Below are 144179 nucleotides of genomic sequence, written 5' to 3' on the forward strand. Positions count from 1 at the left end.
TACTGCATTGTTTGATGCTACGGACTGTATGGATGGAATCAACGTGTTAGACTGGAGACGCCGTCTGGTTTCCATAGGACAAGATGGGGAGCAGTGAAGATCGTTTGTTTCGCATTGTAAAAATGCATTTCTGTCAGTGGAACAGTGATCATAAATGCAGTATGGATTATACTGGACATGTACATGGGATACAAGGATGGCAGCACCATCCTTGTATCCCATTAATGCCTTGCGAGCTACCTCAGGCCACACCTGTGGTTATTGTCCACCAGAGTCCGCCAGCAGTCCATTGTAGGTCACTATAACCGTTTATTACTGATCCTACCTCAATAATGGGATTTTGTATTAACCACTGTAACTGCTCCTCTATTTGAACCCGCATTCAATAGCAATAATTTGTTCTGTGCAATATATCTTCAACTATGCTACATTGCTCCCATTACCATGCATTTTCCCTCAGATTAACTAGTTCAAGTTAACAAAATTGTTGATTTTACCCAAATATAAATCCCAAATATATTGGCTTCATCTTTGAACATAACTACATCTGGTTTATTAAAGTGATGAATGAGATTGACAGCAGAGTATTTGATATCCAATTTATTGTTTCCAGTCAGACAAACAGCTGAAGGTTTCTACATGATAAGCTAAAACCACCACCATGACTGCAGTACTATTACACTATAACGCAGTACACACAGTACTAAATTTATTACAACAAAATTGGATGCTCTTTAGGTGGAATTTTATCATTGTGAGTAAAGTAACTGCTGTTTTTCCCCACCAATGCAACTACTAGGGTATTATGAGAAATAAAAAAGTAAAAACACAAAACAAGAAAAAATCTCATAAGTGTTAAGACGGCTCTTAACTGGGCTCGGAAGCCTTATTCACCTCCATCTCCCACTTCTCTAGGAAATCTTGCAGGTTGAGGTTGAACACGTCGATGCCTTTGGGTGACAGGTGGACCCCGTCGGCCCGGTAAAGGCCGGTGTTGGAGCCACAACGGATGTTGTCGTGGGTCAGAGCGGTGCCGCCCAGCTCGCCAATGATGTTCTGGATCCTGCGGTTCACTGTGGTGCGGACCAGGTCAACCTCGTGGCTGTCGGTGGAGTGCCTCCACACACGGCGAGGCAGGATGTTGGACCACACCAGGAGGCACTGTGGAAAGATGCTCCGCATGGAGGTCAGGTCCTTCCTGACGGAGGCCAGCAGGTCCGTGGGACTGTCGGTGCTCAGGTCGTTTCCACCCAGGTGCATGATGAGCACGTCGGGGTTGGGCCATTTGACCTTCAGCTGGTGCAGCTGGGGCAGGAGCTGGGGCCAGGTCATGCCCTGCACCCCCTTCCAGGAGACCACCACACGGCTGGGGTCCATGCCCAGCTGCATACCTACCTCTGGAGACTTGGCCCTGGACTCCGCCCAGTACACCAGGGAGTGACCGCAGATCCAAACGTTCTTGGGCTCGCTGCTGATCGGCTTGCCTAGAAAGTCAACAGAACACATTTTTAAGTCAGAAAGCCTCGAGGGGATTCATCTGCTTTAGTTGATCCCTAAATATCTCGTACCGCGGTCCAGGAAACCATTTCATTGGATGTAGGGAAACGCATCAGGTTCCTGAAACATTGACTAAGTTTCTGTTCAGGCTAGCAGCACCAAATAAAGACAGAGTCCTGTGTGAAATTTACCACTCAACATGGTTGTAGCTCTTCCTTAATGCCGCCATCATACCATAAACTCTGGAGCATTCTCTGAGCAATTTACCTCAAACATATGTTGAAGACGGGTTTATATTTTGAAATTTGATGCATGTATCTAGCTATCTAGTTACTGTAATGAATCTTCTAAGATGTAATTGACTAAAATGATCACAGTAGGTAAGTTAACGAGTATTAAACCAGTCAAACATCCAGGTTGATGCTGCTTTAGAGTTTGTATGTTGACAGATAAAACTTACAGAGCAGGCATGGTGATGACAAGAAATAATATTCCAGAATTAAAAAGAGCATAATGAATATTTCAAGTACTGCATAGAAAAAAGTTCATGGTTAACACGTCTATGCGAGTATTTTCAAAAAATTATATTCAACAGTTTTTGGACTTTAGAGATGAACTTGTAACCCAATAGAGTTACCTGAAAACTCAGTCCGATTCAATAACGCAGTGAAGGGATCAAGATGATCACCTACCTTGATCGCCAAGACATTATTCCACCTTAAAACATTATTCCACCTTAAAACGCAACACAACTATGTTTTTTAATCCAGGACCAGAGAGAGTCCCACTGTGCAATATGCCGAGATCAAAACTTATACATATTTCTTCTGTCTTTCATCTATATTATTCTATATCTCTTTCTTCTATATATTTACGTTAAAACATTTTCAAATCAAAAGGAGATTTGAGCCCTGAAATAAAAATATTTACAATTAATTATCTTTAATTATCTACAAACCTCATCAATACTAGCTGTACATAGACACAGTTCCAACATGATTGCAATACAAATGCCAACAATAATAACTATAATAATAGTAATAATACATTAAAACATAATAATAATCTAGTCTTCTACTGTACCTTATTCTAACAAGTTCATTTTTGTCTAAACTGTAATACATTCAGGCCATAGTATGTAGTTTAGAGAAGGAACATGGAATTACATTTTAAATATCTAAATAATTTTGTTCAACAGGGCGTGAAAAGTTTTGACCAAACACTGTGCCTTAAACTTCTGTAGCTTTGAGAGCTGACCAACCAGCGTTACATTTATTTTCCCATTCAAAATATGAAATCAGCTGGTCAAAGTGTCTAAAATGCAGTTTTCAGCCCTGCAGTAAAAACTACAGCTTATCTTGGCAATCAGTGAGGTGATTCAGGATCCTACTATGACTATGTTTACATGGACTGCAATAATCCGACGATTGACCTTGTTCTAAAAAAACAAAAATCTATTGTGATTTCCATTAACAGAGCACAGTCCTATTAATGACTTGTTTCCCTCTGGAGTTTAACTTGAAAGCCTTTCTGTGATGTTTCTACCGTGTTAGGGACATGTTGGGACTTCTTTTTATTGCTGGTAGTCATCTTTTCTTCCGTCATGTTTCTACCATTTTCTACTGTTACGAAAAAAGAAAACGGGCCAGCACTCTCATTATCCTTTCAGTTTTTTAAAGTAAATGTGGGTCAGACCACAATGTACACGTTTCAGCCAAAAGCTTCCTCAGCTGATATTGAGTGCTACTTTTTTGTGTGCCTTGCACCTACGTTTTTTCTTGTGGATTGAGTATGCGGTATACTCTACCGTGTTAGGGACAACATGTTGAGACTTCTTTTTACTGGTCACCAACCTCTTTTCTTCTGTAAACATGTTCGCAACACTCGCTGGAAGCTAGAGCATGCTTCGTCAAGCAGTTGGGCTGCTGTACGTGTCGCAAAATGCTGCAAAACTCCGATAGGATGTCATAGGTGTACACGTTTACAATAATGCGACTAAGATCGGAAATACTCCACGTCTTAATTCAACTATTGCTTACTCTGACCATGACCTTATTCAGGTTAAGGTAATCAGAACATGCTGTTTACATGGCAGTGTCGTAATCAGAGTATTGTCTGAATGAGGTTAATATCTATATATCTATATACAGTATAGAGCAGGGGTGGGCAACTATTTTTCATGGGGGCCACATGAGAAATCCAGATTGTTGCCGGGGGCCGAACAAATATTGTCATGCCGTAACCCATGGATGGGCAACTTTGATGATAGAGAGGGCCACAAAAAAATGTCCTCGCTACCAGATTTTGCCGAGGGCTGAACGGTACCAGCGCGAAGAATTTGGGGCATTTGAAGCCAGTTTTAGAGGAATAACTAATTTTAAATTAACAGTTGTGATGTCATTATTCATTCTTAACCACCAATATTTGATCCTTTTCTCACTCACTCCTATGTTAACTTTTTTCACCACCTGCCATATGGCTGCTAGATTTTAAAGTTACCAGCCACTTTGAATTTCCACTATCCAAAATGTTTTTCTTGAAATAAACCAGAATATGAGTGTGTTAATTTAAGCATTAAGTATCAGTAAGTGGCCGGGATTCTCAAAGCCTGTATTGAGGGTCACACGAACAAAAATGCACTCTTGAAGCTAAATAAATCCAAAACCAACAAGTTAATTATTTAAATTTCTACTTCAATGTAGAACAGTAATTTCTTACACATGAGATTACTTTTAGCCTTTTAGTCATAAAGATTATTGAAAGATATTCCATATTCCAGACTGAAATGCTATAACAGAAGAGTATTGGCCAGAATGACATGAACATTTGGACACTTATTCAACGGGTATCTTGCATGTTGTGTTCAGGTGCACTGCAATTCCATCGTGGGCCACATACGGCCTGCGGGCCGTATGTTGCCCATGTGTGGTATAGAGTATTGCAGTCCATGTAAACTTAGTCAGTGTAGCATCACCAGTGAACGGTGACATTTGGACATTTCCATTTCTGTTCCCAGACTCCATACTGGACCTCAGCATTACCCAAGTAGCACGGTTATACATCTACTACTGATCCTGGCTATTACCTGGGCCGGCATATTTTACTACGCAAATGGGGCTTGCTGTGTGAGAATGAGCAATCTAATGAACTAAAGCAGTGAGAAGAGTGAAGGATGACCTACTTCCATTTGGGTGATTGAACTGCAGCGGGAAGCATTATTATGTTCACATCCTGACTAACTGCGTAAAAAACGGCAGTTAAAATGTTTGTGCAGATTCAGAAAGCAAGCAATCTAAAAAATGGACCAGAGTCACCCTGGAATCTGACAATTACACGTTACAGATAGATGTGGGACGATCATGGCAAAAAGATCACATGGATCTTTACCCTAGCTAAAAAAAACGATCTATGAGTCCTAGACTGAGACTTGAGTTGAACTCGAGTCCCAATTTTGAACTCCTGACTCAACGCAGACTTAGACTTGAACTTCGAGACTTGATTAAAAAAAGCCTCCGATCCCGAACGGATGCGTACACTGACAGATGGGGACACCACAGACACGTAGTAGTTCTGTTTATACTACTTTCTGGAGTCCTCTTGGAGGACACGTTCCACACATGCGCAGTAGATCAGAGTCTGATGTATTCTACAGCGTCCGGCGTATTCTGTGGCATCTTGACGTATTCTGCACATGCGCACTATGATAACAATGCACTATGTTGCCTTTATAGTGTTTTTAAGACAAATTGTAGAGATGCAGGTATCGACGGACCTCTTCGCACAGCCTCTTCAAATTTTCCAACGCATGCGCAGTCGCACCCTTGTAGCTTAGTGGCCGCACAGTCACAATGGTTGGTACAGTGGGAGGTACACTAATGTCCGGACAGAGCCTACCCATACACCCTCTGAAGACAAAATTTACATCGCGTGGACCTTCACGGAATTGGAAAGTATAATACCAGCTTTAGACATAGGTCCACATCTTTTCAGTTACCCTAAATTTGTGATGGTTCACAGTATTGGCCTGCATGTAGTAGACCGCTGAGCACACTGACTGGAATGGAGAACATCGCTAGTCCGTCTGTCGAGGATGCACCGTAAAGTGTATGAACTAGCTAGCTAACATCATGTTAGCTAACAGTAGAGCTAACATTTAATATCCAGCAGATTAGGTCACAGATATCAGCTGGTGACTCAGACTCGAGTATTATGGGTTTGAAACCTGACATGTACATAACCTTGGTGACTTGGACGTTGGATTCAAATTCCCTGGGGAACTTCATTAGGACTTAAAGAGTAGAGCCCGACCGATCCTGGATTTTTGAGGCCGATGCCGATGCTGATATTAGGGAGTAAAACAATTCCGATATCGATATATCGGCCGATATTCTTATATTATATATACACATTATATATATATTTTTTGTAATGATGCCTCAAATATCAAATACTTGACAAAGATATGACTTGAGATATGTAATGTATGCAGGATATTTTACAGCTTATCAATAAACTATTGTCCAAAATTACATCAATGCAATGAAACAGTCAACTGAACTGGGAATTTAATAATTATAAATAACTAGAAGTAGAAAAACACATTAGAACAAATATAAAATATAACTTGAGTTAAGAAAAAAGATCAAATATACACAACATGCTGTCTATAAACTAACTAAAGAAATTTCGGCAATATCGGCCGATACCGATATATCGATAATATCGGTGGACTGATATATCGGTCGGGCTCTATTAAAGAGAGACTCAAATAGTCTGGAGCATTGGGATTCATTTTAGATATGTTATTAAAAAAGGTGAAATACTTGATGCTACAGCAGGCATCAGCAACCTAGGGGTGCCGTACAATACAAACATGACAAAACAAAATGACTTACACTGAATAAAGTTATTAAAATCTAGCTCAAAGAGTCATCCAAGTCTATCTAAAGCAAAATAACCAATGCCTTGGATGTGTAACGGACAATTCCTGTAAACATTCTAAAAAATGTAAATGTGTATATGAAATTAACTCAGTAAATGAATCCTGGCTAAACAAGAGAGCAAGCTGCACTAAACAGGTTATGCAGGAGAAGACGATAATCTGCAACAGCCAACATTAAACGTTTACATGGCTTTCATGAACATGGCTCATATTTCAGCTCAATACAGATGGAGTCCATGAATAAGATCAATAATAAAACAATCACATACACCTAGTTTCTTCTTTATAAAAGGTAAGCATTTTTGTTGTTTCTTTGGAATGAGCTGAGTTGTCTAAGAAATAATTAGAAAACTGAAATGACACCTTAACAGCATACATGTGTACCACTTACATAAATCCAAATCATTTGGAGAAAACACTCCTATTCACGTAGACAAGCTTCTAGGACTAATCTGTATTTACACTTGTTGCCCTCTTCTTAGTGGTTATGTAGTCCTGGACGCGTGTATACATTTCACAGCCCAGTTTAGGTGAAACCACGCCCACTTGTGTTACGTCACTTCCGCCTGTTGCCACGCAAGCCACCAAGCTTGGAAAATAATTGGGAAAGATGAATGAAGATCACCCGTTATGCAGCAGAGCGGATATAAACACTTTATGCATAATATGACATAAATTACGCGGATATATATATCACTTTATGCATATAATATGACATTATTTAAGTAGTAAAACAGATATTAACATTAACATTATTTTTTCTTCTTTTAAAAGTAAATCTCTGATTCTATAGTAGTAGTATATTGGGGGCGATTTAACATTACTATGAAAGCAATGCAATTACAATTTTTAAACGGTGATGTAATCTGAGAAAAATAACAAGTCAATGACCATAACATGATGCTGCATTTGGATTTTGCGACAATCAACTGTATAAACACACCGCAAAATAACACAATGCCTAGTTTGCTGGTTTGACTGCAGTCGGATTGCAGTAGAAGGGTATAAAAAACTATGTGTAAGTGAATGATCACAAAAAGGCGAACAAATCATATGTTTGAAGTTACAATTGCCGTGAAGTTTTCTGAAGGTTAAATCTTGCGGTTAGGGCAAAGATTCGGTTAATAAATAACTTTTTAGGTGAGCGTTTTGCTAGCTTGCTAAGCTAGCATAGTGCCATTGCGCTTCTTCCGGTCGTGTCATGCGGGTGGGCGTGGTTACTGTAAACCTAAACTGGGTTGTAAAAACTATACACGCGTCCTGGACTAGCCCTTAACATTCTCTACAGGGTTTCCGCCAGTGTATTGCAAGCCCGGCGGCCCGCGGAGGATTTTTTTAATGCATTTTGAAGATGTTTTCTAAACTACAGTCACAGTGGGGCGGCTCGGTGCAGCAGAGCACCCTGTCCTCGGTAATGCCGTTAGAACAGGGGTTCCCAAACTTTTCCGTCCAAGTACAACTACGTACCAAATAGGGATGGGTACCGAGACCCGGGACCAAACGGGCCCCGGGGCCGGATTTCGAGATACCGGAGGATCAATAAGCTTTCACGTTAACGGTTCTCTTATCGGTACTGGAGAAATTAAGAAAATTGATTTCCTATTTATTTGCTACATAAACGTTGTTTTGCACATTTTATCGCACCAACTCCGTAAGACATGCCTATGATGTGTTTTTTGCGCTTTCCAAACGAGAAAAGAGATCCTCTTTTCTTTTCCGTGTTGCTTTCTCTCTCTCTCAGAGGAGAGACAGGCAGCAGCTGCCAGCGAGGAGCCGAGCCTGACTGAGAGGAGAGAGGGGCGGGGCGGGCAGCACACACACATGCACACACTACACACATGCACACACTACACACAATGAAGCCGGCAGGCAGCTGAGCCGAGGAGACACCGCAACACGTTAAGAAAGAACGGAGCGATCAAAAGTCTGCTTGTACTTGACTCGAGTTGACGCTGACAATTCACATTGTCATAAGTGCGATAAATCGTTCACTAGCAACGGTGGAAACACGAGCAATTTGTCTAAACACTTAGCCAAAGACAAAGTGCATCAAATAGGTACAAACGGACCTTTGACAAGCTAGCTCACACGACTTCATCATCTGTCAATAATGACCCGGTTGTCGGCAGATGCACTCCACGGCGTAGCCTGTTTTGATATTAAACTGAGTCCGCCCACCCAGGCCAGTTACTGCCTGCCCCGGTAGCAATTAACAAGTGCACCTATCCTCCCTGCTCAGCGGACTAGCGGGGGGAGGGAGGGGGTGGGGGGTCTACCCTGTGTGTGTGGTGGGGAGTAGTCGTGGGGAGCGCAGGCAGTGAAATTGGGGCACGATGATAAAATGAACGGCTCTCAAGTAGGACTCTGTTCCCTTCGTTCGTAGCAAAGAGCCATTCAATAGGCTCGGATCGTTCGTGAACCTCACATCATTCATTTGCTGTGTGTCCCGCAACGTTGGCTCTAGTCTGCTTTGTCGGGGCTTAAGCAGGGCAGGAGCAGTGCATTTTCCTACTTTATATCTCATCCAATAATTCCAATCCATGGATATTTTCACAACGGGCGAGAAAGTCCCCTGAGCCTCTTGCTGCATATTATCACCCACTTAGTGTGGTTTGTCCTTATTTTTCCACCTCCGCCTCTTCCTTTCTTCCACAAGCAAAAGAAAAGACAAGGGCTAATATACGCCAGTGCCATTTGCAACTTTTTATCAGACATATTCTCCATTAGGAGTAGCTATATTAGGAAACCGTTCAAGTGAGCGACATGGCAAGTACAGTAAACACTGCTTTGTTTCATGAATCAGGTCTCACACAGGCGCAGAATGTTTTCTGTCGGCTGTCCTGTTTGCAGTGTTCAGGTGCAGCTTTTTGGCCCCGACACAGCAGACGCATCAGTCGGCCTCTAGTTGCCGCTAGTCTTTTCAACCTCTAAGATGTTTTGGCTTTTATCTTTCATCCTTGACATTATCCATAAATGTCACACAGCTCGCTTGTGAACGTCACTCTACGCACAATGAGGTTAAAGAACACTGAGCTCAGACTTGCTTGTTTTCCGAGAGCGTTCACGTTTCAACAAACAGATGTCACTGGTGAACTTTCCAACCCAGTTGCTGCACTGTAACTGTAGTTTAAAAAAAATCTTAAAAAAACACCCAATACATTAATACAAATAAAACCTTGAAAGAAGCCCTGAGTGCAAAAATTAAAATGGTTTAATTTATTTTGTTATTGTTCAAAACACTGCATTCCAAGACTTCACATTGTTATCCAATTCTTTGTATGTAGCTATGCTGCAAAATTTAAATAGTTGTTGATTTTTTTTTTATGTATTTTGAATAAATGTCCAACAAGTGTTCTGGGGGAAACCCTGCTCTATCAACACTACAACCCTAAAGTATTTAGATCAAGGCCATCCTGACTAGACTAAGGCTACGATTATTTTAAGCTATGTCGGTGAATGCCATTTTGACCTAGTCTTGTTTAAAAGGCTTATTTAGTCCCGGACTAGACTAGTCCATGTGTGAAATCAGCCTCAAGCTGTACAAGCACGATCTAAATATCTTTAGTATAGAGACTGACTGCTATCTAACTAGCCAACATGAGAGAGCTGCTAGCCAACCGTAAGTAGAAATGAGTAGTACAGACTTAGTACTACATACTTAGTGCTACGACTTAGTACTACAGACCGTAGTACAGACTGAGCCGCGAGATGAGTTTGTCCTTTCTTGATCTTCATCCCACAGTCTTGTTCCTGGACAGTTGAAATGGCTCTCTAGCTTTATTTCAAAGGCAGCAGGTCTGAGATGACATCTCTATCCTGGACAGTCATTCTGAAGGAACACTAGCTTAAAGCCAAAATTAACAATGGCATCAATGGCAGTTACAGCTAGCTGTAGCCTATATACACTCAGTGACCTTTCATTTTAAGTTACACCTAGCTAGTACCGGGTAGGAGGCCCTTTTCTTGAAGGTTTTTTGGCGGCACATTTGTGCTGCAAACATCCCGTTCCACCTGATCCTAAAGGTCTCTGTTGGTTTGAGATGTGGGGATGGTACCCGCCATTTGAGGAAACCCATGTCAACTATCTTTATTCTGCACTAAGTTTCCATTTGAAAATGTGTGTGGCTGGTCAGCAACAATATTTAGGTTTATATACATAGTTGTGGTGTTCAAATTATGCTTCATTTACCGTATACTAAATCTCCTGATGTAATTTCAAGAAAACATTCGCCACTCAGATGTGGTGAGGAGAGGCTGACTGGGATGGTACGGACCTGTTGTACTGAAGGAAGCAAGTGACTGGGGGAATAAAGTAATGTCGGTGAACAAGAGTCATTTGCCGGCCAAAGAAGACGTGGCAGATGACCATGATGGCTGACATGAGAGTGCCCAGCATCGAGCACCAAGAGGTGGCCATGGACTGTCGCCGGTGGAGGAAAGCCAAAGTGAGGATTCAGTCCAACCCAGTGGTGCCTGGAAAGAGGACTCTAGACAGATGCTGATGATTACACTGTCACACCAGCATCAGCAGCCTGTAGGCAGGATGGATCCATGAACACACTGGGAAAGAACACGGGATTTGTTTGATCTTCAGCTGTCCAGTTTCTGCTGATCATATGCCCACTGTACCTCCATCTTCCATGTTCTGAACTGACTGAAGTGGTCTTCTGCTGCACCCCATCAATTTCCGGGTTCAATGAGTCGTGGTTCTGAGATTCTCTTCTGCACATCCCTGTTGCACTGAGCTGCTATTTGCATCTCTATTTGCCTACCCCTTCCCTTAAGTCCCTAACATTAGCTTCTAAGCCTGCTTCTAACAAACGGTAACTGAACCTTGACTTTAGCAGGTGTACCTATTATAGTGGCCACTGAGTGTAACTGTAAATAAGCTGAAAATACTTTTAAAATATCAGGCTGCCTAGATTGACTATTTCGAAACACTGACTCTTAACCTTACGTACTCAGTATATTGTTATAAAGTGAGCCCCCTTTTAAGTAGATTATTAAACCAAAAAAACTGCTTGTGAATGATCACTACATGAAGAGGAGTAAAGATTTACTTAGTGGCGTCGGGTTTGCAGAAGTCTTCTTTTCTTGATAGTTGGATGGACCACTGTGCTTGGTTAAGGCACAGTTGTTGGCTTTGTGGAGAAAATTGTCCACTAACATTGCAGGCCTAGCCTTGACCCTAGGCCTAGCCCTGACCCTAGGCCTAGGCCTGGCCACCACTGCATGGCCTAACTGAGCTCAATTAGGCCTTACTAACGCAGGAGGTCCTGCTGTGGAAATGGCTAATGAACAATCTCTGAGCTGCTCTTTTCAGAGCCTGGATAACTGTCCTGGACTGTCCTCTAATTTACCTGGCTAAAAGCACCTGTCTCTAGACACAGATAATTAAAACAAACCGATTATCTTTAGTCTTCAGCCTGTCAATATAAAAACACATGCAACTTTTAAAGTGTTAATGTTACAATGAAATTCTGTCTTTCAAGTACTAGCAGAAATATTTAGTTGACAAGAACGTAACCCTACTCAGTACTGGTCTCGGACATCCCTATAATTCAAACTGGGTGCTTGATGCTAGGGCGTAGTGTCTGGCTAAATTAATCCAAAGTATACCTGGTGGGATCGGAGCTGTGGCCTTCTTTCTCTCTTTCCTGCGGGCTTGCATCTGCTCATACTGCTGCTGCCTCTTCTCCAAAATCCGCCGGTCATACTGTTCCAACTGCAACATACACAGAGACACACACACACACACACACAGTAATGGCTTCAATCCATGGAGCTGGAACATGTTGGTCTACAGTGATTTTTAAGGTTTCCACGACAAGGTTCTAATTAGATGACACTTTTCTTAACTTGTGCTTCATGCGGGTCAGAATACAAACATATTTGGATGTCTGAAAAAGTTAGAAATGCCAAGCAGAATTCTTCAAATACAAAATCAACGAATATGGTATGATCTACAGAGTATTATAACCAGTATAAAACACTCAGGTATCCTACACAGTAGTAGGGATGGGCATTTTAAGCAATTTAAATACTCGAGTACTCCCCTTCTATTATGAACGAGTGCTCGAATACTCGCGCGCGGGGGGGGGGGGGGGGGTCTGTGTGATTACTATGGTAATGATGACTGAGCAGGGGTAATCTGCTGTGTATGGGGCTGTTCACACTTAACGTTTGCATTTTTGCATGGAAAAAGCGCTACCTTGAGCATGTGGACTGACTGTGATATTAGGTGACGCTAAGCTAACATCTCAAGTCTACCTCAGACAGTATCTCCGATCGTTGGATGGATGGCATTAGCGCTTTGGAGCAGACAAGTTGTGAAACAAGCGAAGGCCTTTCCAATACATGTCCATTGTCCAGCAATGTCAGGTTATTGTCCAGTATCATCCATTTTACTTTATGATCACTGTTACACTAACGTAAATCCACGGATTACAAGGTCCGGTATTCTGCCAAAACGTGAAAACTGACCAGTGTGATTAACGTTACAGCTGCAGCTGAATAGTGATCACCATGAAGCAATTGTCTCCCAAAAAGTTATTCTTTCTCCACATTTCTTGTGACTAACGTTATGGGAAACGACAGTGTAGTCAGTAAACCAGTGCAAAGTTTTGAATGAGTTTTATCGGGCGTGCGCTATGAAGAAGCGTGCGTCTCATTCGGGAGAATATCTCCAGCCACCATTTTCGGGATGAGCTGGAAAACTTCCGGTTAAAACTTTCAAAATAATGTTACTTAAACAAAAGTAAATAGCTTATTGATGCACGTTGGAGGAGAAAAGGTATTTCAACGAATGAAGCAGCAAACTTACGTTACAATAAGCGTTTTATTTTGAAAGTTTTGGATGACGTACTTGTACATTCTGGCTGATTTGACGCCCGTGCAGTTCATGCTGCCAGATCCACATGACGATGCGTGCGTAGATCTTAGAATCTAGACCATTTTTAAAGGGTGGGGGAGTGGGGCGAGTACCCGAACAGCAGAAACGTTCATCGAGTACTGACGTTATGAACGAGTGTTCGAGTACCCGAGTACTCGCGCCCATCCCTACTACACAGTGAAGAAAAGTAACTTTCTTTCTGTTCATTGGCCACAGGATCTGGTCAGTGATAGTCACCAAATTCACCGGCTCCTTTTACTACTTTGGCAGGCAACTACTTTTTTACAACAGAAATGCAAATGGTTAATAAGTTAAGTCTACTCTACAAGTTCCCAGACATGTTTATCAGTTGGTGGTACTACATTTCCACACTGAACCTACACTAAGGTTTAAAATAGGTTGAGTCTTTACCTTCTCCTTCTGCTTGGCTTTGATATCATCATCCGTTTCTGCTGAGGCCTGTTGACTGGACACTGATGGAGACTCGGTGGGTAAACTAAACTGGACCGATTTGACCGGTTTGGCTGGCGTCTGTCCAGCCAGAGATTTCACGGTCTCTATCACCTTCAGGCATCTAGCCACTGTGGTAGAAATGGCTGTGTCACTTGTAGAACTTGTTGTTACCGGCGGTGGTGATGGAACAACCTCTGGTGTCTGTGGTGTTGGCACTACCGGGGCGCCTGGTACAGGCTGTGGAGGACTAGAAGAGCTTGGGGTTGGATCCACTGAAGGCTGGTCTAAGAAGGGAAGGGCTGTGCTTGTGGGCTCACTGGTGGGTGGAGCAAAAGGAGGGTATGCGTGTGTCCGCCGTGGAGGGGGTCCAGGGGGGGGTCCTGGCGGACGACTAAACCTCTGGATCGGTCCTCCTGGAGGCGGTCCAGGCGGAGGTCCGGGAGGAGGACCAAACCTCTGGATTGGTTGACCAGCCGCAAGAGGCGATGTGGTGCTCATGTTGAGGGTTGTGGAGTTCTGCGCTGAGGGAAACAGCATAGTGCCTGCAGGCGGCCAGGCATATGGTGGGGCTGGAGTGGAGGGAGGACTAGGAGGAGGCTTGAGAGTGGTCGAGGGTGCGTCATCAGGAGAGCTCCCCATTGTCTTTGTAAGATTCTGCATCTGTTTTGCCTTATTTAGTGCCTCCATCTCAAGTTGATCCAGGAAGCCTTCATACTCTGACTCGATTTTCTGTCTGCTGCTTGGCTCTAAGCTGGAAGACCTGGCAGGAGAGGGGGAATGGACATGTTCTGATTCAGTGGAACCAGTTCGACTCGCTCGCCGCTCTTCACCTTGAGATGAATTATAAATCTCTCTTTCTGTTGATGAAGACTTTTCCTGCATGGTGTAAATTTTCTCCTGGGCTCTGCTGGCCTTTTGGAGTTTGGAGACATCTCCTGTGGCTAGCTTCAGGCCAATAGTCTGGAGAAGACTCTGGATCTTGTCGTAGGGTTCCGACTTGCTCTTAACTTCCTCACTTGTCCTCTCCATTGATGACCTCTCCATTGAGGACCTCTCCATTGAGGACCTCTCCATCGAGGACCTCTCCATCGAGGACCTCTCCATCGAGGACCTCTCCATTGAGGACCTCTCCATCGACGACCTCTCCATCAAGGACCTCTCCATCGAGGACCTCTCCATTAAGGACCTCTCCATCGAGGACCTCTCCATCGAGGACCTCTCCATCGAGGACCTCTCCAATGAGGACCTCTTGGGGCTTGATTTATTTTCCTGTACGAGCTGCATGCTACTGCTGCTAGGCTGCTCTTGAGCCAATCCCACAATCCGTGAGAAGCCTCTGCCATCTTGGATGGCTCGTTCATGAGGCAAAAGGTCATCATTGATGGTCGGGACGTCTTCTGGTGGTGATGGCGCTTTCGGATCCATCCTTTTCTTCAGTATGTCAAGGAAACGGTTGAGAGGTGCCGACTGGCTTACTGGTTTGGGGGAGGGGCTTCTAGGTGGAGGTTCTGTGGGAGAAGGAGGTCTGAAATGTGGATGCTTAAACATAGGTTGTTGGGTAGATGACACGCCAGCGAGGGAGGCAGTGGAAGCAGGTTGGGTTGTGGGATGTTGTTGCGTGGTGGAGGCAGGGATAGGAGCTTGGCTGGATTGAGGGGTAGGTGAGGAACCATGGGGTTCTGGAAACTGCTTCTGCTTGGAAGGATCATATGGGTCATAGCGTTGGTCGGCGTATCGCTGTTCATAATACTTGTCATCATAGGGCTCATCATAGACATCGTAGCGATCAGTGTAAGGGCGGCTGGGATAGGCTTGGGTGGCTTGGGTGGCATAGGGGCGTTCAGCATAGGGGCGTTCACCGTAGAGCCGATCATCATAGGGACGGTCATTGTACGGACGATCAGGATAGGGATGATCACCATAGGGACGTTCGCCATAACGGTCAGCGTATGGCCTATCATGGTAAGAACTATCATATGGCCTTTCATAACTGGCTCTTTCAGGATCATCATACGGTTTAATGTGGTCGAGAGAAGGTGGATGGTAACGGTATTCAGAACTGTCTGGCCGTTTCTTAAGAATAGAGCGAACCGGTTTGTATTCAGTAAGTGGGACCGCGACCCTGCCGTGGTCATAGTCAATGCATGTCCTCCCTCCAGGGTCCAGGCCTCTGTCCACCAGAGACTTTTTGTAGGCGATCATCTCGTTCAGCTGGTCTAGCTCCCTCTTCTTCCTTATCAGCTCATCTTCCACGGCTACTCCGCGCCTGGGAGGAGGGCTGACCTCCCTGGTCCTCTTGTAACTGTCGCTCCTCTCCCTGCTGTTTTTGCTCCTTTTCCTGCTGGCTCTGTCCTTGTTCCTCTCCTGGCTCCGGCTGCGGCTACGGCTGTAGCTGCGGCTCCGGCTCCGCTTGTGCGGCCTCTCGGGGGTTCGGCTCCGCCTGCTGGCCTTGCGCTCGCGGCTCGTACTGCGCCTCCTGCTGGCGTAACGGCCAAAAGGGTCCCTGGGCGGAGTCCTACTCCTGCTCCTGTTTCTGCTCCTACTCCCACTCCTGCTCCTGCTCCGGCCATATTTACGCCGGCCAGCGCTGTAATCCCGTCGGCCAACGCTGGCCTTGCTGTCCTCTTGTGCCCTCAGGTTTTTCACCACCGCCTTCATCTTCTCCGTCTCTGGTTTGTCCTTGCTGAAATGTGTGAAAATTAACAGACGTCACAGACAGGTTTTACTTTCTTAACCCATTAAGAGCGGATGTAGCATTTGCGCCTTTATCCCTTTAACACGTTGAGTGCCATAGCCGAGATATCTCGTCTTACATAATCCAACGGTTAAGTGCCATAGACGAGCTATCTCGTCTTACATAAAAAAAAAAATTTTGACGGTGGGACATCAATCAACCCCTTTTACGTCTTCTATATCACTATCGGAGGAAGAGAATGTGTATAATCTATTTTACCGACCACTAAGTGGCGACAGTTCTCTCCAGACAGAGACAGAGAGAAAGCCACAGCCACGGGACCCGTGGACCAAAAGCAGCCGCCTCCCGCGGAAATGGCTTGGCGATTTTACAGTCAGAAACGAACGAGCCTCATTCTCATACTGTAGGCGGGGACGCTTCGCGCTGCTGCGGTGGGGGGTTCCAGAAATGGACTGGGTGAGCAGCATAAAGCCTAGAGTCGCACGGGGCTTCATCGGGGCTATCAAACCCAAGAGACAGTGAGACCTATCCACACTCGCTGCCAGGGAGAGAGGCTGCTCTAACTCGCTGCTCAAACTCCCAGCAGCAGAGCACTCCGCAGCACAGACGGAGGGAGGAGTTTGGAGACACACACACACTCTCTCTCTGAGAGAGAGAGAGAGAGAGAGAGAGAGAGAGAGAGGAGAGAGAGAGAGAGAGAGAGAGGAGAGAGAGAGAGAGAGAGAGAGAGAGCGCACAGAGTGGGAGACAAGGGCACCCATAATCACAGGCACGTGAGGTGGTTCTAAAAATCCATTTATCTCCAAACTCTCTGAAAATCTCTGAAACCATGCTGTACTCAACGGCTAATATCTACATAACTACTAACTCTGCAAACTAACTCTTTTAGACAGAGAAAGCACACATTCTATTAGTTATTTTTAGATGATTGGTGTTCACGAATTCTTAACAGAAAATAATCATCTGCTCTTGTAAAATGAGCCAGAATCCTCAAAAAAAAACCTGGCACAACTTACCTACAGGATTGAAAAAATGGCTGGCACTCAATGTGTTAAAAGGAACACGCCGACTTTTTGGGAGATTCGCCTATTTGCCATCTTCCCGATAGATGAGAAAATACCTTATGTCTTCTCTGTGCGTGTTGTAGAAAAATAGCTAACCGACCCTCCTGCTAGTCAGCTTACCACAATGAATGGTAGTAACTGATACTGCCTAGCCTACCCCCATTAACACATTGAGTGCCAAGGACGTCTGTGCACGTCCTAAAAAAAAGTAACGAGGAGTGCCAAGGACGTCTGTGGACGTCCTAAAATCATAATTCATATTATTCCATAATTCTGCTGTTTAAGGTCGTACCCAGCCAGTGAGCATGAATCCCTTCAAGGGATCACACGGCGCCACCCTTAAACATCGTCACGGAAGCTGCGCCACCCACCTCAGATCCTTTACTTTGTGCGGTAGAAAGCGGAGAAAGCCGTGATCAAAGAGGAAACCGATGCATGCTTCAGCCAGAGCCGTATATATTGCTCTGTCTGCAGCGGAGAGTGGGCTCGGCTGCATCCGCGCTCACAACTGAGCTCTTATGCTTCTATCTATCTCCACACGATTTCCTGCCAGAAAGCCAGCATCCGAAGCCGAACGGCCAAGCCTTTTCGTTCAGTCGCGTTTGCCAGCGCGCATCATTTCCTTGATGCACACTGGGATCCGTCCGGGGCAAAAACAGAGTCGAGAAAACAAACTCTGTGCGTGTGGGAGGAGCCCGCAGCTCAGAGGGGGGGGGAGGGGGGGGGGGGGGGGCACGCAGGCTGCACAGACACCACACCACGCCACCACATCAGAAAACACCAGCCAGAGTCAGTGAATGTGCTCGAAATTAGAGTGCAAAAGGTATTCATAAAAGTGACTATATCTTGGAAAGTAAAAAAAAAACGACAGAAAACCCTTGAAAGTGCACTTGTTTCAGAGGCTGTCATTTCATAATGGAACTGTCTAGAAACAAAATTTCTTCTTTGGAAGAAGCAGGAGTGTTCAATGTTTCATTAAAGTCCAGCACCGTCAATATAGCCATAATAGAAAAAATTCTATAGCTGTTTTCAACTGAATGGAAGTGAATCTGGCACAGGCTGCAGACAATTTTACTGAAGCGCTGTGGCACTCAATGTGTTAACATGGGCAAGAATGTAAAAGTAGAATGACCACACCGCGGATATATGCCTCTGCCAACAAGTGAGCACCAATGTGACAGACAGCAAACAGAGCAGGCTGAGCCAGCTGCAGCAAGGTGAATAGATCATTCATTTTCTCATTGTCTCTATGATATAATAACGATATGAGCCGCTGTCTGTCACAAAATAAGCTATTTACAGGACGTAAATAGACACATTTCACATGCTCCGTATTCATTACATTACGTAATTTAGCAGACGCTTTTGTCCAAAGCGACTTAAAATATCACATTTTGTCAACAGTACAAAAAACAACTATGCAACACAATCAATGACAGCTAAGATATTTTGATAGACTAGAGTAGCACCATGTAGGAAGTAGTTTGAGAAGGAATAAGTAACATGAAGCATTAGTAGGTTTGAGAAGGATTATATATTTTTTTTAAAGTCCCTGGAAACCAGAAATATTTTATTATTATTTAGCATTTTGAGTTCATCACATCACAGGAATCTATGTTAATAAGCCACCAGCCAAATTTGAACGATGATGAACGTCGCAAAGTATATAAATTTAGGTTTGACAGTCATGGCAAAACTCATGAGAATCAATTATATTTTAGAGTGTATTTTCTCCCACGGACTGTGTGGGCGTAAATGGTAAATGGCCTGCATTTATATAGCGCTTTTATCCAAAGCGCTTTACAATCAGTAGTAGAGGTCGACCGATATTGCTTTTTCAATGGCCGATGCCGATGCCGATCTTTAGAGAGCAGGGCGGCCGATGGCCGATATATAATGCTGATTATTTTATTTTTTTTCATTCGATAAAATACGATTAAAATAAACTCCTCAAAAAACGTTTGGAAACGTTATTTTGCTCGATTATTTCTCCCCTTTAATAATACCAATTGGTATTGTATTTTATATAGTTGGAAAGCCTGATTAGTCACCTTTACAACGGGGTACAACTTGTAAGGATTGTGCATTCGTGGAATGAGAAACACACAGCTAAACGTGTGGGTAGCGCCCCAAAAAAATGTGCAATATTCTTCTGTTGGTATTTTTTTTTAAAGAAATCTAGTAGCCTAGATTTCCATTATCCATTCATGCACATTGAAAATCGAATATAACATTATACTGTAGGCCTACATCTAATATAAGATGTTATCTTAGCCAGTACAGTAACATGTTTTTGATTATTCTTTTTATTAAATAGAAAAATACATTGGGTTATGCGGTATAGATTTCAGTAGTGACTGGTAGGCTATAGCGAGAGAGCAGTATGTCAGAGAACTCATTCATGCACTGTTCTATACATTAACAATAATAATAATAATAATAATAATGTAACTGTTTAGATTTGCTGTCATTTGATGGGAGAAGTGTGTTTGCAGAAGATGGTGGTGACTGAGGAAACGTAACGTTACAGTAGGCTCATGGGTGCATGAGAAGACTCACATTCAGTGGCGGACTGCATAATCGGGCACGTCGGGCAAATGCCCGGTGGCCTGGCCTGGCCTGGCCTGCCAAAAAAATAATAATAATAATAATAATTTGCAGGCCGATGCCGATTAATTAAAAATGCCAATAATCGGCCCCAATTAATCGGCCGGCCGATTAATCGGTCGACCTCTAATCAGTAGATAGTCTACATTCACCCATTCATACACCAATGGCGGCAGGCTACCACGCAGGGTGCCTACACACCATCGGGAGCAAGGAGGGTTAAGTGTCTTGCCCAAGGACACAGCGACAGCAGCTGGGAGGGAGCGGGGATCGAACCGCCAACCCTTGCGTCATTGGCCGACCCGCTCTACCTCCTGAGCTAAAGCCGGGGACACGGGCGTGTCCCGTCTGCAGCAGGGAAATGTCCCTCTCTCAGACCTCTCTCCTCTGCTCCGAGAGGGAGAGAGGAGAAAGAGTGAAGGAAATAGAGATTGTGTGTGTGTGTGTGTGTGTGTGTGTGTGTGTGTGTGTGTGTGTGTGTGTGTGTGTTGTGTGTTCGCGCGTTGCTCCCATAGACTGTAAAAATGGTTGCTCCACGCAGCGCATAGCGTACTGACTGACGGTCATCTGTCTATCTGTCTGCACGCGCGCGCGCACACACACACACACACACACACACACACACACACACACACACAGCAGCGCCGCAGCAGGCAGAGGAGAGAGCTCTCCCTCTCAAGGTTCCTACACACCGCCGACGAGTCTAAGCGATAAACTCGCAGATAGATAGATAGATAGACAGATAGATAGATAGATAGATAGATAGATAGATATATGTTGGTTCTTAAAAGAGCCTTTGTGTTGACGCAATGTGTAGTTAGCTAGCTGCAAAAAGGTGTGGGACCACTAGAACTCTGAAGAGAGATGGAGGCAGAATGTGCGGGACTGCGGGTTGCGCGCGTGTACAAAGGTTATATAGAGCTTATGACGTCATAAGCTCCTGCATTTTAGCACCTCGCGCACTGCTCTCTTCAATGAGTACCGTAAGTACCTTGTAGAATCTTGTAGAAAAGTGTTGATTTTAAGGCTTTGGGTTGAAAGTAATGCATAATAATTTCGGAGGCACATAATTACTAACATAAGACCCTAAATAACATAGTTAGAACGTTTTTGTGGATTTTGGTTTCCAGGGACTTTAATTAAAAGATAGTTGAAGTTAGTTAGTTCAAAAAGGGCCCAGGTGTAGCCTGAAAAGGGGAGTTTTTAGTCTCCGCCGAAAGATTGGCAGCGATTCGGCAGTTCTGACCGAATGGGGGAGCTCATTCCACCATTGTGGCGCCAGGAATGAGAAGAGTCGCGATCGGGACGAGCGACTTTTGAGCCCACGTAGTATTCGTCGTTTTCAGGTCGCAGTCCAAAACATATTATCGTTTCAGCGCATGTACGGTATATCAAACTGAACTTATCAGGGTGACTTAACCATCATATTTAAAGCTGGAAATAAGGTCCAGGTTGTAAAAAAAAAAAGAATTCTCCTTTAATACTTTTCCAGACTTTCCTAACCTGCGTAGGAACCCTGCCTCCTTTTGGAGCAGAACATGCATACTGTAAATTAATTAATAACTCACCACGTTTCCTCCGAAGCCTTTACCTCCATCTGTAGCTTGATGGTCATCTACCGCAGGGGACACAGAGATTAAGGCAAAGTTCAATATTAAAAGTTCAATATATTAGCTCAATATTGTGTTCAAATGTCTGGGGTCATGTATAAAAATTCTAAACATTCTTTCTAGACAACAAAGTAGAGTCCACACACTGGTAAATGCTGCTCCCACAATTTTTTGTTACCATAAAGCGTGAACATTCTTTCTTAATATTTTCTAAAAATAAAGTTCTAAATTATAAATTTATTTTTTCTATGTGCCTCCATGTATTTCCTACATGGACTATTTCTAGTAGATCTATATTGGAAATATCTGTTTTTTCTATGTTGCATGTTGTGGTCAGTCTTGTTGAAGCCTTATGCACTCTGTACTACATTATAGACATATAATTGTACCAATATACATATTGTATTGGTCTGTGTTATCTTGATTGGGCTGCATGTTTCCACCTGCCTTGTTCTGCCTCTATATGAGTGCTCCTCCACCTACTTCCTGCTTCATTCTGATGATCATGAAGATCGAAACGTCAATAAACTGGCAGGGGGTTGATTTTTCAGTGTACTGACTTTTTTTTTTTGCCTTTCTTTCAGCGGTTCCCAGAAGTTTTTCATCTTGGGACGCAAAAGATACATTTGTTGTCTCCCTGGGACCCAAACTCACAAAAAACATATGGTAATGAGTTGCCATCACGACCAGTTGGCGACCCACCCCCCACTGGTCTGCGACCCGATTTGGGTCCCGACCCATAGTTTGGGAAACACTGCTTTATTTAATAGTACACCACGCGCTGTGCATAGGGCACCAAGTGCCGTGAGGGGCATCATCAAGAGCAGGAATACCATGGTCAAACAGACAATGCGGTGGATGCCCCGCAGTTTGGCTGTAATACCCCTTCTAAAATTAACTATCCACAAGGGCAGTTTTGAATTCCCTGTTTTGAACTGGCCACGGGGCCCTCTTAAAAGATAGTTGTGGATCTCCTCATTTAAAACTACAACCAACACAGTAAACAAACTCACGTTTCCCTCATTCATCATGCTGGACATCAGTAGTGCGAGATTCCTCCTTTGCAAGTTATTTTGCAGCCATCTTACATATGTGCTGTATCACACTGCTGCACTTCATTTCTCTATTAGAATATTAATTTTCTTGATTTATGTTTAATACTTACTTTAGTTTTTTACTGTTTTATACTTAGTTCTGTAGTGTGATATACTGTTATTTCATATATATAAGAGATTGCATTTGTGAGTCTTTCTTGGGACGAGGGGGGCACCACGAAACAATTACACTTAGGGCACCCAAATGGCCGGCAGCGGCGCTGGGGTAGAGAAAGAGGGGATGACATGCGGCAAACTGATGATGTCACTGATGATATTATCGATGGTGTACTGGAATTTGAATGTCTCGGGGTCCCTAGATTTTTGTGACGTCAAAATAGGGTCACAAGCCAAAGAAGGTTGGGAATCCCTGGACTAAGCCTTTGTGGTACGCGCTCTACCAGCTCATCTGCCCCCCCATTTCTCAAGTTTATAATTTCTCAAGTTTATCGTTTATTTGTCCTGTATCTGACCTACTGACCTGATGTGCGCACTCCAGAGAGTTCCCCAAACTTCTAACCAGCCAGATATCTTACCAGAGCAGCCAGTAGTTGTGGCAGGACAATGCCGGCGCCCAATGGGCGCCGCGCAAAAAATTTGGCCCCTTTAAACCAGATTAGAGGACCATTTACATTAAGATTAGACTGTTTTTGCACTGAAAGGATTTGTTTAACTAATATTTGTGAACTTTCATTTTCATATAGGCCTATTTTTTAACAGTTATTGTTCATATTGTGCTTAATGTATTAATTAAAAGCGTTATTGATAATGAAGTAGCCTAAGCCTATGATACTATGATGACAGTGGTTTGGGGCCCCCACTCTGATGTTGCATAGGGCCCCAAAAGGCCCAGAAGCGGCCCTGCAATCCCTCTCTCTCTAACCCCGTATGACAGGCTGACAGGCAGATGATCATGAGGCAGGGATGCAAATCATTCCTCAGCACATATACGCGGTGTAAAACATTTTTGAAGGATGTCCTGGTCGAGGTGTATGTTGTAGGCTTGTTGTAGGCTACATGCTTTGCAGTATAACGTTATGCTGGAATTATGCTTGAAGTTTGGACTGTCGCACGGAAATGAGAGACACTGAATCTTGACGAGGAAACGTGTGGAGCTTTTATACACTGTGGGTTTCTGCTCGCGGAAGTGAGCTGGAGTCTTGAAAACTCCACTTTGTCCACCCAGCCGCGTCCACGTAGTTACACAATTCGGGGTGTGCACGGCCTGGCAAAAACCATCTACCTTGTGGAGGGGCGCGTCTGCTGATTTGACTCACTTTTCCGTGCGGACACTCGCCGATGCGGGAAGCAAATGAGACCTAAGCGCTTGTTGTAGGCTACATGCTTTTGCAGTATAGCATTCGTTTTCCGTCCCGTTCAAAGACGCACGGGTATTTCACCTCGATGACAATTTCCTCGTCCTTTGTTTCTGTGCGGGGCTGCGGGCGGACGCGGACCAGATTATTTTGCGAAAAACTGTAATGGAAACACAGCTACTTATACTTATGGTTGGTCATTTCGTATAATCCGAGATTAGTCTAAATGAATAAACGTGACAACATTATTAACAGTATAATCACTATCAAGATATTTCGTCTTAAAAGACTTAGAGCATGTTAATTAGTCACCTCGCGGTTCATGTCATGTCATGTCATGGGCGAAATGAACGCGTCGCTCTTAACTCTGTCTGTCACCTGTGACACGCCCCCCCCACACAGCACTGTTGCGCTGTTTCTTGTGCGGCTGGGTGGATGGAAGCTCAGATCAGTATTATGTCCGAGGGGCAAACTTATTCGTCTGATCGACTTTATGGTGACAAGAAGCAGCACATTCACAGCTGCTTTACATTAGGACGTCAAAGGGAGAGAAAAAAAAGACGATACATGTCAACTCCTCAAAAATCGAATCAATAGATTCCTAGTCGGATCGAGAGAGGCGCCAGACGGTGAAATGTCCGACGACCGGCTCTTGTGGAACTCTCTGGCACTCTACTTCCTTCTTCATCAACCCTAAAAACATGATCAGAGAAATAGAAATGTGGTGGTCCTCACCTTTCCTTTGGTTGCCCCGACTCCGCCCAGTTTTCGGGCGGGGAGGAAAACGCTCTCGGTGAAACGCTTGATCCGGATAGCCTGGTTCCCCCCCTCGGCTGTTTCATGCTGGGTGAATGAAAAACAAGCCCTTGTTGTTACCCAGAAAATACATGAAAGTGTTCTCTCTGCCATGTAGCACAATTTCCATGACGTTGAACAGCTGATTTATAGCGGTCAGCCAATAACCAATATATTGGGATCGGCCGATATGTTGGCCAATGTATGTACAGTACCGTAAATTCCGGACTATAAGCCGCACCTTTTTTCCCGTTTTTTGGCCTTTTTTGGCCCCTGCGGCTTATATAACGGTGCGGCTTATCTATGGATTTTTTCCAAAAAAACAAACAAAAAAAAACTCTCTTTTTTAGCACTCTTTCTAACTATAAATCCTATATAACTATAATAAGTTTTAATTTCCTCTCTTGCCCTCTTTTCACCACACTGTATGACACTGTGTGCACTGTAAAAAACAACACAGGTGGTGTTGTGTTATGTTGTTTTGTTGAAATGTTAATAAATGGGAGCTTCCTCAAACAGCCATCTCTTTCCCGACAATCCCCTCTGTGCATGAACCCTTACATATGGTAATTAAACATTAAAACACAATAAAAAAAAAAAAAAAAAAAAAAACATTAAAACACCCGCGGCTTATAGTCCGGTGCGGCTTATATAAGAAAAAAATTGTCAACTTTGCAGGTGCGGCTTATACACCGGTGCGGCTTATAGTCCGGAATTTACGGTATATGTATATATGTGTGGTGGGAATTTGACATTTTCATTTTTTTACATTTCCATAAATTTGAAACTCTCCCTTATTATAACTTTTTGAATGACTGAGATAGCTCACTCAGATCAAGTTATTAGTATGTTAATTTGTCTAAAACATTGATAGTAAATAATATGGATGAAATGAGTGTGACATCACCCATTGGTTTTTGAGACCTCAAGTGAAGCCTCAAATCAGTTGTTTCCGGGTATGATTTCCCAGAGCATTCTGGGTCATCCGTTCGAAACTGGAGCCAAAATGCACAGGGCTGTGACATGCGAGTCGGGTCTCAGCCTCAGTCCAGCTGACCCACGCATCTTGTTTTTCTCCCACACGCTGGCTGCCTGTGCTCATGCCCGTTTGTAAGCCAACGCTAGCTCAAGGTTAGCATCATGTGCTAACGTAAACATGGACCAATTTGGACATGTGGTGACTAAAGTTATACAGTGATTAATAACACGGTGTCCTCAAGGGAGGACCACCGGACTGCCATGGAGCAGCTAATGTGATCGGGACACACAGGCACGACATTGCCTGGATCAAAGGATTTGTCAAAATTAAAGCCAGGTTTTAAATGTTGTAACGGTAATTCTCATGTGCATTGTTTACTATTCTGCTCTCCTGAGACTATAATGCTAACGTTAACATGTTACACGGTGGGGCACGGTGGCTCAGTGGTAGAGCTGTCGCCTCGCAGTCAGAAGGTCCTGAGTTCGATTCTCGCCTGGGACACTGTGGGCGCTGTGGTTGTGTCCCCCCCCATATCTTCAGTGCCTACTGCCCAGGTGGGGTATCTCGTCGTAAGGGCCTTTCTGTCTGTGTGGAGTTTGCATGTTCTCCCCGTGCTCCCCCAGGGGGGTTCCTCCGTATATAACCCCCCCCCCAATAAAAACATGCAGAAGATCAGATCGTCATCGTCATCCGACCAGTGACGACAACATCCAAAGTCGGTCCCCGGGCGCTGTACGAGAAAAGCGACCACTGCTCCTGGCCTGCCCCCCGGAGGAAAGGACAAAGCCAGGATGGGTTAAATGCAGAGGACAAATTTCACCGGCCACCGTCAGCATGTGTGTGTTGTGGCCCTCCGTGCATGTGTTGATTGTAATCGTGTGTCGTGTGACAATAAAGACGGGCTTGTCCGTCTGAAATCGTGTTTCGTGTACTGTGCAGGTGAAGATTATTGCTGATGATCAGTTTTGTCTTTGTCTGTGATGTCTCAATAGGATGTCGTTGCAATAACACAAGCCAAATGTTGACACATCACCAACTTTGAGAGATTTGCTTTGATCCACTTCTGCCAGTAGATGTTCACGCTTGACCGGATATTATTGTTATTTGCTTGCTTTACTGCTTTTGTCAACAGATTCCCATCAAAGATACCCGTTAGGGATGTTCATCAATTATCGAAAATCGATAATTGATCGTTAAGGATTGGAATCGATCCTGTGGCATTTGGATCGATTTTTTAATTATTAAAAAAAAAAAAAAAAAAAAAAATTGACTAGGTTTGGGTGGAATTCGTTCCTCCTCGCCCCACTCCATTGCATAGCCGACTAACGTGAAGTGGAGCTTCATATAGTCTCTAGTTTTCTGGCTGGGCACGGGCCTTTGTGCCAACAAAACTGTTTTAAACATGGGAAATTCACACCGGCATGCGCCGGGGACAGCAGAGTGTTGGAGAGGAGACACATTGAAATAAAGAGTTCATTGAGGAGAACACATTGTCTTTCGTATTTTCTGCCATAGGCATTCATTTTGTAAAAAAAAAATTGAAAATTGAAAATTGAAAATTTTCTAAGTATTAATATGATCGATAATCGATAATTGATCGTTAATTTTCACCGATTATCGATTTTGGAAAATTTTCAAAATGAACATCCCTAATACCCGTTGTTATTATCTGTATGTATCGGTAAATCATGTGACGTTACATCTGAATGTTTTGCAAATATGATCATTAGCTCATTAGTCGTCTGGTCAGAGGCAGGTTGGATAAAATAAGATGTTGATATATAGATTGGTTAATGTCGAGTGAAGACCAAGTTTGGCTGGACCTCAGCTGGACCAGGAGCAGATCAGCATGAATGAAGATGGAAAAACAGCAGCCTTCAAATCTCTGAAGGCTTTATATTAAATGTGATATATCTGTAACAATTCGGCATACATTACATACACCATGCAACATGTATTTTGATATAATTCACCTTTGCCGTGGTTGGTTGGACTGTACTGTATGCTGTAACAAAGTTGCATTTTGTGTGCTGCTTGGTGGATTATCTACTGTATATATTAAGACCCAAATAATTTGTGCAAGATCTTAGGCTATGTTGAGTTCTATCGATAGTGTGTTTTCCAATAATCAATGACACAATTGCCATATTTTAACTGAGCTTGGCAGAATTACCTCAAGACCAGTGTGTATCAGCTTTAAATGTCCAATAAGATATACAGAAGAGGAAATTAAACATACACCCAGCAGCATTCAAATCTGCAAAAACTTCATATTTATTGAAATGTGGTGATCTAATGTCACGTTACTTAACATTATGCCCAAATGGTCTGCCCATATTATTATTTAAGAGTCACTTTACATGTATGGCAGGGAATTGTTATTTTCATCTGTTAAAGCAACATTTATGTTCCATAATGAATTAAAACAATCACAATGCTACGAAGACATTAGCTAATCACCACAGAGATGCACAGAACAGTTTATCAGGTCATTTGGCCCGGCATGTGCCCAGGTGAGGAGCTCTCAAGCCGGCTTCCATCAGCTGAGAATGCTCGCTGTACTTGCTGGACCCCGGTCGTCAAAAATCCGATTTTGAAATACCGTAGGTGTTATTTTGATAAACTGACCACCACCATTCATGTTTTTTTCGTGGCTGGTTCGCATAGGTCCCGAAAGGAAGGGGAGGGACTTTGGCTCTTGATGTAATGTAAATAGTCTGGATGGTAAAACCTCGCTCAGTGACTTCCAGCTGTGGCCAGAACGTAGGAACCAAAGTGCTGTACTGTAATGTTATGGATGCGGCAAATTTCTTCCAAGTACTTCTTTGAATACCTAGTTTGGTATGGGGCCATGCTTCTTATTTTTTCTCTAACTCGTAGCGACTGGCGAGGTTAGGCTGCCTACTGCTGCATGTCTATGTGGGAATGAAAACACTGCGGACCAGAACACAGAACCGGAACATGGGGCGGGACATCCTGCCTGTAGTAATATGTACCAGGCTCTTCTCCTCAGAAAGAGCCTGGTGACGCGAGCTTAAATGTATAATGAAATGTAATGTAATGGATAATGTAACTGGGTGGAGGATGGGGAAGACTCACCGGGACCACGCTGAACTCCACCTTCTCATTAAGCTCCAACTTCTTCTTCTCGATCACCTCTGACAGCCTGAAGTAGAGCTGAGGATTCTGGGTGCATTTAATTAAGCCCGAGTCTTCCGAGAACTCGATCACTATCCCCTACAGGAGAGACAAACTCAATCACTATCCCATATAGGCAGTGTTGTGCATGAACGCGCTAAAAGAACGCCGTTCATTGAAGAAGCTCATATTTTAGTGAATACGTGAGTTGAGCCGATCCTTTTGCAAATACAGTGAGCGTCGTTAACTCCTGCGGGAGTGAATGGTGCTCTTACCGTTCTTTTCTCGCTCTCTTACTGTACCTCGATAATTGCCCATCGTGTTTATATGCGTGTGGTAATTCACATAAGAATAAAAACGTTTTTGCTGTCACTTCAATACGCTGCTTCCGTCTTTGCCTCTCTATTATCTGCTCTGCTCTGCCTAGCCGTCCGCGGCTCACACAGATACACACAGCCGTGAGTCTGTTTTTGGGCTGTATCAAGCAGGCAACAGTTATTCAGAGTAGCAACGGAAATTTACTTTCAGACTAATTGTATTCAAATTCTCACCTTTGGTGAAAAAAACGTATTTCAATGGACGAAACAGCAAACCAAATACCGATGTGACGATTACATATGGAGTGAAACTGACTGTAAAGCATTACCCAAAATTAATATTAAGGTTAATATTACAATAACAGCTTCATTTTGAAAGCCCTAAAGCGGAAGACCTACTTTTACATTGTGGCTGACTTGACGGTCGTGCAGTAAATGAAAAAGAAAAAGAAAAAAGAAGAAGAAATGAACTGAAGTGCTAATTTTTGGGGATTGTGAACTTAGTTAAAAATTCAAAATTGTGAACTATGAACATGAACAAGTTAATTTTAATCTGTGTGAGCTGAACTTTGAGCTAGCTCTTGTGAAGTGTGCACAACACTGCCTACATGAGAGACACCACAAAGACACTACCTCACTCCACACCTACCTTTCCCCTTCACTTTGGGGAAAGAATATTTTTGGTTGAACTGAACTGGATTGAATTATACATTTATTGAAGTATATCTAGTCCAGCAGGTCACAAACTTTTTTGGCTTCAGTACCCCCTTTCTGATTTCTGAAAACAAGTCCCCTTTAACCGATTACAACATTTTGCATAGAAAACTGCAAGAGAAAACTTTAGCATGTGATGCAATGAATGAATGATAAGCCACCTTTTGAAGAATATAACATTCGAAAATAAGAAATGGAGTGAAAGAGTTGCAATTAGTGCCTCCTGGGCTGATTCCTTTTAACGTTTAATTTATTTTCATGATTTATTCTTCGATTTTTCCTTTTCCCCCATTCTCTTAACACATTCAGTGCCAAGGACGTCTGTGCACGTCCTAAAAAAAAGTAACGTTCAGTGCCAAGGACGTCTGTGGACGTCCTAAAATCATAATTCATATTATTCCATAATTCTGCTGTTTAAGGTCGTACCCAGCCAGTGAGCATGAATCCCTTCAAGGGATCACACGGCGCCACCTTAAACATCGTCACAGGAGCTGCTCCACCCACCTCAGATCCTTTACTTTGTACAGGAGACAGCGGAGAAAGCCGTGGAAACCGATGCATGCTTTCTGCCAGAGCCGTATATATTGCTCCGTCTACAGCGAGAGTGGGCTCGGCTGCATCCGCGCTCACAACTGAGCTCTTATGCTTCTATCTATCTCCACACGATTTCCGATGCCGAACGGGCCAAGCCTTTTCGTTCAGTCGCGTTTGCCAGCGCGCATCATTTCCTTGATGCCCATCAAGGAAATGATGCGCGCAGCAAAGCTGGGATCTGTCCGGGGCAAAAACGGAGTCGAGAAAGCAAACTCTGTGCGTGTGGGAGGAGCCCGCAGCTCAGAGGTGGAGAGGGGGGGGGGGGGGGGGGGGGGGGAGAGGGGTGTGTGGCTGCACAGAAACCACACCACACGCCACCACATCAGAAAACACCAGCCAGAGTCAGTGAATGTGCTCGAAATTAGAGTGCAAAAGGTATTCATAAAAGGGGCTATATCTTGGAAAGAAAAAAAAAACGACAGAAAACCCTTGAAAGTGCACTTTTTTGAGAGGCTGTAATTTCATAATGGAACTGTCTAGAAACAAAATGTCTTCTTTGGAAGAAGCAGGAGTGTTCAATCTTTCATTAAAGTCCAGCCCCGTTAATATAGCCATAATAGAAAAAATTCTATAGCTGTTTTCAACTGAATGGAAGTGAATCTGGCACAGGCTCCAGACAATTTTACTGAAGCGCTGTGGCACTGAATGTGTTAAGTACCCCCTATAGCACACATGGGCAAAATACGGCCTGCGGGCGCCACCTGTGTGGCCCGCGATGGAATTGCAAAAAAAAAAAAAAAAAAAAAAAAAAATTTACACACACAGTGCACCTGAACGCAACATGCAAATGTTCATGTCATATTCTGGCCAATATACTATGGAATCTTTCAATAATCTTTATGACTAAAAGGCTACATTGAAGTAGAAATTTAAATACCGTAACTCAAATAACTCATTGGTTTTGGATTTATTTAGCTTCAAGACTGCATTTTTGTTCGTGTGACCCTCAACACAGGCTTTGATCATCCCGGGACACTTACTGATACTTATGCTTAAATGAACCCACTCATATTCTGATTAATTTCAAGAAAAACATTTCAGCTAGTGGAAATTCTAATTGGCTGGTCACTTTAAAATCTAGCAGCCATATTGGCAGGTGGTCAAAAAAGTTAATTTCAAGCCCTGAGAGCAGGTGGTGACATAGGAGTGAGTGAGAAAAGGATCAAATATTGGTGGTTAAGACTGAATAATGACATCACAACTGTTAATTTAAAATGAGTTATTCCTCTAAACCTGGCTTCAAATGCACCAAATTGTTCGCGCTGGCGCCGTTCGGCCCTCAGCAAAACCTGGTAGCGAGGACATTTTTTGTGGCCCTCTCTATCATCAAAGTTACCAGGGTTACGGCATGACAATATTTGTTCGGCCCCCGGCAACAATCTGGGTTTCTCATGTGGCCCCCCATGAAAAATAATTGCCCACCCCTGCCCTATAGCATCTCCACATACCCCAGTTTGGGAACCACTGATCTAGATGAACAAGGGAGCCACCCTTTACAAATCAATGTAAACATGTTCCATTAGTCTCAGCATCTGAATTGTGACATCTCTTATGAGGTGGTTGACTCAGACTAAATAATGGGATAGAGTTCTAATGAAGGACGAGTGCTTTACAGGTGGTGTTCTTACGTGTCTGCGCTGCTCGGTCGACTCTTCAAACGAGTCGGGGTGAATTTCCACGTAAGCCGCCCGCTCCTCTTTGGTCTCCCTGTGGGTGGCGATGTTGAACCGCACCTTCAGTTCAGACAGACAGAGCAGATTAGGATGCAAATTCATAATTATCTTGAATGCATATTAATTTAATAGGTGGAATTCATCGTGTTTACCCAGGTTATTTACGTTTTCTGAAGATACAAGCATTTGGTGAATCAGTAGTGCAGGGTTAAAAATAAAACTCGATATGCAGTATCGATATCGAATCGATATTCATTTGAAGGAATGGATACCGAGTGTGTGATTCTTACATCATATCCTTGCGTGATTTTGCTGATATGTTTGGCATCAACATCAACATGATAGGACCTGTATTTTCCTACAGCATTATTGATGTGACATGTAGCCTATTTTTGCATTAGTATTTTTGTAATATATCATCATGTATGAATCTCTGCTAGTTCTGTCTACCCTAGTAGAGCAGACCATTTCCTCTGACGTCAGGGCTCTGCCCCCTTCACGTCACTCCACACTACCTGTGCCACGTAGGCTATGTTCTCTATTTAACCTGGTGCGGTGGCCGACGCCCTCCCATACAGCCTGATGAAAACCAACGGTTGAAACGCGTTGCGTTTGTGTCTTGCCCGTATCACCTATTTGAAGATGTACACTGTTTGTTAACTGTGAAGTACGCAGGTACAAATTACTTCTTATTAAATTGATTTACCTTTAAAACTCTAAGCAGCTCATTTTTTGCTTTGATGGATACCGAGTGATAAATCCCATTATCGATCTTTTAATATAATGCTTTTTCCTGTGGATGCTTGAAGCTTTCACCCCCATTAAACCATCGTAAACATCTGTAAACATTATTTTTGGCCCCGGTGCTGGTAATGCACCAGGGGCCTTACGTTCCCGCATGTCGCCAAGACATATTATGCACGGCTTTAGGCGAGTAAATGGCGGCCGGCCACTAGAGGGCGCCGCTGCCCCAGTGCTGCAGCCAGAGGATCTGTGCACATGCGCTGTTCACTCTCAAAACAAAGGGATTTGCACCTCAACCTGTCCCTGTCTGTTTACAACCGTGTGTGTGATAAAGCAGGAGAACGCAAGGACCCTCCTGAACTTTCCCCCATCTAAAAACATTGGCTGTATGGGAATATTTCGGCTATTGTAAAAATACAGATGGCCATAGCCTCAACGCGAGATTCATCCGAATGACTGATGAGTCTCGCGTTGAGCCTAGGATGGCCAGGGCTTAGATCTGCGTGAGCACGACCCGTCGTAATTTGTCAAATTCAAGGTACATTAAAACGTTGTCTTGCTTCAACATACATCGCATCGCATAAACCATTTCCACCCGCAGTTTTGAGGAGTAGCTAACACAAACGTCAGATAAATACTCTCTATAGGCTAACGTTACCTACTGAGGCAGCTAACATGGCTAATTAGCTAGCTAACACCAGCTATCTTTCTCCCCTAACTAACGTTAACGACACGTTAGTTGACTGAGCGAACGTCGCTGTACAGCAGGTCGTTATCTAAACGTATTGCACTGAAGAGAAGTAACATTAGAAAATGACGAAAGACTCCTCCAATCTGGCAGTGGAAATTTATGCACAAACTTTGTGTGTGAGAGACAGAAACAGAAACAGGGCTGTGTGTGTGTGTGTGTGTGTGTGTGTGTGTGTGTGTGTGAGAGAGAGAGAGAGAGAGAGAGAGAGAGACGGGGACAGGGACAGGGCTGTGTGTGTATGTGTCCTGTGTGAGACAGAGTGGGGGTGTATGTGTGAGGAAACAATAATTATTTGTGTCCAGTGTTCACCCATTACAAAAGAAGTGTGTATTTGATTGTTAGTTTTAGTTTTACATCAAATTAATTAGATTAACTAAATCGTTTACATACTATATTACCAAAGCACACACATACTTGCCAGTTAGCCTAACTGTCATTACAGTTGGAGGTTACATTAACATGACTTTATTTTTTCTCAGTCCACAATTCAGCAAACTGTTAATAAAATACATTTTGTTCATTGGCATTTTTTATGCCACATAAAGGTCCGCAATACCGCGATACCGTGGTATTTTTGTCCAAGGTTATCATACCGTCAAAAAATCATACCGTTGCAACCCTAGTCCCCGCTAGGGATGTTCATCAATTATCGAAAATCGATAATCGATCGTTAAGGATTGGAATCGATCCTGTGGCATTTGGATCGATTTTTTTAATTATTAAAAAAAAAAAAAAAAAAAAAAGGTTTTTTTTTTTTTTTTTTTTTTTGGACTAGGTTTGGGTGGAATTCGTTCCTCCTCGCCCCACTCCATTGCACAGCCGACTAACGTGAGGTGGAGCTTCATATAGTCTCTAGTTTTCTGGCTGGGCACGGGCCTTTGTGCCAACAAAACTGTTTTAAACATGAGAAATTCACACCGGCATGCGCCGGGGACAGCAGTGTTGGAGAGGAGACACATTGAAATAAAGAGTTCATTGAGGAGAACACGTTGTCTTTCGTATTTTCTGCCATAGGCATTCATTTTGTTAAAAAAAAAAAAAAAAAAAAAAAAAAAAAAAAAATTGAAAATATTGAAAATTTTCTAAGTATTAATAAAATCGATAATCGATAATTGATCGTTAATTCTCACCGATTATCGATTTTGGAAAATTTTCAAAATGAACATCCCTAGTCCCCGCCCCTCTGAACTTTCTTATGTAGAGCTGTTGTTTCTAGATTTGCGCACAGTGCATTGTGTATTTATATACAGTCTAGCTCTGTAAATATGGCATTTTAAGTTGTAATATTTTTTGTCTCGCCAAAAGTAACCATGTAGATTCCCACTTTGAGATTAGTTTATCAAAATGACGCCTGTACGGATATCTGAATTTCGTTGTCGGAGATTGCTCCTAGCAGCCAGACTCCGAGGTGCTCTCGGTAACAAACTTCAGTCCCCAACCAACTTTGCGCACCTTTCTCAGAACAATGTCCTTTTTATTGCGGTCCATCGATATATAGTCTGGTAGACAGATCAAGCAGTGTCTTCCTTTTGTTTTACCCATGGTTTTACCAAGCAGTGTCTTCTCTGTGTAAAATAGATCTATAAGGTGAAGAGCCTGTCCAGCCAATGACGGCTTGAGACTGGCTGCCACAGCTGTCAATCATCCCTTTTTATATGTCAAATAACTACTTAAAAACAAACTGATCAGAAAAATGACCACTTGCACAGGCATTAGCATGATAATAACTATGGGTGACGATACCATGCACCGAGGCTATGCCAGGTTTCGACCTGGCCTTGTTTAATAATGCACCAGGTTAGAGGGTTCCTGGTATAATTTACAGCATTAGTTCTTTGAGAATCTCTTTCATATCCAAGCAAAATTGGTATTGTCACTGAAATATTGATATTGTATGGGCAATCGACCTTGTGTATCTGAATTGTATCAAATCAGGAAATCAGTGACGATATCCAGCCCTACAAAAGAGTAGGAGAAATCTGAGGCTGTTCCCCCTCCTCTCTCCCCCGCTGGTCAGCTTTCACATTACAAATGCCATTTCGTTCCCGCGCACACTTACGTCTCTACACACTCCCATACAATAGGTGGCGATATGCACCTAGTTGGCTAGCGATCTGCCAATAAACACAACAAAGAAGAAGAGTAGGCTAATGTTACATGTCAACGTTTGCCAAGTGGATTATGTGGATAGTACAGTATAGGGAGTGGACGACGAGTTTATCCTACGCTTTGGACTTTCGTGTATGTTATCTACTACAAGAGGTAAATAATGTATGGTGGAAAAGCAAGTTATGTTGCTAATAGCCATTAGCATTAGCTTTCAATGTTAACGTTAGCTTTCAACTAACGTTAAAGGGATACGGCAACATTTTTGGAGATTTCTCCTATTTGCCATATTCCCGATAACTAGCATGTAGATGCCTTTCTCTCCTCAGTGCATGCATTACAAAGTCCCTTTCACCCCTCACTGCTAATTAGCTTAGCATTAAAATGGCAGTCTATGGGACAGCTGCCTACCCCCGTTCAGTCGCCCAAAATACACATTCCAACACCGACAGAAACACTCACATGTACATGTGACTTGTGTACTCAATGTGATGAAATAATAATCCAAAGTTACGGGAAACAGTCATTTTCGAAAAGTAAATTCAGAGCGAGAACAAACAAAGAGGGTTCCCTCTCTAACCAAAGTTACTTCCTCATTTGCTTGAGGCATGTGTGCACATGTCTGTTGTTAGTTATACTGTTGGGAATATGGCAAATAGGTAAATCTCCAAAAATGTTGGCGTATCCCTTTAACCAACAAGTCTGTATACTTGCTGCTTCTGAGTTGACAATGCAGTCTGATATAGGCTACCATGTTAAGTCCATAACATTACACTATTTCATGGCAATCTAGCAATAGCTTGTCTTAAATTAAAATGCAAAGCTAACGGTATTAATAAACTAACAAACTAAGCTAACACGAGCAACACAACTCGCTTTTACACTAACATTTTGTCACAGTATATAGATACACAAACTCGTATTTACCACTGTAGGTCACAAAAGTCCAAGTCCGAAATAACTGGCCATCAGACTGTAAAGAAATAGCAGTCCACTTCAGTGTTTTGGTATGTTTGTGTTCACTTCACACTGATCACACTTTTCAAGTGGACCTGGCCTGGGCACGGTTTGCTGTTCCATGACCGGGCAAGGAACGCACTGTTCCCACTAGGGATGGACCTGCACCGATATGAAAGTGTTGGCCGATACCAACAACCTACGGTATATTGATATTGCTGTTATGGTCGATAACCAATATTTACCGACGTGGATATGAGCTGTATAAAAACACATTTCTATGATAATTTTGTAGATACTGAACACATGCAAACACTGTGGATTTGGAAAAGTCTTTCTTTATTTCCAAAACATTTGGAAAAGCCTATAGACTGTTTTCACCAGCTGCAACCCCACAGCACTTCCTTTTTCTCAGCTTCTTCTTCTGTGTTTTATGGCGGTTGGCATCCTTAAATGTTGCATTACTGCCAACTATTTACTTTACTTTATTGCATTTAGCAGACACTTTTATCCAAAGCGACTTACATCAGATTTCAAAGACGTAAAGACCGAAAATAGGCTACATTGTTTGCGTCTGTCAGAGACACGGCCTAACGTTAACATTTAATATGAGCCCAATATCAGCCTGTGCTATGTATACAGGAAGTAGACCGGATATTCAGGTGGGTTGTGATGGTTGTTATTGTTGTCAAGCTAAAACCATCTATAAATAATAGATTTACCGCATTGTTTCCTCTCAATGTGAAAATGTTGGCTGATACTGATAACCGATATTAACATTGCAACATTGTGTTAAAAAATGACATTCATCGGCCGATACCGATATGATTGCCAATATATCGCGCCCTAGTGATCCCTAGTTCACGTTCATCAAACGAACCGGACGTGGGGTCAGTTTGGGGTCAAGTGAGCTCAGAAACGGTCCAGGGTCCCCAGTGTGAAACCACCCTAAGAGAAGAACCGATAAGTTCTTGCATGAGGCCCGCTGTGTGTGAAAGGACGGGCGTCACCTTGTCTCCGTCCATCATTGTGGCGGTGGTCATCAGGTCGTCGGGGCCGAAGCGAAGCTCTTTCTGTTTCCCAGCAATGGTCATAACCAGCCGGCCTGAGGCCCCGCCCACCTCCTGCTTCAACTCCACCTTCCTCTCTCCCCCCTCTCCATCCTTCTCTCCCTCTCCTCCTTTTGGTCCATCCTCCTCTTGCTTAATCTGGACCTGCAGGAACACAAAACCAGAGACCTTTAATATAAATAAGAGACGCCCCAACTTTCAGCCACACCCCACTGCAACGCCCTCTTAGGAAACTGGTCAGCCAATGAAGTTCCATACCATTGACAGACAGCCAATCACAAGCTGATAACCACGCGCATTTAGGAGACCGGAACAGTACCATTTCTTACAATTGGCAGAGCCTGGAGTGGGGTTTCTCTACAGTATGTATATTAAATGTCTCCGACAACTCATGAGGCCCAGTCTCCTCAGGTCAGAGGTCAGAGTGCCAAAGTTGCGCTCTCTTCTGGGTTAGGCATACCAACCAAGGGATTTTCCACCAAGGTGTAGGAATTTAAAAAATATATTTTGAGGGCAACTTTTGCACCCACTGTCTAAAGAAATGGGGGCATTTACACAATTTTGGGGGCACTTCAAAAGAAATTGTAATTAGTACATAAATTTGCTAATGCATAGTTCAAGATTCAAGATTCCAGATTTTTATTGTCACTCCGTAGTACAAGTATCACGTGTGAAATTCTTGTGCTGTGAACTCCGTTTACAACATAGTACAAATATAACAGGGCATATGAGTGCAAAAACAACAAGAGACACAACAAGCAATAAGGCAGTAGAGTGATAAGTCAGAGACAGTGGCATATTCACTGCATATAGGTGCACATGTCATGTGCATACTTGGACGTACTTAAACATTTTGAATTTGACGTATTTGACGTACAGGTGCAAATAGCATATACCTAATTAAACATACAATTAAACATTAGACATACATAGTGGTAGCATCTACAGTACGGTACAGTACAGCTACTACACTATTTGTGTATGTTAAGGAGTCTCGTGGCCTCAAGCAAGCGCTTGAATGCAGTGAGGAACACTCTGCTCAAAAAACCTACACTCAACCCTTCCCGGGTTGAAAACTACAGACCAGTTTCTCCAACCCTTCCTATCAAAAATACTTGAGCGCACTGTCTTTACCCAAGTCTCTGAATTCCTTTCTGAGAACAATCTGCATGACTGAAATCAGTCTGGCTTTAAGCAGGGTCACTCTACGGAGACTGCACTCCTGTCAGTAATGGAGTCACTGCGTTTGGCTAGAGCTGCTGGTCAGTCCTCGGCTCTATTGCTGCTAGATCTGTCAGCTGTCCGGAAAATAAACGTTCACAAAGTGTTTTCTATGACCAATGAGTGAATGCGCCGTTCCGTAAGTTAAAAAGAGAGCCCAGGCGCATCTCTCTGCGTTCACCCATTGCAAAGATATTGCAGGATTTTCATGTGGGTCGCAGGTTATACTTTCCCGGCAAATTTGGCGGATGTGAAGTTTTGCACGTTCACGAGCCTGCCTCTTGTTCTCATGGCTCCGGCCGGAAATATACCAACAAAGAAGATGGCTAACAGGAAGTGGCTAACGTTACGTTCGTCGCTCGCTGCCAGCAAAAAGAAACACAGACTCCAGCAAAAAGTCCACACAAAAATAAATAAATATTTATCTAGTAAAGCCCGTCTGGCCAGACAGCAGCAATGTGACCGACATCGAGGGGAAACTAGAGTCGAGGCTGTGTTTTCGGTTCATGGAGAGACCTTGTTGCTTGTAGCTGCTGTAATGTTGTTTTGGCCGATAACGTTAGCTGCTTGCTAATGGATTTACCACCTGGTCAGAAACTCCGCTAATAACATTGCCGTCTTGTGTGAAGTAATGCAACAGTCGCAAATATGCCTAACGTTACAACCGTTATGATTTTGGTCATGGAACATTGTTTGACTGACTGCAGTTAGCTGCGGTGGTGAGACTGCTTAATATTATAGCGTTAGCTTGATGCTACCTAATAGATTTACATTTATAGAAATTACCACACAGCCCCACTAATAATGTTACCGTCATGTGTTGATAATGAATGCAACAGTTGTAAATATGCCTACCGTTACTACTGTTATGCTTATGGACTATCTCGTTTGGTCGTGTCTAGCTCACATCAACGCCAGTATTAGACAGTACCGGGGGAGCAGGCTGACTGCAGTGCGACTGCCCATTATTATAACGTTAGCTTGATGCTAATCGCGGCTAACTAATATTGATTTACATTTTAATTTTTGTATTCTTTTGTTAGAAATTAGTCTTAAACAATTATCGATTATAAAAATAGTTGACGATTAATTTTGTCGATGGAATAATCTAATCATGGATTCATCATTGCTAGACAAGTTGTTCAGCTGAAGCAGCTGGTCTGAACTCAGCTGTATTGTAATGTAATAACGTAATGTAATAATGTACTGTGTGCCACTGCATCTACCTCCTCCTTCTCCTCCTTGACCTCCTTGACCTCCTTCTTGACCTCCTTGACGACCGCCTTGACGACCGCCTTGACCTCGCGTGGCACGGCCTTGAGCACGGTTCCTTCGAAGCGCTCCTTGCTGATGTCGTCCGATGTCTCGGGGTCGGTCTTCTTGAAGCCCAGTGGTGTCCACTGGGCAGGAAGAGACCACACCCAGTCAGCGTACGGGGAAAACTTTACTTAATACTTACTCAATTTAGAACATACTTATATATAGTTAAGAAAAAATACAGTTTACAAAAACACTTGAGAGGGGGGGGAGAGAGAGAGGGGAGACAGAGAGGGGGAGACAGAGAGAGATGGGGAAGAAGGGAGAGAGAGGGGAGAGAAAGGCAGAGAGATAGGCGTGGGGGGGGGGGAGACTGTCTCTCTCTACTGTCTCACAGATAGTACGGTAGTTGGGTTTCCATCCAAATGTATCTCAAATAGTAACCGAATTTTGAGGATAGGCTAAATTAAAATTATGCATGTTTTCATTTACTACTCGGTCCACTCAGTTTTTTGTGAATGTTGCTTGGGATGCCATTTTTGCAGAGAAATCATGGGAATTATGAAGAATTGCAAGCCCCCGCAAATATTGCGATCGCAAAATCACAATTTCCTGGAGGGACTGACTACTGTTCTAATTCAAATTATGCGTAGAGGGAAATCTTTCATTTTGTGACCGGAGAGATTTAAATCGGTCGGACTTTCTGATTTTAACAATAAAAGACACAGATTGAAATTGGAAATGTTAATGTTCATTCTCACCTTGTGCTTGGCTGCTGCGAGCGCTGCGGCCGCCTCCTCTTTTTTCTTCTTCTCTTCTTTCAGTCTCTCCTCCTCCTCTCGTCTCTTCCTCTCCTCCTCCTCTCGTCTCTTCCTCTCCTCCTCCTCTCGACTCTTCATCTCCTCCTCTTCCAGTCTCTTCTTCTCCTCCAGTTGTCTCTTCTCCTCCTCTCGTCTTTTCGCCTCCTCCGCCGCTCTCACCCTCTCCAGTCTGATCGCTCGCTTGTTGTCCTTGAACTGCAAAACAAACGCAAACTCAATAAAACTTAAAGACCCTAAAGTCAAGAATCTGTTCTTCTTGTTCCTTCAGTTGGATGTTTGAGCTTCACTGTGGTGAATGATGTCTGCACAGAGTTTGACAGTAGAAGGCTGTTACCATAATCGTCTGCTGAAAGTGTCAAGTTTCTCTGGGCTCACTGAAATGGTCATTTTCAACCAGCATGATTCATGACATCATGGATACTGGAGCCAATCCCTGTCCAGTATTCAGCAGTTAAAGCCCCAACACATTCTCACTCCCAACTCATCATACAGTATATTGCAGATTGGTCAGGAACCCTTGTCGTCACTTTGTCACGAGTTGGAATATTTATTTTTATTTTATTTTATTTTGTGTGTGTGTGTGTTATATTCGCTAGCGGGACATGGTTGACTGGCTCCCAGCAGTAGCTTTGCACTGGTTGCTGTAAACATTTTGGCGCATTGTTCAGCATGTTAAAACACTGTTTCTCTGCTCTCTGGCCCGCTGTTTTCACTACACTCCTGTACACGGACACCGCCGTTTACATGTCTCGGTGGTTGTCATGCGCACACACACTGACATGGTATTTACTCTGTGCTGTTTACTACAGTAACGTTAACTTCGCTGTCCAGTAGGGCTGGGTCGGTTTGAAAATTTTAAAACCGGTTCGATATTGCCGTCTAAACCGGATCGAACCGGTATACAGATTTTTTTTGTAATTAAAAAAAAAAAAAAAAAAAATGTTTTTTTTTTTTTAAGCAGGGCTCCCGAGTGTAGCCCATAATGTCTGTAGTGCAACTTCAGTCCACCTGATAGCGATAATACACCTCTAAGCTGGTATTGTCAACCAGCAATGATACTGAATAAAAAGAAGCAGGACACCTGTGTAACCTGTATTTATTTCTCATAACTATTCAGCTCAACTTTTCTTCTAAACATCAAAATAATAAATGAAATTATAGCTGCTGCGCAGCAATGGGTCGTGGCCGGGCAAGTCTCAAGGCCTTCTCTCTCTAGTGAGAGAGAAGGCAGCATAGCGCTCGACACAACCTGGTGACGCGAGGTTACTCACACACACAGTAGCGCTGTGCAGTCTCTCTCTCTCCCTCTCCGAGCAACGAACACACACACACGACACACGCACTCGATCTCTCTCGTTTCCCTGCCCCTCTCTCTCTCTCTCTCTCTCTCTCTGAGACCTGCTGCAGACGGGACACGCCCACACAGTCCGCGGGAGAAAATACACTCTAAAATATAATTGATTCTCATGAGTTTTGTCACACCCCTTGTCATCTCACAAATGACGCTCTAGAGCAGGCCAGCAAGCACCAAATGAGACATGGAGCACACAGAAGTTTTGACGAGAGAAACATGGCTACAAGACTGTAACAAGCATTTTTTACTCAAACAAAAATAATTCCAAACCCAAGCAACAATATGAGCATGTAGCAAAAACACAAAACGGTGCATGCCTGCGTTTATGTGGTGATTTGTTATTGCGACTGAATCCTTCTCATACAAACAAGACGTCATTCGAAAGGGAAGAGCCTGCTGCAACATCACTCCCACTTCTCTCTCTTTCACCCTCCCTCTCTCTCTTTTGCTCGTGGCTCACGGAAAGAATAGAACAGACGCTAAACAGAAGCGCAGCAGAGCGCGAGTGTGCCGCATGCTCCGCGGCGCGGGCAGTGTGGACAGTCAGGTCAGTTAGCATGGGCACCAGCTGCGCTGCACAGCTTGTTTAATTAATCCTGTGACAAAGTTGGGCATTTTAACATGGGGTGAATGCCTACTGCACCCAGCTCCAAGTGGTCAGTCAAAGAACTACAGCTTTCAGGATTACTTACGCATCTTAATGGGAAAACCCCAGAGCTTGCCCACTGGTAGGGCCATATGAAAAAAAAAATCAAATTAATTTTCTCATCCCGAATTCTGTTTTTTGCATTTTAATTTTAATTGAAGTTTTTCTTATAACTTTGCTCTCTCAGGGCCTCAACAAGTTGTGAGGTGACGTAAGTGTCCCACGCGAGACAGACCCCCTTCTCAGAACACCCCAATCCAAAATGGAATAATCTCTCTTGGCCTATTTTGCAATGATGAAATAATTTACATTACTACAATAATTAGGTCTACTTTTGATTTTGATAATTTGGCCTACTTTGATTTTGAGACAAATTATGGAAAATTCTGCAATATTCGAAGTTTTGATTCCGTCCTTTTTTTCTGTTTTGCAGAAATCATATGGCCCTAGTGCAGAGCCAGTGAACTCACCATGGCCACGGTGAACGCCATCTCCTTGTTGATGTCGTCTGCATTGAACGGAATGTCACTGAAGTTCTCTCCGACGTCAAAGGGAATGTCGCCGTGATCTGCTGAGCGGACCATGCCCTCGGTGGGGCCCAGGGAGATGATGATGCACTGAAACACAACCGTTCATCACATCACAGCCGGGAAATAGGTTTGTAACATCGACACTCAATATTACAATTTTGTAACATGGTGCTACCAGCTGCATAGGGTGCTTGTGTGCTTCAAAGAGATCTTGTGTGTGGGGTCCCATGCAAGAGGTCAATAAGGAACCAGCCGGGCAAGGCTAGGCTAGAAACGGGTCCCAAATAGTTAGAAGGTTTTTAATTGAGTTGGTCCTTAGGGACCTGAGTCTCTCCATCCTTATAACAGAGATCATGTCTGTCAACCACAATTGGAAAGAGGGTGTAGAGGGGGATTTCCATTCTGTCAGAATGATTTTTTTTGGCAACAGTTGTCCCCCGTGTCAGAGACTGCTGTACAGCTGTAGGAAAGTTCAGAGAGGACTCCGAGCAGCCGAAGATGGTGAGTTCTGCCTCCAGCTGAAGGGTTATTTTGTAGGCCAGTCAAATATTTTTGCCCAGAATCCCGTCAGTGAAGGGCAGACATGTAGCGTGACATGCCGGCAGGCAGACGATTCGTCTCCCAAACTCTCTCAGTTAAAATCGAAAGCATGTTACTGGCTAAGATAACCATCTTATATTAGATGTATTTGTTATAGTAGATTCTCAATGTGCATGAATGGAAAATGGAATTATAGGCTACTTCATTTTTTACCAAAATACTCTCAATCATTTACCACGAGACTCCCCTTTACAGATAAGAGATACATGCATGCTTATTTGAAACATGTGAATGGGAGGGCAGAGTAGAAATGCACTACAAACATGAATATTAGTTGTTCTACAATTATTGAATGATGATTTTTGCGACCCAATTGCACTGAATTATTGGTATTGCCTTCCCCAACCCCAATGAATGGAAGCATTATTAAATGCAGTTGAATATGAAAAATATAAATGTTGGCATAATAAACTGATTACCAGTATACATTTTGTCCTTTTCATCAAATTGGTAGCTATAATTGGGAGTGATGGAGTTACAGTAGGCTACTGGTGGAAGTGCACGGTCACAATCTGTCCCTCTGTTAGCGAGGACATTTTTTGTGGCCCTCTCTATCATCAAAGTTGCCCATCCCTGAGTTAACATTTTCATTTGTGAAATTGGGTAGTCAACGAACATTTTTCGTCATAGTTTTCGTATAGGAAATTAATACTAATTTGTTTGTGAGTGTAAAGCTCTGGTCTGACCTTCTCTCTCTTCTCCTTGGTGTGGCTGAAGGTGAAGGGGGTCTTGACCCTGATGTTGGCGGATCTCCTCTTCTTGGTGGTCATGTCCACCAGAAGGTTGATGAGCACCTGGTCGTTCTTCAGCAGCGTCACACTGCAGTCCCGGTGGTCGAACGTCACGTTGGTGCGGACCGGCCCAATGTTGGCGTGGATCTGACCCGGGTAGCCCACCATGTTGGGCTGGGGGCAGAGTCAAAGAGATTTTTTAAACATTTTTCTTCCTAATAGAATGCCAAACGCTTAATAGAATCCCTCCCCTTCCTTGCGAACCAGCGTCTGAAAAAATATGAAAGGTGGTGAACGGCGAGAGACCATTTTTGGATCCCGTTGTAATTGTGCCATGATCAGGTGCACATATAATGTTTGTCAATTTACAAGATACGTTTGCAAGTCAAGAAAGTCGCAGTATGTCGTAAAACTGTTGCACTACAAGTTGTAAATCAGAAAGACTACACACAACCAAGTAACGCAATAACTTTCTTCCTGATTTCCCAAACTATGGGGTGGACCAAGGTTCAAACATCATAGAAAGTGCATGTGTTAATCGTGCGTTAAAAGGAATTTGTGTTAACTCGTTATTATCCCGTTAACTCATTCATGGCCAGTTTAGGACTGCCAATATTTAGCACAGGCCAAAGATTTTCATAATTGTTGGTCATCTTTCAAGACCCACATTAAATTATCTATTAGCACCAAAGTGATTTGCAATAGCTCAAATTGAAGATGTACGTCTCTGGGTTCACCAGGAAAAAAAAAGTGAGCTTTTAGCATGTTCTGTACTCTACTTATACCCCAACCTTTATATGCTCCCTCTAGGCCTAATTATGCAAAAAAACAAAGTAGCCTATCATAACTATGCAGACGACACTCAGTTGTATATAACTCTTTCCTCAGCTGACTATGCCCCCATAGAATCATTGTGCCAGTGCATTGATCAAATAAATAACTGGATGTGCCAGAATTTCCTACAGCTAAACAAAGACAAAACTGAGGTCATCGTGTTTGGCCCCAAAGAACAAAGGCTTAAAATCACTGCATGCCTTGAGCCTCGATCCCTGAAGCCTAAGGATCAAGTCAAAAATCTTGGAGTTATTATTGATTCCGATCTCAACTTTAACTCCCACATTAAGTCAATTAGAAAATCTGCTTTTTATCATCTTAAAAATATAGCAAGAATTAGGGGATACATGTCCAGACAGGATCTAGAAAAACTAATTCACGCCTTCATTTATAGTAGGTTAGACTACTGCAATAGCCTTTTTTCTGGTCTCTCCAAAAAAGAACTTAGGCAACTTCAACTCATTCAGAATGCTGCTGCTAGAGTACTAACGAAGACTAAGAAAGCTGATCATATCACTCCAGTTCTTAAGTCCTTACATTGGTTGCCAGTGTGTCAGAGAATAGATTTTAAAATACTGTTATTAGTCTATAAATCACTCAATGGCATAGGCCCAAAATACATAGCTGAATTGCTCCCACGCTACGAACCATCTAGAACTCTTAGGTCAACAGGGTCCAGCTTATTAACTGTCCCTAGGATCAAATCAAATCACGGGAAGGCTGCATTTACCCACTATGCTTCTGCTAGCTGGAACAAATTGCCTGAAGACCTCAGATCTGCCCCAACCTTACTTACTTTTAAAAATAGACTAAAGACTTTTATGTTTACCGTCGCCTTTAACTGCTGACAGCTACTATGCAAACCCAATGAGTTTTAGCTCTTTCTGCAACTGCTGCGCCTGCTGCCTATTGCACTTTTTTATACTATTTTTTTTTTTAAGTTTTGTTGTGATGCTTTTAAAATGTCCATTTTATTTCTTCTTTTGGTTTATTTTCCTGTAATACACTTTTTATACTCTTTTTTTTAAGTTTTGTTGTGATGCTTTTAAATGTCCGTTTTACTCTCTTTTATTTTATTTTCCTGTCAACCATTTTATGTGAAGCACTTTGAATTGCCTCTGTGTATGAAATGTGCTATACAAATAAACTTGACTTGACTTTATATACACCCTGTTTTCACCAAAAAGGTCTCTCTGACAAGATAAATTGCAGATATTGGCATTTTTCTAAATCACACAATCTCATGCAGAACTCGCTCTCAATTCTTTTATTTTGAACTGTATTGACATCAGACATGTAAATATTATTCGTTATGACACAAATTAAAAAAAAATATATATATATATATATATATATATATATATATATACATGAAGTGCTTTTTTTTTACATTCAACAATATAGTTTACTCAGTGTGAGTGAGTGTACAGACAGACAGACAGACAGACAGACAGACAGACACACACACACACACACACACACACACACACACACACGATGCGTGATTTCTAACCCCACATAGGATAAGCAATAACCACGCCCTGTGGCGCCGGGATTGGCCAGGAGCAACACTGGAGGGCACGCAGCCCAGCGATTTCATGAACCAACTGAATAGCTCTTGAGAACAGACAGCGGGCTGCTCTGACTGCCGCTTGTTTTGTTCTGGTCCACCCGTCCTCGTCCATGTCTCCCTGTCGTATCCTCCCTGCTATTTGATCGTTCCCGTTTTCCCCTCGGCTATTCAACACGTCCTCACCGCCCTCGCAAACTGATTGATCATTTCCTCATTCCTCCGATGATCAAACACATCTCTTGATTACTTTCTCCCGTTTTCTCCCGGCTGGCACAGAGGAAGGCGACTCCAGCTCGTGCAGCGCGCCGAGGGCGTTTCAATGGCGTTTTTCCTGTCTGCACAAAGAAGCGTTTATCCGTTTTCTGATTTTCCTCCTGCTCAATTTCAAAACAACAGCTGCGGTATGTGTTTGTTCACGTGTTGTCTTAGATGCTAGGGACCTGATACTATGTCACAGGCTGGGCAAGTGTTTGAACTAGGCGCTGCAGTAATAAAAACAAAAACACGTCAAACACGTCTTTGGCGTGGATGGCTATTTCTGATAACACGTCAAAGACGTCTTTGGCGGTGAATGAGTTAACTTTGACAGCCCCAGTAATAAGACATCTAAAAGTGTGGCTCCCACTCTCCTGCCCTTTCTGGCAGGACCCTGGTGTTGGGGTCATTGGGTTGGCTGATTGGGTGCAACTGGGCTCGGTGCAATCATTGGGCTTAAGAAGACCTAAGTTCAGACCATTCAGTCTCACCCCCCTCACTGATGCACCTTTTGTTCTGTTCATTTGGTTAACATAGTTTGTGTTGTTGTCTAGTTATTTTACCTTAGTTTCAGTAAAATTATTGTTTCGTTAACTTTTTACTTTGGTGTATGACTCCCCTCATTATGTTACAACCAGGAAGTAACATATGAGGGGAGTCATATACCAAAGTACAAGTTAGAACAATTTATATATATATATATATATATATATATATATATATATATATATATATATATATAACAAAAAAAGTGGGAAATAAGATGTACACTGCGGCATAGTCTTGCAACCTTTTATTTCTTCCCGTCTTACCTCCGGCTTGGTCGGGCATCTATACAGGCACGATTGGCTGTCTGCGGGTGGGAAGCCAGAGGCACTAGCGCCTCCTCTGGTCGGTCGGGGCGTCTGTTCGGGGCGGAAGGGAACTGGTGGGAATAGCATGATCCTCCCACATGCTACGTCCTGCCGGCGAATCTCCCCGCTGTCAGGTGATAAGATGCGGCTGGCAACTGTGCATATGTTGGAGGAAGCATGGTGCTACTCTACGGCTCTCCCCAGATCGGCAGAGGGGGTAGCGACCGGGGCAGCAGGGGAAAATTGGCCAAGTACAAATTGTGGGGACAATCTGAAAAAATACTAATAAACTAGAATGACCGCAACGCGGACTTATGCCTCCGGCATTAGTTCATTCTTGAGTCCAAATCGCCATTTGAGGCAAATTGGAAGAGATTCCGTCAAGGCGCTCCTGTGATGTTGCGTTACAGAGCTTGGAAATTGGGTGTGTGAGAGGTCACAGTGACCTTGAACTTTGACCACCAAAATGTAATCAGTTCATCCTTGAGTCCAAGTCGATGTTTGAGACAAGTTTGATTAAATTCCGTCAAGGCATTCCTGAGATATCGCGTTAACAAGCTTGAAAATGGCGTTCGAGAGCTCACCTTGACCTTTGACCACCAAAATCTAATCAGATCATCCTTGAGTCTAAGGCGATGTTTCAGAGGCAAATTTGATGAAATTCCGTCAAGGCATTCGTGAGATATCGCGTTAACAAGCTGGAAAATGGCGTTTGAGAGGTCACAGTGACCTTTGACCAGCAAAATCTAATCAGTTCATCCTTGAGTCTAAGTAGATGTTTGAGGCAAATTTGATGAAATTCCGTCAAGGTATTCATGAGATATCGCGTTAACAAGCTGGAAAATGGCGTTTGAGAGGTCACAGTGACCTTGACCTTTGACCTTTGACCACCAAAATCTAATCACTTCATCGTTGAGTCCAAGTCGATGTTTGAGACAAGTTTGATTAAATTCCGTCAAGGCATTCCTGAGATATCGTGTTAACAAGCTGGAAAATGGTGTTCGAGAGGTCACAGTGACCTTGACCTTTGACCACCAAAATCGAATCAGTTCATCCTTGAGTCCAAGTTGATGTTTGAGACAAGTTTGATTAAATTCCGTCAAGGCATTCCTGAGATATCGCGTTAACAAGCTTGAAAATGGCGTTCGAGAGGTCACAGTGACCTTGACCTTTGACCACCAAAATCTAATCAGATCATCCTTGAGTCTAAGTCGATGTTTGAGGCAAATTTGATGAAATTCCGTCCAGGCGTTCCTCAGATATGGCGTTAACAAACATCGGACGGACAGACGTACGTACAGACATACGGACGGACAACCCGGATCCATAATGCCTCCGGCCTGGCTATCGCCGGCGGAGGCATAAAAAGAAAATGGACATTGCCTTGTACATGCAAACTACTCTGAACTGGTGTTTTTGTTTGATTATTGTTTCCCCTTGCTGTTTTCTTGTTGCCGTTTGTTTGCTTGTTTCATTTATTTATCAATTTTCTCCATTCATTATGTCTGTCTGTTGTGTTTACAAGCTGTCCATGTATGAAACTTTCAAAGTCAAAGTCCGACGGACAAACCCGTCTATATTGTCACACAACAACCCAACACACACATGCTACCAGCCACACACGCACATGCTGCCAGCCACACATGCTGATGGAAGCCGGTGAAATATTGTCTCTGCTTTTAACCCATTCAGGCTTGTCCTTCCTCCAGGAGCAGTGGGCAGCTTTCTTCTGTACAGCGCCCAGGGACCAACTTCAGATGTTATCGTCACTGGTCAGGTGATGATCTTCTGCATGTTTTTAGTAGGGGGTCCATACCATCAACATATATAAATGGACTGAGGATTGGTCCCGTTTAGTGAAGCCGCTGCATGTTAGATCGCCGCTCTGGCGGCAGGTGCCAGTATAGGTCACAAGGTCCGCCTCCCCATGTTAGTGGATGGGGAAATCACAAGCGAAATAATGACAGTAGACGTCAGATACTTTTTTCCCAAAGGTGGTTTGTATCATTTTAGATAGTTATTATCATGCTAATGCCTGTGCAAGTGGTCATTTTTCTGATCAGTTTGTTTTTAAGTAGTTATTTGACATGTAAAAATGGATGATTGACAGCTGTGGCAGCAAGTCTCAAGCCGTCATTGGCTGGACAGGCTCTTCATATTATAGATCCAGCATTAGCTTTACATAGACAAGACACAGTGCTGCTTTGATCTGTTTTCTACCAGACATATTGATGGACCGCAATAAAAAGGACATTGTTTTGAGAAAGGTGCACGAGGAAGTAACGTTGGTTGGGGACTGAAGTAGTAAGTTCAGAAAATATGTGTTTTATTAGTTACTCCAGCTACGTTATCGGTTATTTTAATACACAATGGTTTTAATGGACGCAGGCTAGCATTAGCTGCTTGTGTTAACCGGCTGTTTTGCATTATTTGTCGGCTTAATATTACTATAACCTAAGTAATACAACATTTATTTTATTTTGAAGGTAAAAACGTCTAGCTTCCTGTATTCTGTATAATTCTAGTAGGTTTGATGCATTTTAGGACAACATAGCAAAGACCTGCTTTCTTTGTAGTGCTTGCGACTCGAGGAAATCGATGCAGCTGGGCATGAGTTGTAGGGTTGTTTAATTAATTACTAACGTTATGCCCAAACGATTATATGCCGTGAACGTTAGGCAGTTATCGCCCATTATGTATTTTTAGTTTTCACAACTCCCCATTGTGTGGTCATGCCCAAATTCCCCCACCCCCGCCCCTCTCTACTTTACAAACTCTGCGGAGGTGCTACTCATGTGAGAATGCAACATGCCTCATGTGTGAAAGGGTACACTTCACGTATCATCCGGGGCAGGCTCAGTGGGGAGCAACCCTCACTTGATTCAGTTCATGTGTAGCTATATTTTCAGAACTTACCAGGTTTTCCAACTGCCTGCATTTGCCAGGAAATGTGTTTTATAATGTTAACTCCCGGGTATAACACGGGGCCTACACAAGTGTACACAACCACCAGCCATTAGCTAATCGCTAACGGGTTAGCATTAGTGTATACAAACACTGGAGGTTTTATTTTTGGTAGTAAAGTAACGTTTTTATATAGAGATCTCAGGGAACTGCTTTGACTGTGGGGATGTCCGTTCTTCACAAGCTCCTCTCTTAGCTGTTGTAAGGATATACAGAGAAGAGACCAGGCAGCCTGGCTAATGCACTGGGCTAACGTTACCACTGAGCTATATTAAAAAGAACATTACTTGGCTGCCCTACTCACACTATACCAGTAAACAACGTAGTGTAAAGCGCCAAGGTTAGATTTGTTAAACCAACATTTGCTCCAAAAGGAATTAAATCATAAAGTTAATCAAAATGCCACGGAAACATTAGGCTAATCAACACAGAGCTGCAAACATCAGTTCATCGGATAATTTCCCTTATAGCGCTGAGAGCAGCCCGGAGATCTGACTGGTACGAGCAATCTCCAACAACGAAAATCAGATTTCCGTACAGGCGTCATTTTGATAAACTGATCTCATAGTGGGAATCTTCCCGGTTACTTTTGGCGAGACAAAAAATATTACAACTTAAAGTGCCATATTTACAGAGCTAGACTGTATATAAATACACAACGCACTGTGCGCAAATCTAGAAACAGCTGCTCTACATAAGAAAGTTCAGAGGGGCGGAGACCTCACAGAGGTTCTAACTCAACGGAGCTACTGCGCAGAATCTGGTTCACTGATCTGGCAGGATTTCGGCTTCACTCGACCCTGCTGGGCGGAGATAGCCATCATCTCTCCATATTTAATATAACTCAATGGTCCATACCGATGTTGTATGGAGGAACGCCAATTCAATAACTAGAATGACTACACCGTGGATATATACCTCCGCCAACATGTGAGCGGTCAACATCCATGTCTATCCAGACTTTGACGTTTGAGCCAAATGTGAAGAAATTCCATCAAATGGCGTTCGTGAGGTCACAGTGACCTTGAACTTTGACCTTTGACCACCAAAATCTAATCAGTTCATCCTTGAGTCCAAGTCAACATCTGAGCCAAATTGGAAGAAATTCCATCAAGGCGTTTCTCAGATATCATGTTAACAAGCTTGGAAATAGCGTTCGTGAGGCCACAGTGACCTTTGACCACCAAAATGTAATCAGTTCATCCTTGAGTCCAGGTGGAGGTTTGAGGCAAATTTGATGAAATTCCGTCAAGGCGATCCTCAGGTATCGCGTTAACGAACATCAGACGGACGGACGTATGTACGTACGTACGGACAACCCGAAACCATAATGCCTAAAACACATTGATCAAAAAACTAGAAGAACAAAACTAAGGGAAAATAAAGGACATGAAGCAAATTAACAGAACAAAAGGTGTATCAGTGACTACGTTTACATGCACACAATATTCCACTATTATTCGGAAAATGACAATATTCTGAATTTGATAAGGGTCATGTAAACAGCATATTCCAGTAGCATTTTCCCCAATTTGGCCTTTTTCCGAATTTAGCATTTTCCGATTAACACGTTCACAATCCAGCCGTTCACTGCCAATGACGAGTTGACTCGTCAAAAAATAAAAATAAAATTTTTTGACGGTGCTACGTGGATCAATGACCCCCACACGTCTCCTATAAAAATATTGGAAGTATTGAATTAGTATAATCTATTTTACCGACCAACTAAGTGGCGACAGTGCTCTCCCGACAGAGAGAATGCCAACCAAAAACAGCCGCGGGAGAAAGCCATTCTCAAGGAAATGGCTTGGCGATCTTACAGTCATCAGTCACCAGACTCGCCGAGAGCGGACTCGCCGAGAGCGGCCGCGCCAGCAGAGCAGCACACCAAGAGCGGAGAGCGGTGCTGGCGTGGGGGATTGCAAATTTGCATAATAGATTATGGGTGAAACACACTTTGAAACACCCGCAGAAAGGCCAGAATCGCACGCATTCCGAAAACCCAGAAACGAACGAGCCTCATTCTGTAGGCGAAAACGCTTTCACGCTGCTGCACACGGGCGCACAAGGGTGGGGGGTTCCAAAAATAGATTGGGTGGGCAGCATAAAGCCTAGAATCGCACAAAGCTTCATCAAAGCTCTCAACCGAAAATCCAAGAAACGATTGAGTCCCATCCACAGTCCACACTCGCCACACTCGCCGACGAGGGGCCGCCAGAGAGGGAGGCTGCTCACTGCTCAGACAGGCAGGAGAAACTGGCTTGTGACAAACGCCACCAGACACGCCCACGGAGGGAGGAGTTTAAGGGAGAGGGTGTTCAGAACTATATTGTTCAGATGTCTGATCTCTCACTGATGCCAAAAATAAATGGTTAAAGTGACTGTTCTGCCTGTTTGATTGAATTTCACAAAACTGCGATTATCTCAGCTTCCTGTCTCAGACACTGAAACCAACTCAACGGCTAATATCTACATAACTACTAACTCTACAAACTAACTCTTTTAGACAGAGAAAGCACACATTCTATTAGTACTTTTGTGAACTTCGTGTTCACAAAGTCCAAGCAGAAAATTATCCTCGGCTCTTGTAAAATGAGCCAGAATCCTCAAAAAACGGCTCGGCAGAAGCTACCTACAGTAAAAAAAAAATGGCTGGCAGTGAATGTATTAAGACATCTGGGTTATTCCACTATTATTCGGGTTTTAGGAGGATTCTTTGATCATGTATACAGCGCATTCGGAATATGCGTCTCAATCAGGGTTTTTACCGCAGTTTGCGACGCATGTTGCCTGTTTGTGGTCAACTGATGTGTGCTAGAAAGCGCTAGAAGAGGCGATATAATCATATAATCCGTCATCTCTGGCATGCGAAAATAAAAGCCCACATTTCTGATCGGGAGGAGATGAGAAACATTGATTGGTGACCACGGAAGTCCAAAGTGCTTGCGAGCCTGCGAGGTAATAACGTAGGCTACTAGCCTACTTTTTATGAAAGACTTTGATGTGCAAATAATCGCAACGCCAAACTTTCCAGCAGCAAGCTCCTGAAATGGACCAAGTGATCCTATGTTTATTCTCAACAGAAGGCGAGCTATGGCTGCATGTAAACAGTGGATTATTCATTTAGTCGGAATATTGTAATTTTCCGAATATGGGCAAAAACCGGAATATTGTGTGCATGTAAACGTAGTCAGTGAGGAGGGAACGACAAGAGAGACTGAATGTTCTGAAGGTCTTCTTAAGCCCAATGAGTGCACCAATGAGTGCAACAATTGTTGGATAATGTTGGATTGGTGTGCCATCGGCTAAACACAGACAAACAAGGATTGGACATGTGGAACCTGACCAAACATCTCCAAACAAGGACAGCCATGGCACACCAAACGTTTGTCTGCGTTTGTTGTAGAATGTGTGCCATGGGCTAAACAGACCAATGGCGGCATTCCCCACTCACCGTGGGCTCGATGATGGTCTGGCTGACCACTCCCTCGTACAGCTCGCGGTCCAGCCACATGTTGGGCGCCAGCACCTCTGGTTGGATGTAGTGGGTGGCAGAGGACGGGCAGACAGTGGGAGTGGGGTAGAAGCCGGGGCTTTTGGTGGGGGCGGGGGCAGGTTTTGGGTTAGTGCAGAGCGTGAAGAGGAGGGGCTCGTTCACACGGCGGATCCTCACCGCATGCTTCTTTCCTTGCACCTGAAACACAGGGTATATATGCAGGAATCCTGAAGTTAAATTCAATAGCTTTTAAATGACATCTCAAGGTCTGTGATGACGTATCCCGAGTGAAAACCAACATTGCTTTAACTGGAACAGGGCAGAGAGGTGGGACACACACAGCGTGTGGATGATTTCATTTGACGGTTCTGGGGACCAGTCTCTCTTCTCTCTCTCCCTCTTCCCGAGAGGGAGAGAGAGAACAGCCATGATCCATGATGTAACCTTGCTGCGCATAACATTACTTATTTGCGGGAGTGCATGGGAGAAGTCTCCCGCTAGTGTTGATGCCCAGTGTGATGGCAGAGAAACGTGTGTTTGCTGCGTCGCGTGTGACGTTTAGAGGCACACACACACAAAAAGAGTGAAAATAATAATAATAATCGCACACTTTTGCGGTTATGTAATCGCACGTGCTGACATCGCGATTAGATTAATCGTGCAGCACTACTGCATACCCAATGTTTTTTTCTATTTAAAAAAAAAAGTCAGAAACATGTTACTGTCCTGGCAAAGATAACCATCCTATATTAACTCATTGAGTGCCAGCCACTTTTGGAGAACGGACGCTCCCCAGTGCCAGAGTTTCAGAGCGTTTTCAGTGATTTCTCGAGGCCCACAGAATATTGTGTGATATTACTATGTAAACACCGAACACGCACAAAGAACGAGGAGACTCTATTGTATCATCAGCGAAAAAAAGTTTATTGATACCATTTTCCGTTCTTTAGTTATGAGCCGGAGAAGATAGGTTGTTTTCAGCAAAAACAGGCGTTTCAAATTAGAAGCTGAGATATTCAGCCTTTTGTGAAATGAAGCATTTCAAGCACATTCACTGAAGCTAATATTTTCTGATGTAGTGACGTGGTGTAGTTGTGTGGTGCCCTGCGTGCCCCACCCCCCTCTCCCCCCCCTCAGCTGCAAACTCCTCCCCACACTAACACACAGCCTCACGCACCCAGGTCTATTTTCGGAGTGCTCCGTTTTTGTGCGCCGGCTCCCAGCGCGACACAGAAAAGCCAAACCGGACTGCTGAGAATGGTTTGGCCCTTCGGCGTCGGGTGCTGCTTTTCTGGCGGCTAATCGTGTGGAGAAACTATGCAGCAGAGACAGAGGGGCTCAGTTGTGGGCGCGGATTGACTGCTGTTCGCCGCCAATGTTAACTCCAGCCAGAGCAATCTATATGGCTCTGGCTGCAGCATGCATCGGTTTCTCTTTCATCACGGGGCTTTTTCCTGCTGTTTTCCTGACCTTTCTCTAATCTGGAGAGCACTGTCGCCACCTAATGAGTCCGTAAAATAGGTTATACACCTTCAATAGCTACAATATTTGTACAGGAGATGCACGAGGCTTTGATCCACGTCCCACCGTCAAAAAACGCATTTGACGCCGATCGACGTCATTGGCACTCAACGTTACTATTTACTTTGACGCCGATCGACGTAATTGGCACTCAATGAGTTAAGATGTAGGCCTACAGTATAATGTTATATTAGATTTTCAATGTGCATGAATGGATAATGGAAATATAGGCTACTTGATTTTTTTTTAACAAATACTCTCATTATATTTTAATGGTATTTTATTGAATGAAAAAAAAAATCGGCCTCATATATCGGCCATCATCCGCCCTGCTCTCTAAAGATCGGCATCGGCCATTGAAAAACACATATCGGTCGACTTCTAGCCCATAGTGAGGTATTATAAAACGAATTATTTAAAGTCCCTGGAAACCAAATTCAGAAGCCCCGCCCCCTGCTTCCTCACCATGTTGATGGTGAACTCCACGTCCTCGTTGAGGTCTTCGTCGGTGAAGTCCACGTCACTCAGGTTCTCCTTCACCTCAAATGGGATGTCGCCGTGAGTCGGACACTTTATCACGGCCTCACCATCTGCCAGGCTGACGATCACCCCCTGTTAGCGCGCGCGCACACACACACACACACACACACACACACACACACATTTAGTCATAGACCCAGCACGGTCTCCATGACAGATTCAGGTCAGATTGGCTCATTTCCACCACATATAACAGCACAGTACAGCTCTACTCCAGAGGTTCTCAAATGTTTTTCAGCCAAGGACCCCTTAGAAGATAGAAAATATACCGGGGACCCCCTCATTCTGATTTGTGATTTTGGGCTAAGCTTAATTGTTTCCACGGTAACGTGCTTGACTTTTAATTTGATAGGTTTGTTATTAGAATGTAATCCATGAACCATTTTAGATTTAAAGCATAAACTATTTTCGTTGAACTATGAAGATTTTGCAAAAAAAAAATATATATTTTTTTTATTACATTACATTTACATTACGTCATTTAGCAGACACTTTTGTTTTATCCAAAGCGACTTACAATATCACAATTTGTCAACAGTACAGAAAACCACTATGCAACACAATCAATGACAGCCAAGATATTTTGATAGACTAGCACCATGTAGGAAGTAGTTTGAGAAGGAATAAGTAACATGTAGCATTTTATTAAAAAAAAAAAAAAAAAAAAAAATTACTTGAAAACTTTTCGCGGACCCCCTGGCAAAGTGCCACGGACCCCCATTTGAGAACCACTGCTCTACTCGACCTGGTCTTACTTACCGTACTCGTCTCTACTTGATATAGACTGTTTCCATAGCAAGTTTACTCGCCTCTGCCCACACCTGGTCGTCACAGCGACCACATATCTGCCCTCCGCCCATAGCCAAAGTAGGCTATAACGTATAACGTTAAAATTAAATCCATACGCGGAACTTTTAAACTGGAATACTGGTGCCTCTAAATAGGGATGTACCGATAACCGGTTTTAATGATAACCGTGATAAAAGTCCTTACGATAACCGTACCGTTTAAATTTTTCATTATCATTAAAACCGTGGTACCGTGATTACCGTGCTTTGAAAAACATGGTAAATAATGTCCATCATCAACCAAAGTTGGCAACCGTCTCCCAGATGCAAACGCACAGCCTTGGAGACATGATTTCAGTGAGTGTATCAATCCTTTTTGGCTCTGAGTTTTCAATATAAAACTTGGTGAAATTTCTGAGTGTATTAGTACTTTTTGAACATTTTCAGCACATTTTAACAAACCGTGATACTACGATAACCGTGATAATTTTGGTCACGATAATCGTGATGTGAAATTTTGATACCGTTACATCTCTACCTCTAAATGACCTACACTACAGTGTACATGGGCAAATGTGACAATCAGCCAGGAGAATGGATATCACTTTGTTGTTACTCAAACTCACATGCATGCACTGCGCGGGGGACGGGAGTCACGCTATGGGGAGAAGGGAATCCACTACCCCGGCGGCAACTCACCAGGCAAGACCGCGGCTTCGCTAAACTCCCGCCTCCGGCCTAGCGGAGCCGACGTAGCACACAACTACAAAGGGCTTCCCGAGGAGCGGACTTTTTCTCTCTCAAAACAATTGAAAGCCACAGTCATGTTAAAGCTGAGCAAGGAGATCGATTTTATTTCACCAGAGCAACACAAAAGACTGATGGAAATAACAGAAGAGAAAGTATGCCCCACTAAACTGGTATCCAGCATTGACAGTAGATACAGTAAACACGATTCTGCCTGACCATCAGTCATCTGCAGTGTGGCCACGCTGATACCGGCGGTGGAAATATGAGGCCATATGAGCTACAGGCCAGCATTTAGTGGGGTCTCCTGCCCTCTAGTGGCTTAACTGCTGCTACTACAAGCAGGAAGCAGTAATTATCCAGATGCAGTGCTGCTAGAAAGGACTATAGGACAGGGATACTCAACTTGCTTTGCCCGGGGGCCACTTTCGTGAAATGATAGAAGGCCAGGGGCCAGTTAATAAACAATCAATATAAATTTTTCTGTAGCGGATTGTAGGTGTCAGACGGAGTTTAGTCTGACAATGTTGTGCACACCGGATAGTTACTTAGTTTAAGTACATACATAAGTGCCTGGGTAGCGAGCAGACGGCGGTATTTGACAATTTAGCAGCTAAATCATAGATTATTGAAAGATATTCCATATTCCAGACTGAAATGCTATAACAGAAGTGTGAGTATTGGCCAGAATTACATGAACATTTGGACACTTATTCAGCGGGTATCTTGCATGTTGCTTTCAGGTGCACTGTAAAAAAAAAAAAAAAAAAAAAAAAATGCTATTCCATCGCGGGCCCGTGCCGCCAGATGAGTATCACTGCTATAGGACATTACAGCTGTCGAAAGGCCGCCCCCTTGTGCTATGTGATGGTAGCACAAGGGGGCGGGCTTCTGTTGTGACAGCTGTAATGTCCGATAGTCCTTTAAAGCGTCTGGCATACTCTTCGCGCACGCGCTGGAGGCGGGGCTCCGCGGAGGGCGCGTGCACTCAGCGCGGGCCAAAACAGAACATAGTCAGTGCGCAGCTCGCTCCTCCCACCCCCCTCCTCCTGTGGAAGCTCCAGGGGAAAATGGCGGCGATTAGTGCCAGGCAGTCTGAATGAAATTGAATGTAACGTTCCCAATTCTATGTATTAAATTCTAAAAAACGACCCTCAACATTTGGGAAGGCTAAGCCACACAACTAGTTCGTTATAATCGAACGTCATGCTTCGAAGGCGACTTTACGACGATGAGGACGGGGAGGACTCAATCACAGCAGATATCCGCTGATAGCCTACCTCTCACAGGCACAGGCAGCAAAACCCGACGCGCTGATAGAAAAATCTCCATGGATGCGCCGCGCTCAGGCCTCGCCCCCCCGACACGCCCCGTGCGATGACGTCAAAATCGCCGCACGCCCTATGCGCTTGGCTGGGTGCGAAGACTATGCCAAAGGCTTGACACTTTTACATTTGTAACACAGGGTTCCCGCACAAACATCAAATTCAAGGACTTTAAGGACTTTCCAGACTATCCAAATTCAAAGACCAAACATGGCCTAGATCATTCTTGTTACAGTACAACACTGAATGGAATTTGAAATTCCATGACTTTTCCAGGTTTTCCATGACCGCGGGAACCCTGTTTTTCACATAAACACAAACTTTACACTCAAAGTCGCTCTACAACAACATCAAAGCTGGAATTGTGTGTGTATCGGACATGAACCACAACATTCCCCAGACTTTTCCAGACTTTTTTATAAATTTCTCAAAGTATTCATGGTCTCTAAATGATCAAATAAATTTTTAGACTTTCCACATCTGCGTATAGGAACCCTGAAAGGCAAGGAATAGTGGTGCAGGTAGTGGCGGCTCTTCTTGGTGTGGTTGAAGGTATCAGGGATCTGATGTTACTCACCGTGTGGTGGCTCTCCATGGTCTAGTTGAAGGTAGCTAGGATCTGATGTTACTCACCTAAGTTGTAGAATATACTATACTCTCTTTGGTATAGTTGAAGGTAGCAGGGATCTTGTTGAAGTTACTCACCGTGTGGTGGCTCTCCTTGGTATAGTTGAAGGTAGCTAGGATCTAATACTCACCTAAGTTGTGGCGGCTCTCTTTGGTATAGTTGAAGGTAGCTAGGATCTGATGTTACCAGGGGTGCACCGATTGCAATTTTGTTGGGCGGTTCCGATATCCGATTTTTGAATAGTCTGACTTGCCGATACCGATTTTTGCCGATTCTCTTTCTAAGAACAACAATTGACAGCTTACACAAACATTTTTGTAACTTTGTTTGAAAATTAAGATTCATATAACAATTCTTATAATTTGCATGAAGTAGGACCATCTCACTCAAACACATCTCAAAATAAAAGTGTTCTAGGTTACTGGACAGGGCTTTTTTGTGCAAATACAATGAATAAAATTGTTTAATTAAATCCAATAGCCTATATCCCACAGCTATCATGCATTTACTTTTCCAAAATAAAACCGGTGCAACAGAACATCAAAATGATCCATGGACAAGGAGTTTATAGCCTGGCTCCAGACCAGTCCTCTTGAGTAGAAGGGGAAATGAGTTTATGAGTTACAGTAACGATCTTCAGTCTGAATATCAGGCGGAGTTTAGACACAGTCCGAAATTTCGTATGTGTTTTTTTTATCTGCCATCCGAAAAAAGATTGTCACGCACAGAAAACCTTGCACACTTGAGTCCGATGCATTTTTATTATTATGTCCGTCGTTCTATTTGCAATACGAAACAAATAAGTCTCTCCTGTATCCACGTTACAACATGACTGACAGGCTGAGGCAGCAGCGCAGTGTGGAATGGAGAAGGCAGGTCGGGGAATGGTTATACTGGACACAATGCTCACGTTCACCTCGCCAAGCCAGCTGTGCGCTGTGGCCGGGTGCAGCAGCACTGCTTCCCGGGTAGAGAGAGCAGAGAGAGGGGGGCCAGTGAGGTGAAGCGAGCCGCTCAGACTGGACTCCAGCCGAGTGGGACTCGGCCGCACCTCTGTCTCCACGGCTTATTTTCGACTTGCATGTGTGACAAACTGCGAGCTTTGTCTACTTCCCTGACGGTGAAAAAATTCCACAACGAGGAAGGTATGCTGGCGTGTGTGGTGTGGTGGCTGGCTGCCTGTCTCGGTGCTTTGGGGTGCGCGCACATCACGTGAAAAAGGGGGGGAGCCAACCGGCACACAGAATCGGCTATGTAGACTGACCGGCGCAGGTCACCGGTCACGGCCGATCAGCTGAAAATCGGCCATTTCCGGACACGTGCCGATCGATCGGTGCATCTCTAGATGTTACTCACCTAAGTTGTAGAATATACTATACTCTCTTTGGTATAGTTGAGGCGGCTCTCTTTGGTATAGTTGAAGGTAGCAGGGATCTTGATGTTACTCACTGTGTAGCGGGTCTCCTTGGTGTTGCAGAAGGTAGCAGGGATCTTGATGTTACTCACCGTGTAGCGGGTCTCCTTGGTGTTGCAGAAGGTAGCAGGGATCTTGATGTTACTCACCGTGTGGCGGGTCTCCTTGGTGTAGTTGAAGGTAGCAGGGATCTTGGGCTTGATGTTGGTGGCACGGCGCTTCTCGCTGATGATGTCGGTGAGCAGGTTGATGAGCACCTGGTCGTTCTTCAGCAACGAGACTCCGCCGCAGTCCTTCCTCTCGAAGGTCAGGCTCGTCATGAGAGAACCGATGGTGGCATGCACCTGGCCTGGGTACTGACGCTCCCCGGGCTGCAACAACACACAGAGCAAGGACTCAGCTACTGGAGCTTTCAGGCTTCACCTCTGAATCAATACCAAATTATTACAAAAAGAACACAATATATAGGGATAGGACAAATATTTATTAAAAACTAGAACGACCGCACGAGGATTTATGCCTCCGCCATTAGTTCGTTCTTGAGTCCAAATCGCCATTTGAGGCCAATTGGAAGAAATTCCGTCAAGACGCTCCTGAGATGTTGCGTTACAGAGCTTGGAAATTGGGTGTGTGAGGTCACAGTGACCTTGAACTTTGACCTTTAACCATCAAAATCTAATCAGTTCATCCTTGAGTCCAAGTCGATGTTTGAGGCAAATTTGATGAAACTCCGTCAAGGCATTCCTGAGATATCGCGTTGACAAGCTTGAAAATGGCTTTCAAGAGGTCACAGTGACCTTGACCTTTGACCACCAAAATCTAATCAGTTCATCCTTGAGTCCAAGTCGATGTTTGAGGCCAATTTTATGAAATTCCATCAAGGCATTCCTGAGATATCGCGTTAACGAACATCGGACGGACGTACGGACAACCCGGATCCATTATGCCTCTGGCCTGGCTATCGCCGGCGGAGGCACAAAAATAGAAGAACCACTAAAATTCAATATGAAGAAGTGTCCCCAATTTATATAGCTATGCGACCCAACGAATCGCAACCCAATGAATCGATAATGCAATTCGTTGCCAACTAATTTAATTATTGATTTTTATCGATTAGTTGTTGCAACCTTTAACACATTGAGTGCCACAGCGCTTCAGTAAAATTGTCTGCAGCCTGTGCCAGATTCACTTCCATTCAGTTGAAAACAGCTATAGAATTTTTTCTATTAGGGCTATATTGACAGGGCTGGACTTTAATGAAACATTGAACACTCCTGCTTCTTCCAAAGAAGAAATTTTGTTTCTAGACAGTTCCATTATGAAATGACAGCCTCTGAAAAAAGTGCACTTTCAAGGGTTTTCTGTCGTTTTTTTTTTACTTTCCAAGATATAGTCACTTTTATGAATACCTTTTGCACTCTAATTTCGAGCACATTCACTGACTCTGGCTGGTGTTTTCTGATGTGGTGGCGTGGTGTGGTTTCTGTGCAGCCTGCGTGCCCCCTCTCCCCCCCCCCCCCCCCCCTCTCCACCTCTGAGCTGCGGGCTCCTCCCCACACGCACAGAGTTTGTTTTCTCACAGACTCCGTTTTTGCCCCGGACGGATCCCAGCGCGCAACAAGGAAATGCCAAACGCGACTGAACGAAAAGGCTTGGCCGTTCGGCTTCGGATGCTGACTTTCTGGCAGGGAATCGTGTGGAGATAGATAGAAGCAGAAGAGCTCAGTTGTGAGCGCGGATGCAGCCGAGCCCACTGTCCGCTGCAGACAGAGCAATCTATACGGCTCTGGCTGAAGCATGCATCGGTTTCCCCTTTGATCACGTCTTTCCCTGCTGTCTCCTGCACAAAGTAAAGGATCTGAGGTGGGTGGCGCAGCTCCCGTGTCGATGTTTAAGGTGGCGCCTTGTGATCCCTTGAAGGGATTCATGCTCACTGGCTAGGTACGACCTTAAACAGCAGAATTATGGAATAATATGAATTATGATTTTAGGACGTCCACAGACGTCCTTGGCACTCCTCGTTACATTTTTTTAGGACGTCCAGAGACGTCCTTGGCACTCAATGTGTTAAGAATGAATTTCATCACACACAACAAAATTCCATACTTTTCCAAAACTTTTCTGGATTGTAAAAATTCCATGACTTTTCCAGGCCTGGAAAATGAGATTTTGGAATTCCATGACTTTTCCAGGTTTTCCTAAAGATGGTGTTGAGTGAGCATCTGACCTTGGTGTCCTGGATGGGCTGGCTGACCACCGCCTCGTAGATCTCAGTGTCCACATTCTCCGTCCCTCCTGGAGCCACTTTCACATCCGTCGCTAGCTGGCTGTTCTGCTCACACACACACACAAAAAATCGGGCCCATGTCACACAGAACTATGACACAAAGCTAAGACCAATCAGAATGCTTTGATGTAGTAATTTTGCAAAGTTTAAAATTAATTCCTAGAGTAATATATTTTGTCAAATTGTATTTGACATTAGTAAATAAAAAAACATTTAGAGTGATAAGAGTAATAAAGGCTATTTTTCACCGATAGACTTAGGCTATATAGGTGTGCCTTGAGATTTTGTCGTGCCTTGGGCACAAAAAGTTTGGAAACCACTGATGTAGGCTATCTCTATGCATCTCTTAATACCAATATTTCTCTTTACAAATTATATAGCCATGTACATTGCACTCTTCACAACATCCTGTGATATCAGTCAATGTTTGAGACAGGTCCTTTGCCTGTCTCATTGAAAATAGAAACACAATAGAAAAATATGAACTGCAGCACTGGCACAGCACATTATAGGCTATGTAAGATGGCTCAGACTGAAAAGTTAGTAGTGTGTCTGTCCAGTAACCTACGATAACATAGTAAGGGTAACCCAGGTTATTTCGGGACACATTACAGATGTCACTCAGGACACACGCTTTACCGATGGCTCCTGAACGCGTCATGTGCAGGAGGCAGACTGGAGAGAGGATGCAGCTGCGATAGTGTTTGTTTGCTCTCAACTCCGTGAATCTCGCTTTAATCTTCATCACAGCGGCTCATTACCCGCTGTACACAACGTGCACCAGTTCTGCACAAGCACTCACGGGTCTCTCCTCCTTTTACCGACTCTCTCAATAATCTCACCGCTGTTTACATGCTTTTCAGATCGGCTAGCTAGCTAACGCTAACACGCTAGTTATTGTTAGCTACTTTAGCTTAGCTTTCTCCCTCTCCGTAAGATTCATTTTCGTTACGCATAACATTCGTGTATGGAGGGGGAGAAGTCTCCCGCTAGTGTTGATGTCCAGTGTGATGGCAGAGACACTGGGGAATGTGTGTTTATTTATTGAGTCGCGTGTAACATTAATTAGACAAGGAATCCCGCAACTTCATTTTAAAAGCACAGCAATGACCAGTTAAAGCAGGGGTGGGCAATTATTTTTCATGGGGGGCCACATGAGAAACCCCGATTGTTGCCGGGGGCCGAACAAATATTGTCATGCCGTAACCCATGGATGGGTAACTTTGATGATAGAGAGGGCCACAAAAAATGTCCTCGCTACCAGGTTTTGCTGAGGGCCGAACGGCACTAGCATGAAAAATTTTGTGCATTTGAAGCCACGTTTAGAGGAATAACTCATTTTAAATTAACAGTTGTGATGTCATTATTCAGTCTTAACCACCAATATTTCATCCTTTTCTCACTCACTCCTATGTCACCACCTGCTCTCAGGGCTTGAAAACTTTTTTGACCACCTGCCAATATGGCTGCTAGATTTTAAAGTTACCAGCCAATTAGAATTTCCACTAGCCAAAATGTTTTTCTTGAAATAAATCAGAATATGAATGGGTTAATTTAAGCATAAGTATCAGTAAGTGGCCCGGGATGATCAAAGCCTGTGTTGAGGGTCACACGAACAAAAATGCACTCTTGAAGCTAAATAAATCCAAAACCAATGAGTTAATTATTTTAATTTCTAATTCAATGTAGCCTTTTAGTCATAAAGATTATTGAAAGATATTCCATATTCCAGACTGAAATGCTATAACAGAAGTGGAGTATTGGCCAGAATGACATGAACATTTGGACACTTATTCAGCGGGTATCTTGCATGTTGCGTTCAGGTGCAATGTAAAAAAAAAAAAAAAAAAATTGCAATTCCATCCCGGGCCGCATCCGGCCCGCGGGCCGTAGTTTGCCCATGTATGAGTTAAAGTGATGGTACCGAACTTTGGGAACTTACAATATCGAACCGTTTTTAACTAGAACGACCGCAACGCGGACTTATGCCTCCGCCATTAGTTCATTCTTGAGTCCAAATCGCCATTTGAAGCAAATTGGAAGAAATTCCGTCAAGGCGCTCCTGAGATGTTGCGTTACAGAGCTTGGAAATTGGGTGTGTGAGGTCACAGTGACCTAACTTTTACCACCAAAATGTAATCAGTTCATCATTGAGTCCAAGTGGACGTTTGAGGCAAATTCGAAGAAATTCCATCAAGAGTCAAGACTCGACATTCCTGAGATATCGCGTTGACAAGCTTGAAAATGGCATTCGAGAGGTCACAGTGACCTTGACCTTTGATAACCAAAATGGAATCAGTTCATCCTTGCGTCCAAGTCGATGTTTGAGCCAAATCAGAAGAAATTCTATCAAGCCGTTCTTGAGATATTGCGTTAACCAACTTGGGAATGGCATTTGTGAGGTCACAGTGACCTTGAAGTTTATTATTCAAATATTTTTATTGGCTTTTTCACAGCACTCAATCCTCCAAATTAACACAGACAGAACAAGACAAAAACAAAAACAAAACCCACAATACCAACACTACTCAATAAATCAAAACCAATATCAATTAAATTAAGCCGGTCAGGACAACAACACAAATATATACAGATACAATTGACGAATAAACAAAACAAAACAAAATGTAGGGTAGGATGGGGGGGAGCAGCTACGCTTCTGTAACCTGTGGGAACTCCGTCTCGAAGTAGGACAGAAACGGTTGCCAGATCTTAAGGTACTTCTGGGTGGAGCCTCGGGCAGTGTGTTTAAGCTGTTCTAGTTTGAGATGGGACATTACCTCTTCTACCCAGCGCTTGTGGGATGGTGCCCTAACCTTCTTCCAGCTGAAGAGTATTAGACATCTAGCCAGTAATGTAGAGAATGCTATAGCTTCAGCTTGGTGAGTTGGAATTGATGTCTCCTGTGGGACTACACCAAACAGAGCGGTCAATGGATTGGGATCAATGACTCTGTCGCACATAAACGAAAATGTGTTAAATACACCTGTCCAGAATGGGGTCAGTTTGGGGCACAGCCAGAACATGTGACTGAGGGTAGCTGGGTCTCGACTGCACCTAATACAGTTTGGGTCTAAACCAGGATATAGCTTGGCCAGCTTGCTCACCGATAAGTTAAGCCTATGTAGAACTTTAAACTGTGTGACCTTGAAGTTTGACCACCAAAATGTAATCAGTTCATCCTTGAGGCCAAGTTAATGTTTGAGGCAAATTTGATGAAATTCCGTCAAGGCATTCCTGAGATATGGCATTAAGCTTGAAAATGGCGTTGGAGAGGTCACAGGGACCTTGACCTTTGATCACCAAAATGTAATCCATTCATCCTTGCGCCCAAGTTGACGTTTGAGCCAAATTGGCAGAAATTCCATCAAGCTGTTCTTGAGATATTGCTTTAACGAACTTGGGAATGGCATTCGTGAGGTCACAGTGACCTTGACCTTTGACCACGAAAATCTAATCAGTTCATCCTTGAGTCCAAGTCGATGTTTGAGGCAAATTTGATGAAACTCCGTCAAGGCATTTCTGAGATGTTGCGCTAACAAGCTAGAAAATTGCGTTCGAGAGGTCACAGTGACCTTGGCCTTTGACCTTTGACCACCAAAATCTAATCAGATCATCCTCGAGTCTAAGTCGATGTTTGAGGCAAATTTGATTAAATTCCGTCAAGGCGTTTCTCAGATATATATCCGGCCTGGCTATCGCCGGCGGAGGCATAATAAAAAGTATCGAAAAAGTATTGAAATTTCGGTATACCATGCAACCCTAGCCAGAACACACTCGATTTGGGGGTGGAACATGCCAGGATTGGCCAACGCCAACGTCAATGCCCAGAACTGTCAAATCAAATAATCGACAGAGACACTATGGCCCACCTCCCAATCCCCTTTTCTTTTTTTTGCATGACAGTGTATCAGAGATTGAGCATGTTATAATACAGCCACTATAAACAACTAACCAACGCTGTATGGAAACGGTTTTGCCCGAAATGGTTAAAAGTTATGTCAATTTGGTCAGTCAGTTGGTACTCTAAGGCCTACGGGGTGGCCCTTCAGCCGGAGGCAGAACTCGCCATCTTCGGCTGCTCAGAGTCCTCTCTAAACTTTCCTACAGCTGTGCAACAGTCTCTGACACAGGAGACAACTGTTGCCAAAAAACAAATTCTGAAGGAATGGAAATCTCCCTCTCCACCCTCTTTCCAATTGTGGTTGACGGACATGACCTCTGTTATACGCATGGAGAGACTTAGGTTCCTGAGAACCAATGCACTTAGAGAAAGTTTGTGACTATCTGGGACCCGTTTTTGGTCTACCTCAACGAGGCTAGGGGTGACGGGTGACTCGCCCGGCTGGCTTCTCATAGACCCCTTGAGTGAGATCCCAAGTATATCGTTTACAAGAACATAAGCACCTTAGGTGGCTGGTGGCACCACTTTGTAATGATGATTATATTTTTTTGTTTTGTTTTTCCTTTCTTTCCCCTGTGTCTGAGCCTGTTTTGTTTGTCTTGTTTGTGTTCTATAAAAAATTTAAATATTAAAATAAAATAAAAATAAATAAAAAAAAGGTCAGTCAGTGGCGTTTTACTGCCCTGTAACATAACTAACTAGTCGCTAATATTAGCCACAGTAGGCATTACCCATGATGACCAAATTTTTCACATGAGTGGGGAAGGGGGGAGTACGCCGTGACGTCAGGTTGTACCGTTTTGGAGGGCAAAAAAAAAGCAGGTTTGAACCCATAGAGGTCACTTATGCTGTTGAAAATGATAAAGATTGTAGAATATTATAAATTTGGTCTCAAATGTGGAAATTCTGACCAGAATTCTTCACACACCACCCTAAAAGCCATATATATTGGTTAAAAGCTGAAAAAGGTTTGGGGGGTAAGTCCTGCTTTAAAAACACTTTAACCTGATGTGTTTTGGATCGGATGCCTTCATCAAGTCACAGTCTGGACTCTGGACTCACCACATTTTTCTTTATTTTTTACTATTTTCCACATGTTAGAATAACAGTAAAATAAAATAAAATAACTGGTTGGGATGTGCGTCTCTTTTTTCACTGTTAGAATGACAGTAAAGACATCAAAACTATGAAATAACACAAATGGAATCATACAGCCTTCCAAAAAAGTGTGAAACAAATAGGGCTGACCTGAATGCTTCGAAGCTTTGATCGTTGCCATGGTAATCGACTTTCAATCAGTATTTGAATGCTTCGTGTGCTTTTTTTGTTCGTTTGTTTCTTTATAGTAGTACAACATTATTCATGTTGGCCATTGCTGACTCACCTTCTGATTGCAGGCGGTGAAGTGAACTCTGACCCCGGGCGTCATTGCCTTCGGGTTTCCAAAAAAGGCGTCAAAGCTGAACCTGAACTTCTCCAGGTCCTCTCGCTCCACGAGGCCGTAGGTCGGCTGGGAACAAGACGGGGAAACTCCCATTATTGTTTGTACAAATTACATATCATGATTAGTTAATAAACTAGAAAAGTGAACTCAGTAGAGTGCAGATCTCCACCAGGCAGCACCACACCTACCCTTGGCCAACCCCAAACCCAGCTGCAAAGAGAACTCCTTGCAGATAACAAGGCAACATGAACAGTTTGCATATGGTGATATTTTGAAAAACATTGCATATGGTGACGTGAAAAACATTGCATGTGGTGATATTTTCAACATTGCATAATTATGGTGATGATGTGAAGAACATTGCATATGGCTAGGGCTGCAACAACTAATCGATAAAATCGATAAAGATTTATTGTTAAATTCGTTGGCAACGAATTGCATTATCGATTCGTTGGGTTGAGATTCGTTGGATAGCGAGAGTATATGTAAGGGTTAATGCACGACGAGGTGTCCATTATCACTTTTTAAGGGACGACGTGAGAAGCGTGAACCGGTCCGAGGCGCCAGCCGAGGACCGGTTGCTTCCGCGAAGTCTACCAATTAATTTGATTACGATTAAAAATCGATTTATCGTGCAGCCCTAAAAGACACCACTGTGTGTTTTATGTTTTTAATATCTAATGTCTGTTTTATAACACTGCCGCTACTCTTCAGTGGACGTATGGAGCCTATACACAAATCTTTACAAAAAAATGAAAGAATGTGATATAAAAACAGGTTCAATGGCCTTTTACAATCAAATTTAATTCTGCTCATTAGGAGTGATGTATTTAATTGAAATATTAATCAGAGGAAACAAGGTGATGAAATTTACAATGACAACAAAAAATACACATTCAGATGAAAATGTGTTGGAACCTTGATCATAATCAAGTCTGGTTCCTTACTTATAGATGCCTCGCGGGAAGACCCACCGTCGCACACAGCCATCAACGCTTTACCACACCGGCCATATGCTAGGTTTCGACCTAGCCTTGTTTTTTCTAAACTTATAATAAAAGTGCCATATTAACCCTTAAGCTTGGTATCTCTGTCCAGACCATGGCGCATTGATATGAATGGTGAACAGACCATTTGCCTGGAACTACTTAGCTAGGTGTACATTATCACAAAATAATAGACACCCTGCAGCCAATCAGAATTGAGTAATAACCCACACCATGGTATAAATGGCGATATTGTGAAAAAGATTGCAAACGGTGGCAAATATGGCAGCCGTGCTTCTTACCCCAATGAAGGAGATGATCCCCGTGGAGCGTCCCGGAGGAGGCCTGCAGGACACACACAGGTCAGGCTGCATTCACAACCACACATCTGCCACTACTGCTACTGCTACTACCCAGGGATTCCGTTAGCCGACAATCTCTGGGTTTCCTTATATTCTGGTTTATTTCAAGAAATACATTTCAGCTAGTGGAAATTCTAATTGGCTGCCCTGCAGGGAGAGCAGGTGGTGACATAGGAGTGAGTGAGAAAAGGATCAAATATTGGTGGTTAAGACTGAATAATGACATCACAACTGTTAATTTAAAATGAGTTATTCCTCTAAACCTGGCTTCAAATGCCCTAAATTTTTCGCGCTGGCACCGTTCGGCCCTCAGCTAAATCTGGTAGCGAGGACATTTTTTTGTGGCCCTCTCTGTCATCAAAGTTGCCCAAAAAAAAAAAAAAAAGTTAATTTCATACCCTGCAATAGAATGTCAGTGTGAAAGCCACAGAGCCGTACTTATCAAAGGTTCGTTTTCCCAGTAGGCCGAGCGGTTTGGCAGGCTTGGAGGCATCTGGTGGGGGGGCAGTGGTGGGCGTGGCCTGGGTGACAGCCGGGGTCTCTGCGGCCGTCTCGACCGCCATGGGAGTCGGCGCCGGGGCAGGTTTGTCTGGAGCCGAAATCAATGCTTTGATCTGGAAGAGATGAAGACGAAAAATCTTCAGCTTAGCACAATGACTGGTAGTCTGCAAATTCCAACAGCGCCATAACGCTCATATGTACCTTGAGTCTCTTCATCCATATAAGTGAGTGGCTCGTGCATTCACCCCGTTATGAAATAATAATGTAAATAGACATTGTAATTTTCGAAGCAAATACATAGCATGTCATAGACTGTGTTGCATAGTTGATTGCTCTATTGCTGCCAAAAATGTGTTAACTCATTCAGGGCCAGTTTAGGACTGCCAATATTTAGCACAGGCCAAAGATTTTCATAATTGTTGGTCATCTTTCAAGACCCACAGTAAATTATCTATTAGCACCAGAGTGATTTGCAATACCTCAAAATGAAGATGTACGTCTCTGGGTTCACCAGGAAAAAAAAAGTTAGCTTTTAGCATGTTCTGTACTCTACTTATATCCATTTATATACACCCTGTTTTCACCCAAAATGTCTCTCTCTCAGATGACAAACAGGAGCAAATGCAATTTCTGTAAAATATACATTCTCAAGCAGAACTCGCTCTCAATTCTTTTATTTTGAACTGTATTGACATCAGACATGTAAATACTATTCGTTATGACACAAATGAAAAAAAATAAATATATATATATATATATATATACACATGAAGTGCTTTTTTTTTACATTCAACAATACTGCAGTGTGAGTGAGTGTGCAGACAGACACACAGACAGACAGACACACCGACAGACAGACAGACAGACAGACAGACAGACAGACAGACAGACAGACAGACAGACAGACAGACAGACACACACACACACACACACACACACACACACACACACACAGACACACACACACACGATGCCCCTTCGTTGCGTGATTTCTAACCCCACATAGGATAAGCAATAACCACGCCCTGTGGCGCCGGGATTGGCCAGGAGCAACAGTGGAGCAGAGACACTACACTGGAGGGCACGCAGTCCAGCGATTTCATGAAGCTCTTGAGAACGGGCAGCGGGCTTCTGCCTGCGTGCCTAGCTGTTCGTGTGCTGCTCGTCCATGTCTCCCCCTGTCATATTCTTCCTGCTATCGTTGCCGTTTTCCCCTCGGCTATTCAACACGTCCTCACCGCCCTCTGATCACTGCTGATCGATCATTTCCTCATTCCTCCGATGATCAAACGCATCTGTGGATTACTTTCTCCGGTTTTCTCCGGCTGGCACACAGGAAGGCTGGCACACAGAAAAGCGACCAGCTCCTGCAGCGCGCGAGGGGCGTTTCAATGGGGTTTCTCCTGTCAGCACAAGGCAAGCTCCTTATCCATTTTCTGATATTCCTCCTGCTCAATTTCAAAACAACAGCTGCGGTATGTGTTTGTTCACGTGTTGTCTTAGATGATAGGGACCTGATACCATGTGACAGGCTGGGGAAGTGTTTTAACTACGCCCTGCAGTAATAAAAACAAAAACACGTCAAACACGTCATTGGCCCTCTGGGCTATTCCTGATAAGACGTCAAAGACGTCATTGGCCCTGAATGAGTTAATGTAAGTCGCTTTGGATAAAAGCGTCTGCAAAATGACATAATGTAAATGTAAATGTAAATGTAAATAGCCGGAACTTCTGAAGGCTGCTTTATGCTCACCATTGCGTGAAGGGCGCGGGGGTGGAGCGAGGGCCGGGCGCGTCAAATGACGTAAATTTGTTGGGCGTGGTTATTCGCTACCTCGGTTGGGCACCCACCGTGTGCCTGATTTTTTTTCTCACAGCGCGACCTCCGCACGGCTTCTCTCCAAACATGGCCACTTTAGCCCTGAACACTGAGCTGTTTTCCCCACATTTCTTGACCCATGTGGTAGGCTATAAACTTTGATTTGCAACTGTTCGTTTTTAGTCATTTCACCAAGTAAATGTGTTGTGTTGAGAGCATTATCGAGAGAGATTAAAAGCAGCACAGAGTAGGCTATCAGGGCTGAGAACTAAAACGGCTTTCAGTAAAAACAAGTTTGGTGATTCATTCATGTGCTGATGTACGGTCGTTTGAGGGTGAAAGCGCACTCAGTACTGCACATAATAGCGTTTCATTGCGACTTTTCACGGGCTGTTCTCACTTACCATTGTACAATAATATACCAATATATATACCATTGTATAATAATCACTTGGCTGATCACTTCTGAGTATAATAGGTCCGCACGGTGACTCGGGAGACTCGCGGAGCTCCACCCCCACGGAGCTTGCTCGAGTATAATGAGCCCTTTAGTTTGGTCAGGAAAGAAGTTCACTTTGGAAAGTTACAATATCTCAGTTTACATTATTATTTCATAGCGTGGTGAATGCACGAGTCACAACATGTACATAAGAGCATTTTGGCGCTGTTGGAATGTTCAAAAAACCAATTTGCTCCGCCATGATTGCCATTCAGACTCATTGAAGAGTGAAGAGTCTCTCACCCACTCCGGCTGCTCCGGGGGCGGGTTCACCATTGCTTCCTCTGCATACGCCGCTGTCTGGACAGGAAGCACCGCATTTAGCCAGGGAAGAAGAAGAAACAGGAGAATGTTTTAACTCATTAAAACTCAAGTCTCCTGACCAGCAGCTGATAACTGCACCAACAGCACATTGTACTCTATTTTCTAATCCCCCCCAATATTTTATTTTCAATTTTTATAGAACATAAACAAGACAAAACAGACAAACGGGCTCAGACATAGGGGGGGTAACAAAAAAACCATAATTATAGGGTAAGGGAAACCAGCCTGACAAGGCTACCTCATCGAGGTAGACTAAAAACGGGTCCCAGATAGTGAGACATTTTCTAAGTGAGTTGGTTCTCAGGAACCTGAGTGTCTCCATATAACAGAGATAATGCCCCATCAACCACAATTGGAAAGAGGGTGAAGAGGGGGACTTACATTCCTTCAGAATTAGTTTTTTGGCGACAGTTGTCTCCAGTGTCAGAGACTGTTGCACAGCTGTAGGGAAGTTCAGAGAGGACTCCGAGCAGCCAAATATGGAAAGTTCTGCCTCCGCCTGAAGGGCCACCCCGTAGGCCTTAGAGTAAAAGTAAAAAATTCTGGCCCAGAATCCCCTCAGTGAGGGGCAGAACCAAAAGCCATGAGACAGTGTTCCCTCCAACACTTGACACCTTTCACACAGTGGTGCGTTAGTAGGGAAGATCTTGTGTAATTTCTGCTTGTAGTGGAGACGGTGAGCGACTTTAAATTGGATCAGCTGATGTCTGCTATTAACTGAGCAGAGTTGTACAACCAACAGACTCCTTTCCCATAATGTCAGATAAATCAGTACCAAGTTCCCCCTGCCATGCTTCTCTAATCCTCTTAGTAGAGGCCATGGTGCAGTCATTAAACTAGCATACAAATCAATCTAGAGATGAGGTGCTTGGAGTGAGGAAGGCTCAGCAAAACATCGACCGATCACCGATTACCGATCACCGATATATAAACTCCTCAAAAAAAGTTTTGAAACTTTATTTCCGTCGATTATTTCTCCCCTTTAATAATACCAATTGGTATTGTATTTTATATCATTGGAAAGCCTGATTAGTGGTAGGGCTTTTTTTTTATTAAACGGAAGCTCCCGTACTGCTTTGCAGTATAGCATTCGTTTTCCGTCCCGTTCAAAGACGCACGGGTATTTCACCTCAATGACAATTTCCTCGTCCTTTGTTTCTGTGCGGGGCTGCGGGCGGACGCGGTTCTTCTTGCGTCTTGCAGCCACTGTGATTGTGTGCGAGCAGCCCCACCTGTCCGAGTCAGTACTCGTTAAACATACCGCACGTGCAGCATGCATCACGTAGGTTCCGACTGGTAATTAGTAACATCGTTTCGATTGTAACAGCAATAAAATGTCACATATATGTCACTCACAACAAGTATTAAAACATTTATTTGGTGTATATTTTGCTGTTTGCTGCTGTACATATTTTGTTGCATGTTAAATCGTGGTTGCCCCTGGGGCAACCAAAGACCAAGAAATGGTTGCCCCATGTTTTTTTTTGGTTGCCCGGGGCAACCGGGCAGCCGTTAATGTCGAGCCCTGCAGTGCCGTTAAAAGGGCGGCTAGCTAGCAAACGGCTAAATGAGACTACAGTGTTGAGTCGACGGGGACATTATACGTCAATAACGTCATCACTGAACACGGAAATTCTCTTTCCCTCACCTGGTTCAGACCGGGGTAATCAGTGCACAGCACAAGCTTTTACGCTTCAAAACTCATGAAAGTGGTCCTCATGTGTGAAGATTATCCGGCTGAACACTGGTTCGCGTTTGATTAAGCTTGCGTTGCCCAGAGACCTTATTTGAAGCATCGCGGCAAAAACCCATTCAAAAATCCCATAGGCAGAAACAGTGAAGAACCAGGAAGTCCGGGAGTTCCGCGTTCTGACTACAAAAATACGTCATCCCTGGGGCTCTCTATGACCATCTATTGGCTCATTTCCACCACATTTTATTTACTGCCCTGCACAGCTCGTCACCAGTTGGCTCTACTCGTTTCGGCCCGATGGATGTTCTGCTTCGACCGCCAATCATCTGCCCCCGCCCACCCCCGCCCACAGCTGGTCATCATAGCGACCGCATATCTGTCCTCCGCCTAAAAGCCGAAGTAGGCTATAACATAACGTTACAATTAAATCCATCCAGAGAACTTTTAAACTGTTTATGAAATACTGGTGCCTCTAAATGACCTACAGAGTACATGGGCAAATGTGACAATCGGCCAGGAGAATGGATATCACTTTGTAGTTAGTCAAACTCACAGGCATGCGCTGCGCGCGGACGGGAGAGGCGCAACAGAGTGAAGCCTGTACCCCGGCGGCCTCTCACCAGGCAAGACCGCGGCTTCACCAAAGACCCGCCTGCGGCCTAGCGGAGCGCTGCACAGGAGCTTCCTGAGCAGCGGACTTTTTTCTCTCTCAGACAATTGAAACCACCGCCACGATTTTATTTCACCAGAGGCGAAGGCAGCAACACAAAAGACTGATGGAAATATACATAACAGAAGAGAAGGTAAGCCCACTAAACTGGTATGCAGCATTGCATTGACAGTCAGTAGACAGACAGAGTAAACATGATTCTGCCTGACCAATCAGTCGTCAACAATGTTTTCACGTCACCGTATGGTACCGGGTTCACAGAATAGAACCCCGACGAGGCAGGTACGAAAAGTAGCACAACTCAACTCCAATACAACCCGGGCTGGGACAGTTTTTACCGGTGGAATGAGACCATTTATCGAGTCGAGCGGAGCGGGACCGCGCTACTACCTGCAGTGGAAATGGGCCATATGTATAGGTCTTTGATGGAAGCCAGACCCTTCTCACTCCAGACATGGTAGTTTCTATCTGACCAAGGAGGTAAAAAAGACTGAGTGAAACAAATTGGAGTGTGGATGGAAACATCTGGTAGAGTCAAAACTTTCCTAACTTGGTTTAGAATTCTGAGGGAGTTTCTCACAACAAAACCCAAATCCTTAAAAGTCCGCGGCCTCTCTAGCTTAGAAAATAAGATGGCTGGCAGAGAGTTGTTGGCAATAGAGCTGGCCTCCATTTTCAGCCACAGGGGGGCCCGGAGAGCTAAATTGCCACGGGTCCCTTGCCGCCAAAACATTAGAGGTCTAACATTGGCAGCCCAGAGGTAGTGCCTAAACACTGGTAAAGCCAGCCCTGCTTCAGACTTGGGTTTTTGCAAGTGAATTTTTGAAATTCTATCATTCTTATAATTCCAGATGTAGGACAGAATTATTGAGTCCAGTTCTTTGAAAAAAGTTGATGTAAGGAAGATGGGAAGGTTTTGACACAGATAGAGGAAGCTGGGAAGTGAAACCATCTTAACTGAGTTTATACGGCCAATCATGGACAAAGGCAGGACTTTCCAGTTTTCTATATTGTTTAAGCCTTAAAACAAAATCCCCAAAATTCAACTTGAATATTAGTGTAGGATCTCTGGGTATGGTCAAGCCAGGATAGGTATATATTTTCTAATTTCTAATATTTCCAGTGAAAAGAATCTAGTGTGAACTCTGCCTGTCTGTCCGTCCGTCCGTCTGTCTCTCTGTCTGTCCATTCTATCTGTCTGTCTGTTTGTCTGCCTCTCTGTCTGTCTGTCTGTCTGTCTGTCTGTCTGTCTGTCCTCATATGGAGAAGATCCCAGCTGACAGCACTCTGTTCTAAAGAGGAACTTTGATTTGGAGAACATTTTAAATCAGACAGTTGCCTAAAGCTGACAGAGCAGTGCTCTTTACCTCTCCTGGCCAGCCGGGCGGCGGCACGGTGGGGAACCCGTTGGCATCCACCGGTGGTGCGTAGCCAGGGAAGGCCGAGACAGGTCCGGGTCCATAGGCCGCGGGGTCCGGAGGGCCAAACCCAGGCGGAGGGCCTGCGGGATCAGGGCCCCAGGGGTCCGGGCGGTCAGGGCCCCAGCCAGGATGTCCCCAGGCCGGGGCAGGGCCCCCGGGTCCCCATCCATCAGGAGGGGGGCCCCCGGGTCCCCAGCCATCAGGGGGGGGGCCCCCGGGTCCCCAACCCTCTGGAGGGGGGCCCCAGCCATCCGGAGGTGGGCCCCTGGGTCCCCAGCCATCCGGAGGTGGGCCCCTGGGTCCCCATCCCTCTGGAGGTGGGCCCCCGGGTCCCCAGCCATCCGGAGGTGGGCCCCCGGGTCCCCAGCCATCCGGAGGTGGGCCCCCGGGTCCCCAGCCATCCGGAGGTGGGCCCCCGGGTCCCCAGCCATCTGGAGGTGGGCCCCCGGGTCCCCAGCCATCCGGATGTGGGCCCCCGGGTCCCCAGCCATCCGGAGGGGGACCACCGGGTCCCCAGCCATCCGGAGGTGGGCCCCTGGGTCCCCAGCCCTCCGGAGGGGGATGCCAGTCATCGGGATGAGGGCCCCAGCCTGGTGGTGGAGGCCCCCTTGGTCCCCATCCACCAGGCGGCGGGGGGCCCCAGCCTCCGGGAGGCGGAGGCCCCCATCCACCGGGCGGTGGGGGACCCCAGCCTCCGGGAGGTGGGGGTCCCCACCCCGGAGGACCCATGTCATACGGAGGCCCTTCATCGCCCGGCGGGCCCATGGGCGGACCAGGCTTCATCGGTCCGGTTCCTCGTCCAAAGAAGTTAAAGCCTCTGGAAACTGGCCTAACAATAGTAAAATGCATATATGATATCAAACCTGGGTGTCATATTACGCATCCAATAACTATTATCACACATTTTCATGGATAAAATTTGAAAACTTCTCCTTCTCTTTGCTGTAAAACATGTTTATTTCTGCTCCAAATTTGGGCATTTTAACATTGGGGTCTGATTCGTTTTTAGAGCCATTTTCAAGTAGCCATTCTTTGAGACACACATACGGGTATTTGGCTGGTTTAAACTTTAGGGGCAGGGCGTCAATATGTGGGTGAGGAAGTGCCGGCTTTCAACATTGAGAACGCTTGAAAATGCTTGATTGTCATCTTTTTCGGTCATAGCACAAAACTTTGTTGAAGTGGTGTAGGGCAGGGCCTTCAACAACCACCATCTTATGAAAATTTGTCATAATAAATAGTCGTTTTTTCGAGTTCCCTAGCCACAAGGAGCCTGAGAGGAGAACACGCTAAAAACCACTCTTTCAGATGAGAAAATGAGTTTGAGTTGACGATTCAGTCTGAATATCAGAGTTTACACACAGAGTCCGAAATTTCATATGCATTTTTTTTTAATCCGCCATCCGAAAAAAAAATCATCACGCACAGAAAACCTTGCGCACTCAGTCCGATACGTTTTATTATTATGTTCGTCGTTCTATTTGCAATACGAAATAGTCCTCTCCTGTATCCACGTTACAACATGACTGACAGGCAGCAGCAGCTGTGATGTGGACTGCAGCTGCAGCAGGTCGGGGAATGGTATCCATATCATACTGGACAAAGGGCTCCATCTCACCTTCACTTCACCAAGCCGGCTGTGGTGCGCAGCACTCAGGGAGAGGGAGTGGAGGGAGAGGGGCCAGTGAGGTGAAGCGAGCCACTCGGACTGAACTGGAGTGGACTCCAGCCGAGCGGGACTCGGCTGCACCTCTGTCTCCACAGCTTATTTTCGGCTTGCATGTGTGACAAACTGCAAAATGTCCACACTGAGGACATGCTGGCGTGTGTGTTTCCTTTTGGCTGCAGCCCATCTGTCTCTCTGCCTTGGGGTACGGGCACATCACGTGAACGCGTGCAGCTGCAGGTAATTGACCAAACAAAAAAAGGGGGAAGCCGACGGGCGCACAGAATCGGCTATGTGGACGGACCGGCGCAGATCACCGGTTGAGGCCGATCAGCTGAAAATCTGCCATTTTTGGTCATGTGCATCCCTAGTAAAAACACTTTTCCAATGGACTTCAGCGGAAACAAACTACCAAACGTAACTACGTTGTGATATTCTCACACTTTGGAACACTTATTCTTGTCTAGTATTGTACTAAATCTAGTTTTAAATCTCATAGGTAGGGTGATAAGAAGCATCTACTTTTGTCATACTTTGAGTCCTGCGGTCCACAAAGCTTCAGTTTTTGTTTAGTGTTGTTTTTATTTTCACCTAGTTACAGAGCGCTGTCCGGCAGCCAGGGCCGGTCAGAGCTCCATTTGAAGTCGGCAACTTACGGTTTAAACACATAAGTTGAGACTTTTTATAGAAACATGCATACGTTTTATGAATACTTTTAAGCCTGTCCATAATTCGGCATACACATACTTATCCCCCCCCCCCCCCCCCCGATTTGTTATTCTATTTTCATCCCCCATTAGTGCTAATTTTTTTTATTTTTTTTATCCTGGTTTCTGCTCCACCCTCTGCCGATCTGGGGAGAGCCGAAACTGGCTCCATGCTTCCTCCAAGACATGGGCAGTAGCCAGCCGTTTCTTTTCACCTGACAGGGGAAGCTTCACTGGTAGGACATAGCACGTGGGAGGATCACACTATTCCGAGTTCCCCTCCCTCCGAACAGGCGCCCCGAACGACCAGAGGAAGCACCACTTCAGCGACCAGTATATACACATACTTCAATAAGAAGCACACATCCCAAGTATATTTAAATATTTAGCCAGTGATTCACACACAGTCCAATACAGTGGAGGGCGACAGAGCGAACCAATTCCAAACAGGAGATTTTACATTCACAAAGTGGTTCTTGGGAGATTTTAGATGGGTAAAATTATTATTATTATTATTTCCTATGTATCTTGCACATTCTGTTGCCGGCCGAGTTGTAATATATCATCATGTCATGGTGTCTTTGTGTCATTAATAAACGAGATTGTTATTTTTCTATAAAAAAAAATTACTCCTATTTTACATTGAAGTCAATGGCGAAAGGCTTGTTTTCCCTCACATTTATTCTGGCTGGCTTCCATGTGGGCGTGACGCGTAAAGTGACGTATGTGTGTCTCAAAGAATTCCAGGAAGTTAATAAATGCTATTTAGCACTTCTGTCTTGTTTGTGTCTCATTAAATCAGCTGTACACACAGCACGCCTACTTCTATCTGTGTGGACATGAGGCTGCAGTGTTTGTATGCCCAAAATGCCACGAAATGCCTTGTTATCAACTGTTATTGCTAACAATGGCTAGCCTGGCTAGCGAGTGGATCTGACCAGTGAACAGCTCAACTTTTCTGCAAATGGAATGCTAACCAAACGGATGTGACGTTATTTAGCCTCCACATCCCAGTTCTTTTGCGATAAAGGGACGCAGTTTTTTGTACTTCCGCGTTGGCCTCATTTTCGGCCTTGCTTGGGTTAACATGAAACGGTTAGCATTTGAGCTAACCTTACTAAGGTGAAGTAATCTTGGAGAGAAGTTAGCCCACATCAACCACCTTTCTCATGTATTAGTTACATCATTATTAGTGTCCTTGCTTAGCCATGCCTAACTGCAACTCAGTAACCAGTTAATAAAGGAATGGAGAGACTTTGCGTTATTCTAAAGAATGTCATAGCTGTGTAAAATGGGATAGGCTAACGTTATATCCTCAAACCTTTTAGGTGTTTACTGACATTCGATCCCAAATGTCATCATTAAGAGTCAATCTCTGTGGTCACGGACTTACCTTCCCAGGGGCTCAGTTAGCCGTTAGCAATAATGCGAACGTCTCTCTTCGTGTCGGCCTGGAACAAAGTAACGCAGCTAGCTTTAGCTCATACACTCAATTAGCTAGCCTAACTTAGCTAGCAGCTAACCTAACTGAAGAGCAGACTGGCTGCAGGAGTGAGCGCGTGACTGAGACATAAACTCATTTGTTTGACTATAAGGTTAATAATAATCACATTAAAATCACTCGGCATACTTTCAGGCAGCTCTCTGCTGCTAACATGTCTGTGCAGAGAGAGACCAACAGGAGAGTGACTTCTTTTACATTTATTGGCGGTTGGTAAACTTGGTGCATTACCGCCACCAACTGGTATGGAGTGTGGACTTTACAAAATGAAAATATTATAATAATAATCATCATCATCATCATCATCACTTTATTTGACACACACAAGGTCCAATAAAAATCACACACTACATATAAAACAGGTAAACAACACAATAAGAACACTAGCAACTCAACAATACTACAATAAGACACTGTACCAATGTTTCCAGATGGAAGGTATCTAGTGTCACTGACTCAGATAGGCTGAGACAGCAACATAATTATCATATTCAGAGACACATTGACTACCTTTACATGTACACAATATTCCGCTTTTTGCCCATATTCGGAAAATGACAATATTCCGACTAAATGAATAATCCACTAATATTCCATTTACATGCAGCCGCAGCTCGCCCTCCCCGACACGTGAGGGAGGGGGGGAGAGAGAGATGCAGGTAGGCGGAGCCGCAGAGTTTTTCTGTTGAGAATAAACAGAGCAGCACTATTCTTATAGCCTGGGTAAACCCAGCCTCCACGTGACCTGCTCTCAGACCTGCTCTCAGTCACTGTAACTGTAACTGAGAGCAGGTCTGAGAGCAGGTCACGTGGAGGCTGGGTTTACCCAGGCTACTATTCTTACTAGCATCACTTGGTCCATTTCAGGAGCTTGCTGCTGAAAAGTTTTGGTGTTGCGCATCCAAGTCTTTCATAAAAAGTAGGCTAGTAGCCTACATTATTACCTCGCAGGCTCGCAAGCATTGTGGACTTCCGTGGGCACTGGGCACTATAGGCTACTCTCTCTTTCTCTCTATGTTTCTCATCTCCTCCCCATCAGAAATGTCGGCTTTTCTTTTTGCATGCCAGAGATGATGGATTATTATGATCGCCTGTTCTAGCGCTTTCTAGCACACATCAGGTGACCACAAACAGGCAACATGCGTCGCAAACTGCAGTAAAAACCCTGATTGAGACGCATATTCCGAATGCGCTGTAGGCCTATACATGATCAAATAATCCTCTGAAAACCCGAATAATTAAGCAATATCACACGAGAGGGAGTGCGGTTGTTGGCTAATATCGGCACTGCTGTGATTTGGTCGTAGGCACGAGGCCGCAGGCCGAGTGCCGAAGATTATCACAGCAGTGCCCAGTGAAAATATATGATTTATCTATTTATTCCTCCGCCAACAAAAATAGTTCCCTCAGCTTTCTGCTTTGCCGAAAATGTAGCCTAATCAGCCTAATTAACTGTAGGCTGTCTACTTTACTACTGTCTACTCTACAGCTGTGAAGCATTTTGTTGTTGAGCAGCGGAGTGATCTACACACAGTGAAGCGCCAGTGCATTATCATGAAATATTGGCACTGGTAGGATCCCTCTTGTCCAATCAAATTGCCCGGCCAGAACTAACTGTTGTATAATACTGGAATAACCCAGATGTCTTAATCGGAAAATGCTAAATTCGGAAACAGGGCAAATTCGGAAAATGCAACTGGAATATGCTGTTTACATGACCCTTATCAAATTCAGAATATTGTCATTTTCCGAATAATAGTGGAATATTGTGTGCATGTAAACGTAGTCATTCAGACAACAGTTAAACTTATACATCAGGTTTCTCAACAGGGCATGAAAGGTGCTAACTCCTTCTCCACAAAACATTTCAGTGGAGGATGCTCAGGCAGTCATTATAAGCAGAAACAGAGGTAGGCAACAGCACTCGAATTAGAGTAAATCTTGAGTTTTTATTTATTTATTAAGGGCAAAACAGACGCGTTTCAGCCTTGAGTGCTGTTGCCTACCTCTGTTTCTGTGATCTCCCTGCAACCTGCACCGATTGAGCATTGTGCGTGTTATTCCCTTGCTGCAAGTCATTATAAGCAACCTGGAGCTTGGATGCTAGCCTGCTTAAACTTGACCCACATGGGGGCAGTATAGAGAGGAGTACAGTAGGCTCTAAACAGGTTTGGCCATCTGAGCAAAAATAAAACTTCTTCCACAGCATGTTAGCTTGAGCATACAGTACACGCCTCTGTCTGTACATGTCATCATCATCACTCATTTGATCAGTTATAATATGACCCAAATATTTAGTTCTACAGCAAACTGCCAGCACCTGCCCAGACAGATAAAAAGAAGGAAAGGAAAGATCCTTATCGCCTCTTGTTCTGCAGATCATAGTGACACTCTTTTTAGCATTGTATTTCACATCAAAACGACCTCCATAGTCAGAACAGATATTCAGCAACTGTTGGAAACCAGTACTACTCGCAGACAGGATGACCAAATCATCAGCATATATAAAGTGATTTACAATGGTATTACCAATCACATAGCCCGTTCGGCAGCTGCTGAGCTGTACAGAGAGATCATTCATATAAAGATTGAAGAGGGCGGGGGAAAGAAGCCCCTCTGACGGACGCCATTCCCGACACCACAAGAAGCAGAGACCGTTTTACCCCACCTTACCTGCATGGTCTGGTTAGCATACCAGAATGCCAAGATTCTAATAATGCTATCAGGCACGCCCCTCTCCCTCAGCTTTAAAAACAGTTTCTGATGGTTGACTCGGTCAAATGCCTTAGAGGCATCAATAAAACCCACTAAAACAGAGGAATTCTTACCTTTATACATATCAATAATAACCTCTTTCAATGCATAGATACAAAGGTCAGTACCATGCTTGGCTTGGAAACCAAACTGATTGGCAGACGTGAATAAAAAGGAACTTAAATGATCTAATAAAATTCTCTCTAAAACTTTAGAAAGGACACTGGCCAGTGCAATAGGTCGGTAGTTGTCCACACTCCCCACCTTACCTGCCTTGTCCTTGATGACTGGTACCAAAGTGACCGACAACAAGGAGTCCGGCAGCAGCATAAGGCCTGTAAAACAGATGGAGAGCAGCACAGCCACCCTGGGGCTCGATGTTTAAGATGCTCTGCCGAGATATTATCTTGGCCGCTGGCTTTGTTATCGGCCAGATGAGTTATAGCTTGATGCACCTCGTTAACTGTAAACCCACTGTTATGGATGCTGCCCACTTGAAAGGGTCACTCTTTACACAGTTAAAAACAGCGAAATAATGCTGCCTCCACAGCTCAGCTATGTCGGCAGCACCAGAGCCTCCCTCAATCGTGCCCGGTAGCAGTGTACTGCCTCGGTAGAAGGCCTTCACCTCGTCCAGAAGCCAGTGACATTACAGCTAAGGAGTTTCTCAGACATTGAGTCTGCTCTCATGAGTTGTTCATGTTTGGTCATATACTGAATAGCAGCTTTGTATCTGGCATGGGTGTTCTTTCTGTGGTCCAGAGCAGGACCCTGCCTGGGCCTGCCTTTCAAGATTCAAGATTCAAGATTCAAGATTTTTATTGTCACTCCGTAGTACAAGTATCACGTGTGAAATTCTTGTGCTGTAGGCTCTGTTACAACATAGTGCAAAAAAAAAAAAGATATATAAATAAAAAACAGACAGTGGCGTATTCACTGCCCATAGTGCAAATGGCATGAACATACTTTAAATATAATTAAACATAATAACATTCTGTTAGGTGCAAATAGCGTATACCTAATTAAACATACTATTGAACATTAGTCATACATAATGGTGGCATCTACAGTGCGGTACAGTACGGCTACTACACTATTTGTATATGTTAAGGAGTCTCGTGGCCTGTGAGAAGAAACTGTCCCTCAAGCGATTTGTGCGTGCTCTTGGGACCCTGTATCTCCTCCCTGAGGGTAGCAGGGAGAACAGACTGTTGTGGGGGTGGTTTGTGTCTTTGATGATCTTCAGGGACCTCCTGAGGCACCGCTGGTTGTACAGATCTTGCAGTTCTGGCAGCTCACATCCTGTTACGTGCTGGGCCGCGCGCCTCACCCTTCTTAGCGCCCTGCGGTCCATGGTGGTGCAGTTCCGTACCAGGTGGTGAAGCAGCCAGTCAGCAGGCTTTCAATGGTGCCTCTGTAGAAGTCCCTGAGGATTTTTGGCCTTAGCCCGAATTTCTTCAGGCGCCTGAGTCCGTGTAGTCGCTGTTGGGCCTTTTTGACAACAGTGGCGGTGTGGTTGGCCCATGTCAGGTCCTGGTGGATATTGACTCCCAGATACTTGAAGCTGTCCACCCTTTCCACCACTGTGCCGTTGATGGTGATTGGGGGGTGTGTGCCCCCCCCCCCCCCCCTTCTGTAGTCTACAATGACCTCCTTTGTCTTGGAGACGTTCAGAAAGAGGTGGTTGTCCTGGCACCATTGTTCCAGGGCCTCCACCTCCTTTCTGTAGGCTGTCTCGTCGCTCCTGGAGATCTGCCCCACGACCGCTGTGTCATGGGGCAGTTTGAGTCGCCATGCAGTTTGAGTCGCCACGCAGTCGTGGGTGTAGAGGTCATACCAGAAGGGGCTGGAGACGCACCCCTGTGGCGCTCCTATGCTGATGGTCAGTGGGGAGGAGGTGAGGTTGCCCACTTTCACCACCTGGCGGCGGTCTGTTAGAAAGTCCAGGATCCAGTCACACATCGCTTTGCTTAGTCCCAGATCCTTGAGTTTGCTTACCAGCCTGGAGGGTACTATGGTGTTGAATGCTGAGCTGTAGTCCACGAACAGCATTCTCACATAGGTGTCCTTCCCCTCCAGGTGGGAGAGGGCGGTGTGGAGCACGTGTGCTACTGCATCCGCTGTGCTCCTGTTGGGGCGGTATGCGAATTGTAGCGGGTCGTGGTCCGGGGGGAGTGTGGGGCGGATCTGTGATATAACCAGCTTTTCAAAGCATTTGCTGGCTATGGGCGTTAGGGCTATTGGGCGCCAGTCGTTGAGGCTGGTCACTTTCTGCTGTTTGGGAATGGGGATGATTGAGGAGAGGAGGAGGAGGGGTGGTGGGGGGAGAGGTGGCGGAGAGGTGGTGGGGGGGAGGAGAGCAGTAGGGGTGGTGGGGGGGAGGAGAGGAGGAGGGGTGATGGGGGGAGAGGTGGCGGGGAAGGGGAGGAGAGGAGAGGAGGGGGGAGGTGGCGGAGAGGGGGGGGGGGTTGGGGGGAGGGGTGAGGGGAGGGGTAGGAGAGGAGGGGGGGAGGAGGGGTGGTGGGGGGGAGAGGTGGCGGAGAGGGGTAGGAGAGGAGGGGGGGGCGCTCTGGCAGAGGGGTCAAACCTTGCGTAGAATGCGTTGAGTTCGTCCGGCAGGGTGGGTGATATGTTTGGGTTTTGTTGTTTTTCCCCTTTGAAGTCTGTAGCAGCATGGAGTCCACTCCACAGATGTCTGGGGTTGTTAGTGTCCAGTTTGGACTCCAGCTGCTTTCCGTATTCTCTCCATGCTTTTTTGATTGTCTCGTAGAGGCAGGCTGGAGGGCGAGGGGGCTGTTCTGGGTCTCTGAGACTGACCCTGGTGCTCAGTGGTCGGGTAGAGGCAAGCTGGAATACAGCTTTAAAATTATAAGTACTTAATCAATCACAAAGTACTAGTTTTCTTGGATTCATCATCCAGCAGGGACAGCTGAAGGAGGATCCAGCCAAGGTAAAGGCAGTGACAGAGTGGCCCACTCCCACTTCCCGCAAGCAGCTCCAGCATTTCCTGGGTTTTGCGAATTTTTACAGGAGTTATATTCGCGATTACAGTATTGTGGCAGCTCCTCTCAGCCAGCTCACATCTATGTCCATTCCGTTTTCCTGGACCCCTGAGGCTGAGGCAGTTTTTGTGAAGTTTAAAATACTTTTTTCCTCTGCACCTGTGTTACTTCACCCCGACCCGTCTCTCCCGTTTGTTGTGGAGGTGGATGCCTCTGGGACGGGGGTGGGGGCCGTACTGTCTCAGAGGTCCCCCAAGGACTCCAAACTTCATCCTTGTGCTTTTTTTCCCTGTTCTCTGAATCCAGCACAGCGCAACTACGACATGGGGAATCGGGAGCTGCTGGCAGTCGTGTTGGCCCTGGAGGAATGGAGGCATTGGCTGGAGGGAGGAGAGCACCCTTTCATCGTGTGGACAGACCACAAGAATCTGTCATACCTCCGCTCTGCCAAGCGGCTAAATTCCCGACAGGCTCGGTGGGCGCTGTTCTTGGGCCGGTTTAATTTGACCCTCACCTACCGTCCTGGCTCCAAGAACGGGAAACCTGATGCACTCTCATGCCTGGCAGAACCAGATGGGCCTGATCCGGAACCGGAGTCCATTCTTCCTCCCTCCTGTGTCGTTGGAGCGGCGACTTGGCATGTGGAGACCCTGGTTCGTGATGCTCAGGCCTCCCAAGCCGACCCAGGTAACGGTCCTCCTAACTGTCTTTTTGTTCCCGACGCAGTTAGAATGCCTGTGCTGCAGTGGGGCCATTCCTCCAAGTTGTCCTGTCACCCAGGGATCAGACGCACTCTCGATTTCCTCAAGCAACGTTTTTGGTGACCCACCATGGCAGCGGATACCAAGGACTTTGTGTCCGCCTGCTCTGTCTGTGCCAGCAGCAAGGCCTCCCACCAGTCTCCAGCTGGGCTGCTGCAGCCTTTGCCTGTGCCTCGCCATCCTTGGTCTCACATTGCTGTTGACTTTGTTACCGGACTGCCCCCCTCAGAAGGTAACACTGTCATGCTTACCATTGTCGATCGGTTCTCCAAAGCGGTGCACTTTGTACCTCTTCCTAAACTCCCTTCTGCCGCAGAGATGCCTGACCTTCTTGTGCTCCATGTGTTCAAGCCCCATGGTCTGCCTCTGGATATTGTGTCAGACAGAGGGCCGCAGTTCAGGTCCAAGGTCTGGGGGGCGTTCTGTACTGCTTTAGGGGCCATGGTCAGTCTCTCCTTCGGATATCAACCCCAGTCCAATGGGCAGACAGAGCGGGCCAACCAGGACCTGGGTGCGTCACCGCTCGCCACTCGTCCGACTGGAGTAAACAGTTGCCATGGGTGGAGTACGCTCACAATTCCCTGACCAGTTCGGCGACAGGTATGTCACCTTTTATGGCCTCACCTTTTATGGCCTCACCTTCTGCAGTGTCGCCGAATCTGGAGAGAGGTGAGAGTGTCGCCAATAGGGCTCCTGCTTCTGTGTTGTAATTCTGATCTGTGATGTGAATTGACTGTGTGGGATTGTTTACCTGTAATGTGGGCAGTGACTTGAGTTTACATGGGCTGGATTTGTATGGACTGGGGGGGGGGGTCACAAGATTGTTCCCAGGTGTGGCGCGTCAGCTGATTGCAGTGGGCAAGGTGCGGCGCATCAGCTGATTGCAGTGGGCGCACCCGCTGTGTGCTGAGCTGGCCAGCTGATTGGCTGGCGGCGGAGGCGCGGCAGGATTTTAACCTGGTGTTTGGAGAGGCTGGTGGAGGAAGGCACTGGACGGACGGGAGAGAGCGGACCTCTGGCAGATGGACAAGGCGAGGGCCCGATCGACACCTGACCGGCCAGTGGGGAGAAGCTGAACCACCGAGAGCACAACATACAACGCCCGCTAATTTCCTGATAAAGGAAAGTAGGATGCCTTGGTGACACAGACCCCGAATGAGGAAATGAGATCCCTGGTAAAGAATACTGGAAATAGCCCGGGGGTGATTAGCAGTCTGATGTTTCTTTAGGGATCATATAATGACGATATGGGTAGAAAACGGGAAGAAAAATGTCTATTTACATGGAGGAACAGCACGCTGCCATGTGGCCCCGACGGAGCGCCATTCTAGGACTGGCTTGGACACTATCTCAAAACAATGCCTAGGAGGCGCAAAATCGCTGCAGAGAACAGAACAGAACAGAACAGAACATGGGTGAGTCATCAGATAATAATTAATGTGAGGAGAGGGCTCCAGGTAAAAAAAAAAAAAAATCTCCTTTAACCAGAAGCCGGGGACATATACGGCTGCTATGGCGCCACCCTAGGCCTGCGCGGGGAAACTTGTCTATAGTACTGTATGAATGAGTTCCCCCTGTTGAAAAGTGCTCTTATTGATTCAAGCTTTGCTGTGTGTCCCGCCAGTGCCTGAACCGGATCGGACGGACTGCGCAGGCCAAGTGTCTTCCCCCGTGACCAGTGGACCCGCCTCACGTCAAGTCACCAAGGACGCTTTTGCTGGACTGAACGGTTGTAACGGACTGTGTCCATTGGGAAGGGGTGAGGTGAGGTATCTCGGCCGGAGGCCTCCGACCGAGAGCGGACCTTAAATCTTTAACCTTGTACAGCCCAACTACCGTTTGAGCACTGTGAAGCTCTATATGTATTGCAGCCAGCCAGTAGCACTCGCTCAGTTTTATTAGCAGTTTTCCCCTTTTAATCCATAGAGGCTAATAGAGTCCCAGTGTGTTTTCACAGTGTGTTTTGGAAGCAACATTCCCATAGTGATTTCCTTAGCTGTATTGTGTGAAATCCTTACAAACCCTGTAATGGGTTTTCCTATAGAAATGCTGTGAGTACATTTTGGTCTTTGCAGACCTTGCTGTGAGTTTTTCATAAGTGTGCCGTGTGCTGTAACCCCGTGACCCTTTGCAGTGATTGCCTTTCACCATTAACACTCTTGGCCATAGGGAGAGGGAGGGGTTAACTCTCACCTGAACTGCAGTGCCCTGGTGGCGGGGGCTACCACTCTAGTGTCTGATCAGTGGGTTCTTGGGAGGGAAACTGTATAAGAATGTATTGTTGTTTATTGTGCTGTTTCTAAATTGTTCATTTTGTAATAAAGTGTATATCTTTTTATAAATACCTGACTCCAGCCTGTTGTGTGTGTTTGTGCCATTTGGGGGATCAAAGAAAGAGTATTTTCACTCAAGTGTCTTTAAGGTGGGCATTGTCCGTGACACGAGCAGCGCTTCTCCGGACTGCAGCTCGTGATCAGCGCCTGGCTGACCGCCATCGCATCCCTGCCCCGCTCTACCAGCCCGGTCAGCAGGTTTGGCTTTCCTCACGTGACTTACCTCTCAGTGCTGAATCCCACAAGTTGGCGCCTCGCTTTGTCGGTCCATTTGAAGTGGACAAGGTGGTGAGTCCTACAGTGGTCCGCCTAAAGCTGCCGTCCTCGTTAAAGATTCATCCCACTTTTCATGTGTCTCTTCTCAAGCCTGTGTCTTCCAGTCCGTTGTGCCCTCCGGCCGATCCCCCTCCGCCCCCCGGATCGTTGATGGCGGCCCGGTCTACACGGTGAGGCGGATTCTGGATTCTCGTCGCATGGGCAGCGGGTTCCAGTTCCTGGTGGACTGGGGTACGGGCCAGAAGAGAGGTCCTGGGTGGCCAGGGAGCTTATTTTGGATCCCTTTTTGCTGACTGATTTTTTTCAGGACAATCCAGGGAAAGCTGGTGCGTCGCCAGGAGACGTCCGTTGGGGGGGGGGGGGGGTGTTGTCAGGAGACAGTTGGGTGCATGTATTGTTTGTCTCTCTCTCCCTGTGTCTCCCCTCCCTTGTGTGTTGTGGGCGGAGTGAACCTGGTACCTGGGTGCGGCTGCATGGCTGGGGGTGATCTTCCAATCAACCTGCTCACCTACATATACCCTGGGCTATCAGAGGATCATCGCCAGATTATACTTTCTACTTACCTGGTAGTTGTCCGTGCTGCTCTGGTGTCTCTCCACGTCTCCTGTTTTACGATACATTCCTCTGGTGTCTCTGGAAACTAGTTTTTGACTCATGTTTTTTCGTGCCCAGGTCTCGTGTTTTGCCGTGTGCATCCAGCTGTCTGCTGTGTCCAGGATTCCACTCAGATTTACGTGCCGCTCTGCTCTCTTCATCGCCCGCCCTGGCTTCTGTCCACCCGGCTCCTCCGGTCCTTGGTTCAATAAATATTTTTGTTACACCTTTTAAGAACTGCCTCTGTGTCTGCTTTGGGGTCCATTCAAACAAATCTTACGTTGTGACACCCCACCCGGCATCTCCGGCCAGGTTAGCGGGCGTAGATGGCAGAAGGTCCGGCCGGCTATGTGCTAGCAGGAACACAAGCACGACCAGAGATTTCTCGGTTCAGCAGGCTCTTAAAAATAAAGGGTTCCTGGATCGCTGAGCTCTGCGTGGGGATTTCAGGGAGCTCAGAAAAAACAAACAAACTTTCAGGGGCAGGGACTCCGTGGAATAGGCTCCGGCGGTAGCACGCTTTACAGATAATAACAATAACAATAATAATAATAATAACCTCATATTGGCACTGTATGGGGGCCTGAACTGCTTTGCACACTGTCTTTGCACTTTGATTGCTTTTTTGCACATTACTATAGTGCTGTTAGTGATTTACGTTACATTGCATATTGCACTTGAACACTGACTTTGCCCATTGAGCCGCAACTCTGTTGTACTGTTTACATGCTGCCAATCCTCTTGTTATAATTGTATTGTTGTATTTCTTTTTTTATCTTATCATTTTAATGTAAGATATTTTTTATTGCATCTATTGGAGTCGCAACCTAATTTCGTTGTACCTGGCTGGCACAATGACAATAAAGAGGTAGCCTAACACTTTACAATAACGTACACAAATAATGTAGTAGTTACTAGTAAACTAATCATTAACTAATAGTATTAGTCAATCACTACTAGTTAATCATAGTTAATGAGTAGGTAGTCATTAGTTAATGATTAGTAGGCTATCTAGTTCCTGAGTAGAGTAGTTAATCATTACTTAATGATTACTAAATGTCAGCTCGTGAATATAGTAGTTAATCATTAGTTACTGATTAGTCGGTCAGTTCCATGAGTAGAGTAGTTAATCGTTTGTTAATGATGAATACATGTCAGTTCGTGAATATATTAGTTAATCATTAGTTAATCATTAGTTAATGTCACATTGTGAGTATAGTAGTTAATCATTAGTTCATGATTAGTTGTTAGTTCCTTAGTAGAGTAATTACTCATTAGTTAATCGTTAGCAATGGTCAGTTTGTGAGTAGCCTATAGTTAATTGTTGGTTACTCATTACTTAATTATTACCTGTCCATTAGTTACTCTTTTTGTGTACCCTATTGTAAAGTGGTGCATCATACTCAGTCGTTTATGAGTACTGAATCATTACCTGTCAATTTGTTACTCTTTTTGTGTGCCCTAATATAAAGTGAAAGATATCCTTATCAAATAAACACTTGCTTCAGGTGAGATTTGAACCCTCAGCCCCAAGATTGTTAAATTGTAAGTTTGGTTCTCTACCATCTGAGCTATCCAGCCTGCTAGTTGGTAGAGCCATACTATGGATCTGTAGAGCCAGAGACTAAGTATTATGTTCTATCCACATACTACTTTCTGTTCAAGTACTTATAGTTTTGAAGATATATTCCACCCAAATACTACCATCTCTCCAAATACTTATAGTTTTAAAGGTATATTCCATCCAAATAGCCTACTACTTCGTGTCTAAGTACATAGATATGTTTCAGCCAAATACTACTTATGTCTAAGTACTTGTGTTTTAAAGCACATAATATACCTTCAAAACGATAAGTATCGGACAGAAAGTAGTATTTGGGTGGAATATACCTTCAAAACTATTGGTCTCCTGCTCTACAGCTCCATTAACGGTTAACCTGACGCTGCCAGATGGATGTAAGTTCGTTCACATTTGTTTCACAACCAACATTGTGAATTTGTGGAACAATGTCGCCCCCGTCTGGCGGAGTCAGGCTACAGATCCATAGCAACGAAATATATTTATCCTTGAACCTTCACAAGTGATTGGAAAAATATGATTGACACTGCTCTACTCGGAAAACCCTGAAATATACGCCTATTTCACATCATTAATAATAATTGTTGGTGTGCGAATCACAGATGATAGATTTTAGTCCACACTCCAGATCAGTGGGTGGCGGTAATGCACCCGAAAGTTGCCAACCGCCATTAAAACCAAAAGAAGAAGAGAAATAACACTAAAGAAGAAGAGCCACATATCAGGTTTGTGTGCATTCAGCAGAGGCTGCACGCCGTGTTGCAAACAAACCAGTGTGATTGAAACAGTTTGAGCTTGCGCGCTCCGGTGCTTTAGCTAAATCAGCGGCGTGTTTGTGTTTGGACTGACCCAAGCAGAGACCGTCTGACCCGGGGACATGTACCGCGGACGGCCGCCGCCGAGAGGTGGCTACCAGCCGCCTTTCGAAGGCCGCGGGCCGCCAGGGCCCAGGCCCGGGCCCTACCCCCCTCAGGCCGGCTACAGAGAGGAGAGAGGCCGGCCCAGAGCTCCTTACCACCCCGAGCCTGGAGGGTACCACCACCACCCGGAGCCCGGGCCCTACCGAGGCCGCTCCCCGCCCCGCAGACCCCCGCCCCCGGCCCGAGGAGGGGACTACTACCCACCCAGAGAGGTGAGCCACAGATGGAGCTGTGACGATCCTGCTATGTTTCCTCCAAGAACAATGCTAACGTTAGCTAGCCTGGTATCAGCCCCTGTGAAGCACTCTGAATCGCTATACCAAGGGTGCTGAAAACTGCTGCTCGTAGGGGCTGATACCAGGCTAAACTAGCCTTGTCTTTTTGGCTCGTAAGCGTGTCAATAATGTGTGCATGGATCTGTCGCTAAGTAGCTAATGCATCTCCACTCTGTAGCGTTACAGGCCCACAACGGTGTTATGCCGAGTCTCGCACCCCCGCCGATAATTGCATTCCCACCTCACGGCACGGGAGCATTATTGTAATAATTTATACGGAAACATAACTGTTTAAAAATGATATAATTGTCTGGGTAGACGTGATCTCCAAGCCAGGGGGTCTGTCCTGGCTCATGTAGACCGACTTTGATGCATTAGATCCGCGTGGAGGTGACTTCCATGCTTGGGGCTCTCTTCTGGCTCATGGAAGCCGACATTGGTGCGTTCCTTTATCGCAAAAATAACTGGGATGTGGAGGCTAAATGACATCACATCTGTTTTGTTAGCATTCCATTTGCAGAAAACTTGAGCTGGGAAGTTCACTGTTCATTGGTCAGATCCAGTCGCTAGCCAGGCTAGCCGTTGTTGGCAATAACAATTGACAACATGGCATTTTGCGCATACAAACACTGCAGCCTCATGTCCACACAGATAGAAGTTAGGCAGTGCTGTGTGTACAGCTGATTTAATGAGACACAAACAAAACAGAAGTGCTAAACAATATTACTACGATTACTAATACTGTTGTTGCGCGGCGCAGCCATCTTGCATTTTTTAGGTTGGGGCTGCTGAGGCTCCTAGGAGTTTGGAATGAGAAATACCAGCTCTGATGACGTCACCGCCCAGCTCATGACCTTTGAAGTCGTAAGATTACCTGTCCCCAGTTATAAAGGAATGCACGATTAAAATCCGGGTACAGGTGACCTCGAGATCTGGGGATCTCTCCTGGCTTTATGGAGGGGGGTGCAAGTCTCAGCGGTTTGTACCTGCCGAGATTTGTATCCCGAACAGACAACAAGTTTAAAGTCCCTGGAAACAAGAAATCTTTTTTTATTATTTAGCATTTTGAGTTCATCACATCACAGGCACCTATGTTAATAAGCCACCAGCCAAATTTGAACGATGATGAACGTCGCAAAGTATATGAATTTAGGTTTGACAGTCATGGCAAAAGTCATGAGAATCAATTCGATTTTAGAGTGTATTTTCTCCCGTGGACTGTGTGGGCGTGTCCCGTCTGCAGCAGGTCTCCTCCGAGAGAGAGAGAGAGAAAGAAGGAAAGAGAGATGGAGTGTGTGTGTGTGTGTTCGCGCGTTGCTCGGCGCATAGCCTACTGACAGAGAGGAAGATATCTCTGCCGCTGCGAGTGCACAGCGCTACTGTGTGTGTGTGTGCGCGCATGCGTGTGTGTGATTCGATTAAATCTTATGACGTGATAAGATCATGCATTTTAGCACCACGCGCACCGCTCTCTTCAATGAGGAAATGGAAATCCAGACTAGTGCTGCACGATTTGGGGAAAAGGTGCGATTAGCGATTAGGGTGGACAATATTGCGATTGTGATTGCGATATAATAAACAAGAGGTATCTAGGGATGTGCCGGCATGAGTTTTTGACGGTATGATAACCTTGGACAAAAATACCACGGTTTCACATATCACAGACTAAAATACATGTTACAATTTAAAATATATTAAAACTAAAAAAATAAAACAATTTGAAATTAAATTATCTTTACAAAAAAATAAAACATTTTGAGACATTTGCCTGTCCAAAACATGTAAAAAAGAAACACCAGTCAAATAGAAACTGCACTGTGTTACAGCACATAGAAGATGGCTCAGCAAAGTTGCAAAGTTAGTTACATGTCTGTCCAGCAATACTAATGAATGATACACCCCGTTTATTTATTTTGTAGCGACAGATGGCCTTAAACGCCACACTCACGTGACGCTTCTTGAGAGAGAGAGGTGAGAACGTGCATCTGCAGACTTTTAACGAGGGACCATGAAGGCGTCATGTGACAGGCTAGTTAGCTAGCCTGGAGGTGATGCTGCCAGTGCTGGCAGCTGCGACAGTGTTTTGCTATCAACCTTGTTAATCTCGTTATATTCTTCATCACAGTGGGTCATCCCTACTGTGTACTTAATCGCGCACTAGTTCTGCATAAGCACCTGCAGCTCTCTCCCTATTTTACTGACGTTCTCACTGATCACACGGCTGTTTACATGCGTTTCTGAACGAACGGCTAGCTAGTTATTAGCATAGCTTGCTGTTAGCGATCATGGATGTTCTCTCTCGCCCTCTCGGTAGATAATATGTAACCTTGCTGCACATAACATTACTTATTTGCGGGAGTGCATGGGAGAAGTCTCCCGCTAGTATTGATGCCCAGTGTGATGGCAGAGAAACGTGTGTTTGCTGCGTCGCGTGTAACGTTAGTTTAGAGGAGGCTCTCACACACACACACACACACTCAAAAAGACGTGAAAAAAAAAAAATAATCGCACACTTTTGCGGTTATGTAATCGCACGTGCTGACATCGCGATTGCGATTCGATTAATCGTGCAGCACTAATCCAGACCTTGTAGAAAACTGTCGATTTTTCTGTGTCGACACAGACTATCATCAAGACAACACTCGCCGATTCACTCGGCTTTCAAGCGAGACTACTCGGCGGTGGTCTCGTCTATTATTAGAGGTAAGATGTGAGGCATCGATATTAAATTTAGACTGTTTAATAACAATCGAAAATCTTGCTCGTAGCTGCTTTAATATTTCACGTCTTAATTTTTTTTAACCGATGGTTAACTGATTAAGCGTGTCGGTTAGTCGAAAGTAAAATTAAATTAAAATCCACATCCCTAGCCCTAATTAAAAAATTTGGCTCGATCAGGTCGGACAGGTGCTCTTTACACTTCCTGAAAGTTTCAGCCCGATCGCACGTAAAACAGCATAGCTGTGGCTGGCCGAAATTCTTCAAATAAACAAACAAGAGTCCAGACAGACAGAGTCCACATTGCCAAATCTATATATATAGAAGATAGATTGAGGACGACGACGATAACGTTATTAACACGTTCACTGCCATTGACGAGTCAACTCGTCAAGCAGAAACCAACTTTGAAACACGCAGCATAAAGCCTAGAATCGCACAAAGCTTCATCAAAGCTCTCAACCGAAAACCCAAGAAACGAGCAGCCCCATCCAGACTCGCCGACGAGGGGGCCGCCAGGGAGGGAGGCTGCTCAAACTCGCAGCAGCAGAAGAAACTCGCTTGTGACAAACGCTGCTGAAAGCCACCAGAGACACGCCCATGGAGGGAGGAGTTTGAAGGAGAGGGGGTTCAGAACTATATTGTTTAGATGTCTGATGTCTCACTGATGCCAAAAATAAATGGTTAAAGTGACTGTTCTGCCTGTTTGATTGAATTTCACAAAACTGCGATTATCTCAGCTTTCAGTCTCAGACGCTGAAACCATGCTGTACTCAACGGCTAATATCTACATAACTACTAACTCTACAAACTAACTCTTTTAGACAGAGAAAGCACACATTCTATTAGTTCTTTTGAGATATTTTGTGTTCACAAAATCTTAGCAGAAAAGAATCCTCGGCTCTTGAAAGATGAGCCAGAATCCTCAAAAAAACCCTCTGGCAGAAGCTACCTACAGTAAAAAAAAAACGGCTGGCAGTGAATGTGTTAAAAGCAGACTGCAGCTGTTGAGCTTTCTTTTTTTTATAATGAAATGTTATTATTTTTCAAAGATTACATCATCATCATTCATTTACATCGGACATAATAATGATCTGTCAGAGGACCGCTCTATCCTGTTTTTCTCCCAATACACCTGCAGTGGCTTGCCCACGTTTTTTCTTTCTTTCTTTTTTGTGTGCATCTGATAAATCCCTCTGTAAGTCTCAAAGTTTTTATCTAGTTAAAAAACCGGCTCATTAAAAGAAAAAGGAGTGATGGTGAGGAGCAGGTTAGGGGGAGGGATGTGAGCCTCTTTGCTGTCTGGAAGCAATGTTTTGAAACGGGAGAAGATGGAGACTTTTTAGTGCACGCAAAAATTTGCATGTGCGTCCTTCCATATCCATTCCAGATCCATCCTAGGGGAAACACCGAGTAAGGACATTAAGTTAATTTTTATTATCATGTATTGTTGTTATCATGTTGTTGTTGTTATTAATATAATGTGACTGGTTGTTGTGTGCAGAGGTCTCCTTCACCGCGGGGGGCACATCCCCTCGACCACAACCTGGTCATCACCGTCGGCAACGAGCATCGGCCGTCTTCACATGACAGGTACTTACTAAAGAATTATTGATTTTAGGGCTGGGCGATATGACCAAAATGTCATATCCCGATATACGTCATTTCATATCCCGATACCGATATATATCATATAGCATATTTTCTGTAAATTCTATTTATAGTTTATATAAAATTACCACATGGCCATTTATTTATGTAGCAGTTAAACCAGTTAAAATGTTGTCAAACCTCACAAAGGATACATGCATTCAGAATACAGATAAGCATGGCTATTCTTTACAACACAAATAATAAAAATTAGTTGCAGGGCAGTAGAATGAAACACAAACTGAACCACACCACCAGTTCGAGTTTCAAAGAGGACACTAGCATTTGCTATTTAATTTGGAATCATATCTAAAAGCGGCCACTCGGCGGCAGTATTTATTTAGTCAACGTCAAAATACCTACATGTTCAGTAGAAGAAGAATAAAACGGTAGAAGAAGAACAACAACGTAAACCAACACAACTCACCCAGGGAAAGCTAAAAGCTAAAGCTAACGATAGATGTTTTGTTGTCGACCCTCAAGGGATTTCTTTGGGATGATGGGAGGAGATGTTTTGCCAGGTTTAACGTTAGGACACACGCAAATATGGATCAAACGCGGACTTAACACAGCGCAAATGCCTGGGTAGGCTAGGCGGACGGAGCATCTCCCTGCTCTTTAGCCTACTCACAGGCTGATGTGTGCCACTTATAAAGGGACGCAAGGGGCTTGTTGACACAGTCTGGTGCGTGTGTGGACTGTGGACGTGAGTAAAAAAAGAAAAGCACAGCATCATCCAAATGACGGACAATATTGCCGTAAAGAGTGTGATTTGCATTTTCTATCGTCCAGACGAAATATATCGTCATATCGCCCAGCCCTAATTGATTTATTATTAATTAATTAATTAATTAGACTGTGATCATGATGAATATTGATATCATGCACTGAAATATCTATGACGTGGCCAGATGTTTAGCTCTTGGTTTGACTCCGGTGCATCAGTAGTTTCAGTAAATGAATGGACTAGGCCAGGGCACTGTGGGAAATGTGGTTCTCAAACCACCGTCCTGATCAGTGCTGTTGCCTGGGTCCAGACCTTCGAATCCGCCCCCTCCACGGACTTTGGCTGCTTCGTCATATGCAAATGCATTTTCAATTAGCGGCAAGGGGGACTAACAATTGGTCAATCAGCGTCAATAAACAGCGCAACGGGCGGGACTAAGCCATCGTCAAGACTGCGCCGAGGAGTAACATTAATAACAACATTGGCTGCGGCCACCGCCTGCTATCCAAGCAGGCATTCAAGCATTCATGCTGTCTGAGGTAGGCTTTAGACCAGGGGTGCCCAAATTATTTCCCATGAAGGGCCAAAACTCAATCTGGGTGGAGGGCCGAGGGCCAAAAATAAACGTTGTGGAATTACATTAAAATTAGGGGTGCCGCAAAATAATCGATTAATCGATTAGTCGTCGACACACTCACTAGTCGGAGTGAAAATTACTAATCGACAATTATTTTACTATTTTATTTTTATTTTTTGCGTCTTTCACCGTCAGTCATCCATGCGCTAGTAGAATTCCCAGGGTCACTGAAGGCAACTGCCCCTCCGCCCCCCTCCCCGCACACGGAGGACAGGAGTTGAGAAGTACACAAAGGAGGAGCAACAATGGCCACGCGACAGAAAACTAGCAAAGTTTGGCAATACTTTGATGAAGAAAGAGACAACAAGGTTGTGTGTCGGCTATGTTCACTCAAGCTTGCATATAACCACTCTACCACTGCAATGAGGACCCACCTTCAGAACAAGCATCTCGACGTAAACTTGCGTGGAGGAGATGATGCGGATACTAGCAGGCAGACCAGTATCACAGCTTTTACTGCAGAACCCCGCAGACGATGTGACCCTCGCCGGTCCGAAACGATCACACAACTCCTCGCTGAGATGACTGCCCGCGATATGCTACCACTGTGCTTTGTCGAGGGCGAAGGCTTTCGCAAGTTGATGAACTTTGTCGAGCCCGCATACACCGTGCCGGGGCGCACCTTGATAACATCCAGAGTGGAGGTGAGCCATGGCAAAATGACTGAGTACATTAAACAGCAGTTAGAGGAGGCACAGTGTGTGGCAATAACGTCAGACATCTGGACGTCCATTGCAACAGAAGCATACGTGACAATAACCTGTCATTTCATCAACGAACGTGGACAGCTCTGTAGCTGTGTTCTACAAATATTATTTGCTGTTTTAAAATATTTATTTGTTAAGCACTGAGTCTGACCCTGTATTTTCTTTTTATATGTGTAGCAATGTTCATAATGCACAAGGCAGGGAAACATATTTTGTTTTAAATTGTGTTTTATTTTGTTTTAAATATTTTCTAAAACATGCTGTTCAATAAAACAGAGAGCCTCTGGGAAACCAAACACTGACTCCTGTCTCTCCTCATTTAACTGTTTAAAACACATCTGGTGGTGTGTTGGATTACAACAGCAGCATTTATGTTAATGGCTTGGGAATTGTCTTCAACTTTTGGCTAAATGGCTCCTAAATACATGTAATAATTGCATGTTGAATGTTTTGACATAGATTAAATTATGGTCAATTTAGATGGCGTCCTGATTATTATTATTATTAATTAATTTTTTTTTTTTTTGCTTATAGACTAATCGACTAATCGTCTTCAGAATTTAAGGGTAATCGACAGGAAAACTAATCGATAAAGGCATCCCTAATTAAAATGTATTGTGTTTTATAGAAATTTAACATTCTAAATCTAAAATAACATTTCAATATAATAATCTACTTTTTATCTGTTTGGTAATTGTAATAATTTGCAATTGGTTATATATATTTAAAAAAACATCTGCATTTGTGGGGAGCTTAAACATTTAATCAGTAAACACCCAGTTAAAAACAGTTGTATTTTCCACCTTTGTAATCAAGAGAGAAATTTGACTTAATTCACAACTTGAAAAATCCTCAAGGTACTTTGAAAATCAGTTTCGTAGTGGCAACGTATATTGTACTCTTTCAAAACAGCCACTCTGTCTGCAAATGAGACAAACCGCTGTTGAATTTACTTCGGGAAAAAAAATACTCATCTTGCCACTCCGTCCTAAACGTTCTTTTGTCAGTGTGCCACTGCCGTGATGATGATCTGTCCATCTTGCTGAGCTGGTGTAAAGCCAGTGGCTGGGGAGGGATCAGAGCTCACCCCCCAACCAGGTGATTCAGCCAACCAATCAGGAGCAATCAATCCTCAGATAGCAATGCCTCACACCCCTGTGATAGAGTCGGGGAGAGAGAATACCAGCTGCACAAAATTAACGTTAATCCTAGATAGAAGAGTCCCGACATCTCCATTCAGGTGCGGACTGCATAATTGGGCACGTCGGGCAACTGCCCGGTGGCCTGGCCTGCAATTTTTTTTTACCCCCAAATCCGTGGCGGGCCAAAAAAAAAAGAGCGCGGGCCAAACTTGGCCCGCGGGCCCCAAATTGGGCACCACTGCTTTAGACGTTAGCTAGCTTAGCCTCACCTCACCTAATATCACAGTCAGTCAGTCCCTCTCCTCACATGCTCCAGTTAACGCTTTCTCCATGCAAAAATGCAAACATTATATGTGAACAGCCCCACGCACAGCAGATTACCCCTGCTCCGTCATTACGATAGTAATCACACAGAACCCCCCCCCCCGCGCGCGAGTACTCGAGTACTCGTTCATAATAGAAGGAGAGTACTCGAGTATTTAAATTGCTTAAAATGCCCATCCCTAACATCGACTTGGATTCAAGTATGAACTGATTAGATTTTGGTGGTCAAAGGTCAAGGTCACTGTGACCTCACTAATGCCAGGGCTCGACGTTAACTTTTAAAAGTGGTTGCTGGAGGGGCAACCTGGCAAGAGCTTTTGGTTGCCCGAATAAAAATATGGTTGCCCAATTTTAGTCGCCTTATATTTTGAGTAATTAAGATACTATGCAGTCATAAGCCGGCTTAACTCATTCACCGCCAAAGACGTCTTTGACGTGTTATCAGAAATAGCCCTCCCCGCCAATGACGTGTTTTTGTTTTTATTAGTACAGCGCGTAGTTCAAACACTTCCCCAGCCTGTGACATGGTATCAGGTCCCTAGCCACAAAGACAAGCCGACAACACGCGATCAAACACATACCGCAGCTGTTGTTTTGAAATGAGCAGGAGGAAAAACAGAAAACAGAGAAACGCGCTTCCTTGTGAAGTTGTGCAGAGAGGAGAAACGCCATTGAAACGCCCCTCGGCGCGCTGCACGAGCTGATCGGCTTGTTGCAGGGCAGCGGACATCGATCGTTCGCGGTAGTCAAACCCGTGACCAACATGATCGATCCTGGTCCCTCGACCCTGTTCCTGTGTCCCAGCCCGAAAGAGACGAGACGGAGTCACAACTGTGTGAGTTGGAGGAGAACAGCAGCCTCGCCACAGAAATGGCTTTCACACAGAGCGAAGCAGCACGGCCACTTTCCTTTTGAGGGCGAGGAAGACTGGATTTCAATGCGACAGGACCCGGATGATCTCGCGGTAAGGAGTGTGTGTGTGTGTGTGTGTGTGAGTGTGAGTGTGTGTGTGAGACTACACTGATCTCTGCATTCTATTCTATGATCACACTCACTCACACTGAGTAAACTGTATTGTTGAATGTAAAAAAAGCACATCATGTATATATATATATTTTTTTTTTTCATTTGTGTCATAACGAATAATATTTACATGTCTGATGTCAATACAGTTCAAAATAAAAGAATTGAGAGCGAGTTCTGCCTGAGATTGTGTGATTTAGAAAAATGCCATTTTCTGCAATTTATCTTCTCAGAGAGACCTTTTTGGTGAAAACAGGGTGTATATAAATGGCTATAAGTAGAGTACAGAACATGCTAAAAGCTCACTTTTTTTTCCCCTGGTGAACCCAGAGACGTACATCTTCATTTTGAGGTATTGCAAATCACTTTGGTGCTAATAGATAATTTACTGTGGGTCTTGAAAGATGACCAACAATTATGAAAATCTTTGGCCTGTGCTAAATATTGGCAGTCCTAAACTGGCCATGAATGAGTTAATAATGACGATGTGACAGAAAAGTAAGTATAATGGTCTATAGCAGTGCTGACCAATTTGGGGCCCGTGGGCCACGGATTTGGGGGAAAAAAATAATTTTTTCTCTTTTTTTCTTTTTTTTGATTTTTTTTATCCAGAATGCAACTCGGGCAAGTTATCAGATATCTGCACTGATTGATAGATAGATAGATAGAGTACTTTATTCATCCCCGAGGGGAAATTCTGGCGTTACAGCAGCAGTAGCATCAATGACAGTGACAAGAGCATCAATGACAAGAGCATCAATGACATTAAACAATTAAACAATAAAAAAGTTACACAAATAAAAAAAATTACACAACTAAGGTAAGGTGCAGAAACAGCAGTATTAAAATATTGCAATAAGAAAAGAAACAAACCAATACGCGAAAATATACAATATACAATATATACCACTTTACTAATACCGCCTTTACATCTTACGTTTCCCAGAAACTGTAGGTAAATTAAATTAAATCAACTAAAAATACTCCTAAATAGTATTGAATAATACTATTATTTATATTTCTATTATTTCTAAAACTAAACTAGAGCTGTACAGTTTGTTATTTATATAATGATTGATATGACTATACATACTATACATAGTGAGTGTGCAATGTGGGCATGTGTACAGTGCATAGGATTCAATGTTCAGGAGGGCAGGAGGGGAGGGGGCGGTAGGGAGAGGAGGGCCCTCCTCTCTCTGCGTGTCCAGGAGTTATTGTAAATTGTTATTGCGGTGGGTACGAAAGACCTCCTGTAACGCTCCTTGCTACAGGGAAGCTGACGGAGCCTCTGACTGAAACCGCTCCGTTGTCCAGCCAGCAGGTCGTAAAGGGGGTGTGTCGTGTCATCCATGATTTTGAGTATTTTTTGTAGCATCCTTCCCTCCACAACCACCTCCAGGGGCTCCAGAGTGGATTGCAAAGGGTGGATGAGCTTTTTCATGTGGTGACTTTGTGAAACTGTCTGAATGTGGCTGCGGATACTGTGTTCACTCCTGAGATTGCATCCCTGCAAATTGTCGTGGCAAATTGTTTACAAAAGATGGACAATAAAGCTGATTTTCAAAGTATCTTGAGGATTTTTCAAGTTGTGAATTAAGTCAAATTTCTCTCTTGATTACAAAGGTGGAAAATACTGTCCAACTGTCCGAGGCACCACATCAGCAACCCTCAAATATCAAACACTTGACAAAGATATGATTGCGTTGACATGAATTGAAATATGTAATGTAGGCAGGATATTTTACAGCTTATTAATAAACTCAATGCAATGAAACAGTAAACTTAACTGGGAATTTAATAATTATAAATAACTAGAAATACAAAAACACAATAGAACAAATAGTTAAGAAAAAATATCAAATATACACAACATGCTGTCCATGCTGTCTATAACTTATATATCGTCGCTGTTGTGCCAGGACCTCGAATGTGCCTTTTTTCACTTTTTTACTTTTTGTCATAAATCAGTGCCATTGGTCACCCTTCACGTCTCTGTGTGGTTTTTAACAAATGCAACCAATGGAAAAGCATTAAAACGAGCTTGTGAGTAAATCTCGTAACGCCATTCGCCCTCAATCTGTCAGTCAAACCTCGAAATTCGTCCCCTACCTCCATGTGTACCCCCCACACAGGACAATAAACCCGGAAAAGTCACACGGCAGACGTGCTGTGTATTTCTCATATCGTTTTGACTAATCCTGGCTTCCTCTGACGTTAATATATCAATCAAATGTTTTCCAGTTATTCCTAGGCTGCAAACTTGTTTTAACATGCAAATCGGAGTGTTTTCTGACGAGAATAAAGGAACGTTAACGCTACGTTATGTCAGACTATTTCTCACCCCATGTGAAAACCCCCGCCTCGGACATCAGAGGCGAGGGGCAATGCTGTTGCTCCTGCGCGCGCCCCCGCTGCCTGGAGCTTGGGGGCTCGTGCATGAGCATGCGACTCTCTCCCGCTTGACTGGCCGGGAGAAAGTGCTTCCAAGTCGGACTGATAATATAAACATCATCATTTGAGCTTATCCAGGTAAGATATTAATAAAGTAATGACACATTCAGCGGGAAACTAACTATAATTAAGACATGTGCCAACTTTGACAACGTTTGGTTCAGTATTTTAAGAGCAAACAGGTTTTTTAACTTCCTGAGAAGTTTCTGTTTTGGAAATTCGAGGTCCTGGAACGACAGCGACGATATATCTATTAAAAAATAAATAAATAAATATCGGCGCCCGATATCGGCCGATACAATATATCGGTAATCGGCCAATATCGGCCGATAATATCGGCGATCCGATATATCGGTCGGGCTCTATTGTTAACGCCATATCTCAGGAATGCCTTAACGGAATTTCATCAAATTTGCCTCAAACATCGACTTGGCCTCAAGGATGAACTGATTACATTTTTGTGGTCAAAGTTCAAGGTCACTGACCTCACAAACGCCATTCCCATGTTCATTAACGCGATATCTCAAGAACGGCTTGATGGAATTTCTTCTGATTTGGCTCAAACATCGACTTGGGCGCAAGGATGAACTGATTCTATTTTGGTTATCAAAGTTCAAGGTCACTGTGACCTCACACACCCAATTTCCAAGCTCTGTAACGCAACATCTCAGGAGCGCCTTGACGGAATTTCTTCCAATTTGCATCAAATGGCGATTTAGACTCAAGAATGAACTAATGGTGGAGGCATAAATCTGCGGTGCGGTCGTTCTAGTTAGGAAATGTAGTAATAGTGTTCCCCTTCAGAGGGGGTTTATATTGTTAAATGTAGTAATGTAAACAGTGTGCTCCCCTTCAGAGGGGGCTTTTATTGTTAAATGTAGTAATGTAAACAGTGTGCTCCCCTTCAGAGGGGGTTTATATTGTTAAATGTAGTAATGTAAACAGTGTGTTCCCCTTCAGAGGGGGGCTTTTATTGTGAAATGTAGTAACGTACAGAGTGTGTTCCCCTTCAGAGACCCACACCGAACCGACTACGAGCGGAGCCGCAGCAGGGGACGGAACCAAGCTCGCAGCCGGAGCAGGAGTCCGGACCGGAGCCGGGCTAAGAGCCGGGGGCGAAGCCCGGACCGGGACCGGAGTCCAGACAGAAGCCGCGCCAAGAGCCGGGGGCGGAGCAAGAGCCGCCCGCGCGAGCCCAGCCCGAGCCCAGAGCGTGGCCGGGCCAAGAGCCGCGGCCGGAGCCGGAGTCCAGACCGGGGCCGGAGCCGGAGCCCGGACAGGGGCCACGCCAAGACCCGAGGGAGGAGCAAGAGCCGCCCACGCAACCCCAGCCAGAGTCCAGACCACGGTAGGGCTGTGTATTGGCAAGAATCTTGGCATACGATGCGCATCACCATACAGGGGTTATGATTCAATATATTTTAAGCTATTTGCAGGATGAAGTTATAGGCGCGCTTCGACCCAAGCAGCCCAGCAGGCTGGTCCGGTGCTCTCAGGAGAGGGCAAATCTTGGAAGAGAGGCTTTGGATAAAATCCCAAAAGTACTGTACTGTACTGTTTTGAATGCCCCACTGTAAAAAAATAATTGTGCGTACAAGGTCCGGTTTAACGTGACTATTGCTGCAGCTTGCCATTTCCTAATGTATTCTACTTGATTTGAAAAGATGGCTGCCTACACTCAGTCTCTTGTACCCTGGCTGAATTGAACATAACTTGGTCAATAAGTATGTAACATACAAAATAACAAACGATTTGCTGCTGCCTGGCTGCTGCCTGGCAGTCTGGATGGGGCTCGCTGGATGGGTTTCGCTCGTTTCTTGGCGGTCCGGTTGAGAGCTCTGATGAAGCTCTTGCGATTCTGGGCTTATTTATGGTGCGTGTTTCAAAGTGTGCATCCAGTCTATTCTTGGAACCCCCCACCGTTGCCACCGCTGTGCGTCAGCGCCAAAGTGAAAGCGTTTTCGCCATCCATTTTACAGTATGAGAACGGCTTCCTCGCGCTTTTCCCTCCAGTTTTGGCTCGCCTCTTTCTACTGTGGAGAGACATGTCGCCACTCAGTGGGTCGGTAAAATAGATTATACACATTCAATACCTCCAATTCTGGTATAGGAGACGTAAAAGTGTTAGATCAACGTCCCACCGTCAAAAAAAAAAAATCGAGTTTTTTTTTACGTAAAAACACGTCATTGGCAGTGAACCGTTGGATTTGGTTTGACGTAAAAACATGTCATTGGCAGTGAACGTGTTAAGATGACGTTAGTGGCTCGAGTCTGTTTCGTCCTGAAACCCACACGCTTTGCGGTGGTGGTTTTAGCGTAACCTATGTGCGATTCGAGGCGTAAAGTATGTGCGTTTTAGCGTAACTTATGTGGGATTCGAGGCGTAACCTATGTGCGATTCGAAATAACGTATCCGAGATAGAAAACGTTATGAATATAGCCACGTTATAAACAACAAACTAACGCCGGTGATCCGTATGGAAACAGTGTTACTCGAAATGGTTAATATTGGCCACAGCAGGCGATTACCCATGAATGCACTGCGCTCTTAAAGGGATATTTATCGACGAGATTTTTGCCAAGCTGGACCTGATTAGTGATTTGCTCCGTTCGCCCAGACGGGTGTCAAGCTGTCAGCAACAAGGCTGGGAGGATCACACCGGAAGAAGCACCCATCAGCAGATCAGGCAAAAATGGCTGCCAAAAATAAGGTGGATATAGAAACTTTTATTGAACTAACGTTTCGACGCAGCCAGGGTGCGTCTTCATCAGAGACGCTGATGAAGAGGCACCCTGCGTTGAAACGTTAGTTCAATAAAAGTTTCTATCCACCTTATTTCTAGCTGCCATGATGCCTATGGGTGCTTCTTCCGGTGTAATAGACGGTTTTAACTTGACAAAAAAAACGTCTGAGGGTTTTACAGCAGAGCCATAATGCTCTACAGCCGTAAGGGTTAATATGTCACTTTTATAAGTTTAGAACAAAATGTAGACGGTCAAAGTAACCATTTAGATTACTCTTGTGTGCTCAGTTTATCAAAATTACGGCTATTTAGAAATCTGGCTTTATTTTATGCATTAAATGTCATTGGGGTGCTAGGATAACAATGCATTATGGGTAGTCGGCTACTGTGGCTAATGCTAGCGGTTAGCGTTAGTTACTTTACATGGCAATAAAACGCCACTGAATGACCAAATTGATTTAACTTTTAACCATTTCGAGTAACACAGTTTCCATACAGACCCCCAGCGTTGCTTAGTTGTTTATAACGTGACTATATTTATAACGTTTATAACGTACTCCGGTTTCTGGTTTATAATTCGTTCGGGGGGGGGGGACACTTCACAAATTGCATGCAATTTTTGAGAAAAGCTGCTGGAAAATAGAATGCCAGCCACCATAAAACACAAAAGAAGAAGAAACTCTCCTCAGGGTCCAGTCAGTCAGCCCCTCGCTGCTGTGTAACGTTAGCTGGCCACCCCACAATGTCAATACAATGGCTGCATCCGACAACTTTTCAGACACCCTGGAGATAATCTTTCTCTAAAGAAACTAATGTTAGCGACGAATCTGGAGACCTTTTCTGACATGGAATTAACATGACCAGCAAGCAGCAGTAAGCAGGCAATGGTAATAGCTGGGTAACTCCCACTAGCATTGATGCTAACTTTGCTAAGTTAGTTAGTTATCGACTTTTAGCTGTGGTAAAAAAAAAAAACATTTCCAAAGATGGCCCACAGTGACAACAGCATACCTGCCAACCTCAGGGCTTAAAATTCACTTTGCAAACTGGGGGGGGGGGGGGGTGTTCTGCAGATAGGGGGGATTTATACATTTTGGGGGGATTTATAGACTTTAGGGGGGATATTTTCAGCCGATAATTCTATAACCGACAAATATCTGCTTCTCCTGTTCGATAAGCGATAATAATTTCACATTTTTGTGTTTTAAATAAATTACTATGGCTTTTGTCATTGTGTTTTATCTACAGACTAAGCAGCCATAGGCTTTTGGTTCTATCAAAGCCTTTATTTTTTGTATTGAGTGACACACTACTAAAACACTCATATCATATTATATCAGAAGTGTTCTTTGTTTTGTGTTCACAGTAGTGATGTCAGTTAGATTTGGTTACATCTGCCTTTCTTACTGTCATGTTACTGGCAAAGCTGTTCGAATTTTGCATTGGGGACAGTTCTATTGAAGTGCGGCCCGCGGGCGCCCCCTGTGTGGCCCGCGATGGAATTGCATTTTTTACAGTGCACCTGAACGCAACATGCAAGATACCCGCTGAATAACTGTCCAAATGTTCATGTTATTCTGGCCAATACTCACACTTGTGTTATAGCATTTCAGGCTGGAATATGGAATATCTTTCAATAATCTATGATTTAGCTGCTAAATTGTCAAATACCGCCGTCTGCTCGCTATAGGCACTTATGTATGTACTTAACCTAAGTAACTATCCAGTGTGCACAACATTGTCAGACTAAACTCCGTCTGACACCTACAATCCGCTACAGAAAAATGTATATTGATTGTTTATAAACTGGCCCCTGGCCTTCTATCATTTCACGAAAGTGGCCCCCGGGCAAAGCAAGTTGAGTATCCCTGCTTTAAAGGACGAACACGGAAATTCTCTTTCCATCACCTGGTTCAGCCCGGGGTAATCAGTGCACAGCAGGGCACACATCAACAACACTCCATGTTGAGTGGTGATGTGACGGGGAAGCCTATGCGACACTGTGTGTAGTTCTGGATTAGCTTAGCACAAGCTTTTTACTTCTAGGGCTCGCATTTACGCTTCAAAACTCATGAAAGTGGTCCTCATGTGTGAAGATATCTCACTGAACACTGGTTCGCGTTTGATTAAGCTTGCATTGCCCACAGACCTTATTTGAAGCATGGCACCAAAAACCCATTAAAAAATCCCATAGGCAGAAACGGTGAAGAACCCGGAAGTCTGCGACTTCCGCGTTCCGACTACAAAAATACGTCATCCCTGGTAGGGATGCAGCGGTATACCGTTTGAAAACATCACGCTATCAAAACCACAAAAATTTGCCTTCATACCTTCCCCACGGTATCAGCTGTTTCCCCAAAACAAAATGCCCAGGTCGCTTGCAGAGTGCAGTTTACATGGCCCCTCCCCCTGGCTGCATGCCTACCTAGACTAGAGCACAGTAGAGAGGAGCCGCCAGGACCCCCCTGAACTTTCCCCCATCTAAAAAGACGACGTCGGATGTATGGGAATATTTCGGCTATTGTAAAAACACAAATGGTCCGCAATACCGCGATACCGTGAAACCGTGGTATTTTTGTCCAAGGTTATCATACCATCAAAAACTCATACCGTTGCATCCCTAATCCCTGGGGCTCTCTATACCACCATAATGCAATAAAATCCAAGTTAAAAATGTTTGCTTTTCTATGCAATCAGAACAGTGAAATCGACATTTTGTATTTTTATCACAGTCCCTGTAACATCCAACATCATAGCACACATTTTCTGTGCAATCTGAGCAAAACAATTAACATATCGGTAAGAAAAAAGTACTTGCAGGATTCGTAAATTAAGAAAATAAAAAATCCTAACTAAAAAAGTTGATAGTGTTTTTGAGAATCAATAGCATATCACAAAACATTGCGATACTCAACTGTATGGGTATTTTGTTACACCCCTAGACCGCGGCCGTGCCAAGAGTCAGGGGAGGAGCAAGAGCCGGCCCCGCAGCAAGTCCAGGTCTAGATCCCGGTCTAGATCCCGGTCTAGATCCCGGTCCAGAGGGCGGAGCCACGGCCGCAGCAAGAGCCGTCCTCGGAGCCGCAGCATCAGCACCAGCAGCACCAGCAGCTCCGCCTCCAGCGCAGGGTTGGTACAAAGTCTTGAAAGTTTGAAAGATGTTTGATTTTAACAGTCATGTTTTCAAGGTTAGGAATGGACTTGAATTTGAATATACTCCTTGAAAAGTGCTTGATTAAGATACTGAAAACCCAAATTGCTCCCGATGGTGTGCCAGCACCCTGCGTGGTAGCCTGCCGCCAAGGGTGTATGAATGGGTGAATGTACCTACTGATTGTAAAGCGCCTTGGATAAAAGCGCTATATAAATGCAGACCATTTTGATTTTCATCATAATCTTGTGTTTCATCTCTACACAGTCACTCATGTAAACAAAAATCTTTTAATGCATGAAATGAGACGATCCCGTCGTCCTATTTATCGTCTCCTGGCATCTCACGAAAGACACCATCAGCGGGTGATGGATTGAGATGGGCACTGAAATGTAAAGGGTAGTTTTCTGTTCAGCTCCACTCCACGTCATGAGGGCGACCATCTGCTCTCCGCTCTGACAATGCTTCAAAAGTGCTTGAATAATTCAATGAAGTTATTGTTAAAAAGCGGTACGAACCCTGTTACTGTTTAAAAGATGTACGAACCCTGTTACTATTAAAACGTGGTTCAAACCCTGTGGATGTTACTGTTAAGCTGTACGAATCCTGTTGCCGTTAAAACGCTCTATGAACCCTGCAGCAGCCAACATGGCACTGACCAGCACCAGGGGTTCAAGGAGCTGGAGATGGCCCGGAGGAGGAAGGAGCTGGAGGAGATGCTGAGCAGACCCATCCAAAAGTCCATCCTGAAGAAACGCACCGACTCGGACGACTCGCCCTCGCTCCGGGTAAAAACCGCCAAGTCGAGTCTCGACTCCCCAGTGTTTGAGTCTGAGTCCAAGTCTAAGTCAGGAAAGAAGAGTCTTAGTTGTCTCCCCCATAGTGTACCGTAGGGAATCAGGGTGACATATTTTTGGAGGCTTCCCCAGAAGTCCCTGCACTTCCTGGCTCGTACGTGTAAAAGCGAATGGGATTTTTGCATGGGGATTTCAGTTAAATGCATGAAATAAGGTCTGTAGTTAACAAAAGATTTATGAAACAGCAAAGTTTATGGTCAGAAAGATAATCTTCACAATTGAGGACCACTTTTATGATTTTCGAGGAGTAAATGCATTTTCAGAAAATGCTTCAAAAATCATATCGCAGAACACAAACTTCGCTGTTTCATAAACTTTTGTTAACCACATACCTTATTTCATGCATTTAACCAAATCCCCATACAAAAATCCCATTCACTTTTACATGTATGAGCCAAGAAGTGCTAGCGTTCAGGTCTTCTGAGCGTCCAGGTCTTCTGGACTCATTCCTGCCGTAATCTATTACCTGAGTCTGAATCCGGAGTTACTGAAAATCAGCGTGAATCCACATGTAGGTGGAACACTTATGCCTGCCCTAGTGCCCTTGCACAAAATTGAATCACAGTATCAATAGCTATCAATATCTTATGCCAAATTATTAGGGTCTGTTGAAAAAAAGAGTCTGAATGCCTGAATGCTCGAGTCCAAGTCCGAGCCATATGTGCTGAAGTCCAAGTCAAGTCACAAGTCTGGAAAATGTGTCCAGAACTCAAGTCAGACTCGACTACAGCACTGCCTGATAGAATTGTTTTGAGTTTTTAGAGTCAAAACTAACTGAACCCCAAATCTGTGTAAAGCCTGATATGTAAAGGTAAAAAAAAAGGCAGCTGAAAGGTCCATCTGCTATTGGCCATCTTTGCTGCGAGGTGGTGATGTAAATCACCTGGGGCCGGTTGCACCAACAGAGCGTAGGCCTGGTCTTCATTGGTCATACACCTGCTGTTACCTGCTTCCAAGGGCACTGACTACTACCACAAAGTGGTAGTGGCAATGGTTGGATTTGTTCTGTTGACCCCAGTAAGAGTCTAACAAAAATTGAATGAAAGATGAAAGCTCAGAACCCACAGATTCCACTGCAGTGATTCCCACAGGATTTCCTTTTAACATTTTAAAGTCAAATGCATCAATTTGGTGCACTTGAGAGCAAAATTAGATAGATCTATGAAGAACAACACCTCACATCCTCCTTACTGTACTGTGGGTTTACACAATGATGACAAATAAATGTAAGTAAGTAAAGTTTATATATATAGCACCTTTCACAGAGCAGAGGCACAAAGTGCTTCACATAGTCAACATATATATATATATATATATATATATTTTTTTTTTTTACCTTTATGTATACAGGGAGGGCTCTTGAGAGCGAGCTCTCATTTACAAGGGCGCCCTGGTACAACAAAACACATACAGGAAAAACAAAGTTGCAGATAGACAAGATTAAGTACTGTACTACTGTACTTACGGTAAGTACATGAATTAAAACATGCGCACTCCTCGCGTGTGGTGCCCTCGATGTGCACTTTGAAGGTAGCAGTACAGTTAAAACAATACAGTTAAAACAACAATGAAGAATAAAAACAAAACAAAAAAACAAGACTGAGATACACAAGAGGCTAAACAAAGGCCAGACTGTACAGATGAGTCTTTAGCTGTTTTTCGAAGAGGTCAACAGAGGCAGCAGATCGTAAGGCCAGTGGAAGGGCATTCCACAGAGTGGGGGCAACAAATTGAAAAGATCTATCACCTTTAGTTTTAAGTCTAGGGCGAGGAACGGCTAGTAGGCCCTGGTCCAAAGACCTCAGTGACCTGCTGGTGGTGTAAGGGTGAATAAGACTGCTGATATAGGCAGGAGCCTGACCATGCAGGGCTCGATAAGTAAGAACAAGAACTTTAAATTGGATCCTAAATGAATGGCAAGCCAATGTAGGTGTGCTAATATGGGAGTGATATGGCATCTCTTACTGGACTTGGTCAACAACCTCGCAGCAGCATTCTGGATCACTTGTAGACGGTCCACAGATGACTTGCTCAGGCAAGTGAAAAGAGAGTTGCAATAATCCAAACAAGATTAAACAAAGGCATGAACAATCATTTCCAGCTCGGGTGGAGAGATAACGGATCAGAGTTTGGAGATATCCGAGATGGAAAAAGGAAGTACGGGCCAGAGATTTAATATGATGATCAAAGCTCATAGCTTGATCAAAAATCACACCGAGGTTCCTCAGGTTAGAACGCACAGTAGAGGAGAGAGACCCCATACATCACACCGAGGTTCCTCAGGTTAGAACGCACAGTAGAGGAGAGAGACCCCATACATCACACCGAGGTTCCTCAGGTTAGAACGCACAGTAGAGGAGAGAGACCTCATACATACATTGTGCAACCTGAGGAGCAATACCATCCGGGGCAATAATAAGGACCTCGGTCTTGTCGGCGTTCAGCTGGAGAAAATTATTGCCCATCCAGTCCTTAATAGCCGACAGACAGTTGTGCAACACAGAAAGATTGTCAATTTTATCTGGCTTAAAAGAGATGTGCAGCTGAACATCATCAGTATAACAATGATAAGAGACACCTTCAAATTGATTAATAATCAGCCCAAGGGGAAGCATATAGAGACCAAATAAAATAGGGCCTAAAAGAGATCCCTGGGGCACCCCGCAGAGCAAGGCAGCAGTACTAGACGTATATGGACCAACAGACACAGAAAAACTCCTGTCCGCAAGATGGGAGGAGAACCAGTCCAAGGCCCTCCCAGAGACACCCACCCACTGCCGGAGCCTATCGATCAGAATACAGTGATCAACTGTGTCGAATGCTGCGTTAAGATCCAGCAGCACAGGACAGAGCGCTCACCTCTGTCAGAGCACATGATGTCATTTGACACTCTGAGAATGTCAATTTCAGTTGAGTGCCTCTGACTGAACCAAGACTGGAATGCGTCATAAATATTATGGTCATTATTAAGAGCAGCAGTACACTGTTTTGTAACACCTTAAAAAAAAAAAAAAAAAAATCGAAGGCAACTTGGAGATAGGTCTATAGTTTTTGGGCAGGGATGGATCAAGGTTAGTTTTCTTTAAAAGAGGCTGAACAACAGCATGTTTAAAATAAGATGGAACACAACCAGAGTGGAGGGAATGATTAATGATCGACACCAGACACCATTATGAAATAATGTAAAATTATGAGACGTTGTAATTTTCAAAGCAAATACATAGCCGGAACTTCCAGTTTTGTCAGGAAAGTACAAATACATAGTTGTAACTAAGTTACAACTATGTATTTGCGTCAAAGATTACAGTGTGTTGTAATTTTGCATTATTATTTCATAGCGTGGTAAATGCATGAATCACAACATGTACATAAGAGCGTTTTGGCGCTGTTGGAATGTGTATTTGGTGACGTAACAGGGCTAGGTTAGCCATTCCGCAGACTACCAGTCATTGTGCTAAGCTAACTAGCAGGAGGGGTGCGTCGCTACTTTCTACTACATGCACAGAGAAGAGAAGGACATCCATCTTCTCGTCTTACTATCGGGAATGTGGCAAAAAGATGAATCTCCAAAAATGTTGGCATGTTGCTTTAAATGTATTTACCATGCTACATGCTAATGTATTTACCATGCTACATGCTAATGTATTTACCATGCTACATGCTAATGTATTTACCATGCAGCTACATGCTAACTTTGGCAGCGCTGCTAATCATTGCACCCTCTCGTCTGTGTTGTCAGAGTGGCGACTCGCCGCGGGCGCTGGAGGGCTCCAGCATGTCACGGGCGGCGGAGCGCCTCATGGCGGCGGTGAAGGGCATGGAGCCGCACATGCTAGCCACCATGCTAGCTGAGCTGCGCTCCGACCCGCAAATGGTCCAGAAGATGGGGCTGGATGCCGAGATCACAGGGATCCTGGACCTGCTGGGAGGGGAGGTAGGGGTTGGACGATGAATCGATCTAGATCGAAATGTCTTTATATTGATCGATATCATACCATATTGATATTGTATCGATGCCAAGTGAAAACATCAATATATTGTCCTCTTTAACACATTCAGTGCCACAGCGCTTCAGTAAAATTGTCTGGAGCCTGTGCCAGATTCACTTCCATTCAGTTGAAAACAGCTATAGAATTTTTTCTATTATGGCTATATTAACGGGGCTGGACTTTAATGAAACATTGAACACTCCTGCTTCTTCCAAAGAAGAAATTTTGTTTCTAGACAGTTCCATTATGAAATTACAGCCTCTCAAAAAAGTGCACTTTCAAGGGTTTTCTGTCGTTTTTTTTTTCTTTCCAAGATATAGCCCCTTTTATGAATACCTTTTGCACTCTAATTTCGAGCACATTCACTGACTCTGGCTGGTGTTTTCTGATGTGGTGGCGTGTGGTGTGGTTTCTGTGCAGCCACACACCCCTCTCCCCCCCCCCCCCCCCCCCCCCCCCCCCCCTCTCCACCTCTGAGCTGCGGGCTCCTCCCACACGCACAGAGTTTGCTTTCTCGACTCTGTTTTTGCCCCGGACAGATCCCAGCTTTGCTGCGCGCATCATTTCCTTGATGGGCATCAAGGAAATGATGCGCGCTGGCAAACGCGACTGAACGAAAAGGCTTGGCCCGTTCGGCTTCGGATGCTGGCTTTCTAGGAAATCGTGTGGAGATAGATAGAAGCATAAGAGCTCAGTTGTGAGCGCGGATGCAGCCGAGCCCACTCTCGCTGTAGACGGAGCAATATATACGGCTCTGGCAGAAAGCATGCATCGGTGTCCACGGCTTTCTCCGCTGTCTCCTGTACAAAGTAAAGGATCTGAGGTGGGTGGAGCAGCTCCTGTGACGATGTTTAAGGTGGCGCCGTGTGATCCCTTGAAGGGATTCATGCTCACTGGCTGGGTACGACCTTAAACAGCAGAATTATGGAATAATATGAATTATGATTTTAGGACGTCCACAGACGTCCTTGGCACTGAACGTTACTTTTTTTTAGGACGTGCACAGACGTCCTTGGCACTGAATATGTTAAAGAAGACATGAAACATTTGATCATGTGACTAGTTCCTTTGCATTTCACCTCAGACAAGACAGGACACTGCTTTCAAGTCTGAAATTTACCTAGATTTGCTAGAAAGATGAATGACTTAACAACTTTTTGCCAACTAGGGCACTGCTAGATGATGTCACACTACTGTAGGTTGACTGTACAGTATGACAGGAGAGTACAGTAGTGGAGTACAAGCTAGTTAAGTGTTGGTAGTAAGGCTTTTGAATTCTAACAGGCTCACAGCAGGTTGTGTTTCTGACTTGGATTGTCATTGTTTTGATTCATCAAAACGTTCAAAATCCTTTGTACTGTACAGTCAACCTAAGCCGTTTTCCCACATGCGCTTTGTCCCGCTAAATGACCGGAACGTGGTCTAATGCCTGCATGTGGGAAAGTCGTCGTGCCGGTATAAGCGCGACCCCGTCATCGCCAACATTTCACCAGTTTCGAGCCAGTCAGAAGAGCGGTATGCGCGATAACAGGCGCAAGTGTAGAACGGGTCCAGTCATTTGCCGGCATGGGCGAGGTGTACACACGTTGCTTAATGTTCCAGCGGGCATAATCTAATCATTCGCGCACATTAAAGCAAACTGGCGAAATTATCTTGTGATCTCTCCTCTGCTGCCTGCTCGCTCTCTGGCCACAGTCGTTCAGTCCTCCTCCTTTAGTCACAGGCACAGCCCGACAGGGACACAGACGAAGCAAATGCACGAAGCGAAATGTGGAAGTATTTTGCTTGTTGCCGACAGCGAAGGCAAGCCCGGACACATCAAACGAAGCCAGTCTGTAAAAAGTGCTTCAACGCGACGCAGGTGAACAGATAAACAAGCAAACTTATTTCACCATCAAGAGTTTTGCCGACACGTCACTCCCCACCCGCTCTGCAGTGCCGCCCCGCCCCCCAACATACAGGCAATTTGGCTGCTAGATTCCCATATGCGAGAGCCGAAGTGTGAAGGGAAATGTCCGATATTGACTTACAGGTAATTTTCCGGTACGCATGTGGGAAAACGGCTCTAGTGACATCATCTAGCAGCGCCCTAATTGGCGAAAAGCTGTTCATCTTTCTAGCAAATCTAGGTAAATTTCAGACTAAAAAGCAGTGTCCTGTCTTGTCTGAGGTGAAATGCGAATGAAATAGTCATATGAAATGTCAAATGTTTCATGTTCTCTGTAAGATACGCCTTGTAAATCCAAGGTGATTGTGATCAAGTAGGGCTGTCCCAAACGATTATTTCCTTATCGATTAATCTAACTATTATTTTTTCGATTAGTCGATTCATCTAACGATTATTATTATTTATTTTTTATTGTATAACAATACATTTACCCAAAACAAATGAATAACCAAAAACTTCTCAATTTCAGTATTTTATTTAACCATCTCATTCTCTTTAACAGTCCAACATAAAATCTCTCAAATAAAATTAAAGCAAGAGCTTGTCCTCAAATAAAATGAATATAGTGCAATTCAAAATAAAATAGTAGAATAAATAAAATGCAAGTCACTTTCAGGAGGAATACCAAAAACCTTGTGCAATGCCAACTAAGTTTAGCAGCAGTCCAACATAAAATCATCATCTTACAGTACAATGGTGTGCAATTTTCAGTAACAGTGCTCTTAATTTTGGAGAAAGACAAATGCTCCATGTAAGATGGTCACACATCATCCAGACACAAGACTGTGTCTGTAGCATCCACACCCAACATGGGTCCATGTGAAAGCATGGGAAGGCCCACTGGAATCGACTGGAATGAGGCACGCGACCTGTTTAGAAGAGTGTGCTGACGTCAAATGACGCTCCGCTGATGGGTAATGTGGCTAATGTTAGCGGCTAACTGTTACTTGTCGTTACTGCCGGAAGCTGGAGCACGTTATAAACATTATAAATATAGTCACGTTATAAACTAACCAATGCTGAAAGTGGAAATCGAAATGGTTAAAAGTTAAATCAATTTGGTCATTCAGTGGCATTTTACTGCCATGTAAAGTAACGACAAGTAACAGTTAGCCGCTAACATTAGCCACACCATTTTTGTTTTGTGACGATTGTGACGCGTCGAGGCACGTAGCGTGCGTCGACGTAATTACGTAGTCGACGGCATCGATTACGTCGACTCGCCGGGACAGCCCTATGATCAAGGACCCATTAACACATTCAGTGCCACAGCGCTTCAGTAAAATTGTCTGGAGCCTGTGCCAGATTCACTTCCATTCAGTTGAAAACAGCTATAGAATTTTTTCTATTATGGCTATATTAACGGGGCTGGACTTTAATGAAAGATTGAACACTCCTGCTTCTTCCAAAGAAGAAATTTTGTTTCTAGACAGTTCCATTATGAAATTACAGCCTCTCAAAAAAGTGCACTTTCAATGGTTTTCTGTCGTTTTTTTTTTACTTTCCAAGTTATAGGCCCTTTTATGAATACCTTTTGCACTCTAATTTCGACCACATTCACTGACTCTGGCTGGTGTTTTCTGATGTGGTGGCGTGTGGTGTGGTTTCTGTGAAGCCTGTGTGACACACACACCTCTCCCCCCCCTCCCTCCCCCCTCTCCCCTCTCCACCTCTGAGCTGCGGGCTCCTCCCACACGCACAGTTTGTTTTCTCGTTTTTGCCCCGGACAGATCCCAGCGCGCATCATTTCCTTGATGGGCAAACGCGACTGAACGAAAAGGCATGGCCGTTCGGCTTCGGATGCTGCCTTTCTAGGAAATCGTGTGGAGATAGATAGAAGCATAAGAGCTCAGTTGTGAGCGCGGATGCAGCCGAGCCCACTCTCCGCTGTAGGCAGAGCAATATATACGGCGCTGGCAGAAAGCATGCATCGGTTTCCACTTTCTCCGCTGTCTCCTGTACAAAGTAAAGGATCTGAGGTGGGTGGAGCAGCTCCTGTGACGATGTTTAAGGTGGCGCCGTGTGATCCCTTGAATGGATTCATGCTCACTGGCTAGGTACGACCTTAAACAGCAGAATTATGGAATAATATGAATTATGATTTTAGGACGTCCACAGACGTCCTTGGCACTCCTCGTTACTTTTTTTTAGGACGTCCACAGACGTCCTTGGCACTGAATGTGTTAACTTAAGTGATAAAAAAACCATTTGCACTTGTGCATTTGCACACAGAAATGTGGCACTTCATAGCGAATAACTATCTATTTTTATTTATTTATTTATTTTATTAAAAATAGTTGATTGTTTTCCATTTAAATGTCTGGAAGAAATCAGAAATAAAATGGTCAAATCATATATTAGTTTATTTTTGTGAGTTGATATAAATCTAACTGTGTTAAATGTGCATACATGTATGATATCGTCTCATACCGATCGCAGGCCCCTGAATTGAATTGAATTTAATAGAAACCGTATCATGGCAGACTTTGTGATATCAGCAAATATTGTATCATCCAAAGAATTGTTGTAGTATTGTATCATGATTAAACTTGTTATTCCCACCACTAGGGGGAGGACAGGGCGGAGGAGAAGGCCAAGGACGATATAGACGACGAGGAGAAATTCCTGTATGGAGACGCTGAGGAGCCCAGGCTGCTGGCCGCCAACACAGAGCTGCTGCCCCAGCACGGCTTCTCGGAGCTGTACGGAGACCTGACAGAGGAGGCGCTGTACGGAGACTTCCCCCAGCAGAGCGCCGTGCTGGGCCAGAGCTACAGCCTCGCCGCGGGGGGGTCGCCCTACACCCAGGCCCCTCCCCCCACCGGAGACCCGCGCCTCCTGCAGGCGGACATGCGGTTCGCCCCGGAGCACAACATCACGGTGCAGGTTAGGGTATCCCTGATTTGAATTGAAATCATATTGTGGCAGACTTTGTTATATCAGCAAATACCATATCGTTGTCCAAGTAATCTACTGTATATAATGTATCGTGATGAAACTTGTGATTTACATTACACACCCCTATGATGTGATGAAAGTGGTGTTGAGGTCATAAAATATACTGAAGAGGTCTTAAAAGGTATTGAATTTAACCTCATATACCCTGCAGGTGTCAAATGCCGCCTACCTGCCCATGACGCAGCCGCTGGAGGAGAGCGATCCGCAGGCGGTGGAGGAGTACGATAAGATCCAAGACCTGCTGAAGACCATCGGCCTGGACCTGGGTGTGGCTGAGATCACCAAGATGGCCGCCAGAACCAAGGAGCGTCTCGAAGGAAACAAGCCCCCACCTAAGACTCCCACCCGCCGCCAACGCTACTCCTCCGGGAGTTCGGAGGGCAGCGGGCGCAGCCAGGGGCGCGGCCGGAAGAGCCGCAGCTTCAACTCCGGGAGCAGCAGCAGTAGGAGCAGGAGCCGCGGGGGCAGCTGGAGCAGCGACGATGGGCGGAAGAGCCGGAAGGCATCGCCCGACGGACGGAAGAGCCGGAAGGGATCGCCTGACGGACGGAAGAGCCGGAAGGGATCGCCTGACGGACGGAAAAGCCGGCAGGGATCACCCGACGGACGAAAGAGCCGGAAGAACTCGCCCTCCCCCAAAGCACGTAGCGTCAGCAAACCACGTAGCGTCAGCAAAGCCCACAGCGCTAAGGAGCTCAAGCCCGAGAGGAGCGACCGTGCAGCGCCGCCCAAACAGCAAACCCCGGAGCCTAAATCCCCCGCCCTGCATCCCGGGATGCCTATCCCCTCCTATGGCATGATGCCCCCCAACTTTCCGCCCCCGGGGTACGGACAGTCGCCCCCGGGTTATGGACAGTCCCCAGGGTACCCCTACATGCCGCAGCACTGGCCGCATTGGCCGCCCATGTACCCGCCGCCTAACATGGCCATGCCGCCACCGGACCCCCGAGACGACTTCCCCCCTGCGGTACCACAACAGACGTACAACAAGGGTCGGTCTGATCAATATGATTCATATCAGATTAGATGAGACTGTGTGAAAGTCAGAAACACAAACTAATGAGAAAACTTAAATTGTTATGTTTTTTTCTATGGCACTTCATCTAAAATGAAGAGTTCACAAAGTGCTTCACAGTCATAATAGTAAATTATATGAGGAGATAAATAGGGGAAATTAAAATAAAGCAAATTTGGAATCGGAGTAAAGTGAATATAAATAGAAAACATTAGCAACATAAGTTTAAAGGTGCAATGTGTAATACTTGGCCACATGCAAATAGCATGAAATAATGGCTGGGTGTGGGGCGAGCAACCCCACCCCATAAAAACCCACTTGCTACAGAAATCGCAAAAACACGTTGTAGTGTGCTGGCAGCCTACAGTGAATAAGAAAAAAGATGATGATACAATGCACTTCACTTTTCTTTGCTGTTAGCTAAATCGAGAATTCAAATCAGCCTGACATGGTTTGAAAGCTACTGGCAGGCTGGGGTACATCACCCAAATTTGTATTAATCAAGGTTTCATGCATGTGAATGGAGGGGAATGCTAGTATTTAGTGCCAAACTCCGGGACGTGTAGAATAATAAAAGCACAGAGTTTGGTGGTCTAACCTAGTTTGTTAGTGGGTTATTTAAGCTTTCTCGACAAGTCATAGATTTGGCAGTTCATAGTAAAATGTTTAAGCTATGCTAACCGTTTCATATACAGTATGTGGATGGAGAATTCAAAAACCATTAGCGCCATACTCCGGGACGTGTAGTAAAATAAATACACTGATTTGGGTGGTCTTGGTCTAACCTACTTTGTTAGTGGATTATTGAGGCTTTCTAACCAAGTAGGGTCCAGCCACTGTTGTTTACTTGCCATTCATGACCAGTGTTGGGGGTAACTCATTACAGAAGTAACATATTACATGTAATATATTACTTTTAGCAGTAACTCAGTAATATAACTTATTACTTATAGGATTTCAGTAATATTATACCAGTTACTTTGTCAAGTAACTCAAGTTACAAGTTGAGTTACATTTTATTAAATCCAAGCACATATTTAAAAAAAGATACAATCATTTCCTAATCAAACTGTGTTTTTATGCAAATAGCCACTATAGATGACAATAACAAAGGAAAATAATAACATTTAGAATCTTGGATTGTTTACACTGGCGGTTTCAAGGCGGTTGAAATTATTTTTCGGGATGGTCCCAGGGTGGCGATGTCATTCTGCTGCTACTGTTGTTTTGGTGAAAGTAATGCAAAAGTAGTGTAATAAGTAACGAGTTACTCTACACAGACAGTAATATTGGAAAGTAACTTATTACTTTCAAATGAAAGTAACTAGTAATATGTAGTATATTACATTTTGAAAGTAACTTGCCCAACACTGTTCATGACTACTTCTTCCTCATTTTGAACTGAGGGCAGACTCGATGCTACAGTAGTCCCGTTTATATGGATTGTTTTCCTCAATCTGATTGAAATCAGTCGGGATTATACGAATCGGATTTGATCTGTATACATGAACGCTAAATAAAGCGATCCACCGCGTATACATGGCCCCAGCTGAAACCGATTACAGACATGCGCAAACGGTCTCTCCCACTACCTGCAGAGAAGAAGAGGTGCACTTCCGTCTACCACTTTTCCTGTTTACCTCTGGAAAAATGGATCTAGTGCTGCACGATTTGGGGGAAAGGTGCGATTAGCTATTATGGTGGACAATATTGCGATTTGTGATTGTATTTGCGATATAATAAACAAATGGTATCTAGGGATGTGCCGGCATGAGTTTTTGACGGTATGATAACCTTGGACAAAAATACCACGGTTTCACGTATCACAGAATAAAATACATGAAATATATTACAATTTAAAATATATTAAAACTAAATAAATAAAACAATTTGAAATAAAATTATCTTTAAAAAATCTAACATTTTGAGACATTTGCCTGTCCCAAACATGTAAAAAAGAAACACTAGAAAAATAGAAACTGCACTGTGTTACAGCACATAGAAGATGGCTCAGACTGCAAAGTTAGTTACATGTCTGTCAAGTAATACAATAATACATCTCGTTTATTTTTTTTGTAGCGACAGATTGCCTTAAACTTCACACTCATGTGATGCTTCTTGAGAGAGAGACGAGGTAACCTGCATCTGCAGACTTTTTCGAGGGACCATGAAGGCATCATGTGACAGACTAGTTAGCGTTAGAAGCCTGGAGGTGCTGCTGCAAGCAGCTGTGACAGTGTTTTCTCTGCTATCAACCTTGTTAATCTCACTATATTATCGCTATATTCTTCATCACAGCGGGTCATTACCCACTGTGCACTTAAACGTGCACTAGTTCTGCATAAGCACCTGCAGCGCTCTCCTTATTTTACTGACGTTCTCGCTAATCACACGGCTGTTTACATGCGTTTCTGAACGGCTAGATAGTTATTAGCATAGCTAGCTGTTAGCGATCATGGATGTTCTCTCCCTCTCTCTCGGTAAGATGTTATGTTTGTGAACCTTGCTGCGCATAACATTACTTATTTGCGGGAGTGCATGGGAGAAGTCTTCCGCTACGCTAGTGTTGATGCCCAGTGTGATGGCAGAGAAACGTGTTGAAACGTGTGTTTACTGCGTCGCGTGTAACGTTAGTTTAGAGGAGGCACACACACACACTCAAAAAGAAGACATGAACAAATAATAATAATCGCACACTTTTGCAGTTATGTAATCGCACGTGCTGTCATTTGCGGCTCTACGGTCTCAGCAGTTAATCATCCTCCAGAGATACTTGGCCAGGAGAAGAAGAAGAATGTACCGCTCTCAGGGTTTCTATTAAGAAGTTTGTCTCAACCACCGTCCAGTTCTTCTGCAATCTGCACTAGGGAGCGCATGCGCAGAATGAATAATCCACTCTATCAACCGAATCCACTCTATTCAGCCGTTTATATGCGGCATCTAGCTGATTATCAATCGGTGTAGACTACCTCTTTCAATACGATCGAAAATGTAAAACAATCCGGGTGAATCGGGTCGGCTAAGGTGTTTATATGAGACATTTTGAATCCGACTGACCTATCGATCCGATTATAAATAGGATTTTTGGACCCATGTAAACGGGGCTATTGACTCGCCGGGGCTAGCTAGTGGATATCTCTGCAACACAATACGACAACACAATAGACGTCTTTGACATGATAATTCTTGTTCATTTTTTAACCCTCTAAACTAAAATTCTGGTAAAATCTTACACGTTGCATCTTTTTAAGTACAATCAAAAACATTTGCAGAAAAGCGAGTCTAAAATGTGATTTAAAACAACGGCAGTGAATTAGTAGAGCAGGGCTGTTCGATTCTGTTACTGGTTGATTTGTGTGGGTTGTGTGTGATTGGTTTCCATGCTTTTTATATTAGATACTGTCATGGAATATAATAATATAATATGGACGGATACTTTAATCATATCTAATCATTACTTCTCCGCCTGTAGCGTTGCCGAAGAGCGCCACTCACGACAACGGAAAGGACATCTCTAAAGTCAGCAACTGTGAGAGGAGATTCAACGAGAATGAGAACAACGAGAGTCAGAAACAAAAGGTTTCATCCATTTATCTACTTTTCTCACTCCCACACCTGCTGAACTTCAACCAGGGTTGCCATGGGTCTGGAAGGTGCTTGAAAGTGCTTGACTTAAAAATAAATAAAAATCTAGTACGGTACTTGATAAGTGCTTATCACTCTCCGTGCTGCGCTGTCATTGCAGGTTGCCTAACATTTTAAGAAATGCTCAGGATTTTAAGATTGCTTTGAGTTTATGTTAAGTGTTAATGATTAATTCTGACCTGTAAGCAACTAGAAACTAATTTGCAGAGGACCAGTATATATGAACATCTCTGTGAATTATTGGCCCGTAATTTTAGAAAAGATTTCTCCTTGAAAAGTGCTTGAAATCTATCATTACAAAAGAGTGGCAATGCTGTCAATACACCGTCCATCACTAATGAACATACTGCTCTCTGAATTCCTCCATCTCCCCAAGGCGATCAACAACGTTTCCGTTAGACAAGAACGGTGCCCGATAACGTGAGAAAGCAGGTTATAGCCTATAATCTCGATATTGCCCTAAATTCCCTGCACCAACCATGTTTCTATGACCGGGCAATCAAACGGAATGACCCCAAATGCAAGCTTAGGGGGTTAATTCATTTTTTTAATTAATAATTAATTTTAAAGGTCGACTTTGGTACACGCTGCCTTGCATGCTGAGTCTCAGGCTCATGACGTACTAGCCTATTAAAAGAACACTGGTGGGCGTCCAGTTAGTGTAGTGGTAAAATCCCTGCCTACCAACACAGGGGTTGCACGTTCGCATCCTCGTGTAACCGCCGGCTTGGTCGGGCGCCCATACAGGCACAATTGGCTGGTGTCTGCGGGAGGGAAGCTGGATTGAGGGTATTGTCCTGGTCGCTGCACTAGCGCCTCCTCTGGTTGGTCAGGGCACCTGTTCAGAGAGAAGGGAACTGGTTGGAATAGCGTGATCCTCCCATGTGCTACGTCCTACCAGTGAGGCTCCCGCTGTCAGGTGAAAAGAAGCAGCTGGCTACTGCTCATGTCTAGGAGGAAGCATGGAGCTAGTCTCGGCTCTCTCCAGATCAGCAGAGGGTGGAGCAGCGACCGGGGCAGCAGGGGCAATAATTGGTGAAGTACAATTGGGGAGAAAATGGGAGAAAAATCACGGGGGGGAAAAAGAACACTAGCAAGGGCTTTTCAGTTCTCAGATCATGGCTACAAGTAACTAGCGTTAGCAACAATGTATTCTTACCTTTTCTTCCAGTTTAAAGTTACCGGTAAGCCAATATTCCCAGCTGCGCATGTGAAGTTTATAGTCCGTTCACAGAAAGCACCGCGTGTAAATCAGCTTTCAATTAACGCTATTGCGTCGTCATTGACAATATTGTAACGTTAGACCTGCTTTGTTTCAGAAAATAGCTTTTTAAGTTGATTGACGTCTCATCTCTCTTTCTCTCCCTGCATGCTCTCCCTACATGCAACGTTAGATATGCAGGCGTGGTATAGCCACTGTATCCACCTGGGCTGAAAATACATTATGGTCATTTAGAGCAGGGGTCCCCAACCCCAACAACAGCAATCTAATACTAATGTTAAAGCTAATAAAATACTAACCGAGAGAGAGGTGGTTTGAAGGGGTTAATGTTTTCAGTTTGGTGGAGCCATGGACTGAAATCCGACACACTGCTAACTTTACCAGAAGACTCCATATCTGGAGTAAAACATGAGTTGAATTATAAAACGGGATGGCTTGACCCATGTGGTAAAACTTTCATTTGTAACTGTTTTAGTCATTTCAAGTAAATATGCTGTGTTGAGAGAGAGAAAACGGCACAAAGTAAGTAGGCTATAGGGCTGAGAACTGAAACGCCTGTTTACATTCAGTAAAGTTTGGTGATTTTATTAATGTGCTGATACGGCCCTTTCAGAGTGAAACTGCAGTACTGCGCATTAGCGATGGGCGGGAGTACTCGAGTACTCGTTTGTAACGTCAGTACTCGAGTAATGTTTCAGCTGTTCGGGGTACTCGCCCCACCCCCCACGTGGATCTGGCGATACAGCTAGGCAGCATGGTGAGTAATGTAAGAGTAATGTTTGGAAGTATTTTGACAAAATGGCTGTGCAGTGCAAGATATGCAAAGTTAAACTTGCAAAACATAGACATACCAGTTCGATGCGTAACCACGTGCGCATAAATCACAAGAAAGTTAATCTCTCGAGACAGACTTTTGACTTGCATCGAAAATCTGTCGGCAAGCTCCGTGAAAAGCTGTGTAACGGCGCTCGCAGGTGCAGGCTCGCATGCTGCGCTTTACCCAATCAAAATGGAGTGAACGTGACCGGTGTGTAGTCAAAATGTACCGTTTTCAGCGTGTAGCAAGTTGCTACTTGCTACTAGCAACGAGCTAGAGTTGTTATTGTTGTTTCATAATGACGGAAGGATTTGAGAGATGCACGGAGGGGAAAGGAAATCCATAAATGGCTAGAGCCGGTCAGTTTGAGCCAAGGGATTTTCTTCCACTGCCGACGGAGCCTCTTGAGTTCTGTTTTCACACACATGAAACAAGCCTGCCCCCAGAGGTTAGAGAATTTTGTTTTGTTTTGTTTGTTTAACCGATGGGTTCCCAGATTGCAAGAACATCAATGGGGCAGATGAAAAGCAGTTTTGCATTACCTTGTTTGCTAGCAGTAACAAAGACCATTGTTGTGATGCCGTCAGGGCAGAGAAGGTTTCCCAGCTCATCACGAAAATGGTGGCTTGTTGTGGAGACGGAGTCGTCTACCAGCCACCATCGGAGAACAACAGCTATGAGGGTGGAGAAGATGTATGAGGACAGCACAGTAAAATTGAGGGCTGATTTGGAAAGTGCCGATAAGGTGGCTAGCAGTTAGCACTGAGCAGCTGACCTTAATCACTTGTTTGCAGTTAACACTTTTTGGCAGAAGATCAGAAGTTATAATCAGTGGATTTATGTAACAGTGATCATAAAGCAGTATGGATTATACCGGACATGTTGAGCCTTCACTTTTTTCACAATGGTCTACTCGAACAAAGCGTTAACCATCCCACCACCGGAGTTTACTGAGGTAGGCTAAGCAGGGCTCCAAACTCGTTTTTTTCCAGGTAGCACTAGTGCTACCTACTGTTTCATTAGGTAGCACAAAAATAAATTAGGTAGCACCATATTTTTTGATGTGAGTTAATGAGTGAGAAGACTGTGATTTGATCATGACAGTTGGGCTTTTGGTGAAAGGAAGAAGAGGACTCCTCAAGCACCCTTGAGGAGTCTTTAGGAAAACACCTCTACCTTTAGTATGAGAGAAGAGAAATGGACTTAGGCAATAACTATAAATTGCTGGTTTTGATGTTTCACAAGTTCTCTCGCAAAGTCTTTGGCTGTTACTTATATGTTGTTGTTGTTTTTAACTATAGCCTGCTAATCACTATTTAATGTCCCAGGAGATGAGTCTAGTAAAAGGGACAGCAGCTTCCACTTGCATGGAAGGATATTTTTTGACAGTGCTACATGTGGTCTTTTCAGGTAGGTATGCTCTTGAGGTACAGTGACTAACTTGTACAGTTGTCATATTAGTGTATTATCAGCATTTTAATTTGTGCTTTTGCCATTTAAGTGGATAGTTGATAGTCCTCTAGGCTATTAAATGTTTTGTTATTATTTGTATTTTTTATTTTTTTTTGTCTTTTTGTAGTGTTATTTTTCCCATGAAGTGGGAATGAAATGAGTCTTGCACTGAAAGCATATCCTACATAGGTGAACAGCAGTATTATCAAAGATCAAATTGGAGTCTCTTAAGTATGTGCTTTTGTGGCAAATTGATTCCCAGATACCTCATTGATTTCAGCGCACACACACACACACACACACACACACACACACACACACACACACACACACACACACACACACACACACACACACGATCCCCCTTTTAGATTTCTAACCCAACATAGGATAAGCAATAACCACGCCCTGTGGCGCTGGGATTGGCCAGGAGCAACACTGGAGGGCACGCAGCCCAGCGATTTCATGAATCAACTGAAGAGCTCTTGAGAAGGACAGCGGGCTGCTGTGAGTGCCTTCTGCCCGCTGCTGCCTAGCTGTTCCTGTGTTTATTTTGATTTGTTCTGGTACACCGTCCTCGTCCATGTCTCCCTGTCATATCTATGATCGTTCCCGTTTTCCCCTTGGCTATTCAACACGTCCTCACCGCCCTCGCAAACTGATCGATCATTTCCTCATTCCTCCGATGATCAAACACATCTCTTGATTACTTTCTCCCGTTTTCTCCTGGCTGGCACAGAGGAAGGCGACTCCAGCTCGGCGTTTCAATTGCGTTTCTCCTGTCTGCACAAGGAAGCGTTACCCGTTCTCTGCTTTTCCTCCTGCTCAATTTCAAAACAACAGCTGCGGTATGTGTTTGATCGCGTGCTGTCGGCTACCCTTTGAAGGCAGGGACCTGTGTCTGTGTGACAGGCTGGGCAAGTGTTTGCTGCAGGCGCTGCACCAATAAAAACAGCACAGAGGCACGCGCAGGCAGACGGGGAGCAGAGGGGACAGAAAGATGCGATCTGAAGCAGGCGATTGGTTGGGGGGGAAAAAAATATTATCCTCTCTCATTCTCCCAAGTCGCACGAGTGCGACCTGATTGCAAATTAACTCGCACATTTTGAAATTAGGTGGCACATGCGACCTAATAGGTCGCACTTTGGAGCCCTGAGGCTAAGAGCTGCTAAGTAGGGATGCACCGATCGATCGGCACGTGACCGGAAATGGCCGATTTTCACGTGATCGGCCTCGATCGGTGATCTGTTCCGGTCACTCTAAATAGCCGATTCTGTGAGCCGATTTTCACATGACGTGCGCGCACCCCAAAGCACCGAGACAGGCACCCAGCCACCACACCACACACGCCAGCATACCTTCCTCGTTGTGGATTTTTTTCACCGTCAGTGAAGTAGACAAAGCTCGCAGTTTGTCACACATGCAAGTCGAAAATAAGCCGTGGAGACAGAGATGCGGCCGAGTCCCGCTCGGCTGGAGTCCAGTCTGAGCGGCTCGCTTCACCTCACTGGCCCCTCTCTCTCTGCTCTCTCTCCCCGGGAAGCGGTGCTCCAGCAACCCGCCACCACGCACACCCGGCTTGGCGAGTGTGTCCAGTATAACCATTCCCCGACCTGCTTTTCCATTCCACATCAGCGCTGCTGCCTCAGCCTGTCAAGTCATGTTGTAACGTGACGTGGATACAGGAGAGACTATTTGTTTCGTATTGCAAATAGAACGACATGAGAACGACGGACATAATAATAAAAATGCATCGGACTCACAAGTGTGCAACGTTTTCTGTGCGTGACGATATTTTTTCGGATGGCAGATAAAAATACGCATACCAAACTTCGGACTGTGTGTAAACTCCGCCTGATATTCAGACTGAAGATCGTTACTGTAACTCATAAACTCATTTCCCCTCTACTCAAGAGGACTGGTCTGGAGCCAGTCTATAAACTCCTTGTCCATGGATCATTTTGATGTTCTGTTGCACCTGTTTTCTTTTGGAAAAGTAAATGCTTGATAGCTGTGGGATATAGGCTATTGGATTTAATTAAATTTTTGTATTCATTGTATTTGCACAAAAAAGCTCTGTCCAGTAGCCTAACCTGGAACACTTTTATTTTGAGATGTGTTTGAGTGAGAAGGTCCTACTTCATGCAAATGATAAGAATTGTTTATTTGTTTATTTGGATCCCCATTAGATGTAAGAATTGTTCTATGAATCTTAATTTTAAACAAAGTTACAAAAACGTTTGTGTAAGCTGTCAATTGTTGTTTTTAGAAAAAAAAATCGGAATCGGCAAAAATCGGTATCGGCAAGTCAGACTATTCAAAAATCGGAAATCGGAATCGGCCAAGAAAATGGCAATCGGTGCATCCCTACTGCTAAGCTAACGGTAGATCACTCTATCACGGCCCGTCCGTTTTATTTCTCCTCACAAAAAGTGCTCCACGCACGCTTTTTCCATGCCAAAACGCTAACGTTGTGTGAACAGCCCCTACACAGCAGATTACCCCTGCTCTGTCATTACCATAATAAATATTCTTACAGGCATATGGCTAATGCAAAATGAACTGCAAACTTGTGCTCCGTTTGTGTTTCCACACAGACCCCCATCTACCCCCCCCCCCCCCCCCCCCCCCGGCGATTACTATAAAGCATAGTATAAAGCCCCTCTATATTTTCATAAAGAGTCAAGACTATTCCGCAAGGTGGCGCAGTGGTAGCACTGTCGCCTCAAAGCAAGAAGGTCCTGGATTCGATTCCCGCCTGGGACACTGAGGGTGTGTCCAAATTCCCATGTCCTCAGTGCCTACGGCCCAGGTGGGGTTGTAAAAAAGGGCCTTTCTGTGTGGAGTTTGCATGTTCTCCCCGTGCTCCCCTGGGGTTTCCTCCAGATAGGAACCCCCCACTAAAAACATGCATAAAAAAAGACTATTGCGTGGCCATTTTCTGAATAAAGTCAACCGGTTGGGCACGCCCCACCATGCCTCCCCCACGTGTATCTCAGTGAATCACGATGCGTTGACGTTGCAGACTCGTCACTGCCATCACTGGCCTTAGTTTTTTTTTTATTAAAAGCTTGTTTGCAGAGTCATGTAATTGTGACATGACATTTTTCATGACATTTTATCCTATTTTGAAAAGGGCAGCGGCCAGGATTTAGCAGCAGCAGAAACCCTGTCTTGTTCAGTGAATACAGCCTGCCTCCCCAAATTCAATCTAAAATAGTAGCCGGTCAGACAGATGTCTGAGATTTATCCAGCTACCGGCTCTTGGGGAACACCCGGTGAAGCCGTAGACCTAATGGGTTCTTCCCTGGCCCATGCTACACATCTCCACCAAGTTTAATGAAAATCGGGCCAGTAGTTTTTTTCTGTAATCCTGCTAACAGACAAACAAACCGAAAACATAACCTCCTTTTCGGAGGAAAAAAACGTCCAGCAGCACCAGGCAGTGAATTGAGCGAGTTGGAGTGGAGGAAAGGTAGGTAGCTGCTAGATTACATGATACAGTCTCACTGTCTTCTACCAGACAAATGTGGCACGACTTAGCAAGTCTTCCTGTTGTTTTGACCTGATATGTTGTATCCGACATGATAAATGTTTTTTAGCACAAGAATGGCATATTTTTGTTTTTTTGCTTGGTTTATAGTAGCAATCTTATTTACCGAGTTTGCCAGGTCCATAAAATAGATCAGAGACCTGTCTCTCCCCTTGCGGACATCCACCGCAACATGCACATGGTCTGTAGTATCTCTCAGGCAAAAACGGCAAATTTCCCAAGTCCATTGGGATGGGTCATTTTGGACCTGTAAACAGCTTTCCTCTGTGGGGACCAGGTGTTGACCCGTGAACAGCTCTCCTCTGTGGGGACCAGGTGTTGACCCGTGAACAGCTCTCCTCTGTGGGGACCAGGTGTTGACCCGTGAACAGCTCTCCTCTGTGGGGACCAGGTGTTGACCCGTGAACAGCTCTCCTCTGTGGGGACCAGGTGGTGACTTGTTTGTCTCTCTGGACCAGGTTCTGGAGGAGCGTGAGAAGCTGAAGCAGGACAGAGAGGTGCGCATGAAGAAGAAGGAACATCTGATGAAGGAGCTGGAGAGGCTGAGGAAGCAGCAAGGTGACCACAGCAGACCGACACTACTTCATACTCACACACTGATTCACTCAGCCCATAGACTTAAGCCTCACACACATGATCCGTGGTAAAACAGTGCTGTGCCCGGTGTGCTGTTGTTTTCTATGGGCAGAGCGGGCCCTCCCACCTATGCGGCAGCACTATCCTCAAAGCTCTTACCACTAGGGATGTTCATTTTGAAAAATTTCCATAATCGAAAATCGGGAAAATTAACGATCGATTATCGATAGAGTAATAATAATAATATATATATATATTTTTTACTCTGGTCTGGTAATAACGTTGCGCGTTCTCGGCCAGCTATAATGGCGATGCCGCTGTGTAGTAATAATATCGGACACTAGCGCTGTGGCCAGGTAAACAAACATGTTACATGTCAGGTTACATGATGTAAGGCAATCGGCGTCTTCCAGCTTAGCTGACAGCACAAGAGTCAAATCAACAGGCCTGAGCCTCACTGAGGTCCGCAGACCGCTGGGTGCGTTTGTTTGTGTCCCGGCGCATGCCGGTGTGAATTCCCCATGTTTAAAACAGTTTTGTTGGCACAAAGGCCCATGCCCAGCCAGAAAACTAGAGACTATATGAAGCTCCACCGTTAGTCGGCTGTGCAATGGAGTGGGGCGAGGAGGAACGAATTCCACCCAAACCTAGTCCGCAAAAAAATAAATAAAATAATAATAATAATAATCGATCAAAATTCCACATGATTGATTTAATTCCTTAACGATCAATTATCGATTTTCGATAATTGATGAACATTCCTACTTACCACTCAAATTTGCCACCATGCATCAAAGTTCAAATAGTTTAAACTTTGACCTTCTTACCGCTGAAGATCGCTTCTCATGTGCAGGCAGATTTACTGTTCTATACCTCTGAGATAGCTTCTGTATAAAGATACTCATGAGCTGTCTCTAAACATGCAGTTTAGAGCAACAACTCCTGCTCTTAACCACACCTTAGTAGTCAAATAGGCTGCATGTTTAAAACAAATTCTCCGTTTGAGCGCACTCCCGCGACTGCGGAGCATATACCACTTTGGACCTACTCCAAGCTCCGCATCGCTCTACTACAGCTCTACTTTAGCAGGTCGCTGCTTATGCTGCATTGATGACTTGCTAAGCGAGCACATACAAACCATTAAATGTCCCTGTGCTATTTAATAATTTCATGGATGGACGTAGATCTAGGAACTCAAAGAGCTAGATGACAACTTTATCTAGGAACTCAAATACCTAGATGACACCGCTTTATCTAGGAACTAGGGGTGGGACAAAATATCGATACTCACGGTATCGTGATATTTCCACTTGCGATACGTTATCGATACACTGGCACCAAGTATCGATATGTTTATTTAATTTTAATTTTTAATTTTTTTTAATAAACAGGCTAAAATATTATGCTGTGTGTGTGGTAGTTGAAACATAGTTTCAAGTTGACGTTTATTTATGTTTGTAGTTGAAACAAAAACATAAATACTGTAGGCTACATGAATGGAAATGTTTGATCATTAATATCTACTTTTATGAATTATATAGGTAGGTAGGTTATATAGGTTTTCTTGTTTTAATAATAATAATGAAAAGACTTAATGTGTAACTTTTCCTCCGTGGTATCGAAAATGGTATGAGTGAGTGAACTCTGAGAGAGTTCATGTCATTTCTGCTAATAAATACATAATACCTGCTTCTTGCCTTTTAGGGGTATTTTTTTCTCTTCAGTTACACATATATCGGGATGTATCGTAGGTTAAATTTCTTCCAATATATCGATTATCGCAGAATCGCTGTATCGTGATAATATCATTATCGAGGGCCAAGTATCGTGACCGTATCGTGAGTTACTCCACGATTCCCACCCCTACTAGGAACTCAAATACCTAGATGACAGAGCTTTATCTAGGAACTCAAAGAGCTAGATGACAGAGCTTTATCTAGGAACTCAAAGAGCTAGATAACTGAGCTTTATCTAGGAACTCAAAGAGCTAGATAACTGAGCTTTATCTAGGAACTCAAAGAGCTAGATGACAGAGCTTTATCTAGGAACTCAAAGAGCTAGATAACTGAGCTTTATCTAGGAACTCAAAGAGCTAGATAACTGAGCTTTATCTAGGAACTCAAAGAGCTAGATGACAGAGCTTTATCTAGGAACTCAAAGAGCTAGATAACTGAGCTTTATCTAGGAACTCAAAGAGCTAGATGACAGAGCTTTATCTAGGAACTCAAAGAGCTAGATGACAGAGCTTTATCTAGGAACTCAAAGAGCTAGATGACAGAGCTTCATCTAGGAACTCAAACTCAATGGATTTCCTTGCGATGATGAGAGGAGATGTTTTGGCAGGTTTAACATTATGAGGACACACGCAAATATGGATCAAACGCAGACTTAACAGCGCAAATGCCTCGGTAGGCTGATGTAGTGGATGACTGGAGGTAACTTCTCCCTGCTTCTCCGGCTGATTTTTGTGAGTCAAGACGCAAGGGGCGTGTTGACAGAGTTTGGTGCGGTGTGGAGGTGAGTAAAAAAACACAGACGAAAGCAAACCGTGTGATTTGCAACACAATATAAACGATAGAGCATAATATGAAAGTGAAACGATAGACATTTTCTATCATGAAAATGTTTTTTTACACCAATTAACTGCAGAGAAATGGGCTGTCTCATGTTTCTCACGTGCAGCATGATCGGCTGCATAGATCGGCAACAATAAAGCAATATCTGCAATCACCCGATCGCATATTTGAGGTCAAAATCTGCCGATTCCGATCGCGTGCTGATCAATCGGTGCACCTCTACAAAAAATGCCCAACAGTGAGTAAACTGTAACTGGCAGTGTAACATACTTTAAGCAAAGCAAGACAAAACCTGCCAAGGTTGGCTAAACACAAAACAAAATATACATTTCATGTGATGTTTGTTGTCTTGTTACTTTAGGCCCACTGACATTTGAATTAAGCTTCATGAGAAAGATGTTCCGTTTGTTTGTCATGCAAATCTGTGCTGTCAATGCTACTATGTTAGCTTTATAAAAGCACCCTAGTTGCTTCCAGTGTGTCATTTGACGTCATTCCAACATGGCCACCCACATCGTCATAAGATTGTATGAATTTAAAACAAAATATTTTGACGCACTTTCGGGGGTATTTTCAACAAAAGTAGCCAATGCTTTCAGACCATCAGCATACCAATACATTTACAGTAGTTGGTTAAACCCATACAATTAGCTAAATGTTAATGTTATTAGCTGTTAGCTGTCTAATAGCCGATGCTATTAGCATCCATAGTTTTGCGACTTGAAGCCTTGAAGCTCGAACGCACATAGGTCAGAGATGATGCGTTTGCCACTTGCCACCTCCGGCCATGAATGAACGCAGCACCAGGACTCATCCCTGTGGTACTCCTGTGGTACTCTATTGCCTCAGTGTCTGGAATGTTCTATGCAAGTAAAGCGGCCTTGCGTTGCCTGGCAGGAGAGCTGCTGAGGAAGAAGCGGCGAGAGAAAGACGGTCACAAAGACCCCCTGCTGGCAGAGATCAGCCGTCTACAGGAGGAGGTGATGGGACAGATCTCAGACCTGCGGAAGGAGCACGAAGCGGCCGAGAAGAAACGCACCGAGATCGACACGGTGGCCCTCATCCTCGGCCTGAGCGCCACAGACCGGCCCAAGAAGACCGCCAAGACCCCCGCCAATCAGCAGGTAGGGCCATATCAAATCCATTTGATTTCCCCCCCCCCAAATCCGCTTTTCTATCTTAATACAGAGCCAAAGTCCCGCCCACTTCTGGGTTAAGCATACGAACCAAGGAATTTCATCCGACATTTTTTTTTCCATAGACATCTATCTATAGATATATAAAGGGGGAAAGTGGGCAATCTCTGTTCTCTGTCTGTTTCAATTTTGTCCCAGAAGTGATGCCATCAGTGATGTCACTTGAGCAATTGTGCATGTGACATCACTGATGATGTCATGGGCATTGTGACATCATCAGTGATGTCATAAGAGCACGCAGCGGCCGAGCTGCGTATGCGAGCTGCAGGGCCAGCTCGGCGAGCTGCAGGGCGGGCGATGGCGAGCCCCTAGGAATCGTGCCTAGTTTCATAAAATGCTTGTAAAAATACTTCGTCAATCAAAGCGATTCAGCTATATTTAGCATCAGGAGAGACCATAAGGCCTTGGCCACACTGATCCGTCAGAAAATGGACAGAACGGATAGACGGATAGATTTATGTCTGTTGCATGTACAAGTAACCTACTTGTACAGCAGGTGGCGGTAAGCACCTTGAAGGTGTCAGCGACCCGCTTATAAACCGAGAGAAGAAGAAAGCTGGCGTCAGCTAGCTGTTGGCTCTGTGTGCTACGTTAATTATGTGGCAATAAAATGCCACCGAATGACCAGATTAGATGGTGAAATCAGACGGTGACACTGACTATCACGTTGTACAACAGCGGGATGGTGTACACAGCATTAATTATAGCCTCCTTCACCGCCTCGGCCGCCATCTTCTTTGAAAAGTTGAAACAAATCTCGGAACGCCTCCTCTCGAGACCTCGACTCTGATTGGCTAAACGGACAGTGACTATCCGACCATCCGATACGTCCATCCAGAAAAAGTTCATCCCTCTTCAACTTTCTGTCCATCAAAACGTATGCAAATTTTTGGGATACGTACGCTTCTGAGTGCTCCACAGACAGTCGGACAGCTGTCATTGAAAATGAATGGAAGTGAACAGAGAAATGAACGCACACGGACAGACACCATGGATCAGTGTGGCCAAGGCCTAAGGCAGATTCAGCTATATTTAGCATCAGGAGAGACCATAAGACAGATTCCGCTATATTTAGCATCAGGAGAGACCGACCATAAGACAGATTCAGCTATATTTAGCATCAGGAGAGACCATCAGACAGGGGTGCCCAATAGGTATCGTGATCTACCGGACGGTAGATCTCGGGCCAAAGTACACCAAAGAAATCCAAAATGTATTTTTATTTTCATTTTATTTTTTAATACATAAACTAACTCCCACTCATGTATGTAGCTATTTAACATTCTAATATTATTAAATCATATTAAATAATAATACTGTTAAAATGTGCTAAATATGTACTTGGGGGACGAGGGGAAAAGAAGTAGCTCATGACTAGTTTTATCTTTGTAAGTATCTCTCACCCTAAAAAAGTTTTGGCACCCTTGCCATAGAACATTTCACTCGGACCAAAATATTGATTGATTGATTGATTGATCGATTGATGACTTGGCTCTGTCAGACAGCCTCTTTGATATACAAATGATAATATATTTTTTATCTGTTCAGTAATGAACTAAGCCTTTAAATAAAGCTTTTTTAACTCTGGGAAGAGTGCCTTGGATCTGCATTTTTGACCCTCTTTGACATGTTTCTCAAAGTGAAAACCAAGTGGTGAGGTGAAATAAGGGTCCCACTTAACACCGACCCAACGTCTTAAAACACCCCAATCGAAAACCAAACTACATGTATTTCCCATTCGCCTATTTTACGATTATGAAATCCTTTAGGCTGCTAGTACAATAGTTATTTTGATAATTATGCCTACTTTTATCAATTTCAGCCAAATTATGGAAGATTCTGCCATATTCCATGTTTGACAGTTGATTAAATTTTTATTACCAAATTCCATGATTCCTTCCATTTATTCTGCATTGTGGAAACCATCTGCCCCTTAGCAGGAGCAGCTGCCGCCCGAGAAGAAGAAGAAGCGAGAGCGGAGCCCTGAGGGATCCCAGGCATCGCCCGCCCCCCCGCTAAAGGTACAGCTGTCCCCCGGGAGGTCGACTGGGAAAACCACAGTAATGCTTTATTTGTAACATTTCAACAGATTATTGGTTGACATTCAACAATGTAGAGCATAATATGAAAGTGAAACGATAGACATTTTCTATCATGAAAATGTTTTTTTACACCAATTACCGGTAACTGCAGAGAAATTGGCTGTCTCATGTTTCTCACGTGCAGCATGATCGGCTGCATAGATCGGCAACAATAAAGCAATATCTGCAATCAACAATTCTATGGTTTAACACAGTGGTTCTTAAAGTGGTCCTTGAGGGGGTTCAGGGTCGTTTAACACAGTGGTTCTTAAAGTGGTCCTTGAGGGGGTTCAGGTTTAACACAGTGGTTCTTAAAGTGGTCCTTGAGGGGGTTCAGGGTCCCCAGCAAAAAAGGGAATCATTTATTTTCACTGTCTATAATTCTATCCATAGTAACACAATGCCAGAATGTAGGACTCATTTGGTCATGGGTTTCATACACGTTCTGTAATAAAACATCTAAAAGCAAAAATCCTATCAGATGGGGGACCCTGGGACAAAATCTTATCAATTGGGGGTCTGTGGTCTAATTTGTGTCTGTTTAGGGGTCAAGTCAAGTTTATTTGTATAGCCCTAATTCACAAGCATGTCTCAGAGGACTTCACAGAGAATATGTCTAGTTAAATCTAGCCGGCAGAACAATAACAATTACAGTAGTAAAAATAACATGATTGAACAATCATATGATAGAGAGAGGGAGAAAGGGGGAGGGAAATGTGGGGGAGGAGAGAGCAGGGGGAGGGAGTGGGGAGGGAACAGGGAAGGGAGAGCGGGGGGATGTGGGGGAGGAGAGAGCAGGGAACAGGAGAAGTTGGGGAGGGAGACTGGGGATGTGGGGGAGGAGAGAGCAGGGAAAGGGAGGAGGTGGGGAGGGAACAGGGGAAGGAGAGCGGGGGGGGATGAGAGGAGGGAAAGGTAGGAGTCGGACCTTGACATGAAAAGGAACCACTGGTTTAACAGTTGTTTAACAGATTATCTATACTATAGAGTCTTTGTGACAATTCATGAACATACCTACACATGACACTAGGTGCAGGTGTGTGGATTGGGAAGAAAACAATCTGTTGAACCTCAACTAATAAGCTGTTAAACCCACATGTACAGACAAAGCCAAACAGTTGAATTGGTGAATGTCAACTGGTAACGTGTTGAAATGTTACTAATACTCTGTAGACTCTCTGTAGGCCGACTGTCCAAATAAAGTGTTACCAAAACCACTGCGTGTAACGGCCACAGCCCTGCGTCCCGTGGCTGAGCTGTGAACTCTCTTCCAAAAGCTGGAAACCAGAGACACAATGTGCCATGCTGGTCAGTGGTCACATGTCCAAACAATCTAAACAAAATCCACTGGACTTAAAGGGATAGCTGTGATTTTTTGATGTGTGGTTGTATGAGGTACTTTCATACAGTCAGTGTACTCCATGCAGTAGAATTCAGCCGGCGCGGTTCCCAGTTTGGAGAAATGGAGACCGGCCACATCAGGCAAGTACAGCTGTCTGCCTGACATCAAAAAATACAAACTATCACTTTGAAATGGAAGAGTTGAAGGCATTTCTTCACTGGTCAGACACGCTTCTCCAGTTCTGAGTGCCTCGGCCTCTCAGGCCCAGGTTGCATGACAACGCTCCTTGCAGAAAACGTCAAACTTTTGTTGTGTTTGGGCCTTCAGTTTCCATGATGATGTTATTGGGGCCTGAAAACGCAAAAAAGTTAAAGTAGTTCCAGAGTGGATTTCTTTTTATAATGCCACCCTTAACGCTGCCCTTACCCTTAGTGTGTTATTCACCTTATGTAGCCACGCCCATTTGACCCGGTTGTGTGGTTGTGTCACGACTTCCGGCAAAAAAAAAGGAAAAAAAAACGCCGGCTGCTCCAATATCATCTAACTCTGAATTAACTAATAATTTAGCCAATTGTATGTAACATACGAAATAAAAGCAATTGTATGTAACATACGAAATATAAGCAAAACGGCAATGTCTAAGAATTAGGGATGTTCATTTTGAAAAATTTCCATAATCGAAAATCGGGGAAAATTAACGATCAATTATCGATTATCGATCATATTAACACATTCACTGCCAGCCATTTTTTTTTTTACTGTAGGTAGCTTCTGCCAAGCCGTTTTTTGAGGATTCTGGCTCATTTTACAAGAGCCGAGGATAATTTTCTGCTTGGACTTTGTGAACACGAAGTTCACAAAAGTACTAATAGAATGTGTGCTTTCTCTGTCTAAAAGAGTTAGTTTGTAGAGTTAGTAGTTATGTAGATATTAGCCGTTGAGTACAGCATGGTTTCAGTGTCTGAGACAGGAAGCTGAGGTAATCGCAGTTTTGTGAAATTCAATCAAACAGGCAGAACAGTCACTTTAACCATTTATTTTTGGCATCAGTGAGAGATCAGACATCTGAACAATATAGTTCTGAACACCCTCTCCCTTAAACTCCTCCCTCCGTGGGCGTGTCTGGTGGCGTTTGTCACTAGCCAGTTTCTCCTGCCTGTCTGAGCAGTGAGCAGCCTCCCTCTCTGGCGGCCCCTCGTCCGCGAGTGTGGCGAGTGTGGACTGTGGATGGGACTCAATCGTTTCTTGGATTTTCGGTTGAGAGCTTTGATGAAGCTTTGTGCGATTCTAGGCTTTATGCTGCCCACCCAATCTATTTTTGGAACCCCCCACCCTTGTGCGCCCGTGTGCAGCAGCGTGAAAGCGTTTTCGCCTACAGTAGGCTATGAGAATGAGGCTCGTTCGTTTCTGGGTTTTCGGAATGCGTGCGATTCTGGCCTTTCTGCGGGTGTTTCAAAGTGTGTTTCACCCATAATCTATTATGCAAATTTGCAATCCCCCACGCCAGCACCGCTCTCCGCTCTCGGTGTGCTGCTCTGCTGGCGCGGCCGCTCTCGGCGAGTCTGGTGACTGATGACTGTAAAATCGCCAAGCCATTTCCTTGAGAATGGCTTTCTCCCGCGGCTGTTTTTGGTTGGCATTCTCTCTGTCGGGAGAGCACTGTCGCCACTTAGTTGGTCGGTAAAATAGATTATACTAATTCAATACTTCCAATATTTTTATAGGAGACGTGGGGGGCATTGATCCACGTAGCCTTTTTTTTTTGACGAGTCAACTCGTCGTTGGCAGTGAACGGTTGGATTGTGTTTGACGAGTCAACTCGTCATTGGCAGTGAACGTGTTAATAATAATATATATATATATATTTTTTTTTACAAAATGAATGCCTATGGCAGAAAATACGAAAGACAACGTGTTCTCCTCAATGAACTCTTTATTTCAATGTGTCTCCTCTCCAACACTCTGCTGTCCCCGGCGCATGCCGGTGTGAATTCCCCATGTTTAAAACAGTTTTGTTGGCACAAAGGCCCGTGCCCAGCCAGAAAACTAGAGACTATGAAGCTCCACCTCACGTTAGTCGGCTGTGCAATGGAGTGGGGTGAGGAGGAACGAATTCCACCCAAACCTAGTCCGCAATTTTTTTTTTTTTTTTATAATAACAAAATCGAAAAGAATTCCACATGATCGATTCCATTCCTTAACAATCAATTATCGATTTTCGATAACTGATGAACATCCCTACTAAGAATGCAACGCCATGTAACTGGCTCGTTAATTCTCGCATTCAAGGGAACTACGTTAACGTCTGCGGGTCTTATAGACGTAAGTGGCTCGCGCTGTGCTCGGAGGAGACTGAAAACCATCTGAAGCTTTCTATGTTGGAGTCCAGGTATGTTTTGTACAAGGACGTCTCTCAGTGTGTTGCTGTTAACTGCCCATTTCGTTGTTTTATTTTTGTTGATCTCATCTTTTTCCTCTTCGACTTGATTTGTATCACTCAGACCGCAGCTGCGGGCGATGTTCAACGCATTCCTGCTCTAAAAACAACTTTCTTCTTCTGACGTTCTTTTGTATTTCGCACCGGAAATGTTAACACAACCCGGAAGAATTTGGCCCACCCCCGCATATGAACATAAGGTGAATAATGTGACTTAACTTTTCCCTACCGGCGTGTAAAGTGGCAATACACTTCTTGTGAAAACTGTGGCGACATGGCCCCATTTCACAAAATGAAGACAATAGCAGAATAAAGCAAAGGGCATTCAACTATCAAAATTCAACAAACTATCATGACATCAGAGTCTGATAACGAGGTGTCAAAAATACATAATGGGCGATAACATCGCTGTCGTATAAAAGCAGAACCAAAGGCCAGAACGCAACGACAGTTTACCTTTTAATGCAGAGACCGTTGTCGTCTTATGGCTCCTACAGGCCCCCCGACAGTTGTCACTCGTCAGTCGCACCACTCACCGAGCTCCAAAAACACCTTGCCGAGGGCTGGGAGGGCCTAGTCTGAACTAGGCATTAACATGGCATAAGTCCAGTGGTCTTTGTTTAGATTTTCTGGACGTGTGATATGGTTTAGATGAAATCCAGAGTAGGGGTGCACTGATCGATCGGCCATGGTTCGGAATCAGCAGATTTTCAGCCGAAATATGAGATTGGAGAATTCCGATTTATGCTTTTATGTGTCGATTGCCAAAACTGATTGATAACGCAAAACACGTTAGCCATTTTCGGTGGAGTTGGCCGCATGTAAACACAGCTGAAACATATCGGTGGTGTCA

General features: G+C 44.4%; 2 protein-coding genes across 4 annotated transcripts in view; one reads left to right on the forward strand and one right to left on the reverse strand.

Annotated features, from left to right (window-relative positions):
- Positions 1–628: 628 nt before the first annotated feature.
- Positions 629–78589, reverse strand: LOC310789212 (uncharacterized protein; the record flags this gene model as incomplete). The annotated part of the gene is made up of 22 exons (XM_083650798.1): positions 629–1484; positions 12059–12164; positions 13743–16467; positions 21719–21765; positions 24906–25013; positions 29044–29181; positions 32336–32440; positions 37949–38152; positions 40456–40629; positions 41248–41502; positions 43778–43924; positions 45124–45342; positions 55103–55342; positions 57131–57277; positions 62257–62478; positions 64335–64439; positions 69683–69808; positions 71031–71073; positions 71529–71704; positions 74153–74209; positions 77964–78326; positions 78416–78589. 22 exons carry the CDS (start codon positions 78587–78589, stop codon positions 868–870), a joined length of 6498 nt encoding a protein of 2165 aa, XP_083506924.1. The 3' UTR covers positions 629–867.
- A 15345-nt stretch (positions 78590–93934) lies between these two features.
- The window catches only part of znf318 (zinc finger protein 318), a 67763-nt gene continuing 17518 nt past the window's right edge, over positions 93935–144179 (forward strand). The window contains exons 1-12 of one of the 3 annotated variants that reach the window (XM_083651065.1): positions 93935–94322; positions 98608–98696; positions 106781–107115; positions 111454–111640; positions 112303–112450; positions 116259–116453; positions 121025–121342; positions 121566–122406; positions 125902–126008; positions 133577–133676; positions 137168–137394; positions 139404–139487. In XM_083651065.1, coding sequence (XP_083507191.1) covers positions 94068–94322; positions 98608–98696; positions 106781–107115; positions 111454–111640; positions 112303–112450; positions 116259–116453; positions 121025–121342; positions 121566–122406; positions 125902–126008; positions 133577–133676; positions 137168–137394; positions 139404–139487 — 2886 coding nt within the window. In that variant the 5' untranslated portion in view covers positions 93935–94067. The remainder of the gene's footprint in view (positions 94323–98607; positions 98697–106780; positions 107116–111453; positions 111641–112302; positions 112451–116258; positions 116454–121024; positions 121343–121565; positions 122407–125901; positions 126009–133576; positions 133677–137167; positions 137395–139403; positions 139488–144179) is intronic. The other 2 variants (XM_083651067.1, XM_083651066.1) reach the window with 2 other exon arrangements.

The sequence above is a fragment of the Poromitra crassiceps genome (genome assembly GCF_964638095.1).
Source record: "Poromitra crassiceps genome assembly, chromosome: 14".
Lineage (NCBI taxonomy): Eukaryota > Metazoa > Chordata > Actinopteri > Beryciformes > Melamphaidae > Poromitra > Poromitra crassiceps.